The sequence below is a fragment of the Paralichthys olivaceus genome, chromosome 1 (genome assembly GCF_024713975.1).
Source record: "Paralichthys olivaceus isolate ysfri-2021 chromosome 1, ASM2471397v2, whole genome shotgun sequence".
Taxonomy (NCBI): Eukaryota; Metazoa; Chordata; class Actinopteri; order Pleuronectiformes; family Paralichthyidae; genus Paralichthys; species Paralichthys olivaceus.
In genome coordinates this window covers 11,302,801-11,446,979 of record NC_091093.1, presented here as the reverse complement: position 1 = coordinate 11,446,979, position 144,179 = coordinate 11,302,801, and the positions used below count along the sequence as shown (strand labels likewise).

Below are 144,179 nucleotides of genomic sequence, written 5' to 3'. Positions count from 1 at the left end.
AGGTCATTCAACTCGCCATTAAAACCAGCGATCAACTCCTGCTGTGGCGTGAGGACTCCGCTGTTTCCCCGGGTTACTGTCGCTCTGAACAGCTGACTTCCCTCGGGTTCCAGCGAGAAAAGCCGATGATTTCTGAACCAGAGCCCATGCAAATGGACGGTCTCCGTCTGTCCTCCGGTGAGAAAGACCGCAGAATGAAGACCCAGTCCTGCCTGTACTGTGGCCGAGCTGGTCATTTCATTGCTAACTGCCCCATCCGCCCGGTAAAAGGTCCGGCTCGGCAGTAGTGGGAGAGTTACTGTCGAGCCGTGTTGTGAGTTCCTCTCCCCCCGAACGTCCGCAACTCGATGCCTCCCTCTTGTGGCAAGGGAGGGCATTCCCGTTCACAGCACTAATTGACTCAGGGGCTGATGAGAGTTTCATTGACAATAGGGTTTGTCAGCAGTTGGGCATCGAAACGGAGCTCCTCGATGTTCCACTGGATACCAAGGCCCTGAATGGTATGTTGCTGGCCAGGGTCGACCGTAGAACTGTCCCCATTCCCTTACATCTATCTGGAAATCACCAGGAGAAGATCCGTTTTCATGTTATTGACACTCCTCACGTTCCCCTACTCCTGGGATTTCCCTGGTTGAAACTCCACAACCCCCATTTTGATTGGACTACAGGAAAGATCTGTTCCTGGAGTCCATATTGCCACTCTCACTGTCTCCGTTCTGCCCAAAGTCCCACATCTGAGCCACCGCCTGTAGCGGTGCCACCGGACCTGTCCTCGGTTCCCCAAGTTTACCATGACCTCGCCCCAGTCTTCAGCAAGGAGCAGGCTCTCTCTCTTCCTCCTCATCGGCCGTATTGAGCTCATGCCTGGGGCTCCTCATCCCAGCAGCCGACTGTACAAACTTAATCGTCCAGAGCAACTGGTCATGGAGAAGTACATTCAGGAGTCCCTGACGGCTGGGATCATCCGTCCATCATCCTCTCCAGTGGGTGCTGGATTTTTCTTTGTCGGGAAGAGGGATGGCACCTTAAGACCTTGTGTTGATTATAGAGGTCTTAACAACATTACAGTAAAAAACAAATATTCTCTGCCTCTCATTGACTCTGCCTTTGTCCCTCTTCAAGGAGCCTCCATCTTCACCACCCTGGACCTGCGCAACGCCTACCATCTGGTGCGCATCAGGAAGGGGGATGAATGGAAGACCGCATTCAATACCCCGTTAGGTCATTTCGAATACTTAGTTATGCCTTTTGGTCTCTCAAATGCCCCAGCAGTCTTCCAAGCCCTAGTTAATGATGTGCTCCGTGACATGCTAGGCCGTTTTGTTTTTGTATACTTGGATGATATTCTTATCTACTCCCGCTCTCTTCAGGATCATCAGGTGCATGTTCGCTCAGTGTTGCAGCGACTCCTGGAGAACAAGCTGTTTGTCAAGACCGAGAAATGTGAGTTTCATGCCTCTACTACTTCCTTTCTTGGTTTCGTCATCTCTAAGGGGGAGCTCCGGATGGATCCTGCCAAGGTCTCTGCTGTCGCGGACTGGCCAACTCCTACCAATCGCAAGCAGCTGCAGCGCTTCAACGGGTTTGCCAACTTTTATAGGAGGTTTGTAAGGAACTACAGCACCATGGCAGCTCCTCTGACAGCGCTCACCTCTTCCTCAGTTCCATTCCGCTGGACTCCTGAGGCCGAGGCAGCTTTCTCCAACCTCAAGCGCCTGTTCATCTCCTCTCCCATCCTCGTCTACCCTGACCGATCACTTCAGTTTGTTGTGGAGACGGATGCGTCTGAGACTGGGGTAGGTGCTATACTATCCCAACGCTCTCCCCTAGATAACAAGATGCATCCTTGTGCTTTCTTCTCTCACAAGCTTGATCCCCCGGAGAGGAACTATGATGTTGGTAACCGAGAGCTACTTGCTGTGGTGTTGGCATTGGAGGAGTGGCGACACTGGCTGGAGGGTGCGGAGCACCCCTTCATTGTCTGGACGGACCACAGGAACCTTGCCTATATCCAGACAGCCAAGCGGCTTAACTCTCGTCAGGCAAGGTGGGCCCTATTCCTGGGTAGATTCAATTTTACATTGACATATCGTCCAGGGTCCAGGAATGTGAAGCCGGACGCCCTGTCCCGCCAGTTCACGGTGGAGGAGCTCCACGCGGAACCAGAGACTATCGTCCCTCAGTCCTGCATCATCGCTGCTCTCACCTGGGAGGTCGAAGCCACGGTCCGTCAGGCTCAGATCACCCAGCCCGATCCAGGTACTGGACCTCCTAACTGTCTCTTTGTCCCAGACTCTGTCCGCTCTCAGGTACTGCAGTGGGCACACTCCTCCCGCCTTACCTGTCATCCGGGGATCCACCGCACCATCTCATTCCTCAAGCGACGCTTCTGGTGGCCGACCATGGACACGGATACTCGCTCATTCGTAGCAGCCTGCACCGTCTGTTGCCGGAATAAGACCTCCACCAAGCGCAGTTCTGGTTTGCTCCGTCCTCTACCGATCCCTGGTCGTCCGTGGTCCCACATTGCCCTGGACTTTGTAACCGGTCTTCCCCCATCTGAAGGTAATACTGTGGTCCTTACTGTTACTGATCGTTTCTCCAAGGCGGCCCATTTCATTGCCCTGCCCAAACTACCCTCTGCTCGGGAGACTGCTGATCTATTGGTGCATAATGTATTCCGCATCCACGGGTTGCCATCAGACATCGTCTCCGACAGAGGGCCACAATTTTCATCTCAGGTGTGGAGGGCTTTCTGCACAGCCATTGGAGCAACCGCCAGCCTGACGTCGGGTTATCACCCCCAATCCAACGGCCAGTCTGAGCGGGCAAATCAGGAGATGGAAGCGGCACTCCGTTGCGTCTCTGCTGCGGAGCCATCGTCCTGGAGTGCTCGGCTGCCCTGGGTGGAGTACGCCCACAACACACTCCCTAACGCCTCCTCAGGTATGTCTCCCTTCCTCTGTTCTCTGGGCTATGAACCCCCACTGTTTCCTGATCAGGAGGTCGAGATCACCGTCCCTTCGGTCCAGGACAATATGCGTCGCTGCCATAGCACTTGGAGGCGTGCTCGTGCTGCCCTGCTCCGTGCTTCCTCCAGGACTCAGGTCCAGGCCAACCGTCGCCGCACCCCAGCGCCCGCTTATGCCCCAGGGGACAGAGTATGGCTACACTCCAGGGATCTTCCTCTTCAAGTGGACTCTAGGAAGCTTGCCCCTCGGTATGTTGGTCCATTTGAGGTGGAGGCTATTGTTAACCCCTGTGCGGTGCGGTTGAAGCTCCCTGCCTCCTTTCGTCGGATTCACCCCACTTTTCATGTGTCACAATTAAAACCGGTTCAGTCCAGTGCCCTATCTCCTCCTGTTGTTGCCCCCCCTCCCCCCCGGATGTTGGACGGTGGTCCAGTTTACACGGTGCGTCGCATCCTGGACATGCGGCGTAGGGGGCGTGGCTTTCACTACTTGGTGGACTGGGTGGGTTATGGTCCGGAGGAACGCTGTTGGGTTCCCCGGCGGAGCATCATGGACCCCTCCCTCATCACTGACTTTCGCCGGGATCACCCCGACCGCTTCCTGAGGGCGCCAGGTGGCGCCCGTAGAGGGGGAGGTACTGTCATGCCCTCCTCCTCACCTGCCTACTAGTCTCTCTCTCTCTCCCTCTCTATTGGTGTGTAGGTGCAGGGCTGATTAATCATGCAAACCTGGTGTGCTGGAGTTGGGGTCTTGATTGACCAGCTGCCTATTTAAGCTCAACCACTGCTCTCAGTCGGCGCCGGACTATAGACTCCGTTAAGTTAGTGATAGCTGCGGCTATTCGAAACTATTACTTTCTGTATACGTCCTGCAAGCCTGCAACCTAACTTCTCTGTATTCCTGCTCAGGACCAGCAGCTGGATTACAGCCCTGACTCCAGTTCCAGAGCCCTGCCTGTCTGCCTGCCCGCCTGCCTGCCTGTCTGCCTGCCTGCCTGCCTGCCTGCCTGCCTGCCTGCTTGCCTGCCTGCCTGCCTGCTCATACTGTTGGACTTCTCCAATAAACTCAGTGACTTGAAACCTGCCTCAGCCTCTGTCTCTGTGTCCAAGCCCGGTTCCTAACAAAGTTCTCTTGTTGGTAATTCAACACATTTAGCACATTAATGCTAATACCTTGGAGAGTGGCACAACTGTGACAAGCTCACAAGCAGAAGCTTAGTTTGTGACATTTCATAGACTTGATGATGAGGTTTTGATTCCATTTAAATGCCATTTCTTTTACTTCGGCTCATCCAAATCAAGTATGTCTCCAATTTTCAACAGCTATAACAAAAGGCAATATTAATGCAATATGAACCCAATTATTCTTGTTAAAACTGCACAGCAAGCATAATGTGAAACCAGTGATGAAATGATTATGTGTGACTGTTGAGACTGTGTATTCATTTTAACGTCTAAGCAAGTAATGATTTGATGACAGTTCTTACTCACAATAATAGATGTGTTGGAGAAAACAATATTTTTCAAATATATAATCTTCAATCTTATAATCCTGTAACATTTACACGGCATTCTCTGATTTACAGTATCTGTCATCCTGCCAACACCTGTTGCACCTGGCACATCTTCCATTGCTTTGTCAGGTGATAAGTTATGAAATGGCTCCTCAGGTAGAAAAGTATCGTGCACTACATGCTACATGCATTTTGATTTATTGAATCCACAGGAGTGTGTTTGATGAAGGGCTGCGATGATAGAAGTGAGGGACATTAGATGGTGAGTGAATCCAAGGGGTGTTATTATTTTGTTAATGTAAATTATAATATGGATACCATAAATCCGATTTCATGATGTTGGTGTCACTCACGTTGAATCTGAAAGTGAAACCAATAAATAAGTGATACTACTGCATGTGCATGTGCAGTGACGGTGATAGTGGTGTTAGCAGCCATGATGACTCGTCATGAGCAGGTCAGTGTCTGTTTTTAAGCTGATCTACACAGATTGGAAATCCAGCCTGACCTAATCTGACCCCTTAACAGGAAATGGATTTTCCATAATGAATTCCTCTGAACTAAACCCAGGGAATGAGACTCACAGACAGGCTTGTCTGAGTGCGCTCACAGCGAGTCTTGATCCAGCCCCACCAATCTGATCCACCCAGTCATGCTTTGAAAACCATTTCTGTCGAGATGCTTCCAAGTGTCTCACTGTTTCCTTGGTAACGGCATTGCCTGCACTGTCAGGACTGGTTGTGAAGTTCATGGACCAACTCCCAAAACACATGAGAAATCAGGAAGCACCATCTCCCTACTACTGACCAGTTTGAAAGTTGAATGGTTCTGGAAGGTGCACTACTCTATGTGGGAACTTTCTTTCTTAGTACCAACAGGTGGACATTGATGCTTTTTAATGACCTAAATTAAAAGCCAACTGGATCATGCAATTTGCTACTTATTGTAAAGTGCAAGCTGAAAAACAAAGTTATAAACTAACAGTGACAATGTTACCATTATCTTTGCTGGAAAACCCATATTCCTATATGTTAACTCTAAACTAAAAAAAGTGTTTTAAGGTGTTTAAGTACAATTAAATACATTTAGTTTTAGTTCTTTTTACTGATTTTCTCTAATGCTGTTTTCACCCCAAACCATAAACACATTTTCATGCTTTCACTCACTTGAGTTTTGTCGCAGGATTACTAGAAATAAAATGTTGTTTCCATTTGTGTCTTCTCAAAGGATATTGAAAAGCTGTTGTTTTCCTACAGTTCTAAAATAATTTCTTAGTTTCTTTCTATGACTTCTACTAGACAGCTGAATGCGAGCACCACCTTTGCAGAGCAGTAGCAGTAGCATCAGTGCTCAGTGTGTACACAGGACATCACTGCAGTCACCAGTGGATAAGTACAGCAAAATAAGATATTTTCTCAGAAAAGAAATGTTGCCTGTGAAGATTTTACGGATTCGTTTGGTAACAGCATGTTTGTGCTTTGCACAAATATGTAAAATTAAAGTATCTTCATTACAGAAAAAGAAAATGTAAAATGGCCGCATCATATTTTTCATAAAAAATTTGCAGTGTTCTTCCTTGACCCACACCACACCACACCACACCCTTCCACCAAGTTTCATATTAATCCGTCCAGTAGTAAAGTGCAATGCTGCACATTAACAGACGACAAAATGGAGAGGAAAACATAACCTCTGAGGTAAAAAGGCACAATGGTTCAACAGCATCACATGATTCTGCTTTTACCCCTGACAAGAGTTATTTTGTTCATTAAGGTGGACACAACAGTTGAGGAAGCTACAACTGCTCCTTGTCAGGAAAATGTAGACTTACAGTAGGTTTTTTTCTGCTTTGGAGTAAATGAAAAATGTAGAGCAGAGGGAGATAAGACAATCATATTCAAATGAACAGATAATGTTGCAATATTCATTCCTGTGATCAGCTGGATCTCATCTTGTGCAGTCCTGCGTTTATCATCTGAAGCTGCTCATCCATATTCCACTTTCTGAAGTGGCTCAGTTTCAGGCACGGATGATAAGGTGCGAGATTTATAGCGATTACTTTAAAAAGAGAAAAGAGGAAAGGAAATACATGCCGAACAGGTGTCATTGGCCTTTTTTTTGCAAATCATCTGTGGATGTGAGCTAGATTTTTTCATATCCATCGATCAAACAGCAGCCCTGCAGCTGCAGAAGTGATAATATCTCTTTATCGCAGCATCTTGTCATCCAGGGGCTGTTAGTGAGTTGGAGATGCAAGGCTTATCTAACCTCCAGAAGACATGACAGACAGCAGCCTGTTCAAAGGCTGGCTGGTGCAAAACTGTCAAGCTGGTAAAAGGTTTTGCACCAAACTAATTTCCACCATCCTACCTCACCCTTACCTCTCAACTACTTTCCCACTTCTCTTTTATGGCCTCAAAGCCAGCAGAGTGTGAAGGTGTTACAGATCCTGGATATCTTGGAAAGATGTTGGTCTGCATGCAGCTCGCTATCTAAATGTCATCTCTCTTTCATCCATAGTTTGCCAGTAACCCTGAATTCAAAACGGGAAAAAGAAGAAAGGATTAACCTGCATCTTCAAACACTGTCTGTCTTGACCTCCCCCTTTTAAATTTCCAGTGTATTAAACAGTATCCAATGGTCGATCAGAGAGCATGGTGTTGGCAGTGTTACTCCACCATTCAGTCAACAGAAGCAACATTTCTACTGGTGCTCAGGTGGGATTTTAAGTTTATGAAATGTCAGTCACATAAAGGTATTTCTTTTTTCATTTCTGCTCAATGCATAAAAAGGCTGGCAAACCATTCATAAAGATGCAAATATATGCACGATTATCAGTGTGGATGCAGTGTGTGAACAACAGAACCACTTCAGAGAAGAGAAAGCTTTCTTGGATTGAAGGTCAAACAGCCATCAGAAAAGTCTGCAGAAAATATACATGGCTTTCTGTGGAAGAATACACATTTATTCTCATCTTCTAAAATCAAACCAGTATCCAAAACTCATGCTTTCTGATACCAGTACTAAATCAATACTTTTGAACTTTTTACATTACATTACGTTATTTTCACTTCAAAAATAACACATGAAATTGTGTTTAATGATCTATAGCTGAGGTTTGTTGAAGCTTAGGGCAAGTACACTAATTGTGTTAAAGCTGCATTTACCAGCATTTTAATATTAGCAATGTGTCATCAGCAGCATCCTCCAGAACTCTCTCCATCAGCTTGTTCTGTCCAACAAGTTTAATTTGTTGTGTGTTATGACCACTGTAGCCTCTAGGGGGCACTAGCAGGGCTTTAGGAGTTGGGGCTCGTTTGGATGTCCATGTGATCACAAGAGGAAACTTGATCCATTTCTTCCTCCAGTGTTGACTACAAGGGGTTTTAGCGGGGGAGGGTGCAGAAAGTGCAGAGGCAACAAGAAACCAGAGCAGTGATCTTCAAACCATTTATTTGTGTTTTCTGATTGGAATATCCTTCCTGAAACAGAGAAGCACTATGCTTGGCCATCAGGGATTTGAAAGAAGCGTTAAGGAGGATGAGGAGGTGGGAAGTGGGGGAAGGAGAGCGAAGAGAAGAGTTCATTTCCCGAGGAGCCATGTTAGATGCTATCAGGTTCTGAGGAGTGGTCTATGAGAGAAATATTATCACCCCTGTGTTTTTGTCTTCTGTAAACAGTGCGTCTTATCTATGCTCGCCTTCTTTTCTGCATCTAGAAAAGAGAGATGCTTTTTTGAATTTTTATGAGCTGCATTATAAAGCATAATAAATCCGCTTACACTGCAGCTGTGTTAGCCTAAACTGAATCACGCTGCTTTGTCGATGCATTGTTTAAATTGAATTTTTCAAAACAACTTACAGCAAAACTGCATCTCCCTTGTGTTTGTGTGACTCTGTTCTTTCTCTGTGTCTGTCTCTTTCTCTTTCCTTTGCCATTTGTTTTGTTCCCTATGTTCTCCTGCTTGTAGGTGTGCCTGTGTGTGTGTCTGTGTCTGTGTGTGTGTGCCTGTGTGTATGTGTGTGTGTGTGTGTGTGTGTGTGAGATATGGAGTTGCGGAAACAAGATGTGGGCGAGTGTCAGCCCGGATTAGACCCAACCGGTCTCATCACTTTGGCACCAACACAACAGGAACTTCTGACGTAACCTAAACAGTCATACGGCCTAAGGAGGAAGACTGCAGTCATCTTCATCATTATCATGATTTTTATGATCATAATCTTCCCACCTCAACGCTGTGGCCCCTTTAGGTCTCTTCAGAAGAATACAGTAAGGTTTTAATGTGGTTCTGAATTTCTGTGTGCTGTGTCCTCACAGAGTTTTCCATGTCTCGTGTGGGACTACAGATATACAATACACAATGCAGTAATGCCCAACTGTCACTTTCATTGTATCTTCAACTCCACTGCTGAAATATATGACACAAGCATCAAAGAAAACTGCATCAAAAATATCTATCATCCCTGTCTGTTTGTTTGTATATCAGCAGATTACTCAAAAACTATTGAATAGATTTTCACATAACTTGGAAGTAGGATCATGGGCCTAGAGAGAACCCATCATATTTTAGCATAAACAAAATACAATCCAGATGTTGGGGTGAAAAAAAATAGTGTTTCTTATTACTTTTTGTTAACATTACGAAATACACCAGTTCCCCAGGGAATTCATGGATCTTGATAAAAACAAAATCATATCTGATATTTCACATCTGATTTTCAGCTGCTGTAGATTTCTCGTCATAGATATCTATGAGATCTATTATTATCATTATCTCTGCAAACAAGGTTATGTTTGCCGCTAAACTTAACGAAGAATGGGACAAGAGTCAAGAAAGAACCCATTAAATTTTGGCGCACGTCTGGATTTCAGGGACCATATGAAAAGGCACAAGGACAAGGTGTGAATAGGACATTTTCTCCTTTAATATCAGTAGTGTTCAAAAATCCCTAGCAAGCTACAAAAGTAAATAAATTCTTTGCAACATAAGAAACTAGAAAAGAGCTACAACATGAAGAGCACCAACTCAAAAAGAGGTCACACAAGCAATAAAGAACAAGTTTAACTCAACCAAACATAACCAAATTGACCTCTGCGGGGACACAGGGAGCTTATAAAGACATGGACTAGTCCTAGACAAACACAAAGGTACTAGTTACTATCATTAATTAACTAACAAACTTAAGATATGCAAACATAAATACTCTATCAAAGGAAACATATCTACAAAGAACTTTTAGTGTTAAACAAATGATAGAGAAACCATGAAAAGAAAGGTTTTGAGAAATCTTAATTCAAAGTCCCCCCCTTCTTCAGTCTGTGATGGCATCTTCCACTTTAAAAGGCCATCTTTACCAGGCTTCAGGCCTTTAACCAGGGGAGCTCAGTGAGACAAACAAAAAGGTAAGTGCTAGCAACAACTCAAAAGACCATGTTAAAGAATGTTGTGTGCACCTAAATTAGAAACAAACTATCAAACTGAGTTAAGAGTGTTACATTTGAACATAAAGGACGATGTGTTTTGTCATTATTTGTAAGTGTTTTTGTGTAAATTGTGATCAAATCTAAATTAATACTAACACTGGTAGGCAGCTGTTTATGTGGCCGCCCCACTGGACAAAGAGGTTCATCCAGGGAATGTTTAATACTCTCTTTATATCATATTCCAAGATGGAGCATTTTCTCTTACATTTCAGGGCAATGCGTGGATCTTGCGGAAGCAGGGATATTTTTGCAAAAAAAAAAAAGCAGGATCCAGCAGATTGAATTCGAATAGCAATAGACTCCTGTTCCTATCATTAATGTGTCGATCACACTACACAATGTGGCCTTAGCGATGAGGATTGTTTGAATCGAAAGGGAATGTTGGGCCTGGATGTGATCGACTGAGTGCCCTAATGGTTTATATTACATTGTATTGGAAATCAAATATATAATGTATTTTGGGTTGAAAGAGGACATTGATAATCATAGTGAGTTTCCAATGTTTGTTAAACCATAAAATTAAGTTTCTTTGAGTCCCTGTGTATGTGTACACACTGTGTACAAAATCCCCTTTTCATAGTTAAGTATCTAAATATCATTTTTCACACGTATGTATTTTGAGCTATGGGGCACATAGAAAATTACATTAAATTGAAAAAAACCTGCAGGTCCACCAAACAGCACAATCAGCAACTTTGGCCACTGGGGTGTTAGTTATCAACAACATCCTCAGCATCACTGGGAGTTCTTTCCTCTGCTGATATACAGAATATATATATATATATGTCGATTATTGCAAGTATTGAGCAATGCTCCCTTCCTCTTGCTGCATGTCCTCCATAAGTGGGGGTGAAGGAGGAGGAGAGTAATGCTCAACATCAGAGTGAAAGCTAACATTAGTGTCTCTGGCTGTATCTCTCCTGGCCAAACATCCTGTTTCATGTGGGAACATCAAACCACAGCAGGAAAATCATGATCTGAAAAACCTTTCATGAAATCTTGCATGAAATGACGTGTGTTACCTTGTGTATTACTTAGAAGTTTGAGACATGGTTCACACACAAATATTGAAATGCCCTCACGCAGGTCTGCCCATGCATTTGAATCATGCACAGGTAGAAGACAGATTTTAGATTTAAGCATGAAGGGAACAAAAACACAAAACTTGTTAGAGCCATCAGTGACTTTATTGCTGTGGAGGGTTGAAGCAATGGTAAGAGAAAGTCATTAGTATTGATTGCTCTTCTAAGGAGTCAAAGCCACTTTAACTTCAGTCGTCTTTGTTTATTTCCATTCTGTCCCTTTCAGCAGTGTGTGCTCTTTATTGTGACCTCTAATAAGTGATGTCATCAGCCATCACAGCTAGCGGTGGGAGAGCACTCCTCTGGGACATCCCCTTTTCCCGTCATTTGCAGTTAGAGAGGAACTAGGAATGTCCTCTCCCTGGGCCCTGATTACACAGCGTCCTGCATTTGCAGAACTAAAGCCAAGCCCATGAGCAATGTAGCTTCTCTCTGCCTGTGTGTGAGGGAGCGAGAGAAAGCTGCATCCAGACACATGTACATTATGTAAACCACATGAATATCCTTGTCACATAAACATCCACTGCATGTGTAGCCACACACACACACACACACACACAGTCCCTACAAATGCCTCCCTCTCACAGAACACACCATCTTCCACTCACATTTGAACCGAACCGACAAATTACGTGCTTCAGCAGACGGCTTTTGTGCTTCGAATTAGGGCGAACCCCCCGCTGTCAACCACACAAACAAACAACACACACTCTGTGTGATTTGTTCAAATTTTAACAGTGGAAGTGTAGTGAGCAGGCAAATTACTGTTTTCTCTAAAAAATGGGGTAGAAAGGGAGCTGAGTGTTATGATTTGTGGTAAGGATTTACAAATGACTGTGTTTGACCAGTTGTGGTTTGGCAGCTTGTGATTTTCAGTCTGCAGCAGATCTGCTTGCAGATTTGTTACAATGTGTGACCTCAATGAATGGGCTGCAATCTATTCAAGCAATCCATCATTTCTCCAAATGATACCTTACTGCGCTCACCCCCACAGGGGTCAAAATGCAATATATAACAGAATGTACTGTTTTGTAGATTTACAAGACATTATCAAATCTGGGGTGGGGTCCTTAGATCATATTACTTCCATCAGTGAATTTATTGTTTTGTTTAGTGGAGCCAAGCAGGCCAGAGGTTCAAAGCAGACAAGGAAAAGTTCCTGTGGAGTTGTTGTGACAAGGAAAATAAATGTGCCATGACCAGTATGACGTGCAGTTCAGTCAACGAGGAAGTGTATTAAAATTCACAAGGTTCGATGGTCAGTGCTGGTCTCACAGGCAACGTGCTCATCGATGCTGAAGAAGCATCAACAAACATGACAGTCAGTGGGCAAAGCTGAGCCACTGAGCGAGAGCACTGTGAGTTTTATCTGAGTCACTAAGAAACTCTGAATGAATGGTAAAAACTAAATGACTAACACTCTGCATTACTTAAAGGTTAGTGTGTAAGATTTAGCTGAAGGGGATCTATTGGCAGAAAATTTATATAAAATAATCCTAGTGATGTTTTTCGCTAGTGTTTCATCTAAATTGTATGAATGGTTTTCTTTACCCTGGAATGGGCCCTTTATATATATATATATACTGTATATATAAAATTATTGTATTTACACCAGGAGTGGGTCCCCTCTATGGAGGCCGCCATGTCTTTTTTATAGTAGCCCAGACTGGACAAACTAAACACCTTTTGAGTTGTAATAACAACTACAGGCTGCCGGAGTTTCTCGTTCATGTTTAGAAGGCTAGGGTGAGGTGAGGGATATTTAACTACAACATGCAACTTCACCACTATCTCACTAAATTCTACACACTGAACCTTTAACAACTGAGTCAAAATAAACTTCTGTCAAAATAAACAGTATACAGATTTTGTACTAATCAAAATTTCAGCCTAAAGATTTTTTCCAATATTTGTGTTAACTGCAGTATGGCTAGTATAATGAAGCTGATAACTCATCCATGTTGGGACCAATATTTGGACTTTAAACAAAACATTTTGTAACAATATTCCTTCTAGGTCTAACGGAAACTGAACAATGAACTTCAATGTTTTAGGGTGCTTTCACATCTACCCTATTTAGTCTGAACCTTCGCAATTTTCAGTTTAATCTGAACCAAAATAGCAGATGTGAAAGTTGCCTCAGACTGCAGTCTGGCACAAAGGAAGGAAAATTAGTCAGTTCAGATCAAAACTGAACCATGGCTTGGCTTGTGTTCACTGTGAAAGTCCTTTTTTGGATGGTTTGGACCAGTTGCAGGGAGTTTAGACATCGTTTAAGGAAAGAAGATGAAGCGAAAGCAGCTTGCAGGGTTGCTTTCAGTCACACACAAGGATGATCATTTTGCTGGAAGTAATACCGAGGGCTTTAATCAAAAAAGTTAGCCAATACAATAGCCAAATTAACAACATGCACATCTGACTACAAACTAATATAAAATAGGTAAACCCTGCCCATGTAGGTAATGTATGTCATACATTTGCATCATCATAAGTAATTCTGTGATGGCATCTATGATCTTTACGCCTTACTTTCGTTAGCTTTTAACGCATAATTAATGTGACTGAAATCAACCAAAAGGCTACGTTGTTTCGTAATATATTTGTGAGTGAAAAGGGATAGGCACTGTCGATTAATATACCTCAACCTAGAATTTCACACACAAACCTGCTCAAACTCTTTTTTCTGAGGTATTAACAATTACACATAGCTTCCTAAAATATAATCTAGTTGCCTCATATTTCCTGTTGGAAAAAGGATAATCCCATCCCGTTCAAAAAATGCTACATCAATTGTCCTTTTCCTTTTCATTGCATATGCTGGCCACCATTGTCCAGAGAGGAAAACCTTATACCGCTGTTTATCATTTTTCAATTAAAAAAATGTAAAAATCACAAATCATGGTCTAACTAGTGTAGTCAGCCATATGCAAGGGGAGCATATTTAAAAATACAGCTACTTTACATATGCAAGAAGATGAAGACAAAAGCAAAACATATATACTCTGGGTTCATTGACATTGCTTACTTTGAATACTGATTCTGTTCATCAAGACTAGAGTCACAGGTCAGAAGCTCTTTGACCCAGACAATCCTCCGTTCTATTTACAATCCACTCCAGGACTTGTCTGCTCTAATGGAGCATCAACAAGCTTCCTGCATGAGAGGATCCTTAGGCTTGAAAGCAGAGCTTACTTTGCAAATCAAGAGGTCTTAAGGTTGTGTAGGGCAGCAAGAAGAAGACACTGTTAGACTGACGGTATTGGAAAGCGAGGGGTGCCAGAAAGTGAAACCAGCTTTGAAATTCCCCAGATGGAGTCAGCTGTGTAAATGCTAAAGCATGGATTAACCCCCTCATATCTGAGGCTCAAAAGACCTTGCAAATATACAGTCATGGGGCTTAAAATATCAAATTTTCATGTAATTCTAATGAGATGGTATGTGAGTTTCAAGCAAAGCTCAAAAATGAGTATAATAAGGATGATATCAAGTAAGAGTGTAAGGATTCTGAAACCACAATACAAGTGATACAGGATGATAGAACCTCGACCCCCAACCCCAACCCACCGTCAGTGCAGCCTGGATCACTTCTACATAGTGAAGTGTATTATGTAACTGAAAAACGGATATGAAACACTACTATACATTATCACGCTCATACATATTTTACATAAATGTAATATGTTGGTTATGATTCACACTACTGCGGTTGGAGATTGATTACTGTGTCATTATTTTGGCATCTAATGTTTACAGCTGCATAACCCATGGTCATCCTTCAGGGCTGGCAACTGAGAATATTTAGGGAGTTGAACTGTATAATATGTTTAAAGACCACAACTCATTGCATGCAAACACTGGGAAAAATAATGAGTGTCCAGTGCACTGAGATTTCTGAGTAAACAGACCATTAAATGTTCACAAATATCAGTGACTTGTATGATTCTTCTCATGTCAGGCCAATTAAAATGAAAAGATGAAGCAAGACCTTCAGTTAAAACATCCTGCGGGGAAAATCACTCAAGATGTAAATAACAGACAGTTTTGGATGGAATATCTATTTATGGGGACATTTAATATATTGTAGCTTTGGGGACATTCTCCCGCCTACACTGTCTGAGCTGAATGACTAAAACCACCTCTATAGCTGATCAGGGACAAATTTAGCGTGAACATGTGTCACTGAAAAGCATTTTCTAATCCAAACTGAGCACATTTTTACACACAGTAATGTCCACAACTCTTATAATGTCCTTGTGTTAATGTAAACCAAGATGAATTAGTTTTGAACCTGAAGCACTGGTGCAATGCAGAGGTGAAAGGTATATACAGTGTAATTGATTCGTTAAGGGTTTAAATCCAATACTTTAATATCAGGGTATTGAGGAAGTGGCCATTAAGGTATTCGATTGAGTGCAGGTTGAAGGTCAATTCACATTCCACAGTGCACACGCGTTCATCATATTAATATGAATCCATTGTGCAGATGAGTGCAGAATACATTTATCAGCTTGGTTTATTAACCAACGGCCATTGGAAAGAAATCGACCAAGTTCCAATTGATAAAAGTGATTTTGCTTGATAAATGGAAACCATTGTGATGATTGGAGAAAGCTGTTAACTCCAGTGTCTATAAACTCTAATCAAATGCTTTGGTGTAAATGTTGACTTCACCCAATGCATTTGTCAAAGTGGTGGTTTAGATTTAGAAAGGGAGGTCTGTAATGTTGAAGTGTTGTGACCATATGACCACAAAAGTAACAAGGACTTCGATGAAAAAATTATCTTCAGATAATTATTACAAATATATTTGGGTGAAAACAAGTTTGTGGCCTCATGCATCACTTGTTTAGAGTAAAATGCAAAGAAGTTATTTAATGTTTTATCATAATTTACAGAGTTCCCTTCAGCTCTGCTTGCTCATAAAGTCTCTAACAGGAGTTGGTTTGGAGTAAGAGCCTCAGCAGGCACCTTTATTGTGGTCTTACTACCCCAATGGCACTCTGTGTTCTAGTTTGTTCTATTTATTGCAACAGTATACAAGAATTTTACGACAAGACCAACAATTAGTATCTGTTAACAAGGGGGAGGTTACAAGTTCAATGAACAAGCTAATTGTTTTTTTTTACAAGTGAGGAATGTTTTAGATCTCGTTTTATGTTTCCTGGCAAATGAAAAAGGTGTTAGTAGAAGGATGATTACAGAACATATAGTGACTTGTTCAAAATTAGTCTCCTGTGGCTTAGAGTGAGGTAGAAAGTAAGGAATAAATGGGAAAAAATATTTGAGGAGTTAAAATACAGTCTTTCACAGTTTTTCTATTGGTAATGGGAAGAAGCTTTGCAGCAGTGCAGTGACCCCGGAGCATGAAGTGATTCTCTGTTTCTTAGTTGCAAACAGGAAGCTTAATATCCTGATCATCTGTGATACCTCAACAGGCGAGTACTTGAATACTTGCTGTGAATGTGCTTGTGTGTGTGTGTGTGTGTGTTAATGGACAGAAGCCTATGGACGAAGTCCAGGGAAAGGCCATCTGTTGCGATCTCGCCTCGCCTCTCTCTCTCCCTTTAGTAACCCCTGTTGTTTATGCTGTCAAAGCTTCCTCCTCCTTCCTCTACCTCTATAACCTGACTACTATCTGAAAACTAAAAAGAATCACAAGTGTTCCACACTGACATGATGGAGGGGACTGAGGAGGATGTGGTCAGATTTCAGAGGTGGAATCAAAGGATTTGGGTAAGAAGTTTGAATTTCTGTAGACTGGTTGGTTAGTATTTATGCTGATTCAAAGGAATTTGTATAGTGTTTTTGTCATTTCAGAGTTTTATCATTTCTTTGTATCTGTATAAAATCCACTGATCCCTTTTCACTTTAATCTGAACCAAAATAAAAGGAATGAAAGATGCCTTTGACCATGGCCTGGACCAACAGACCAATATTTAGGCCAACCCACAATGGTGGTCTGAAAACAAAGATTTCAAAGAGAGTTCAGACTTGAACATTTGCAGGTTGCAAGATGAGACAGCATTGAACAATAAAGAAGAAAAAGAGTCTGAGGCGGCTCACAGGATTGCTTGCATCAACTACATCAATTTTGCTGGTAGGAATACTATAATGATATTACACTGGGATTGACATTAACAAAGTGGACCAGTTCATTCATTTTCTACATTCATGTAGGTGATGGAGAGAGAATATGTATGTCACACAAACGTCTGTTTAGATGTAGAAATCCTGTGACATGAATGTGCATGATGACCATGCTTTGTGAAGAATTCAAAAGTCATGTTTGCTTTCGGTGTTTCATATCGAAAGTCAACATGTGTATCCTGGCAGACTAACAAAAATATAACAAATATATCAAACAAAACATGTTGATATTGTGAGCATGTGCATTAAGGTTTGCAAAGAACACGTGATCAGAACCACTATTTCTTGACTGATGCTTTTAGATTCTTCTCCATCAAAAAACAACTTTCCACTGAAACTAAAATGAGATATTAAATAAAAGCTAATGTTTCACTATTGCATGAATTGCATCACATTTCCATCATCACTGATTCAGGTTGTGTTGCTTTGTTCTTCGGGTTAGTTGTAATATACATGCAAATACACTATGTTCCTCTGTTCACATGTGATGACTGTAACAGTTAGCTGAGGCACTCCAATTGTTCTCCATATTGAATCACGCCTCCTACTCACAACTCCACCTACCCCAATAATACGTTAACTCACACTTTGCTTTAATTCTATGCATCAGCTTATTTGTACCTGCAATTACAGGCTGCAGTATAACCCACTGACCTGGAATTGTTCTGTAAATAACAGCAAAAAGTACTATATTTTTACAGCAAAGTCAGTGAAGAGATTAATAACAAAAGTTCATACTGTAAAACTCCATGATAATTGCTCTCAGGGGGAATTCAGCTAGGTGTACGTGTGTGTATAAGTGTCAGTGTTTGCGAGAGAGAGATGGGAAAGATTATGGCGATGAAGTCAATGAGGGCAGCTGCAAGTAAATCAAAACATAGCCTCATTTTTCACAGATGATGAAATGTAATGAGACTGTTGTAGCGAGGGCAGGCATACTCTCCAACAGACATTTATAGCATCATTTTAGCCAGGTAACACCCTGCAGGTTACTACAACTGTATTAAACACATTTTTCTTCTACAGTATTGCAGGTGTAATTGTTCTGCACATGTTTGGTTTGTGAGGTACAGTGCAGCATTCTGCATGCCTGCAACACTTTACTTGAGTGAGGGCATTTTTGTGAAGCCAGGCCATTTGGGGATTAGATTGTATAGTGGATGTGGCATGTGCTACAGATGTTTAAAATAGGCGTGGATGTCAGTGGAGGGATAGAAGTACATCTACTGAGTGTGTGTAAGTAAGTTTGGACTCCCTCCTAATGAATCCTGTCTCATGGGTGCAGTCATGCTAACCAATGGAGGCTATTCACAGTTTGGGTAGTACAGGTGAGAATGGCTTCTCTGCACCACCTGGGCTCTGTGAAAACTGCTGTTGAATTCTTAAGGTGGAATCAGAATAGAAAACATTCAGCACAAATTGTTTTTTGAGGAATGGTTGTGACCTTTTTAAACTAAATGGATGTCTCCATTTTAAACCTGGTATGCAGCGCAGCTCGAAAGGTTTGCCATCAACAATGAAATGTTAAAACTTTAAACTGTTTTTTTCGAGCATGAATTGTCCAGTTGGGTGAGAATCTTTGCACTGTTTAAAGCAAGGATTACAATTTTTTTATTAATGATAGCCCATGGCCCTAAATTCAACCAGTTGACTGACTGCCATTACATTTTGCAAAGATATTCATGGTCCTAAAAGACTGATAACCTCAACCAGGAAGGCTATTGCTCTTTGTTGGTTTGTTTGTTTGTCTGTCAGCATGGATTAACAGAAACTACTGAACTGATTCCTGTGAAATTTTTTTGAGGCACCCCTCAACATGACCCAAGGAAGAATCCATTAAATTTAGGGTAGCTCGATAAATGAGCAGATTCAGTGATGGATTATCACTTTCTTTAATATGGCGAGATAGGGCAATAGCCTTGGCAGAGGTATGTGCTTGCTGATCACCTGTCTGGTTCAAAATATAATGGAGGTTTTTTCCTATCTTTATTCAAGAGCATGGTCTTTCAGCTCGAGCGCATGACTTGTTGAATGTATGTTCAGATTGTGCATTACTTACCCTACCCTTGCACTAAAATAGCCCCTGTTTACACTTAAAAAGTCAGGGAGAGAGCATTTATTTAATTTAGAAATACCTGCACAACTTCTTTAGCTTCTCTATCAAATTGCATCAGGAACATGTTCCAGGCGTTAATGACTCTGAAAAAGAAACATGTGTCTTCATCAAGGCTCCAGGGAACCTGATTGATAGCGTGATTTGAAGCACTTGCCCCCAGTAGTTTCAGGCAAAACAGAGATCATTCAGACACAAACATATGGATCACAGTAAAAATGTTCATGACCTGGAGTGCCATTTGATTAATAACCAAAGGAAATATGCAATTTCTAAAGAAATACTGTTGTTCTTTTGAAATGTTTAACCAAACTGTATGCTAACTGTATCATGAACCCACACATCTCTCTTTGTTTTTTATTTCATTTCATTTGCATCACCCCCTCATTCTAAGCCATGCAGGAGTTGTTTGAGAGAGAGAGAGCGGTTCTCAGCAGTAATACTGACTGATGCCACGTCAGGTAACGACAGATGCTTTGGGGGCCCCAGTACATTTTGCTGGTGTTTCCCAGCATGCTTTGTGCTGTTGTTATCTGGTGTCTGCAGCCTGCAGTGGGACTAAATAGTAAACAGAAAGTGCTGTGCTGACACAGCCATGCTAATGCCATAGTGTAGAGAGCCTTCGCAGCGCTCAGAGCTAATTTTAATGATAATCAGCTACGTTCTTTCTCATGTTGGAGCACCACACATGTACACCTGAGCAACTGTGTGTGCGCGAGAGAGAGAGAGAGAGTGTTTATATTTCAGTGCTGGTGGCTTAGGTTCGTACAGGAGCTAATGAAATCTGGGTGAAATATTTCACCTTGAGGCTTATGGTTGTGCACAGCAGTGATATTTTGTGTGTGAATGTGTGTATGGTGTCAAGACTCAGCTACATCTAAGAAGTGGTTGGAACGTAGTAGAGGAAGAGAAATCTAGCACTTCACAGCAAGAAGGTTCCTGATTTTCTGGTTTCCTCCCTCAGTCCAAAGACATGCAGACTTGGCTTTGGGTCACTGGGAGACTCCGGGTGTGTGTTGGTTCTATAATATGCAGTCAACCAGTCCAGGATGTACCCTACCTCTTGCCCGATGTCAGCTGGGATTGGCTCCGCCCAATTGCTGTCACCCTCAAGGGTGAGCGGTATGGATAATGGATGAGATGTATGTGTGCATAAGTGTAAACACACAGAAAGAGAGAGCACGGAGAGAGATGGGGTGAGATGAGGTGAGATGAGGCTGAATCATTCAGTAGCATCACCACCCAGAGGTGAGGCTCATTCCCCCTTGCTAGTCACAAGTTCCCAAATTTGATGTCAGGAGCCAAGGGGCCTATTCTCAAACTGAGTTTCTGGTCCTCATTTGTTTAGTCACAAGTCCCACATGGTGCCTTGCTATTCATTTGAATTTCATTCTAAATGCTAACCGCGAGGAGACACCCCACATCAGGCAATCATTAGGTTTACTGGACTAAAGGCTAAAATGACAATAACTCATTCTTTCATTCATCATTGTAATATATTATATTTTCAAAAGAATAACTATTATGCCATCAGTAGCTATTTGACTTAGCTTAGCACTGAAACTGGACACATGGTACACAGGACAGTTGGACCTTTAGTTCTATTCCAGCATTAATCAATATGTCTTTTAAATACAACTTACTCTAAACATTGTTTGTTTTCCAAGGAGAAAATATCAAAATGCGATACAGCACTGTGTATTTTTTCATGATCACACTGTGACCACATCACTGCCAGAAGTCGGACGTTGGAAGTGACAGGTGTCAAACGGCTCCTCAACCTGCCTCCCTTTTATAACAATCCACAAAAAGAGTGCTAAGCCTTGTGCAGCTATGCTCATCCATTTACACCTGTGCAGTACTGACAAATCAACCTCTAACTCCACACCGATGGGTAATCACAGCTAGGGTGTAAACAGCAGCAGTAATTGAGACAATTTTGCCATGTGAGTAGCAAAAATAGCCAATGTGATGGTGTCTGTAAAATATTCCACTCAGAAAAAGCCTGGGCTTTTTCACAGAAGCAGGGCGGTTTGTCATCTGTGGCCTGAGACTGTTTTTCAGGGATAAGCTCTCAGCAAATTAAGGTTTTAAGTGTTGAGACACACTTGCGCCCTCAAAACATTCTGGTTTACCTGTCTCGGTCAACAGCAAAGATGATAATTAGCTTAGAGCTGCAGCAGAGGTTTTCCATGTCTGAATTGTGATGCTACGTATATTTATTATTTAAACGGGAGACTAACAATTCTGGCAAGCAACATCTTATCATAATGAAACCCAATGACGTTGTTGAACTCCACCAAAAAGCCATTTACTGCTGTGATCTCTGTCATTAAAGGACCTATACGTATTTTTATTTAAAATATTCTCATCTCTATGTATGCATCTCTAGTAATGTGAAAGACATCCATGCATTCATTGTCTTGCAGAGACAGTAGCTGAAGTTAGTATGCTATATAGCAACAGAACAAGAGTTAATATTAATGCTGCTTTTCATTGCTGAAATTCTAATCTAAGCGAGGGGTGAGGGTATGTGTGATGCTGATGATGCTTATATCAGATTAGTAAGTAAAGAGATGTTTTTTATGTAGCAATATGAAATACTTACTTATAGACCCTTTAAACAACTTAGTGAGCAGGACTACATAAGCACCAAGTGAAAATTACATAATTATTCCGAGCTACTTGTGTATGGATAAATCAATTTTATAAGTGTGGATGTTTGAAGGTTTGAAGATGTGTTTTTATGTTTAGAAATGCTGTGCGGATAACAGAGAACATTTTCAACATTGTACATTTAGATAAATAAAACCAAGGTTGAAAATGACCACAATTATTTTTTCATCCGCAATGACACATTTTGACTTTGTCATTTCCAATAAAACCAGTGTTTAAGCAAGGAGGTAAGCTGACATGTGCAGAGGTGGATCTACTGGGGCGCCATCGGGTGGCAGCTGCCAACAATAAAAAATGTTTTTTTTGACAATCTAATTTGAAAATAAAGAAATTACATTTTGTGGCGGGTATGAAATGTACAAAAACAAAACTCTAAGGTCTGAATGCAAGTGAATGCAGCAAGAGATGATGAACCCGATCCTGGGTGAAGACGAATGTGACTTTGCATGCATTCAATGGCCTCTCGCAGCCTTGGCTTAACACACTAACTGCTTACTATTCCACCAGTAGAAATACAGTTTAGCCTCAGTAGTGTCAGGGTTTCGCAGCCGAAGTGTATTTTTTCAATAATGATAATACGTGTTTGATTAAACGAGGGACGGATTAGATCTGACTAAACTTGCCCGTAGCTACTGACATCTGTGAAACTGTTCATTCTGCAGACAAACCTACACATTTCAACATGCATTTAAAAAGCATGAAAATAATTAGCTCATTAGTCAGCAATGCAGTGACAATTCATTAAAAACCTTATAGTTTGCACTTTCATCACATTTTCAAATTGTACAGGATTGCCCACTAAATCAGCACTGCTAATTAAATACTGCACATCTAGTGCACTTCTGGCAACACCAGTCGATCTGTTTTAACAATATAAGCAAATGATCTAAATTACATGCTGTAAGTGCATTTAAGATAGGTCTAAATACAGTTATGTTAGTTTAACATTGTAAAAAGGAAAATCATTCTAGGGATTTGTATTCAGTCCCTTCATCAATCAAGTGTGTGGTTTATACATAACATGTAATAACCAATCGGTGTCAAAATTGAGAGTGTCCCGCTCCCTTCAAAAGCCAGGTGAACCTTGACAGATTTGCCATGTAGTACGAGAAAAAGTGTGTGAATACTTTACCTAAATTGGAAGCAGAGTAATGTTAAATTAAGGCACATAAATTATTGATCTGTTCAATTAGGGGCTTTCCCAAGCTTTAAGATGACTACATGCCACCCTCTTGCCACCTAATGCATATTGCTTTAAAGCACCGCTATTTGTGTGTGGGTTTTTATCTGCAATGCAGCAGTTGGATGCAGGACTCTGACTCTGCCAGCGACTTAAACATCCTCTGATTGATTTGTAGCATTTCTCTCAATATCTAGTGAACTCAAAGTTCACTCTTCTTCTTGAACTGTGGGCCTGACTTTTGTGCTCATGGCTCATATACTGAAAACAAGTCTGAATAAAACCCACTTCATCTACTTTATCATTCAACACCATTGAGGGCCCTGGTAAGATTTCACAGCAGTGCCTCATTTTGAAGCTTTATATACCTTTCACTTAGATTGAATCGATCTGTGAATTTTGAGGACCAATAGTAAATACTTTTAATTTATGTTTTGCAACATTCTCTTTACATTGTAAAATCCAATCACACTGAAATGAGGCTTTAGTCTGGTTAGTCTTTCCCCACATATTAATAAGAACAGAGGCTAGCATGTGATTAACTACAAAGAGGCATAAGACACTGGGCAGAATATATGAGACAAAATGGCCATACATGCTCTGTCCCTTAAGAAGATTCACAGTCCCTTAGAAAACCAGGGTTCAGTAGCATTAACATTAACTTTAACTTTAAAGAATAATTTTGGTCAATGCTGCATAAATGAGATGGTGCACCAGTCCTGCTGACCTGTAACTAATCCTCACACTGTCATTTTTTGAAAGTTTTCCTTTATTTACATTTTCCTTTTCCTCTATACTATGATAGTTACCTAATTTTTCAACTGTCGACATTTTGAGCCACACCTCTGCACGGGATGGCATTATTGTATAGAAGGTCCACCATTCAAGCTGAGATATCTCAACAACTACTGTATTTGATGGATTACTGTGACATTTTGTGCAGACGCCATTGTTTCCAAGCAAAGTATGTGATCCTGAACTTTCACTATAGTGCCACAATAAAGGTCACACTTTTCACTTATCCAGTGAAAAATCCTAATAACAACTGGATGGATTATCACTAAATTTTCCTTGTTCCCTTGAGGATGATCCCTTCACTGCAAAGGTCAAATTTGTCATGACATTTGGTACAAGCATTCATGTCTCCATCAAGATGATTGTAAAAACTATCCGATCCTTTCCCCTTCAATCTACCACCATGATTTAGTCCAAATTCCCATGAGCCTCAGCTGTAGTCTTTGTTAGCAAATGTTAGCATGCTAATATACTAAATTAAGGTGGTGAAGAAGGAAAACATTATTTCTGCTAAATGACATTGATATGTACTGTGTGTGCAGGCATGTTAACACAATGTCATTAGCATTTAGCTCAAAGAAGCGCTGGTTAAAGTACAGTACAGTCAAACATAGCCCTTAACATTGTAATGATTCCTTGGTGGCAAATTGGAAGAAATTGAGAATCAGTGATGGCCATGCTCAACAGAAATGGATTTTTCTTCATTCTAATTCATATACTATCTTCATTTCTATGACTTTTTAATGGACCACTGAAAATATATTCCTTGAAATGCTTCAGGTGGGAATTTACTAGAGCACTACTTTCAGATTTTATCACTTTGGGACAGGTTACATGGATGGGTGCAAAAATTATTCAAATCCCCCTCGTCCTAATTTCCAACCATCTTTCTTTATTATACTCTAGAGCCTCAGCAACAATACTAAGCTCTCTCTGGTTCATCGACTGCTAATATGATGAAAATGTTACTCCTGTTCTATAGTGCTAAAGGCAGCCTGAGTTGATGCCAGCTGTGTGTTGACGGCTGTGTGATCTGAATGCAGTCCTTTTAATGTGCTCTCTCTCTCTCCCTCCCTTCTCAACATAAATGAAAAGATATTTTCTTTCGAGCTGATGCTCATGTGCTAGATTTAATGCTACATCAGCCCACAGCTATCCCTTAATGCTTCAATGGAAGGATTTCAACCACTAAAAGGCTATGTAAAGAAAGGCCATCTGCCTGTCTCATTAGTGCCAGCTATCCTGTGTTTCTGCCTCCAGAGGATAAAGGTCTGTCAGGGGAGATGGTAAAGCAACATCTCAATTCTTCTGGGTTAAGAAGAAAACTTCAACTCTGGGACTATGACCTTTGCTGTACAAATGCAAATCATAATATACAAGTTTATTATCTGCAAAAGTCACAGGCGCATGTGTACATTAAGAAAGCTAGCTAGAGGTCTGTGTTTTCTGTAGAGCTGCGAACCTCGCCAACAACAGATTAGGGGGGGAAATTGAATATATGAGGTATAATAATAATCACAGGAGCTTGGCCAACAGAGAAGGGAACGGAGCACAAATGCAGACTGAAGCAAATAAGAATGCAAACTAACACATTCAAAAAAGACATGGTCTACAAACAGAGTCAAAAGACAGTTCACACATTTACAGATGACAACAAATTCATCTTAAGATGCTGTTTAAAACATTGCAATGACACTTTGATCAAAACTGTTCCTGCAGAGCAGTGATAGGAAACACAATCACATCTTGCTTTCAGCCCTGACTCTGAAACAGCAAACAATCCTTCTGTGGATCTCAGACTCCTCTCAGTGTTGACAAGGCACAACAACTCTCGGATGAGCTGCAATGTTAGATAATTTAAACCAAATAAATAAGTACAAATTGAAATAATTACTGGATTTCAACTAAGACTATCAAACACTAAAAATCCAGCTTGCGAAGCCCGACAAATTTAGTTTGTAATTTGTATGAGTCACATTGAAGAGAACCTAAATGTGTAGTTATATATACGTCTTAGGGAAAAACATGTTGCGAGGGATGAAAGGATGAAATAAAATCAGTTCACTGCACAAATCCATATGAATCAAACCTAGCATGGGGTCAAATAAAATGGGTGTACCATTTTGGCTCAATCTTGGTTCTGTCAGTTTGATAGCAGAAAGGTCTGAGGGATTCATTCTTTTATCACACTAAGGCAATTTTACATTATATCCATCTTCATGGTGTCTGTAGGGCTAAATAACATGCTGTTACCAGTGTAGCATCAGCATAACAATGATAAGAGAGCTAAAAACAGCAAACCATGTGCCCTAACAGGGGCATACACACATAAGATTGTACTGAGGATTGATTCCTGAGGTACTGGGGGCTGTTAGAGCATCGCAATCATCTATGGAGATTGACATTTAAACCATACCGATCGTTTTGTGTCCATGTACTTTTCAGTCAATCCAGACGCATCAATTCTGTCAATGTATCATTGATATTGATTATAAGCAGCATGAATTCTGCCCACACAATTAATATATGACACAAAGGATGTCAGTTTCGGTTCTGTCAAGGTCTTGCCAGAAAAGAAAGGGCATTCCTCAGTAATGGTTTTAGGGAGAAAGGTCTATAATTGTGAAGGACTGAGAGATCTAAATTCATTTTTTCAATAAAGGTGCATATTGCTCACTCTGTTGCTTGCTCAAAACAGTTGGAGCGCTTCACATGTAGACTGAAGCCAATAGTGTCAGTGAGTCATAGCAGATGGCTGTACATTGTCAAATTGGCTAAAAGATGGATTCACATGTTAAATAAATGAGTTGAAGTAGCTCTCAGAAAAAAACTGTTTTGAATGTTAGTTCCACATAGCGGCAGGGTTTAAGATGAGATGCTGGTGATTTTTTAAATGATAAAGAACTACAGTAATCAACTGAGTCCTGTTTGAAATCCAACTAGTATTCTGGAGCATAAACACAGATTGAATTTGGTCATTTGTGATCAGGTTTGATTCTTCACTCTATACAATGCCAGGAGCTACTTGAGTAACAATAGATGCACCTCTGGTTTGTTTGTCTTCTATCAGCGTTTGGCCTGTCTGAATTTGTGTTTGAAACAACGCTCTGTATCTTCACGGAGAATGACTGACAACTGGAGAAGACATTGTTTATAACAGCACAGTAGAGTTGCAAGGCTGAGAAACAGTGCTCATTAAATCTGTTAACCAGGTCACTGGGGTGTACTGAGGTGGTAGTGGGCTGACTTTTGCCAAATCAGAATGTTTTTGCTGAAAATTTCTTGGCACAGTATAAATTGTAGCAAATATTCGGCTTATATCCATGTTAGCAATTGAATAAAAACAATAACCAAAGATATATTTGTCTTTAAAGGATGAGTGAAAATTTGACCATTCTGAGATGGTCACAGTCTAAGACAGATAACCTGAGGAGGAAATGTATTGTATTTGTTGCACAAGCTTGGGAAGGCTAGGGCTGGAGAGAAGAGAGTGGGGGATGAAGGTGGAAAAGACCTCAGGAGTTTTGTCTTGCTGTCCCTATTGGCAACAGGGCACATCATGAGCAAGGGTCTCTGCCTCCGGAGATGGCAGCAAGTGGGAGAATGAAACACACAAGCGTATCAAAGGATAGTGTATGGAACTGAAATAGAGAGATGGTGGGAAAGGGGTGAGTCAAACAATGTGTTTGTTTTTTTACAGAAATAGCTGTACTGATGTGAATTATCTGTGAAAGACAGCAATAAACATGCATCATACATGGTGCAATTGAAATATATCTTAATATTGTGCAGACACAATTAATTTGCCCATTTACCCCAGTCCCACATCACATTAGATTTAAACTGAACCATGACAAATGCTTAAATTAATCAGCATTTGCTCTGGTATCTCTGGCTGAACACACGTGTGCTGCGGTAATTGGAGGCTATCATTTAGGTGAGAAAGAGTCATGAACAGCTGAGGTTCCAGAATGCATTTACTGTTACCACCAGCAGGGGACGAGCAGGAGCCATACACACAGCATCCTCCATCCTCCTCCTCCAACCCCCACTGCCTCAACACAACCACACACATTTACACATCTCCCAACATCCTACCACACTCCCATGTGACAGAGAGAAAGATAGAGAGAGTGGGGAGGGAAATGTGATTGCGCTAGAAGGCCAGACAATTAGTGGCTGTTGGAGGAACGCATGACACACATCTCAGCTGAGAGAGGAGAGCAAGACTGACAGAGGGAGGGAGGCAGGCTCACGCTCACCAGAGCAGAGAGAGGGAGAGAGAAGGAGGGAGAGCGAGAGAGATGAGCTTAACATGTAAGCTTAATCAACACGAAGGCAGGAAGGAGTGGGTGAAATGATGTGGACTATCATGTGACACTCTACCTGTAATGTTTTCATTTCAATGTGTCCATCTTCATTTGTCCCTGTCAACAGGGAATTAAAAAAGGACTCAATTAGCCAAATGTCAAACAAGGACAAATTAAAGCAATTGTCTTCAACTGCCTCTCCTCCGTTGCCATTTTGTCATGAGGTTGAGTGTATTCTGTTTTTTTTTTCTCTTCCAAATAAGTGTGTATTTTTACCACAGCTGTGAATCTGTGCCACGTGCATTTCGTGACGCCGATGGTGTTTTAATGCACTGGAGTACGTCGATGACTAATCTGCAGTGCCAATGAGCAATCATGTGTGGCGAAATTTCCAGTGAGAGACATAATTAGATGATGTGTGAGTGTGTTTGGAGCTCTGTTGTGTGTGTGTGATGCAGATGGGAGTGGTCTTCTAGATCCTGGACATTGGCTGAATTAATAAAATGTGTGTGTGTGTGTGTCAATTTTATTAACTATTTAGGACCTTTTCCAGTCTTAACACTGACCTTGTCAGGACCAATTCACCCAATGGGAATCAAAGCCTGGTCTTAATGAGGCAAATCTTCATTTCTGAGGTCCTGGTAAAGGTTAGTGGTAAGATGTTAATTGTGGTTAGGTTAATGGTTACACAGGAAGTGGTCATGATTAAGGTTAGGGATAAGGTTTTGGCTAGGTTGTCTACAATAAATGGAAGTCAATGCAATGCACTGATAAGGTCAGCTGTGCAAACGCGTGTGTGTACTTGTAGAAATATCTTTGTGAGGACATTTTTGTTGACCCCCCCACTATCTGACCCACTTTCAATAGACTGAGGATAAAGACTTGCTTTGGGTAAGGGTTAGAATTAGGTTTACTTCAGGGTGGGGTAAGGGTTAGACGTTTAGCTGTGATGGCTAAGGTTGGGGTAAGGGGCTCGTGAACGCATTATACCAATGTGTGTCCTCAATTCGATGGAATATATGGTTGTGTATGTGTGTCACAGGTTGCCTTCACAGGCACATTTCTAAAATCTAAAATTGTGAATCAGCAGATATGTGGGTCACTGTTTAAGGTTAGGGTTAAGTTAGTTGTGGCAATGGTCAGGGTAGGTCTTTATGAAATCAATCCAAGTGTGTGAATGTATGTGTGTGTTTATGTGTGTGTTTAGAAGAAAATGATGACAGAGTGCTCCTCGTGCCCCTCAGGCATGCCCATGAGCCCGCGCGCAATGCTGGTTTTGGGCGCGCGTGCACGACACTTTCACCCCCCCCCCAAAAGCAAAAAACATGAAAGCAACAGCCCTGTAGCGTCACACTGCTCCTCAGCGCGTATCTGTGGTTTCCAAGGTTTATTGGCTCATTACATCACTCTGTGTCTATCGCAATGTGCGGTTGTCTTTGCAGATCACGCAGTTATAGCCTTATATCACACATTTATTCTGTAGGCTCCTGCACGTCTCTGCTCACCTCTCAGTCAAGGCATCTTGTGCACGTCTCTGTGTGTGTATAGATGCAGACTGTGTGTATTGGGGTGGGGGTGTGCAGCTCTCTCATTGAGTAAGGAGAGAGAGAGAGAGGGAGAGAGGGAGAGAGGGAGAGAGGGAGAGAGAGAGTTTTGTACAGGGGAGGGACAGACATTCTGCAGCCGGACAGCACAATCTCAGTCTGGGCAGCCCGGAACAGCCGCAGCGCTGTCTGCCTCCCCATCAGCACCACCCGTCTGTCTGCATCCCACTATGGACTAGACACCCCGTGCTATAACACTGTCTCCGAGGAGGGTGTGTGTGTTTGCGCGTGCCAATCGTGGAGCAACTAAAAAGGCAGCATCTGTGCCCCCCCCCCCCCCCTCATAACGCAGACAGGGGAGCGCAGCAGAGCACCGGGTGAGGTGGTGGAGGTACAGACATGGAGGAGAGTTGTGCTTGTTCGCGGAGGCAGGGCTGTGAGATGTGGTGTCTGACGGACGCGGGGAGATGCTCTGAGCTCTGGTATTAGCAGCCAGCTGCGCACCGAGCCGCTCTCCTCTCCCCTCCCTCCCTCCCTGCCTCTCCTCTCCAGCATCATCGCTGGTCTGCCTCTCTCAGACCATTCGCTGAAACCGGGGGACTCGCTCCACACGGCTCGCTGTGATCACTACACCGCTGGAGTCCTGCTGCTGCAGCTGCACGGAGGAGATTTGACACAACCAGGTACGTGCAGCAGGCATAGCCTGGTCCGGACGCTGCGTGCGTGTTGTGTGTGCATGCACGGTGTGTGTGGAGGCTGAGTGTTGTTCCGACTTCATCCTAAACCTTCTTGTTGCTTCCCTCCCCTCCCTCTGTGGCCCTGTCACTGGATGAATGAAACGATATTTGAGAATGATGCGGACAGATGCCATCATCTATCTATCGACCTATAGCTGGTTGAAAACCACTAAAACGTGTTTTATGGTATTTATTTAGCCGTTTTGCTGTTTGCTCCAAAAACCCAGATTTGACACCAACACTGTCGAGTCTACAAATGTCCCATTGCTCTAATTCTCACCTTTCCCCGTGTTGTTATTCAGAACGAACAACACGCACGCATGTGAGCAATGCTGTTTCACACTGAGCAAATGCGATGAGACGTGGGTCTTGTCATGCTGGCCAAATGAACGGTAATATTTTGATGTATGAGGGCAGACAATCTGTTGTGAGGTTGGCTGGCTTCCTGTACGGCTGCAGGCAGATATTTCACTGTGGGAAATGCACAGGTTAGGAGAAAGGGAGGCTGAGGATGGGCGTGAGGGCAATATGATCTGAGGATGCACACACCCGCACACGCTCATCCCCCCACTGGTATGATGCCTCGCTTTCCCCTCAGAGCAGCAAATGCATGCTTTAAAGCAGCCATGCAGGGATGGCGCACATGTGTGTGCACGCACGGCTGCACACACATAGACATGCACACACTCCCACATGTGCACTAATCCACACTTGGCCATAATCCACACTAATGTGTTCTGAAGACATGACGTAACATGTGAGCATCTCTCATCTTTCTGCATCTGTTTCTAAAGGTTTGCACAAAAAGATGTTTGACTCAGAACGACAAGAAGCTGAAGAGCCCATACAGCGTGAAGCATAATTACCTGCAGCATAATAAACTCAAATTGGCGTGCTGGCGTTTTTCACCAGGAGAAAAGAGCAGATTGAACAATTGTGAGAAATAGGTTATCGTGCCTCCTACTGACACTCATTTTCATTGAAGGAGAGTGGCAGAGATTGTGCAAGTGAGAGAAGCTCAGTGTGTTAGAATGCTCTGCTCATCAGATGCATTTAGGTGAGGGGGGAAGTGGGCTGGAAATTGGTCCCTGGACATTAATGCAGGGCCTGGGGTAGTAGTGGCACAGAGCAGAAGGAGTGGGTGTGGCTGAGGTGTTCCCCTTTTCTCTGGAGGTTTCTCTGGTCTGACTCACATGTGGGAGGGACTCTACCCCAGGACCCCAGGAGTTCCCAGATTTTGTTTTGTCATAGTAGCTGGCAACAAAAGTCTGGGAGCTCTTTCCTGACCAAGCAAGTTGATTATTGAGCAAGTCATTTTTATAAAATGCTAGACTTGTAGTTGATGAGTAAGTTGCATATAAGACATCTCAATTGATTTAGTTTCAAACCAACCACTGCCCACGTATCTCTATTAAAGGTGCTATAAAATGACTTCTATTACGTTTATTATTCTACAAACATCAGTACGGGTGAACAATAGCTCTGATACCGTACACATGGATAACCCAACATGTAATTTCATTCTCACAAGTGCTTGTCATGAGGGCTCTGAATACACGGTACCATTTCATTTGTGGCTCATTTGTTGCCGAGTCTGCATCCACCTCCATATCTTAGCAGATTCTGTGCTCAAAAACACGCACAAGTGGGATGAGGTGATCTAGTTATCTGTCATCCTTTTCTCCTAATTCTTGCATCATTACACTCTAATGGGACGATACAGGCGATACCTCGTGGGCATTATCAAGTCATTTGCGAATCAACTCTAGCTCTGGAAGAGGGTGAATGCTTCATTTGTCAAACCTTAACATGCAGATGTCAGGATGTTGGCTCTGCAAAGAGAAAGGCAGCTCCCTAATTGGTAATCAGCACTCATTAAACATTAGTACTCTCTTAGTGTGATTTGTCTGGACAGAGGGCAGCCATAGTGCAGCACAGTCCTGATGTTCTTGTGTCTGCTACAGTAAACTGTAACATATTCCAGATGCCGACGGACATGATTGGGGCTGTAACTCAATTTATTTCATGCACTACATTGCAAAATGGTTGAGCCATTCAACAAGATCCACATTAAAATGTTAAAGATACATTCCAAAATGTGCTATAATTTTTACAAATTATATTATGAATGAAAGGGTAGTATGTAAAATGTTATGCATAACCTGTGTCACTGAATCCATATATATTTTCATTTATGGTCAGAAGTAAGATAAAAACAGCACATGGACTTAATTTAACTAAGAATATGAACTCTTCAGCAGTTGAAAAAAACATTTTTTTGCAGAGGAAACCTCAAATTCCAGTAAAAATGAGAATTAGAAATACAACAATTGGGCCATGTACGCATGTTTTCAACCCCTAACTCAAAAAAAGAAATCTGCACAAAAAATTCAAAATATTCTTCTGATCAGATAACATGCTTTGAGGGTGGGTCCCACAAATACCTGTCATCAAAAAACCATGCAGACTATGCACATTTTTTTTTGCAATTAATATGTTTTTTTATATTTTGTTTTTTTAACCACATCAAAACCATATTCTCAATTTAAAGCTACCCTAAAAGGTACTGCTAAAGCTGACAAATGTTCTTCCCCGATATCATTATCTTTTGCTTTATCGAATTTTTTAAATCTTTCCCAGTCACTTTTTTACCCTGAATTTGAAACTCTTTGCATCGATGTTTGATTGTTGAAGTGTTGTTCGAGGTCATATCTAGTCAGTCTCCAGCACCGACCAATGCAGACAAGCACAGAGCAAAATATCTTTGTGTGCCTATGCTCCATTAACAACATCCCATGCATCACATGCACCCCTGCAGCCTTTGCAAACAAAAGTTAGTTTGATCAGATAAAAAGAGCAGACACATCTGGTGAAGATTAAGCATTTTCTCAGTCTGAACAATGTAACAATGTCTTGCAGGGACCAACATCAAGCGTTCAGCTATAATAATAAAGAAAACACTAGAGTTTATTTGCTACAGCTTATCTTAATCAATATTTTGAAATCATCCATGGTCTACCAATTTCTTTGTAACCAACTGATTCAGCTTCTAGAAACTGCTATTGATGTCAACCAACTCATTTCTATTTTAGAGACAGGGTAATTTTAATTGCACTTTCATTCGGCTCACAATATTTTGTTATTCAAGTATGTAGACAAAAACTTCTTTTTACTTATCCAATTGTTTTTCATATTTATTTTGCGAATGGACTTGTTTTACATTTATAAAATGGTTTCTATTAAACAGTTCTGAGTTGTATGAGCATATTATTATTCCATTTCAGATATTTTGAATGACTCCTTCTCAAACAATATTTAGTCACAGCAGCTATCAATCAACAAAGAATTGAGCCTGACAATTGTTGCACATAACAGCATGACTTGTCTTTCTTTAAACAAGGTATTTTTTGTCTTTGCTTTCCTCTCATAGAAAGTATCCACCAAATTAAAACCCAGGGCTCCCACCACATCTCATGCAACTGTGATCAATGAACCTTCATCTTGGTTCTTAAAGTGCCCATATTAGGCTTTTCAAGTTTTTCCCTTTCCTTAAGTGTATCATAAAAGATTACAAAGACAGACTGGTCTTCTTGGAAGATGTGCCAAAAGCCAAAATGGAGCATTTCAGACTGAGGATGTAAGGAGGCGTTTCAGCAAAAAATACTTTATGAGGCACGTAATGCATATTTTGAACATTACAGCATGTAAATGTGTTCTTGTAGACGCCCAATTTAAAATTATTAACCTGTAAATGACAAAATGTATGGGCATTCTTCAAGGCCTAGACAATCATTGTCCATGCACATACACGTTCTGATTAGACAGTGTAAAGGTATATGCATATTTTACATCTGTCTGTGGCAACTGTAAGGTCTCCCACCAACATTTGTAACAAAGCTAAAATGAGTTTGAGGGAGGCCTCAGCTCGTACAAGCTAAAAGATCAAAGTGATTTGTCGATGCTCAGTGATATAATGAGAAATGACGACCTATGTGGAGACTTAATTTATTTGTTTTGATATTCTTTTGATTTTTGGCCAGTTTGCCCAAATGATGACTGTTAGAAAAATTGCTCTGGCATTTTCAGAGTTGTGAGCACCCACCTGCTGCTTGAGAACAGCAGTTAGCCCCTGAGACAATTCATTCTGCCATCCTAAGAGATCCATCACAGTAAACCCTTTGGCTTTTCAACTCTGGCTTTGTTGTCTGTAGTGTTTTGATAAATGATAAATTCCTTTTAGATGATGAACTTTGGTGTCAGTTTGACATCTGTCTATTTTGTGTACAGACAAGCCGCCACATTTCAATAAAAACTAGATTGGCACTCAAATGCAATTGAGCCATATGAAGTTGTACACAATGATAGATATAAGTCCCCTTAAATACCTTTTTTCCATTTAGGTCCATTCATTATTCTCTGGGAAATCGTTGAAAATATGAAAAAAGGCATATCTCACAGAGTTCAAGAAATGGTAAAAAAAAAAAAAACTTGGATCTGCCCCCTGATCCACACCAAAGGTTTAGTGGTAATCCGTCCTGTAGTTTTTGTGTAATGATGCTAAATTACAGACAAACAAATTACCAATGACAACATAACCTCATAACAAACAAATGTGCTGAATTGCAAATGTAATAACTCCTCAAGGATGTTTTTTTAATGTGATATCATACTATATCAATGACAAAACAACATAAGTATGATCTTGTCCTGGTGGAGCGAGTCAATAAAACATCATTTCTCTAACCCTTACAACTAAAGGTGCCCTTGAACAAGCCCCTCAGCTGCTAACTGAATAACACAAGTTGACTCTTGTGCTGCGACACCTCTCAGTTTTTGCATGCAGATGTAAGTTCAGACGAGGGCTGAAAATGTCAGTGAGAGTAGTCGGGGCAATGTCAGGACATATTTAAACAATATCTGATGTGATTATTTATGGGGGGACAGTTTCAGGTCTTGACCCATCAGTTGCAAAAGGCTTCTCTTGGCTTCATCCCAGTCTTCAAGAGAGCTGAGTCATGAACCTTCTCATGCCATTAAATATTCTGTAATCCGTCTTCACCTCAGCCCGTTCTCGTTCCATTTCTGTAAAGTAATTTTGATAATGATATTTAACTTACTTTCAATTGGGACTACACCAGGAGAGTTTTGGGACAGAATTCTAATGTAATTAGTTTTATAGATTTGAATTAGATTTAGGTTAAAAGCCTACAGCTCATTCTTTCAGAATGGTTCTATTGCACATAATCTTTTAGTATTAGACATAGTAAAATGTATTTTCTTTGAACATCAACCTAGCCTAAGGCCTACCTCAAACCTAATTCCAATAGTCAACCTCTTGGACTCATTCTACCACACAATGCTGGAAGAAACACATCAATACTGACAACGTGGTCTTAACCTCTATTTGCTAATGCCTGGTCTGTCTTCGGAGCCCTGCAATAAAAACTGCGATGCTGTGTTTCACAGCTCATTTGAAGCGAGCACGTCTCTGTGGTCATGAGACTGTACACACATCACGATCTAAACACCAGAACTAATGTGGAGCAGCTGTCAGATCCTCTGCACAACAAACACCCCTCTTTTGACTCAGTTGGCCACGTCCACCCTATAGAAAACACACCTCTCAAAAAACTCCAAGCTGTTTAAAGTTTGATACCGTAGACTCAAAATGTTTCTGGCCTGTTTTTCACAGGACTAAGGTGGCCGATTTGTCCTCTTAAATTAGTTGCACATATGGATTATCATTCTTGAATGGCTGAACCATTTAATAATCTAATTCGGACAATACACGTATGACAACATAGGTCACTGACTTCTTCATTTTAACAAGAGACATTAAGAGTTGACACCCACACCACCCACAAACACACCAAAAATAACGCACCACTTCACTAACTAATTAACTAACCAATATATGGAAAACACAGCCACACAGCTAATACAAGATTTTGTATTAGTGTTGAATATGATTTTAGATGTTTAGTCTGGTTTGTGTGTGTTTAGTTTCTGTGTTGAAAAGAGATAATAGTAATAATAATAATTGCAATTTAAACAATTACCAAATATCAGGTTCTTTAACATCAGCACTTTTTTATTAAGCTAAATATGTATTCATGCTAAACTCACTGTCGAAGTATGACCATAGTTTTGTGCTTCCTGTTTACCATATACACTGTGAGTACTGTGTAAGTTTAATTCTCACTCTATGTCTCTCCCTCCCCTCTCTCTGTCAGCATGTCTGGCATAGAGTTAATGTGATGTCTAAGTTGGATGGGTGACTTCAGTGCTCTGTGGGGTTTGTTATAAAGCCATGCACGCAGCTAACTGTGTTAATAATACATAATGGAAAATAATAAAACAGAAAAAAATTGTTGTTTGTTTAAATGTTCAAATGAAGACCTGTATTTAATTCATGTGAATAATCTGTTTCTTTTGCATTACGTCTCGAGATTACTCAGTGAGAGTAATCATTGAGTGCCTGTCAAAGATTTAACACAAAGCATATAGCAAGACAGTATTTCCTGTTTGCAATTAGTGTGAACTGGGAATCTTTAAAAAAACATTAATTTACATTTTCTTTTGTATTTCAGAGAGATGTTCCGTTTCTGGAAGGAGGTGACTGGATTCAAGAGGATTGCTGATTCTCCACGTGGACTGCGGTTTTAGTGATTGTGAGCTAGTCACTGCAAAGCACAAGTTGATTGTGCTTGGCTCAGCACCACAGTATTTTCAGCCATCTTCTCCTTTCACTAGATGATAAAAAACATTCCACCGAATTGTCATCCATGGTTTCTGCCCTAATCAAGACTATATCATCCTACATTGAAAAGATTTGCAAAGGAATGTTTACAAAGAAATTGGCAAACCCAATAAAGAAGAAAGAGAGAAGCGAAAATAAAGAACCTAAATTGACCGCTGATTTGCAAGCACACAATCTAGCTCTTTCTAATACACTAAAGACTACAGTGAAAAAGATTTCCAAATGCTCTTCGGCACGTAACATATCGCTTGAAGACGACGACGGAAAGAACGACTGCTCATCCTTGTCACCCACTTTCAGTTATCGTGTAGCTATAGCAAATGGACTCCCAAAAAGCTCACCTTTTTTGAATAATAATGAGAGCATCTTTCCTGAGGTTCTTTCAATTGATAGTAGTTACTCTGACTCTTTGAGTGAGACAAAACCTGTCCGGAGACTGGATGAGCATAAATCACACACAATGCCAGTAAGACGAAACAGGAAGAGCCTTATCAGTTTGGCTCCCTCTGATGGAAGTTCTGAGGGGGAAAGAGTGGAACGCTCCAGTCTACACACACTTAGACTGGGTGCTCTACGCAAGTTAAGAAAATGGAAAAAGAGTCAGGAATGTGTCTCATCCGACTCCGAGGTGAGCAATTGGAGGAAAACACTGGGCATTCGGAGCAAGTCCTTGGACCGTGCTGGACGCCAGCAAAAGAGTTCAACCCTGGAGCCTGGCTCCTCCTCCACAGGTTGCATCAGTCAAACCCAGGATGTCATGGAGATGATTTTTAAGGAGCTTCAAGGAATCAGCCAGATAGAGACAGAACTGTCTGAGCTGCGTGGCCATGTCAATGCTCTAAAAAGTTCAATTGATGAGATTTCCAGTAGCGTGGAAGTCGTTCAGAGTGAGATTGAGCAGCTTCGCTCGGGATTTGTCCAGTCTAGAAGAGAAACACGTGATATCCATGACTACATAAAACAAATTAGCCACCAGGCCAATAATTCAACCTTGCGGTTTCTCAATGTTCCAGAAGAAAGGCCTGAGAAAACAGAGAGTCTGATATATAAATTACTAAAAGACAAAATGGGTTTCATTGATGCCCACAAAACAATAAAAATTGAACTTGCGCATAGGCTCGGGCAACAGAGAGAATGTTCTAATGCAAAACCCCGTCCTATTATTGTAATTTTTGCGACAACTCAAGATAGGGATTTAGTCTTGAAAAAATGCTATAAACTTAAAGGAACAGGCATTACAGTCTCTACTGATAGCTTAACTCATGATGGAAAGGAGAGAAAAGACAAAGCATTGCCATCCTCCCAAACCTATGAGAGCATGGATCTAAAGGTCTCTGGAAAGGATAAAGAGAGTGATGATTGGGACTCAATGGACAGTGACAAAGAATTGGAGGAATTAAGCAGAAACAAATATGCAATGGTGATTTCAAAGCCTGTTCACAAGAGTAAATCAGAGAAAAGGCGATCCCATGACCATAGCAGGTCAGGAGAAGAAGCAGGCTACTCAGGAGCAGTTCATTATGCTGATGACTCTTACTATGACCCAGACAAGCATGCCAAGGCTTATTACTCTGATTTGACCCCAGGTTGGCTTTCTCAGAGTGACTATTCCACCCCTAAACTCAGCCGCTCTGAGTCTGACTGCTCAAAACTTTGCCAGTCTTACTCGGAAGACTTTTCAGAGAGCCAGTACTTTACACGGGCCAATGGCTGCTCCTTGCTGTCCTCCTCAGATCAGGAACTGTGGCAGAGAAAACAAGAAGACATGGCATCCTCCTGGTATGCTGGCCCCAGTGACCCACTCAGCCATGAAAATCAAACCTATGAACACAATGAGGTTGAGACAACAGAAACTATTGATAGTGGGGTGAGCAATGGACTTGTCTGCATGTCTGGGGACAGAAGCCACTACAGTGGCTCCCAGCTTTCTCTGCAAGGTGATCTATCACCGTGGAAAGACTGGCATCATCTGGAACAGGGTGCAGACTCTGGCTTGGAGGCCTCAATAGAGGTCAGTAGTCCCTTTGACCCATCAACCATCCCTGGTTTTCCAGAGAACATCACTAAATGTCAGGAAGTTGATTTGCAATTTGAAGGAGATGAAGAATTCATGATGCTTGACAGAGAATCTTCTCTTCCACCAATAACGACACACATCATTCCTCATATGGCAGAGCGTGAGTCTGTCATAAAGACATCTGCTCGTCAATCTAAAGAAGGATGCAAGGCAATGACAAAAGAAACCACAAAAGTATCATCTAAAGATGCCCCTAAAGCTGCTGCTAAAGTGACACATAAACAAACTAAATTGGCTACTAAAGAAGAAAGTACCAAAATATTGCCAAAGGAAAGTTGTAACAAGGTAACTGCAAAGGCTTTGCCTAAAGTGACCTCTAAAGCAGCGCCTAAAGAGTTACAGAAAGAGATTCAGAAACCCATAGCTAAAGAATCCTCTCAAGCTTCCCGTAAAGACAGTCTTAAACAGACACCTAAAGATGCCACAAAGCCCACTGTTAAAGAAGTATCTAAAGTGACATCTAAGGTAACTTCTGGAGAGGTTGCAAAAGTCCCTCCAAAAGTGGCCCCAAAGGATAGCCCCATAATGACTCCTAAAGAAAGTCCTAAAGAGTCCCCCAAAGACAGTCCTAAAATAACCCCAATTGAGAGTCCTATTTCAACCCCTAAAGAATCCCCTAAAGATTCTCCTAAAGTTTCCCCTAAAGTCATTGCTAAAGAGTTCCCACAAGTTGCATCTAATGAAGGTCTAACAGCTGCTGCTAAAGAGGTTACCAAAGAAGCTGCAAAACTACCCACAACAGAGGCCCCAAAAGAGATGCCAAAAGTCGCATCTAAGGAGATTGGTAAAGTACTCACAAAAGAAGTTTCTAAAATTCCATCTAAAGAACTACCAAACGTAGCCATGAAAGAGACTCCTAAAGTTCCCCCAAAAGACACCCCTAAAGCAGCCCCGACAGAAGCCCCTAAAGTAGCATCCAAAGTAGCCCCTAAAGATGCCCCCAAGGAAACTTCCAAAACACTTCCTAGAGAAAAATTCCCTGAATTGGATGTCAATCATAGCTTTCACCAGACCCAGAATAAGACTTCAAGTATGTACCGTAGCCAGAGTGAGATTAGAACTGAGAAGGTTGAGGAGGTTCCAAAGTCTTGGAGCAGTAGGCTCAGCATAGATCTCAGTGAGAAATCCTTTGGTTTTGGCTTTGGCTCTACACTGCAGAGGGCCAAGTCAGCTCTGGAAGTTGTTTGGAAGTCAGGTGCTCAGAGTACCCCTACTCCTCCAGAAGAGCCCGCCAACCCCCCTCCATCATTTATGGGACGTTTCCGCACCCTGTCCACCTCCACTGCAAATAGCCCTATTACCACAGTAGACTCAGATGCCTGCACTGAGCCTGTTTTCTACAAAGCAGAGGATGAGAAAACAGGTGAAGAAGCTAAAGCTGGTGAACAACCAGTAGACAATGAGACTCACTATGTTGAGGTGATGGAGCAGGTACTAGCAAACTTGGAGAACAAAACTAATGCAAATGAGACAGAGGAGATAGAAGAACCAACACAGGAGTGTGAGACCTCTCAGGACTATAATGCGTCTGAAGACATTGAGGCATCTCAAGATAATGCCTTTCAGGATTTTGAGGCTTCACAAGATTTTGAAGCTACAGAGGACTATGAGGAAGGTAAAGAGGCATGTGTTCTGGAGTATGATTTCAGTTTGGACGAGCAGTATAATGAAGAGTACAATGAGGATTATGAAACACCATTCACTGAAGACACTGCTGAATATGATGCAATGGTGGAGTATGTTGATGTAGAAGAACCGGATGAGACAGAGGACAATGACGTGACAGAGGAGATGGAAGAGGGTTATGAAGAGTTAGAGGAGGTAGATGAAATCATTGAGGAGGCCACTGAGATGTCTGAAAAAGTGGAGCAACAACAGGAGGATGAAAACAAAAATGTTGCCGAAGAGAAGACCGCAGAGGCCCCACCCAAGAAGCGTCTTCGACCCACATTTAAGGAAGCAGCACTCAGGGCCTACAGAAAGCAGATGGCTGAACTGGAGCAACAGATCCTGGCAGGGGGTATGACTCTTTTTTATTTGTCCTTGCTTTACATTGTGACTTACATGACAGATCATATCTGTGTTTTTATGTGGCATACATATAATATTAACTACTCATCAAGACAAAGACAAATATATCTTTGGTCAGCCCATGTTTTGAAAGGCTGCCTACAAGGTGGAATATTGGATGAATTATTTGGAACTAGAACATTATGAGCAAGGGACTTCGCTTGACCCTTCAAAACATACCAGGGATATTAATGTTTGAAAACTACACTGTCGGTGGATAGCAGTGTTATTTGGGGTATTGACATTGCATTTGTATTGCCATGGTACAGCATTATATTTTCTGTAGTGGACTGGCTCAAGGGATAAGACATGTTCTCTATCTGTCATTTTTGATAATTTAACTCACCTTAAAACAGTTGGACTGTACTACAAAACTATTATTGTTTAATTGAGGTGCCCGACAACAAAACCCAATATGACCTGTTCATATTGACAACTACCCAGAATGTTCTAGACATTTGAAATATTTTTTCTCTAAATGTAGCAGCCAGTACTCTCACTTTAATTTTTGAATCATAATTTTATTTTTCTGCAGTAATTTCCCAAATCAAAATACTGTATAATTGATGGGACAAGTCTTACTTACATGGATGTGATTAAAAAATCATCATGGCTGTTCAAATTGTTGAATTGATTCATTGAGGGGGAAGTAGTCTTTCAACTGAAATGAAAAGAAGAGACTAGGGAATTTCCACTCTTACTTAAAATGAAAAAGCTCTTGACCTATATACGTAGCTACGATTGCGACTCATGGTGAAGTAGGCCCTGCAGTTCAGGGAATACAGGCTACACCTGAAGATTGTAAGGCAATGTGACAGATGTGTGCACAAACTTTTTCAGCGGCCACAAGCACAAACATCCTGCAGAGAGTAAACTCAGACATTTCCACTATTTCCACCATCATCCAAAATGCTGTCATAAATCACTGGTTTAACTGCATAAAACATGGTCAGTTCTAAGTGACATCAAGGGGAGTCAGCCCTGTTTCAAGCATTCCATGAAATATCACCTAAGTTATGTAAACCTGCATGAGGTTTGTAAGACAGTGTCTTACAATTGCTCTGAAAGACTTTATAGAAGCATCAGAAATTATTTTTGGGAAGACAGTTTCGCAATTTAAGACAACTGTAGACTTATACAGAACTGTTGAATTGACTAAATAATTTAATTACAAATTAGTTTTAAATGTGTTTTTAAACTATTTGTTAAAAGTTTATTTTAATTACAAAGTCTGAATGTTTACATTTTATTCTTCAATTCATCATATCGAGTTAACTTAAAATTTTAATCTTAAGGTAGGTTGGACACAACATTATTTATGCATAAACCAATGGTTTCCAGAGAAAATTAGTTTTGTGCCTTGGTTGCTGATGTGTGCTCACCATGCTCATGTTCTTGAGCATGCTGGCTAGTCTGGGTGGTAGCTGTGGAGGGAGTCTCAGCAGTGCTGCCACTTTTGCCAGGCCTTTCTTCTACTTGCTACAGCAGCGTCTGTATTCAGATGCTAATTCACACTCCCAAGGGCATTCTGTAACCAGGTCAGCCTTGCTTGGAATATTTATAGAGGTCTGCTGCTAGTGAAGTTTGCTGTTTTCTCCTGGGGAGGCAAAGGAGGTAGATCCTCTTTATGCTTAGTGCAACATTTCCAGAGAAAGCGTGGATATGAAAATGCAAATGCAGGGAATGAAAGATCTTTATTGTTTCAAGTGAAATCATCCAATTCAAAGCACTGACTGATTCAATACAGTTGTTTTCATCCAATTGTTGTAAACAGGGAAATCCTTTTTTCCACAGTTTATGCTCACAACCCAGAGGAGCTACGCTACAGATAACTGTACCGCCAGGTTTCAGATTTGACACATAAAAACTGCAGTACTATTTTTGCCCTGTTCAGACATAGCATTAACATCAATCTGAGGTGATCCAATCAGGTGGTATGCTCTAAGATGCAAATTAATCATGGGCCACATTAAAGGACAAAGTATTTTTATACTTGGTCTTTCCCATAGTATTTAATTGTGGCTCCAGAATATCAGCTTTGACTTCCACATATTGTTGATTTTCTTTCATATTAAATTAAAATTATTTGTACAGCTGCACACCCAAACGTACATCAGTCCCTTTCGGTATGGCTAAAAACAACATAATTTGGTCTTTTAAAACAGAAATCATATCCTTGTTTATTTGAATATAGAGCAGACCAATCACAATAGGTCCCAGTGAGTCACAAGAGGTCACAGTGGGGAGATGAATTCTAATGGCAGGTGTGAACTGAGGTACTCAGACCTGTGGTCAGATCACATGAGACTGATGTTGACACAAGGCCCAAAGAGGGCCTTTAATTACAGTGTTGCTAAATCATTCTATCTTTAAGCTTGTAATTTCCCCCTAAACTTGCACTCGGACACATTCTTAATAATTCTGATCAAAGCACAGTTTTTACTTTGTCTGTTTAATATGTCTGTTCATCAGTGAACAGACTGGTGGCACAGGCATTAGGGAAATTCATATCTCATTTTGAGCTATAACATTTCATTAAGTCCAAGCCTGGTGGGCTTCAACCTCTCTACAGACTTATTGTGTCATGATTTGTTTTGTCCTAGGTAGGTTATTAAAGATGCGAATTGTAATTGGCTAAGATATCCATCCATCCATTATTAATGCCTGTGTTCGTTGAGGGTCATAGGGGGAGCTGGAGCCAATCCCAGCTGACTTTGGCGAAAGGTGGGGTACACACTGGACAGATTGCCAGCATCGCAGGGCCAGCATACAGCGACAGACAACATTTCACACTCACATTCACACATATGGTTTATTCAGAGTCTCTGATTAACCTAGCGACAATCTGTATATGATGTGTCTTTGGTGGGAGGGACTAATCATCGCACCACTGTGGGGCCCTCGCTAATATATAATAGCATGAAATGTTTTGGGATGACCTTCATATGTGATTTCAATTTGATTGGAGATTTTGTATTGTAAAAGAATTAACACAATATCCAGTTCCATAAGTAGTTCTACAAATGTGAATCTTTTCTCTGTCAAATAAGTGCAAGCACTGAACACCCCCTAAAATTATGAATAAATAACAAATAACCATAAATGGTGTAGATATGAAAATCCAGCAGATCAAATAAACAAATAAGTACATGGATACATTATAGACAATAAAATCCAGTTGTTCAGAACACTTGTCAAACAGCACATTAATAATTTATCATTCTCAAAAGATGCTAAATGACACCACAGAAAACTAAAAAAGAATAGGTGATTGATAACATTTTAAAAAATCCCATACGGTTACGATGAAGACTTTATCAAGCGTTTTAAATGTGCTTGCTTGTTGTCTGGACTTACTCAGAGTGAAGTAAGGGTCCAGTGGTGTTGCTAGGCTGAGACATGCTAGTTTGCTGCAGCCAGTGGATCTGCCAAAGAGGGGCAGCACACAGTCCTATAACACAAAGATTGTATTTGAGTGTGTTCATAGCAACCTTTATAAGTATCAAGTCATCTTGGCTTTAATTTGCTCATAGTGTGAGACTATGGACGGCCTTATGGTTGATAATCATTAATACAAAAGCAAAAACGAAAAATGCGATTCCATGACAAGCAATTCGTTTTGTCTGTGGTAGACGAATATAACACAATAGACTGACGTGTTCTTCAGCGTGGTCCCCTCCCCCTGGTGTTAGCCTGTCAGGTAACCCATGCAGGTGTTTGTGTCATCATCACTAACGAGCATCATGGCGGCCGTGAGGAGGAGAGTGGATGTGCAATGTCGTGCAAGATCCTAGGACAAACGTGTCAGGATAAAGTTTATGTGTCCAACAGGCACCTTTCTTTAGACAGCTTTCTGACAGAGACAACATCCGGCAGGAGGGTTTTGTGGTGAGTGAGCTAGTAGCTAATTACTAAGAGGCTGAAACCGTTAGATTTACCTGAAGAAGTAGAATTGTTCTTATGTGTCAGTTTGAACTGAAGAACAGTCTCAGAGCGGATCGCTGATATGACAGAAGATATGTAAACATTGAAGGACACAGCAAGAAATTCACAATATTGTCTCTGCCCCGCAATGAAGCAAGAGAGCGTGGGATCACTGCAGAGTTTGATACGAGGTGAGGGTCCCTCCTCCTGATGTTGACACTCTCTACTACTTTAATCACTCTGGTTTTATAAAAGTGACTTTACACTGAAGATTGTTACTGTGGATATAATTCTCATGAAAGGCAACGTAACTAACGATGACACTGTTGAATAGAGATGTTTCACGCTAGACAGTGGTGACCCTGTCCTACCCATGTGAATCAGGAAACCATCACAACGAGCCAGTGTGAACTATATCATGTATCTTAGTTGTGAGGTTATTGAAATGTTATCTGAAATGACTTACATCTTTCTTTTTCAGCCATATAATGTCAAAATATAATGGAAGTAAATGATTACAGAGTAATTAGTTACACAGTTAAATAATAGATTACATTGTAAATCTAGATCTGCCCACAGGTTTGATTAAGAAACAAGAGCCCAGACTATGAGTAAAGTTAAAAGTAGTATTTTTGTCAACTTTAGGCAAATACAACTATGTGACTTCAGCCCAGGAGTTAAAAAAATGTTTTTTGTTGAGTCTGAAGAATAAATCTTTGAATCCTAGTTTTATAGCAACAATGAACTCATAATCCTTTCCTGACACCAACTGGAAATATGGGCTGTCGTAAACGGTAAAACTACATTAACCCGACACCAGGTTCATCTGGTGAGGTCAGTCTTCCATACCACCCACACAAGACATTTTGTCGTCCGTGTTTATTCACCTCATCTTTCATGCTGTCCTAAGGCAAACTTTTATAAATATAATACATGTTATGAATATTGAGCTAAAGTGCTGTTTGTCAGTCAGCAGGGATAGAAACTGGCCTGCAGACTAACTTTTTTATCACTGTACCGGAAAATTCTGAAAATTTATTTTAAATGACCTGAGATAAATATAAATCAAAATCCGAATGTTTTTAAGAAAGGAATAGGTGTTAAATCAAATATATCTGTGATCGGAGATGCTGTCTATAACATTTCTATTGCAAACTGTGTCTTTGCTAAATGATGAATAAATGAATGATATAACATTTCAAATCTCTTCAGGCGATGAAGCCTCAAAGAGTAGATGCAGTCTGTCTTGAGCCCAGGACAGAAATAAAATACTGTATGTCCTTAAAAATGTTTGCATATTACTCTATGTTTGACTCAAGATTCTAAATTCCAACTCATGTTATTGTTGGTGTGAGAGTTGAGATATTGATATGTTTTTTTTCTTGTTGTGGTGTCTCATAGTGTGACTTGTACTTCAAGACAGACATGGACAGTTGAGATGTTCACATGTGTGGTGGCCAGAGGTTTGCTTGTCAGGTAGCAGTGAGCATTAGGATGTTGTCGCTCTGTCTGGAGGATGTCGCTCTGTCTCTGTGAGGTCTGCAGCCTGTGCTTTGTTGTGGTGTCTTGCTGACACTGTGGACCAGTGTGACAGATCACATCTCACCTCTGCACAAACTGGTGGTAATTTTGACCTGTACCCCATAGTCTAGTTCACCATTTCTGCGTTCGTCTGGTGCTCCCTGCTGTGTACCCCTTGAGTAGGGAGGGCCAATCGTCTGCAGTAAAAACATAATAGATACTAGAGGAAAATGTTTCTTGTTTTTTATAACTTTGACTGACTTATATTCAAACCCTGGTCTGCATCTGTGAATGTGTTTAGATGTGGCTGTTGGAGAAGGGGTCAGTCGTGTTTGTACTATCAGCCACGTGCAGGCTTTTCTGCCTCAGTGAGCTCTGATCTATGCACGGTGTGACCATGTGTGTCGGCACTGAACTTCAGGATTTACTGCTGCTGTTGCTGCCTTGATACTTTTTGACTGCACGCACTCGCAGAGCTTTTCTACCTATCGATTATATTTTTGTGCTACTCATATAAGGCAGGTGTGGAATGAGGTTTATATCAGTACGCTGTAGCCTATCTGTGTGGGCTTGCTAGTGGAGGAGATGGCTCTATCTTGTAAAGCCGTGCTGAAAGTAGCTTAGCTGATGGCTGTCCATACCCACTCTGAGCTTAGCTCCTCGCTGAGTGCTGGATCTCAGTGTGTGTGTGGAGCTCTTGGTGTCCCCTCACCCATTTTAATATATTTTCACAGATATACCAATGTCGTGTCTTTACAAAAATCTAAATGTTTTAAAGAATGTATTCAACTTAATTGTATGTGGAGTTTCACAGAGTATTTAAGTATGATTCGTTGGTTTATGCGGTTTATTGTTAAAGTGGTTTATAAAGCGACCAGACCTGCTTGAGAATTCTGACGATAGTTGCTTGGCAATAAAACAATATCATTAAATATAGCAACATGAATCTTGTAGATAGAAATATAACAAAGATTCAGTCTATATCAATACATTGCTTATGTATTATGTAAGCACAGTGAGGAGGTATAACACATTGATCTAGGTCATTGTTTACATTCTCTGCTCATAAAGAAGAATTTAAAACCATAACCTTCATCCGGGAGCAAAGATCAGCCCTTACATTTTGAAATAATTTATCAGGGTAATTATCAGTATTGACTGAAATCTATATTTGTATCTTTATATAATGTTTTGTCACATCATCCAGCCTTACTTGATGACATTTCAACTCTCATTTAAACAGCCTCTTCATTGACTGGTGGAGTCCTAGGCAATACAAACTGAAGAGGCTTTTTACATGAGAGGTGAAACATATTCAAGAATCCAGCTGGCTTTGAATAGCACTTACAAAGATATACAATCAAATTGTTTTTATGTTGACTTGAATGCATTTTTAATGTTTTTAAAATATCAGTGCCTCCACAAGGACCACTCATCATGAAAAGATGTGTGCTTGTGGTGAGCACTAATGGCTGTATAAAGCACTTTGGGTAATAGCATCCACCAAATACTCTGTACTTCGTTCTCAATACATGTGCAGCACCAGAGTTATTGCTATTTAATGATTATCAATTTATTTTTATATGATTTTTCTGTCAACTTCCAGGCAAACTAAAAAAAGGTTATAAATCATATTGTTGGTGTTAAACTACCTGCATGTTAACTGTGTTTCATGTCAGTTTAATCAGATGAGCAATTTGATCTTTCTCTTGTGAACAGCTGTTCTCTGTTTGTAGCACATTAGATCATGGTTATGTCGTCATTTATCACACATGGGTCAATAGCACAGTAATTGCACCGCTGCAGTCTTGCATATGCAGAGGGTTGTCCATTTCGCAGTTCATCTCCAAAATGGCAAAATGATTCTAAGCGCTTACACTTTCCTAATGTCCCGTGTCTCCATAGCTAACATAGGTAATGTTATCGATCAAAGGCATTTTTTTTATTTGTGCTGCACTGGTTTAAAGAATGATCTTCATATTTCATCCTTTACTGTATAACAAAGCTTACTGGTTCTACTGTGTGTACTGCGTTCCTGTGCCTTCCTCCCTGAGGCACATGTTGACTGTGTCTCCATTTCTGCATAAATTGTTGTCAAAAGGCAGTAATAGTAGATTAGAGTCCAGAGAGCCCATAATGTCTGTGTTTTCTGGTGAGCTGCTCTTTTCTAACTCTGCACCCTCCTGTCATTTTCTCCTTCCAGACGCCAGTGCTTTGGATACTCAGGTTTTAAGTCATTGTTTATCAGTTATCATAACCACCCAGTAACTTTTGATTTCATCGCATGTGCATTTTTTGTATTTGTGATTGTGCGTTCTTGTCATATCCACCTGTACTGTGAGAGTGTGTGTCTTTCTCTTTAAATAAATAGATATAAGTCATAAAGAGAATGTAGCATGGGCCTTTGAGTCATGTTGCTGTCACTTTGTGCTGGTTGTCCTTTTATCAGTCTCTTTTCAGAAAATGATTTGTGTTTCTAACTGGACAATTTGGCCGGTGAGGAGGGAGCATTACACAATAGGCAAATCTGGCCTGAAGCACCAAGAGCGGCAAAACTCTCAGTCTTGAGCCCACAAATTACATTGATGTGGAATAATTTGGTCTTTTGCCTGTGGTGCTTCCATCCCTTCTCCCTGTGCTGCAATTCTTCTCGCCTATCATTTATCTTATCCTGAGTTGACCTCCAAATGTACTGTATTTTGCCCAAGTACATTTTGTTGCACTGTATTTTTGTTGTTTAAAAGAACGTCTGAGTGCTTTGTGTTTAGTTGTGTGCACTCACCTCGTATTTCTTGTCTTACATTAAGTGATCTCTCTCTCCACAGCCTCGCAGTCTTTTGGATCCCAAAGTGCTCGGCTTGCAGACTGGAGGGTGAGTGGTGGCTCACAAACTGATCTGATCAGTTTGCAATTACACAAATCTGAGCTGCTGTTGTGTGCCCCCATGCTGTGGCACATGTTGCAGACAAGTTGCAAACACACTGACTGTCTGACATGCAGCCTCAATTGGGGATTTGATGCTCCCTGTTTTTATGACCTACCACAGAGAGAAGGTTGATATACAAGATGCCTGATGCCTCCATGACATCTGTAAAGGAACTCATCTCCTTGGCTTCACATATGTGATTGTTTACAAATGGTTAATTAAGTGATTGTGATTTGGGATCAGTGATGAAGCCAGCTGTTGTCATAGGTCATGAGGGTTAAAGGTACAGTGTGTAGAATTTAGTGACATCTAGTGTTCAAATTGCATGTTGCAGCTGAACACCCCTCACCTCACCCTCCCCTTCCAAACATGAAAAAGAACCTGTGGTGAACTTCAGTTGTCATAAAAACTCAAAAGGTGTTTAGCTTGTTCAGTCTGGACTAATGTAAAAAGCTTGGCGGCCTCCGTAGAGAAGTTCCCCTCCATGTAAATATAAAGTATTTAAATATAAAGGGTCTTTTCTGGGGTGAAGAAAACTACAATTCATACAATTTAGATGAAACGAACTAGTGAAAACATCATGAGGATTATTCTACATTAAATATCTGCCAATAGATCCCTTTCACCTAAATCTTGACACTGGATCTTTAAGAATGGCTAATATATATATTTACCCCAGCTCATGCAGCCATCTGCAGCGTGCACTGTGCATAAATGCAGCGGGAGGCAGGCGGCCGGGGGCCTGTGCAGCTCTTCCTGTTGTGTATCTTTAGGGTCATACCAGTGATCACTGAGACAGCTGACAGGAGAGCTTGAGCAGCTTTATCTGTGTGGAGCCATTGGGTCCTCGATGGCATGTTGAGGTCATTAGAGAGGCTTTGATTGACCGTTTAGGTGATGGCACCTAGAGCTTCACAAGAAAAGAGAAAGACTGATAGGAAAGAAGTGGGGGATTGTGCACATCGCAGTTGGAAGATGGAGAGTGCAAGACATCCAGAAGTGTTGCGAAGACCGAGGAAATGTCATCTTAAAATAACTTTTTCCGATGCATGGATTTGCATAGATTTTGCTGCAGTTGGCCTTGACTAACATGAAGATTACTATCTTCTGCCTTCATAGTGTGTATAATCCAATAGGTTTAATATGTATCTGTAAAAGCATGTCTGCAGCAATGCCCGTGCAAATTGAGATAACATGGATGAGGGGGAGCCTGAAGGAACAACAGAGGTTCACAGGGATTACAAGGAGCTCCAGTGTAGATGGTCAGAACCATGATGTCAAGAGGAGGGGGTGAGACAGGTTAGGTAGGAGCCATGATCCATTGTGTTTACCAGCTGTGTAAATCAAGACCCCCCCCCCTTCACTGTAGTAATGTCTCCCCCAGTGTGGCATTATTATGTTATTAATACACCTTAAATCTGTCTGCTTCTCCAGGGCTGGCAGTATTCTTTATGGTATTGACAGCATGCCTGATTTACGTCGCAAGAGGACAGTGCCGCTTGTCCGAGACCTGGTGAGTCATCTGCCTCAACAAGGTTATGTGTGATTTATGTCAACTCTATCTCAGTGACCCCAAATTAAACCACACAGTGTGAGTATGAACCCTTGCTGCAAACAATTAACTTAATTGGTAACCTGATATAATGTGATGAAGAGCGACAGTGTTTGTTTCTTATCATAATTTCCTCAGGACCCTAATATTCTCTGGGCTTTATTTTCTTTGGCATTTTGAATTATGACCATGTTTGGTTCAGCACATGATAGAGATGATTTCAGATACTCACCTCACATATCCTGCTATGCAAATTAGATAGTATAAGAAGTATATTGGCGATTAAAGCAACCTTGTAAATCTCTTGCATTTTAGTGTAGAGCACTGTCTAGTGGGAATGTTAAATATAACCTTAGCCATAACGCTATGGCTTGATTAATTACCTTAGGGAGAGTGTTTAAGCCATTGCATCACAGTGATGCTTCTCCATTTGTTTTCACTGTGACATAATGTGTTGTAACATATTCCACAGAGAGGCCTGTTACAGTGCAGCCCGCTTGAGCACTGTACAACGTGTTGAGTCTTTCTGATAGAAAACAGGCTGTTGTGAGACCAGTTAGCATTTGTGTCTGTATATAACTGTTTGTCTATTATGTTCTGCACAGAGTCTGTCTGTCTTGTGTTTGTTTGTTTCTCATTTTCGTATGTTTCAGCCAAAACAACAGAAATATAATCACACTCTAATTTAAGTCTCTTAAAAGCAAACCTTCAGCTGTTGATTCAGAGTTTACTGTAAATAATGCAAATAGCAGTTTAAGCAAATTTATAATGCAGCTTGATGTCATACACATAGATGCTGATGAATGTTTATACCACAGTGAACAACATGAGTTGATGCTGTATTTGTCCATATCTCTCATGAAATTAATAACCAACAATGTCTTGGTAAGTATGGGATGTCGTTTTTAATTTTCAATTTATTTGGATTTTGCGTGTATATTTGCCATCCCTACATAGACCCATAACAGCTATGGGTGATATTTTTCAGTGAGTTGTCAGATTTCACCCTCGCCGATGCTTGGCTATTTTTCTCTCTCTTTCTTGTTGCTCGGCAGGTGTCGAAAAATTTGCAACTTGAAATGTTGACAACTCAACCCAAAAATATATCCGAGAGACTTCATTGACTTCTGATTTAACTGTGTGAGGCTTTTAAATCATGTAAAAGTGACACTGAGCAAGCCTTTTACACCTGGGATGAAGTCACTAGTCAGCAAACAAATTGGTCCCCTTTCATGCCTCTCCTTTGTCAATGTCCCACATTTGCTGTGCGATTGCTACAGGGCAGCACCAGCGTTTGATTGGAACGGACAGCAGGGTTCCCCCATATTATGGTGGGATGTGAAAACAAAAAAAACTAAAACAGGAAGCTGAAAATCAATTCACAAGGCACTGAACGCTATATAGTAGCTGAATAGATAATATCTGGACAGAGGGTCATATTGTATTGCCCGCAGCAACCTCAGCAGTGCTGGTGCATGTTGATAAACTTACATCAACACTCACAGTTCATGTAGAGGTCACGTTTCCTCCTACATTCTCCATGGCTTCCATGGATCTTTACCATAGCTGGGCTGTACAGACAAGAGGGTCGTGGTAAAGACTGATCCAATATTGTCAGCTGTCCATGTCTGCATTCCTCTGTTACGTAACTTCCTTCAGTATGGGATACATGTTGATCAATTTCTGGTCACCCAGACTCAATGGATTTTTTTATAACGGCTAATTTACCTTTGTGTATCTGTGCGTCTGTACTTGTGTGTTACCTGTTTGTGTTTGTGTGGGTGTGTACTACACATGTTTCAGTAAGTTATTGGGTGTTTGGGCAGATGTGTGTGTGTCTTTTGTTTTTTTATTCTTCACAGTGTGTGAGTGTGAGTCTGTGTTGTGCAGTACAGCTGGCTTCACCCATAAATGAGTGTGTGTGTGTGTGTGTGTGTGTGTGTGTGTGTGTGTCTTGTATTTCTGTATGTGTCAAACTAATGTGCAGAGCAGACAGCAGAAAATATGGTCAAAGCTTCATCCAATAGAGAAGTGAATATAAATGCCAAGCATGACTGCAGTTTAGCAACCTCCAATGCATGAGTGGATAAAGAATCATGCAACGGCTGTATAACCTCTCTTGATGAATAGCTGAATCTATCTAGAGCTCTATGCCATAACCAGCAGTCCTGCATGGCAGTTGAGACACCCATGCGCTCAGTATGGAAAATAAATACCACAAATTCGTCTGCTGTTTGTGCATTACCTTCGCCCTCCCACTCCTTGGCTAATTAAATGTCTCTATTCTTTCATCCTCTGTTCACGGCCTCCTGGAAATCACAGGCTTTGGTAAGCTCACTTTCTCTGTGCACTTTGATCACCCGTTCACGAGCTATTTAACTCCACAGAGATGTGTGTTCTATATGTGTACATTCATTCCGATGAAAATTGCAGAAAAGCGCAGAAAAGTAAAAATGCTCGGTGAATTAATTCCTTTTCATCATCTTCTCTGTCCCTCAGACCCTCACTGCTCGAAAGGCAGGCATCTCGTTCGCTCTGGTGAACCGGTCCACCCTGAATAATGAGGACCTGGTGAGTACTAACATCCTCGCATTGCTTGTATGAAAATCAGCTACTGGCTATTATCAAGTCTTACAGGATAATGGAGGGTTCTTCAGGGACATGGGCTGCAAGACCAATGTTCTCATTATATGTTAGGGAGGTGTTCAGAGAAGAGGTTGCTGGAGCTGTGACAGATTTTTATTGCAGCTTTGTTTTTCTGTGGCCATAGTACTTCGGGGCTCAGGAGCATGTTGCCAGGAATGAAAATGAGATGGACTGCATTAGTTGGTGGCCTTATTTCTTTAGATGTACACACAGTTTCAGCATTTGTCTGTCTGCCTGTCTCTCTGTCTATAATAACCCTTTATTAATATGGTCTCTGTAGCTGTCTAGTCATTGTTTCTACTGAGGTACTGTGATCATTTGGCTGAATTCAGAGATGGAGTATTGTCTCACAAGTTGTTTTGGGAATGAAGGAGTTTTAGCTTAATACAAATATTAATAAATGATGATCTTGAGCCAGAGAATTGAGAAATCAATAACAAAATATCTTAGACATGAAGAATCTTTTAGAACTCTTGCCAAACGAAACAGGAGAATGATGGATGGATACATTTACCTTTCAGGTTTCAGCTTCCAAGCTGTTGGCAGAGCTCTGTGTTCAGAAAGGAGCTGCTCTGAACTCAGCCAGCTCACGGTTCACATAGATACATACACACAGTCTACAGTCACTGACTGAGGGTCTGGTTATATTTTGAGAAGGAACTAGCACAAGAAACTTGATTCATACTTCTATCTCTCTTAGTTGAGTTCAGTTTTCCATTACTGTTCCTCCTCCTTAAGTGTTGACCTCCAAACCTTGCTCTGCTTTAATTGATCGCAAGACTACTCATTCATATCCACCTGTTTGTAACACTGAGTTTAATTGTACACAATTCTGTGTAAACAATGCACAAATATGACAGACAAGAGACATGGCCCTGAATTTGTGTGCACCTATTTGTGTACATTTTCATATCACTTGGCTTTCTCTTTCTCTTGACTTGGTGCTCATGGTGCACATGGACAGTTGCCCTAAAGTGAGAGGGTCTTGATTGCGTACTAATAGCTGGATTTGATTAAAGAAGCTTTAGGGATGAACAGCTCATGTTGGCGTTGAGGGGGAAATGATGTGATAGAAGCATTGTGTTGATTGGTGTATGAAGGGAGCAGATTCTTGGGCTACAGTGGTCAGTAAGGCTTGAACTTTAGGGATAGATGTCCGATGTTCTGATTAGGAACAAAGAGGGAAGAGTTTGATAATTGTTGGCTAAGGGGGGCTGAGTTCAGAACAAATGCAGATTGTGTAGTCTTGTTAAGTAGGACGAGCAGATGTCAGAGTTTTATCTGCTGCATTAAGTCCAAGAGAGTGCTTCCCTGTGAGGACTGCGAAAGCACTTGTGAACGAACATATGCGGTTTAAGAGTAGAGAAGGATCCAGGCGAGGAGAGCAGAAAGGAATAAGAAAAGGACTGTGAGAAAAAGGAAGGAGATGAGCATTGAATCAGAGAAGATCAGAGCAGAGAGTGACTTGTCACCATGACCCCCTGGCCCTGATGTCCCTGATCAGGCAGCCATGTTGAACAATCCGCCCTCTGGTCCCTTGAGAGATGTTTGAATCTATTTAGATTGCTTACTTCTTGTTTCCTCTTTTTGTCCAGTCTCTGTCTTCACCTTAGCTTCCATTAGCACTCTCCTGTTGGTTTTTACTTCTTTCAGCTTACCACATTTTCATTTGATTAAAATGACTTGCTCTGTCATTGCCGACCTATAGACCTCCTGATGATGTCTCTCTCTCCTTCTGCGTCATGTTTCCCATGTATCTGTTTTTTAGAGCAGAAAGGAACATTATGTGTGGGCAGACTAACGGCCTGCGTGTCCGCTCAGTGTTCAGAGCTGCATGTGATCTGAGCAACACAGACTTTTAACTGTGACTGCAAACAGCAACTGGGGCCATATTTACCTGCTGAGGCAGAAGCTGGGTCTCACTTGTACTGAGGAAGAACAAAGCCAGGATCTGAAACAGGTCAAGGACTGTTTGGAAATATTGCTGCTGCTGGGCAATAAAACAATATCAATTATTATTGCAATGTAATTTGTATCAATAGCATTATATTAAGAGTTCAATTTATATCGATATAACGCTTATGCAGTACGTAAGTACAGTGAGGATAGATGATCTACTTCAGATTTATAAAATATTAAAGTGTTTGTCATTCTCTGCTATTGATATTGACTGAAAATGTTCCTCTTAATTATAATTTTTCCATATTGTCAAGCCCCATGTGATACACAAGTAACGTAACATATCAGACTGGTTCTCAGCAGCAGAATATTTTACTGGTTTTACAAGGCTTGTCTGTGCTTTAAATCAAAATACATCCACCATGGAGTTTATGTTTGCATCCCTGACAGTCAAAATCCAGATGGATTCCCACGAAACTTGGTGAAAGGATGTGGTAAGAAACCATTAGATTTTGGTGCAGATCCAAACCAGGGGGCAGATGAAGAAATATTTATTACTGAGTGCCATTCTAGTTTGGGTAATTTTTTTAATTTGCCAGACAGAAAAGATTTCTGGAAATGGTCTTATTGTGATACTTCCATCATGTGGTTTAACAAAAAAACAAGACAAAACATATGGATTTGTTGCTGAAAATGTACATTGGTTATTGGTTTATTTAAAAACTTTGAGGATGAGGAGGATGTCAGTGCCAGTGAAGGAGCTGACAGGAGGTGGGGAAACTGGAAAGGCGGAGGAGAGATTACATTCTTCTCTGTCATGTTGGTCTCAGGCGGAAACTGCAGCTGTCAATCACTTCTAGCAGTGTCTTGCACAAAATCACCAGGGTTACCTCGCAGTGTAACACATGAGACTCACACATGCTGCACTCTCCCTAAATCTGCTGAGCTGTGTGACATATGGTGTCAGGACTGAGAATGTGGAGATGGAGAGGGAGAGAGGAGGAAGGTGGGAAGTTTCATAGAACAGAAATAGATGTGTCAATGAAATAACCATTTAAATATTGGTCAAAGAATTCCAACATGGAAAATGAGTTACACCCTTAATCTCCTGCAGGCTGTGTCAGAATTAGACAGTTAAGTATTAGGTTTGGTGAGTAGAAGGCTTCCAGTCATGACACTAATGTAGTTGTGGCTAAATCTTCGACATCTGCTTCATCTCATCGTCCTCAGATTAAACGAGAAATCTCTCTGCCTCTCTCTGTGTTTTATTAAAGGTCCTCCAGCGTTCTGCTGCCTCTCAGTTGCATCAGCAAAGTCTTACAATGTTAGATAGCCCTGTTGTCCTGTCATCTGCTGCCTTTTAATCATCTCTGCAAGAGTGTGTGTGTTTGTGTGTCTCTGCATTTCTGAGTGGGCAGCACTGAAGTCTTACCGGTAAAGTGCAGGGCTACTGTTCAGGTGTTAAAGCACATTGTCAACACACTGGAAGCTGACAACCGGGGGAAGGGCAGTGGAGAAGGGGTGAGGAGAGGAGAGCAAGTGCCTCTTGAAGATTTATTTAGCCGCCATACATCTCCTTCTCTTTCTCTGTCACTTTCTTTCTCGCTTGCTCTCTCGCTCTCTCAATCTAGATAATGCTCACTTTTAAAACCTTATTTACAGCATCCATTGATTCTGCCTCCAAGAATTGGCAACTCCCGGTCCTTTTTCCTGTCCTTGTGGATGGAAGGGCTGTGGCAGTAAAGAATTCAATTTGAAAAGGCCGTCTCTTACACAGCAATCAGTCGAGACAGGCCCCTAGTAGACTTTAGTATTTTGGTCTGGAGGAGTTTTTGTCAGTAAACCACTCAATGGGAATAAAGCCTGTGCCTTTAAGGATGCTGTTAATCTAAGCTTAATGAGATGTAAGTCTGATTTACTCTCTCTGTTGACGATAAGGTAGTTAGGAATGGATCAACATAGCCTCCTATGTGTTATCTCTGGGAATAATAAAATCTGTCCCCAGAAAGAAGAGAGAAGCTTGAATAATGCTGCTGCACTGATCAATGATAGCTGCAATTTGTAGACAAGTTACATAATTGTTAAGATTAATGCAGACATGCATCATACATATCATGCTGCTCTGATTGCAGATCAATCTTAGGCTGTTTTTGTGTAAACTGTGACTCAAGCTTTGTGTTATTACGAGGGCCATAGTTGTCCCTCATCAGGTTGAGATCAGCACTGAACGTTTCTCCATCTCACCGTGCCATGAAAGTCTCACAACATTAGCTGCACCTATATGGTTTACCTCATCCCTACATCCTTTTCATCGTTGTCTTCTCTTTCTCTTCAGAAACTACATGTCTTCAAGAAGACTCTCCAGGCCCTGATCTACCCAATTTCATCCACAACACCCCATAACTTTGAGGTGTGGACGGCGACTGCACCCACCTACTGCCATGAGTGTGAGGGACTGTTGTGGGGCATCGCCCGTCAGGGCATGCGCTGCTCAGAGTGTGGCGTTAAATGCCACGAGAAGTGCCAGGACCTGCTCAATGCAGATTGTTTACAAAGTAAGGAAATAGATTGATGTGCTCATCAACACTAAGAGGCACTGGCTGATAAAATTCAAAACATTGTGTGTGTGAGTGTGAGTGAGAGAGACACACAGAGACTAAGACTGTAAGAGAGCAAGCATCGATTTCTGTCTCATGCTTGATGTAAATTTGATTGTTACAATTGATTATTTTTGAATAATTAATTGATACATCAAGTTCGATTGAGTCTAAAACCATATGGTTGGTCTGGGAAATGTAAAGTGCACAGTGCTTGTGTGGAACTTCATCTATATATATATACTGTAGTTTTTTCTTCCCTTGATGTTTCTGAATCATTAAATACCAGCTCTATACTGTACAGCCCGCAGTACACATGGATGTTGTTATGGGGATGTGTGTAATACATCTCCCCCTTCCCCTACACTCATTGCTACAAATGACATGGTGCGTTTATTTCCCTCAGTCCAGTCACTTGCATTCATTACAGGCTCTAATCAGCTTTTTCAATCAAGCACTGTTACCATGTACAATATTAGGAACAATGGACATGCAGGCTTCAGGATGGTCCCCCCCCACAGCAATTCTCACACACCCTAAGTGGATTAGCTACACCCTGGCTCTTATAAAAGTCTGTGTTATTATATCAGTTTCACACAAGTAGAACAGTTCAAACTGCCATACATCTATATAATTTTCTGAACACTTGGCACTGCAGATACATGACACAGATAAAGAGAATTAAGCTTCACGCCTGTCTTGTAGAGACATTCACATGAATAAAGACGCACACATACTAAAATTAATGCATGTTACACACAGTCAGCTTGTAAAGTCACACTGATGCACGTTAGATTTGATTTTATGCTGGATGCTTTAACACTGTATAGAATAATCTTTATTTAAATAATGAAAGTGTAAGACATGTGATGGATCACACAATCAATGCCCTGCCAATGCGATGCATCACCACTTTCAGTTACTCTGTATTAAATATGCAGACCAGTGCGCATAGACACTCTATCACCATTTGCTTGTTTCAGGGGCTGTGGAGAAGAGCTCCAAGCATGGGGCGGAAGACAAGACCCACAATATCATCATGGCTATGAAGGAGCGCATGAAGATAAGGGAGAAGAACCGCCCTGAAGTGTTCGAGGTGATCCAGGAGATGTTCCACGTCTCCAAAGAGGACGTTGTCAGCCACCTGAAGACGGCTAAGCAGGCTGTGCTTGACGGGACCTCCAAGTGGTCTGCCAAAATCAGCATCACAGGTTAACCTGATAAGACTAGATAATACAAGATTGGATAAGATTGGATAATACAAGATTAGATAAGATTCGATAATACAAGATAAGATTCGATAATACAAGATAAGATTCAATAATACAATATGAGATTCGATAAGATGATTCTTTATTACTTCAACAATGGGCAGATTTGCCATGTTACAGTAGCAAAGGGGAAAGTAAAATAGAAGCATCTGTAAAACATAATAATATAGTATAATGAATAACAAAATATTTAAAATAAACATAAGGAACAGCTAAAGTTAGAATAATATGTACATGTCAATGGAATAAATATACAGTGAAATAGGATTGCTCATATAGAATATTAAAATTACATGAACAGAAAATGAGCAATGCTTGATTAAATTAAGTGTGTGTATATATATATCTATATATCTATAGATATATGTTTGTGTGCGTGATATGAAGGATATTACATTGTTTTTATAAGCTTCACTTGCATTAATCCATCAGCCAAACAGTGACAAATATTTTGTACCTAGTATTAGTTAAATACTGCTTCCTGTGACCCTTGACCTATGGATTACGACCTTTAACCTTTTGTTCAGTCCTCTCACACCAAATAAGCAAAACTGTCATTACAAGTCAAGCTCATCTCAAATGATAAACACTGCTATTGTAATTAGTATTTACTTGCTATTAACCTCAAGTTCGTGCTCATTAACCTCTGACATGGAACCTCAAACAGCAATGCACATTTAATTAGAAATAGAAAATGATTAGTTGGTTTTGAAAGTAGTTTGTTGATTTATTCTTTGATGGTTACAGCTGAATCACTGTTGTGAGGGCAGTAATAAATGACTTTATTGGTCATCATATTCATTTTTAATTCAAAACACAAATTATTATGCTAATCTGCTGTCTACTCATCCACCTAGCCTAGTTATTTTTTTTATAAAACATTATATAAATAGGAACTCAGTCCATGAGAAGTAGTTGTAATGAAAACAGGATACAAGGTGAGCAATGGGAGTGTATATGGGTTTACAATAATGCTTTACAAATGTTAGACTGTTGCACAGTAAACACAAAGCACATCAGAGTCTGTAATACAGAGGCTGTGATGAGTCTTATTATAGTTGAAGACAACTTGCTGCAGCCAACAGAGATGTTAATGTCTCACAGCTCACTAGCATGCTAATCTGTTATACAGACACTGTGTAGAAGTTGATATTACACATTAAGTGATGTAAACAATTTGGGCATTTACCTGTGGGCTCATGGGAAGCAGGATGTGGGACACAATCTTAGTCAATCAGGTATTCCCTGGTTTTTTTTCTGTGGGTGACTCATAATTACATAATTTACATACACAGTAAATTCCATCAAGTAATAAGTAGATCCTTTTATATGAACAATGTAATTAGTCAGCCTGTGGCGGTAGCTGCAAGGGTGTGCAGGCCGATGAGGGTGTGTTGTGATTGCACCACACACACACAGATTGCCCTCATGTGCACACGGGCAAGTGCAGAGGGGGGGCAGGTGTAAAGCCGAGCTCTGCCTGCTGAGAACTGAATGTCCATTGTGGGAATGTGCACAGCTAAAGCAGAAACTACCTGATGGCTTCTGTCTGCCACCCAAGCACCATAAAAACTTTATGGGTGTTTTTACCACCCACTGACGCACTGGGATTACTTTTGGTACTGCTAATGGCCAGTCCAACTATGACAGATGGGTCAATGTGTTTGTCGGTGAAAGAGAGAAAGAGAGAGCGGCAACAGCGCAAAAACACTAAGTCAGATCTTTTTATGCTCATGTGAGAGGTGTAAAAGAAATCTGGGTTATTATGAAACAGTGGCAGGATAAGTCGGACTTTGGCAGGCTGCCACAGTCTAAGTAATTAATGGCAATGACTGTAGTTAACTGACTAATCAAAAATGGTCAGAAACTTGAATCTCTAACCTCAAACCTGGAGTCCAGTCCATCTCTGTGGTAACAGTGCCAGGCCCTGCTGGTTTATTGCCTGCCACTTCTTGCACTGTCAGTGTACCCAAGAGATAAAGAAAAGGAGAGAAAGGAAGTGAAATAGAGAGCGAGAGAACAATCATTGGATTGGATTGAGAAGAAGAGAAGAAAAAGTAGAAAGAGGGAAACCTGGGAGACAGAGACGTGATGGTGCGAAAGATCCAGCTTTGCCTTGGACAATTTCACAGGGGTTTATTGAGCGGCCCATTTTAGACTGAAGCTTTTGATTTGTTTTTTATTTATCACTTGTTCGATAAAGACCAACTGGCATTAGCTCTGACAGCGACCATGAGACATCGTGTATCTGGTGAATGTGAAGGCTTGGCAATAAATAACAACCTGCAGACTATGCATTCTATAATCAGCTATTTTAAAGTCTGCTAATCATTAATTCTGCTATTGTACTTGTAAATGCACCAATCACCTCACTATCAAACATGCATTGAGGAAGTATAGTGCATCAGTACATTTTTTATCATCTTACAATATTTATATATAACCTCTTGTTACTCTCGTCTTTATTTGAACAAGACAATCATAACTAATTTAGTTGGGGCAAAAAATCTCTTGGCAAGTTATTCATCTTTTCTTTCATTTAACAGCAAAAAGCTTGATAAACCATTCAGGTGATGACCTAAGACTTAGTTACATAGCTTGAAACGAAAACGTAAATCCAGTTACATTTAATAAAGGAAGAACACTAAACTGTACTTTAGAGCAGGGTAAAAATACAGCCGTTATTAGAGGGATAAGTTATTGCTCAAATGGGGAATATATCTTACACAAAAACTTACATCATAGTGATTTGTGGTTTTCCACTTCTTTTTCCACAGTAAATGTGATGCATGTACTGTAAGTATGTAAAGAATGAACATAGTCAATCACTACAGGAAGTAGGCCAGATTGGTAGATGGACAGTTGTGGAGGGTTTGAATAAAATGTCAGATGTGGGGGAGGGGGCTTCAGTCACAGCTTGGTGATCCTACAAGCACTTAGTTTGAAGCACACTGACCCCTTTATTCATATGTCAGTGTCTAAGGCCCCTCGTTTACAAAAGGAGCCATTTGATTTTCAGTACTCCTGGAGCAGGCGGGCCATGGCTCTTGAAACCTCTACATCCTGCCCACCAACTCCTGTCAGCATCGAGCTGAGGGATATATATGTACCCTGAATTATTTAGACTGTCACTTATGCATATTTGATGCTCTAGTGTCCTTTTTCCCTTTTGTGGCGCTGTGAAATACTACTGTCTCTCCATCTCTGCACCTTTCCCTCTCTTTGTGTGGAAGTAAGGTCCTGAATCACCGATTCATTTGAATCCAAGTCTTAGCTCAGCAGGAACATGCTAAAGTAGTGGGCACATACATGGGGGTGGATTGCTACCTTTAGCCAGGATATAGAAATAGATAAATATACTTAGCAGATACAAAAACGATGAATAACTGCTGAATAACTGCTGTTGTCATTGAACCAAAGAGCTGCTTTGTTGCCTCAGCGTTTGGCATGAGGACAAAGTTGTTGTAGGCAGTGACTGGGCCTTGAATTTTAAATTAGAATCTGTGAGGATCCCACACACAGTCAAAGTAAATAGACAAAGTTCAGGCAAGTAACTTATAAATGCTAATATAAAAATGAAAATATAGTGGTAGGTTGTTCACTGGGATTGAGAAACGGATGTAAAACCTCACCCACCAAGCCCAGCACTTCCTATTTTTGACTTCCAAACAGTGAATTAAAATGTGGGCCACTGTGTTATGATTAAGAAAAGGACGACATATATAAAGGTATTGAATCAAATTTTTACACAAAAATTGTCCGGTATTTTGCCTTTACATATGCATCTTCTCTCTCCATCTCTGTCTCGTCTCCAGTCATGAGTGCACAGGGCTTACAGGCCAAGGATAAAACTGGCTCCAGCGACCCTTACGTCACCGTCCAGGTGGGCAAGACCAAGCGCAGGACAAAGACCATCTTTGGCAACCTCAATCCAGTGTGGGATGAGAAGTTCTACTTGTGAGTGCTCTTTATTCACTTGACCTCTATACAACCAGATTGTCCCCACCAAGATTAAGTAGGATGTCTACCATGGAATCTCAAAGCATTAGTAGATACATTCAGACAATTCTTTTTTTTATGGCTCTGGGAAATAACAACTGTTACGGTGTGTTACTCACCAGCTGCACTCCGCAGATTTTGGAGATCCAGCTAAACACGGCTTTATTATGGCGTCCATCAAGAAAAAGAGTCTTAGCCCTGTTATTTTTACAACAAAATAAATCCATCTGTACTTAAGTGCTTTAGAGGCACTTCTAATGCCTCATGACTTCTCTATTGTGTTGAATGGCCCCCTTTTTTAGGTATTCTTCTTGGTCAGTAAAGGCGTGCATAGTTTTTGCCATTTAGTTTATTTGTTCTCCCGCTGCATAAAATTTTGTCCTCAAACAGCTGCAAATAACACTGTTGGACACTTGTGAAACCGTACGTTATCCAACAAATAGATTGCAATGAATGATTATAATCAGGTTTGTAGAATGTTTGCAGAAAGTAATATAAAATTTAGCCTTTGAGAATGCTGTGCAACACATGCTATGTCTAAAATAAAAAGAAATTGAAAATGTAAGTAAAGCTCAACCCAGACCTGAGTGCAGAAAAAAATGAGTACTTAGTATTGAGCGGTTGTTCTTCTACAGTTTGAGTGCTACATGGAAATATATGCACCTTTATAGTTAAAGCTTTGAGAAGAAATTGGTTCTAAGATTTTCAGCTCTTTTGGACCACAAAAAAAAGTACTAAAATGATGTGAACATTTGACCCAGGTCTTGTTCCCTAAGGCACCAGAAGATCCCTTCCATTATTTATTCATTTCTTTCTTTTCTTTAAACTGTAATCCTCTTGCTGTGAATGGGGAAAGGATCAGTGAGGGCTCGTCATGTTGACTTAACCCAAAGAGAGAGCAGCTTAATGGCATTTTTTTATTCATGCAAGAACTGAGATTTTTAGCTGATATCCATAGAATAAGCTGTACATATTTTCAAGATTTGGTTTTACTTAGAAATGTTAACGGAAAATAGTAAAAATACAATTTATTTTTAATGTATGTAACATTTGACTCTCAAAATTTAGATCCTGACTGTATGCTTCAGTAGTTATTGATATTAGTTTTTGTTAATCATTTTAGAAAACCCATACTGACGTGTGAACTACTGAGATTTTTCGTGTGTTTGTGTTTGTGTTCTATTGCAGCCACAGACTAGGCTCCACACCTGTAATGAGACTCCAAGAGTGGCTATAATAAAACTTTTCCCATTACTACAGGGATGTAGATTAATAGAGCGATACATTACTATGTGCTTGGCAGAGAGCAAAGCCTCGGACTTGTGCAGCAGCAGCCAGTGCTAACCCTGGAAAGGGATTAGTTAAAAAAAAATACTGCAGATACTCTTTCTCTGGCTGTTGCACCCAAGATGTCATTAGAACAAAATGTAATCTGTTGGTTTTAATTCCAGAGCTGAACAGTCTGACCCCATCTAAAGCTAAGTGCTGTGGCCACCTCTGTTCTGTTTAGCAGTGTCATGTGAAATGGCCGCCCGCATCTGCACTGATGTAAGGAGGGCCAAAGAGATATAAGGCTTTCACAAATAAGAAATCCCTTCCCTGATGAGCTAAGCATACATTTGGAAAGAATATAAATACAAAGGTCCATGGTAAAGGTTATGCAATGTCTTGAGGAAATTCTTCCTGCCAGCCAGAGAGCCCCTCTCCACAATCCCATTCTAAATATGCACACCCACTCATGCATACCCATCCATGTGAGCACACTAATACACACATTCCCTCATTTGAATCCAGGCAAGATATTTTCTCCATATGTTACTTAGAAAAGGGGCAAAATATATGTCTCAGATTCTTGAATTGTGCATTTGCTGCTCCACTGAATACCCCACTCCTATGAGCTGGCGCTGAATATGCTGTTGCTGTTTGTGTTGTTCATGTTATTGTGATTGTTTTCACCTGGCATAATCATCTCTCGACTTGCAGCGAATGTCACAACGCCACTGACCGCATCAAGGTGCGTGTGTGGGACGAAGACGATGACATCAAATCACGGGTGAAGCAGCACTTTAAGCGCGAATCAGATGATTTCCTGGGCCAGACCATCATCGAGGTTCGCACTCTCAGTGGAGAGATGGATGTGTGGTACAATCTCGGTATGTTACCCATTTTAGCTTGGTGCCTTTTGTTACAGATGAGATGAAATGATGAAATGATAGTGGAACGTATTACATCTTCAGATAAAATGATGATTCATTTAAAAAAAAAAAAAATGCTTTGAAATAGGACCCCTCTCTTATTGTCAGAGATAGTGATGGTTACATTTACTGTCATACTCATGGCTATAATGACAGCATTAGATTGATTCGCTACTGATAAGGCTAAATTATGCTCGACATTAGATAAATATACAGTCTGAGCCTTCCTTCCATACTCCGTGTCCATTTCGTTTGTATTTGTGCACGACTTCTGAAAGCTACATACGAAACAGCTCAAATGGAGCAGTACCACTGCAAATCATCAGGGGGCAGTGTATCCAGTAGTTTAAGGGAGACGACCGTATGATACAAGACAGATGATTCAACAATGGCAGAACTTTTTGAGAAGACACTTTGTGAGTTGGTAAGAAACTACAGGCCTTGATGATGTAACTTCTATATTTTGTTGTCAGAAACTCTAGATTCTGACTCATACTCTAGAAGTATGTGCAACGTGATGGTTATGTCGTTTGAAACATTCATATTTATTTTTGGACATAAGGGCAGCATAAGTAAGCCTTTATAAAAACTTATATTTGGTATTAAAGAAACAATTTCTATCTAGCAAAAGCAACCTCTCCAATGTTGAATATTGTCTTAACACATGCAACACAAGCCTGAGGTTCTTATTATTTTTTGTCCATTTATTAAATGACCACTCTACTAACTTAACACATGAAGTTTGGTTTATTAACTATTTCAATCATCATTTTTTGAGCCTGTGATAATGGTGGTGAATCTCTGCAGGTTTGTCTCTGAAGTGAACCCTGATTATGTCAGTGTTGTTAGCAGAATAATCTCAGTTTTAGATACTTGACTAAAGATTTTTAACAAAAACATTGAAAGCTGGGTTGTTGAATTTTAAAGTTGTGGATATTTACCAGTAGATGTTGATGCTGAGTCTTGTACTCTCATATGTCACTGGTTTCACTACACAGCACGAGGTTGGCAGCATAATGGGAGCTCCCACTTCTGTTGAAGTGACTGGCGGCTGCTGTCATTGTTTGCCTCTCTAGCTAAAAGGAAGCAATTTGTGCTAATAGTGACCCCTGCCCACTGCTGCTGCCCTGTGCTTTTTTAAATGTCCAAAATGAATATCTAAACAGGCCATTGCTGGTGTGGGTGTCACCCCTGCAGCTGCTCTCCTCTCTAAGCCTCTTCATCTCCTCTTCAATCTCTGCGTTTGCACTTGCAGCACTGTCGCTTTGTCACGTTATTATGTTTCACTTGTCTGACTCTTGACCAACTGACTGTAGAGGAAAAGTTCACACATTTGAAACAGAGAAGATGATTTATATATGGGGCGCAGCTGTGAAGGCACCCCTACAGCTGTGAAGTCATTAGCTCCAGGACCTGTTGGCAGTGTGTCTCCCTGCATTTGTATGTTTTTGTGACTGTGCGTGTATCTACTGTACATGCTTTTTAATATTCAATTAAAGTAAATAAATTCAATTTCCACAAAAAAACCAACTCATTTCAGCTGCTGATAATCTAATGCAAGTGCAGTGAGTCAGTCATTGCTGTTGTCTACATGATGTCATACCATATTACCATGTTTCATTAATGTCACTTGTATTTGAACCATAAGTGTTTCATATGTCATGAATATGGTCAAGGACACATTTTTACTAAGGTGGACAGTAGTATTGTTAAATGACCTTTACATTGTTCTCAGTTAGTGGAGTCACTATTTATGTGCTTGAGTTTTACTTCTTTCACTTGTTCTACTATCTGATGCATTGAAAACATTTTGAAATTAAGATCAGAGACATGACTAGAAATCTAGTCTCCTATTAAAGTGTATTTGTTTAGTTGTTGTTTTTAACCCATTTGTAAAACACTTATTAAGAACAGTGCTATACAAATATAACTTCTATTGTAATAGTAACTGAACTGCTCAATCCAGGGGAAAGAAAACAGGTGTTAATGTATGAGTTGGAAAAAAGCTTTTAGAGTTTGAAAGGTGATAAATATATACATTTTCACAGTAATCTATTATTTTGTGGTACTAAGGACAAGAGCCAACTCTTGCCCTCTGAAGAAGTGGCATGTTGCATTTCAACTGATTTCCAGTTATGTTGAAAATGCTTGTTTGTGTTACAGATAAGAGGACAGACAAGTCTGCTGTGTCTGGTGCCATCAGACTCAAGATCAGTGTGGAGATGAAGGGGGAGGAAAATGTGGTTCCTCCTCACGGCCAGTACACCTGTTTACATGAGGTAACCATCATCATGAAAAACTTAACTCCAACAGTCGTCTTTGGGGACAGTAACAAAAGAAAAGTAAAACTAACCAAAACAAACAGGATCATAGTTACTGATCTGCAAAAAAAGTTTGATTCCAGCTGTGATATGGGTCCTAATGGGTCCTTTCACATGACGCCATTCTCCATTACCGTAACCTTTTGCTCCTAATCTCTTGTGCCACTCACAGAACCTGTTCCACTACCTGACCGAGGTGAAGAACAGCGGTGTAGTGAAGATCCCGCAGGTGAAAGGGGACGAGGCGTGGAAGGTCTACTTTGACGACGTGTCTCAGGAGATAGTGGATGAGTTCGCCATGAGATACGGAGTGGAGTCCATCTATCAGGCTATGACGTTAGTACCACCCTGATCTATGGCCTTTTACCTCACCAATCTGTCACTGTCTCATTCGGCGGAGTGGAGGAGAGACAGAGAGGAGAGCAGGAGACCAGAAGGAGAAGAGGAGTAGTAAAGATGTCTCCTCAGCAGAATCAGAGCTGGGAGAACTATTGAGCTCCCAAGTTTGATTGATTAATTGGTCATATTGATCATTGATCATGGACATACATAAACAGTCTCACTTCCTCCTCTCTCTCTCTTTGTCTCTGTGACCCCGGCGAACCATTAATGTATTTGTCCCCCTTTGTCCCTTGTTTCTTCTCATACACACACACTCACTCACACACACACACACACACACACACACACACACACACACACACACACACACACACACACACACAAACACGTACAGTAGGTACATGTAAAGACACACCAACTGTCACTTTGAAATCAATTAAATATTGATCAAGGTCAGGCAGTGTTACACTGTGCAGTGTTGATGTGTTGGTTACATCTGCAGAAGTCTGCATCATCACTATTAACTCCTAAGCTGCTTTAAACATGAACTGAACTTTATAGATACTCCATATTTTCTCCAGTGGAGGTGCATATGTGATAGCATATGGTTGATTGAGAGGTTCTGCAGTTTGTGCTGACTTTCTCCGCCTGGCCTTCTTGTAGAAAGTCTGCAAATAGTCAGGAGAATTCAATGTGTGAACACAACAGGGGTTTGCTTCTAAAGCGCGACAGATGCAAAAATGAAAAAACAAAAGAAAACAAATACTCCCAGTGAAAAAGTGGTGTCACACATGTAGGAGACACCGACAAAAATGTCTAGTGAGTTTGTGGTGATTAGGGCCGACGACAGCGTCTGTGTGTTGTAAAGATAAATCATGTGATCTCCACAGCGGAGTTAATATGTTGCTTCCTGCCTCTCCCCGTTGCTCCCTGCTGCTCCACTTCTTGCCTGGGTAGAGCAGTGGAATCTTTTGCTGTTTTGTACACATCCGTGCAGAGAAACCCCCCCCGCTGTGTTGTGCATGTGTGAAAGGCAGACTGCTGGTAAACTCAGTAGCTAAGGAGTTTACCCGCAGGTTAAAATGGCTTTAGAGACATCTGTCTTCCAATACAGTGGCCAGTGTAGCTTTGCCTTGTCTTTATACAGCAGACATTACATTTTCTAGGTCTGATGCACCTCTTCGAGTCATTTTATGCCAATTTACCCAGAAGTCACCACTTTTTCTGGTGCATGTCATGAATTTTCTCAAAAAAAAGTTAGCATAAAAACTCATATTGTATTGTACATAATATTGTTATTGGTTTACCACCCTTGGGGTACATCATATTCTGAATGTCAGCTACCCACATAGTGGCACAGTTTTAAACACCACTTTCACACTTTTCTGTTCATTAATTGCACTTATATTATGCACTTATTTACCTACGACATCAGAATTTTTGCTATAATAACCATTGCCCTCTTCTACAGGAAACTGGCTGAAGTTTGGGCCAAACTTAAATTGCATACACAATGACCAAGAGAGCTTTTTGAGATTAAGATTTTTGCCATTGGCTTTCCTTTGTAGCCAGAGCCCAAGATGAATAAACCAGTTTATCTGAAATAAACAAATGTTTTGTGTCATGGAAACTAATAAACTTTAGACTAACTAGTGACTAATATAATGAAATGAAGTGAAGCAGCTGCAACTAAAGAAAAAAAACTGCCCTTCATTCATGAGCTTTCATTCTTTCTGTTTTTAAATATTATGTATTTCAACAGATTAAATCTGACGGAGCATGGACAATACTACTCTTGCACAGATCTGTGGAAAATTGTACTGTTACTTTTCACTAATGAGTCTGTTCAGCTGCTCTTTGCTTGAGTGGTTTTGCTCCTCTGCCTTCAACTTAAAGGTTCAGTGTGTAGAATTTTGTGACATCTAGAGGTGAAGTTGCATGTTGCTTAACCTCCCCTTTCAAACATGAAAGAGAACCTGTGGTAGCCTTCAGTTGTCTTAAAAACTCCAAAAGTGTTTAGTTTGTCCAGTTAAGACTACAGTAAAAAAAAAAACATGGCAGCCTCCACAGAGAGGACCAGCTTCAATTTAAATTTAAAGCATACCGAGTATCTCGGAGTATTGCAGTATTGGGTACGTTTATTCATCTATAAATGTTTTCTGCCCCACATCAGCACACTCCCACCCGACTGTGCCTACTCCCACTCCTCATCTGACCACAGAAGCTCTTGCCAGTATTCATCAGACTTTCTTTCATGTCTGTTGCCAAAGTTTAATCCATTCGATTTGTTTGTAATGTTTCTCTTTGGTTACCTTCTAACCACTGCTGCGACTGTGTCGACTCATGCTCAGTGCCTGCTGAGGCTCTTTTTTCTCCTTCCATCTTTATGAAGTCTCACAATCTGCTTGCTAAGGGCTGCTGCACACTAGAGAATAATCGGGCCGATTTTAGACCCGATTTGCCCCTTCCGACAATTATTGGGGCGTTCTCGACTGGAGGTCACACTGTGCCGATTATCTGCACAAATAATCCTGAAGTGTGGGGGGTTTACAAAATCATCTTAATGCTACTGATTGAGTCGGAGACTCAGCTCAGACAGAAATGTACGACTCTTTCAGTTTATGCTGTAAAATGTATAAGCCTTCTAAGCCATAGGTTTTTTTTTTTTCCAGAACACACAATATTGCTCCTCCGTGTTTGTTTTTCTTTCTTTTTTCATGTTCAATGGCATGAGTGCTCCACACTCCAAGTCAGAAGGTGGTGGGAATGTACCTAAAATTCATTCCTGAACCACCACAAAAAACTGTCACCAATTTTGTGAGATTTCAAATCTCTGGAATCACCACTGTGAAATTGTTCGTTCTACAAACTGAAAATGTGTGGTCTGATGTTCTGGCCAAATCGTCAGGTGTGTGCGTTCTGACGATTATTTATATTTTTAAATCGATTAAATCTGTAATTTTGTCTGTGATCTCCCACGTTTAAAAAAAAAAAGGTAAATAGTTGAAAATCCTCTTGTGTGCAGCAGCCCTAAGGCAATTTCCTACCACATGGAGCCTTTCTGCATCAGACACAATAGAGAAAGACCAAAACTTAGGAGACAGCTGGGGTTCACAGAAACTTTTATGATGTCATTAATGAAATTGGTCTTAATTTAAAATAACAGGTGCTGCTCAATTGCAGCTATCACAGGTTTGCTCACTTTAGTTTCATGAGGCTGCACTTTGCAGAATAAAACACTATATGTTAACTATACACAAGATCAAACACTTAGAATAACTTATAAAATATATTTTTTGTAAAATGTAAAGTTTTGAATCACTTGACAGCTAAGTGATATTACACATCAGTTAATCAATCAATCAAACCTTTTTATAGTTACAGGTGAGTGTGCTTCAGTGTGATCCACAATTAATTAATGAGCCAAGAATAGACTAAACCAATAAACATTTAGACAATTAAATTCCATAAAAACGATTTTAAAAGTTATTAAAAAATTAACAAGTACATTAAATACAATAAATAAAATCTAATGAAATGGAATAAAAACACTTACGAAAATATGAAGACACAGATTGAACAATATTAAAAACATAAAATGTATAAAAAACAGTTTTATTGTATGCTCTTCTTTCAAATGCCATATGTGCAAAATCAAAACTACTACTGCTCTATTTCCCCCCGTATTAACTGTCACAGATACAAATACACAAATATAGACAGCAGCTTTGTGTTACACCTCCTTATCTCTTGTTCCTTGTTTGCTTTTGGCTTCTGTTGCATTTCAAATAATGATCTAATGAGTATCCCTCTCAGCATCACTACATTCAATCTCAGCTGAAACCCTCATATCACATCCCAACATGCACCTTTCCAGCTCTCTCTCCTCTGCAGGATGCTCTTGTTGGACAGTCCCAGTATCTGACTGTGTAATTACCTGCTGCTTGACTAAATCAGACACTAATTGCACACAGACTGTTGGCAAATTTGATGAAAATTGCAGCTCATATTTGTGCTTTGATGTTTGGAAATCTGACCTCGTGTAATCCTTAGATGAAGCAAGTCTGATGCAACATAGGAAATTACAATAAAATAATTTCTATTAAATATATATTTTTTAATGTTGTGTAACAAACCAATGGTTCCCGCAGCAGGTTGTTACATGCAGATTACTTGTGAGTGAGTGTTCTCTTTTTTTGTTTTTATACTTCTCTCCCATCTTTCTCGTTCCACTGATCTCGATTTGGTCTCAGAAATCCAACAGCAGCTCTTTCATTTGTTCTCTTACTGGCCCTGGAGGTGGGATGTGTCACTGGGTTACTGTTGAGCTGTAAAGCTGTAAAGCTGTTTCAAGGATTCTTAAACATCCAACACCATTAGCCATCGTGTCCACATAAGTACGAATTGCAGCTGCTACCATAGCAACACCTATAGCATAAGTGTTGTTGACATATTAAAGCTGCAAATTGTTAAGGAGCTGAGAGGTGGCAGACTGTCTTTTCAGTGTGACGGGGTATCGCAGCTTGTGAAGCGGTTGTTTAAGTGAAATAGTAAGCAGTCTTATTACCAGCTTGGCATTTGTCATATGTGCACTTTATGCCTCACCAGAAATTTATGAAAAGCTTTACCTCTCTGTTTGCCTCATCATAGAACCTTAACTCCCAGTCACTCCTGACATGATGGCTGCATAAATCACTATAGCTGCGACACTCCGCCTCCTGTGTTTCCCCATCACCACCGACCCCCAGCACACCCCTCCCTCATCTTCCTTTATCTTCATCTCACTCACTCTATCACCACCCTTACCTCCCACTACCCCGTTTTTTCCTGTTTCTCATCTTCTTCTCATTTCTCACAGCAGTCTGAAACCATGAAATAATATGGGAGTGTGTGTGTGTCTGTGTGTGTGTGTGTGTGTGTGTGTGTTGTTATATCCATCCGCTGGTAAAAACCAAGGCAGGGTGACGATAGGCGTAGAAACATCTCCCTCCTGAAAATTGGCTCAAGAGATCCAGCTCTAAAAGCGCTGTGGGAATTTAGCGGATGCCAACATCACTCTCTTTGCATCACTGCCTTTGCTCGCCCAACCCCAAGTGCTCCTGGGTAATTTGGAGGCTGAAAGCAAAGTAATTAAATAGGCCTCCCGATGAGAGCATATTTGTGTGCCTATTTGTGTGTTTGTGCGTGTGTGTGTGTGTGTGCACTTGGGAGGAGAGTAAATCTGTAATCATTACTCTGCATAACTTGGTGCATTTTCAACCACTTCATAAAGCAATAAGACACTGAGGCAGATGTTCTTCATTTCAGAATTTGGATTCACATGGTCACCTGCACAAAAATATTAATGGAACAACATGTTGATTTAATATATCAACCTTTAATTTATGTTGACAGCATCAGATATTGCAGTTCTTATTTTGAAGTGAAGGCTGAAGGTAAAAGACAGCACAGTCCATTTTTGAGAAATCTGTTTTTACAAATATTTAAGAATGAGCTTTTAGGAAATTCTATATTTTTAGAGCTCAGCCTACTTTGTCTTGTTTTAAATTCCCAGGCATCTTGACTGTAACAAAACTTTATCAAACTCTAGTATAAATAAATCTAGTACTTGATCAATATGTGGAATTGATTACATAGTTGAAAACAGCAATTAACATATTCATGATGTTATAGCATTGTATTCGTTTTCTGTCTTGTGTCAGCCAGTTTAAGCCCTTGACCTGTTTACACATCGGCTCAGTCAAACATTACACAGACTTTGTTCTCGGGAGCTGGCAGTATAAAGAGTGTTTAACGTCCGAGTTGACAGATTCTGGCATTTGCATTCACACCTACAGCTCCTCCAGGTAATGTTTAGAAAAGTTGAGGTGTGCAGTGGATATGTTAAAGCAGGTTTTCTGCACAGCCTCTGTCTGGGTAACAAACTGCTGCTCTGCCTCTCACAGTGTGGACACAGAGAGAAGTGAGCCTCTCACTTGCATGGAAGCACTGGCAGCTTCTTTCTACAAGTATCTAAGGTTTATCCAAAAGGTTGCTAGATTTGCTGCAAGGTGTTTTCATGGGGAAAAAAAATGCTTGAAGGGGTCTGATAATTTAAAATGTTCATGCCAATTAATTTTGAAAGAGCAACAGCCAATGGGGAAACTGCTAACACTCAAGACAGCCAACCAGTGCTAGAACTTCAGTTAGGCAGGCAACACATTTGGCCGACCAATAGTGCAAGCCACTCACTCACTCACTCACATGTAAAGCATTGCCTGAGAATAACGCAATTAATTTGCCAATAAATAAATAAAACACATGGATCCAGTCAGTATTTTCACAGATTACTTAATTATTGTGCATATGATGTACTGTCACTCATAACACAACCCTATATGTGCTTTATGAATGAGAAGGCAGCTGGCAGCCAGTCTGTATGTTCGCTATATAGCGTACATACACACACACACACACACACACACATATATATATATGAATTATAATGTCGGAGGTATTCCATATGGATTGTGAAGCAGCAGTATGAAGTGTTAAGATAAGCTTATGCTCTTCACTCAGCTAGAGATCACTGCTCGAAACAGGCTCTCAGGCTGCAGCACTTAATTACTGCTGTAGTGCTCTATCAGCTGTGTGTGTGTGTGTGTGGGAAGAGAGAGAGAGCGTTTACTGTACCCTGACATTTTGTTCTTCATTTTACTTTTTTCCTCGTTTCTAATTTATATTTTTTCTTCCTTCTTCGATATTGTCCTTTCTTCCTTGCTCACGCCAATAAAGCACATAGGACTGAAAATTGAAATAGAGCAAATGGCAAATGTGAAAAATCGGAATCGCCGATGCATGTGTTTCTTTCTCTCCCATTGTGTATATTGCTTCAAGTCCATGAAGTTAGAAAAGTGCTAAAGACAGGAGAAAAGGACAAAAGATGTCATGTTTGCATAAGTAAAAGAACAATGTTTCAGTTCCTTCTCTGGGGAAGATGACTTGAGTAATTTTAGCACACTGCAGAATACTGACACACAGTTTGTGGAGTCACCTCAGTGGAAGAGACTTGAACTTGGAAGTGCGCATACGTGTTTGTCTCAGTTGTATTTCTTAAAGAATGAAACAAACAAAGTTTAATGGCACACTGTAAAATCAACATATATCCCCTCTTTGGATGTGTATTGTGGGCCCCCAGGCGAACCCTGGAATCAAACTCACTTACTTACTCTATTTCTTTGCAGCTTTCAGCTGTCATTAATAGTATAGGTTATATAGCTGTAATTTATGACATCATTTGCCATAGATAGTCATTGAAGACACTTTTTACTACATGAACAGGTCAGTGAACTTCTTATGCACCAGGAGTAATTGTTTGGAACATTAAAAATGTGCTGTCTCCTCAGAAGATGAAAGGAGAAAATAAAAAAGAGAGAAATACTGCAGTATGTCTGCTCACTTTTTAGTCTACATACATAGATACGGTAGATGTAGTATGCATACTATATAGTATTATATACAGGGAAGGGACACTTTCCTCAGCTATAAAACACATTTCTCACTCTGTAACATATCGATTGTGTTATTTTCCTTAGGCTGTAGCGATTGCTTGATCATTTTCTTTGTCTATTTAAATCTTGCACTTGATGCTGACTCTCACATTGTGTCTGTTTTCTTTATGTTTTTGTCTATTGAACCTTGATAAAAAGATGATTTTGCTCCAAAATGCCTACAGCACTGCCCCTTGTGCCAGATGGAGTAATAGGTGTTCTTTTTTCCTCCGCAGGCATTTCTCATGTCTGTCCGGCAAGTACATGTGTCCTGGTGTACCAGCAGTGATGAGCAACCTGCTCGCCAATATCAATGCCTACTTCGCCCACACCACCACCACCACCACAACCACAGCCTCTGCTTCTGACAGATTCGCTGCCTCTAACTTTGGAGTAAGTGTGCTTATTCTTGTAATCTGACATGTGAAAACAGTAAAACAGTGATTTATAGTAATACAATGCTAAAAAAGGGTTATATATGGTCTTTAGTTAAAACATCTGTTGCTCTCTTGTATCCCGTTTAAGTATCAGAGGTAGCCACCACTTCCTAATTGAACTTTTAATATGCTAATGTTATTAGGCATCCAATAACATTTCCAGGCAGAAAGCCGAGCTGGCAGTATGGCTGCATCACAACATTTTGTTCCAGGAAGTGAAAATGAATCACTTCGGGCAAAGTGATGCTTGAGTCCACTCAGTGTTATACATTTTACAGTTAAAATGCTTTCGATGTTTTGACAATGAAGTGAATTGTGTCATTGTTTTCCTGACAGAGGGAGAAATTTGTCAAACTACTGGATCAGCTGCATAACTCACTGAGGATCGATCTCTCCAAATATCGGGTACGTGTGAGCTTTTTTACATGTGATGCGTTTACTGACATCTTGTTTGTCTTTGCGGCATCCGATTGGCAAGCTAGCAACATGCAGGTTAAGTTAAATCACCCGTAGGTGTGGATGGTGGATGGTTGTCTCTATATGTCCTGTCACGTTGTACCCCACCTCTCGCTCAGTGTCAGGTATGATTGGCTCCAGCTCATATGATCCACGGTGTAGATAATGGTTGGTTTCTCAGTGTAGCCTGTCACCTCAAAGTAAGGCTCTTTTCAAAGTTTTCTGTTAAATCTCATCTCATGTCCATAGTCATATCATCTAGAGGGACGGCATTCTCACAATGTTTCTCTGGTTCACATTGCAGGGACAATGTTCCTTCTCTGTAAAAAATGATGGCGGTTGTTTCGTTTTCTTCTTTGACAGAAGTGATGATATATAAGCCACCTGCCATCTGGCTGATTTGATAGAGGCTTCCAGGTTGATTCAACTCTGTTTACAGTACACTGTGTGCTCTCTACATCTGGTGTGGAGCAGCGATCCATTTACAACTCGCTGCCAATGCCAAATGTGTGTGTCACCCTCCAAATGTGGTTATTGACTGGATCCTCCTCTTTGCTGGGTTCAGTTCACTCTGTATTGTGTGTATGTTTCCATTTTCATCCCACAGTAAAATCACAGTAACTGCACATTAATGTCAGATGGAAAGGTTTTCTATTACATATGAGGATTATGATGAGGTAAAGGTCATTATAAAAATGATAATGTCACGGAGAATGTCATTTGGTAATATCACATGTGCTTCTCTCATCTTAACATTAAGTAAATGCATAAAATATACGGCTATGAAGACTTGGTGGCATAAGACATGAAAAGTATGAGATGTGATGTATGAGAGACAGAGACAGACAAATGTCACTGGTGCTCAACAAAAACAAAAAAGACTGAGATTTGATGAAATGCTGCCAGAGAAGCAGCTGCATGGCACCCATCTTTTCTTGAAAAAAAGAAAGAAAAAGCTGGACTGTGTGTAGATGCTTCCTGTAACTTGTTTTAGTTGAAGATGGAAATGACTCAGATGTTTTTTTTTTTCTTCAGTCGCTGTGCGCTTTCACAGCTTTTAACCAGCGGTGTAGTCGGGACACATAAATATCAATAACCAGCCTGTGGTGTAAAGCACGACCAGTGGCTTCTAAAGAAATAGTGCTCCTCGTGGTCCAATGAATAGACCCTGTCGTGTGTCCAGCTCTCTGCCTGCCACAGTCGTTTATGGATTTAGTGTATTGGACACCTTGGAAAGTACGCTATGTAATTCCACCTCTCTTTACATAGACTATAGAAGATTGATTTGATGTTGGCTATTGCGATTACAATCAAACATGTTTTAAAAGACAACTATACATGCAAGTTTTATTTAAATAAGGAGAAATAATTCATATTTTTTATGCTGTATCCATTGTAGGAGGCTTCTTTATAATTTTTTGTTATGTAAAAAGATACAAAACTGTACAGAAGTCAAAACAAAGGTGGTGCCCAGAGGAGAGAGAGGGAGAATATGAAAACTATGCTTCTGACATCATGAATGACAATAAGTTCAACTTGTCTTTTTTTGGGGATTTTCAGTGAATGATGACCACAAGGCAACATTTTCCTGCAGTATAGACTTTTCTCGTTCAAATGTTATACGCTGTGTATATGTTATATGCCATGTAAACTGCTGACTTTGAGGCTACATGTGGTCTGTGGCCATGAAGTGCACACTTTATAAATAATTCTAGAATTATATTAGATATAAAATCACATAGAGTCTATATGTGACAAAGTAAGATAGATATACCTAATAGAATTGTACATTTAGAATTAACACAAAACATTTCATTTGTTCCACCCTCACAACTACACACCTTTTTAAATTCCCAAAATGAAGAGGCACCCTAAATGTACAGCAAAAGTGACCACTCAAACAAATGGCTGACATTAAACAGCCCCAAAAATGGGGAAGTGAAGAAACTGGAGTCTTGCAGCCAGACGTTCATCTCTGATTGTCAGAAATGTGCCGCTCCCAGGCCACTGAGGGTGCCGCTGTATTTTACTCTGGCAGATTGAAATCCTGACATACAGAACATAATCTTCTAGAAGAATCCCAGAAGAGTGTAATCCTGTTAGACACCACACACACACACACACAAACACACACTAACACACACACACACACACACACAAACACACACTCACTCACACACACACACACACACACACACACACACACAGACACACACACACACACTCATTTCCCTCACCCTGTATACGCACATGCAGGAGCATAACACAAGCATGCACAGAGCTGTGGACATGCACAGAGGCTTTTATCCTCCCCCTCTCTCCCTTACTTTTGCTCTCTCTCTCACTCACTCACTCACTCACTCACTCACACACACACACACACACACACACACACACACAGAGATGACGACAGCCTCCCTCGCACACATTCTCCCATACAGTATGTGCAGACATCCACTCTGCAGTTTGACCACAAACTATCACTGACTCACACACGGTTATGCACCTGAACAGCCAAAGACTCACATCTCCACCTTTCTTACCCTCTCCTCTTTAATGTGACACAATGCAGCGTGTCTTCGACTGCGTGATTGCTTTTGCTTCTCTGTTCTTTGTCACGGCTCGCTGTGTGAAACCACATGTGCTTACAGAGACACACCCTGATTGCAGCACATTCAGCCGTCAGCCAGCAAGTAAATAGTGAGAAAGAGAGGGGACTTGAGAATGAAGTTGTATATAACGGGGAGGGATAGAGAGGATTTGGAGAGAGAGGTGGATGAAACAAACAGCGAGATGGAGTTAGAGGAGAGGGGATTTGGACAAAGAGGGGGAGGGTTGGATGGATGTAGAGATGGATTTGGAATAAGAGGAGCGGAAAATCAGAGTAAGAAAAACAGGAGGTATGATGGGTGGGTGACTGAAGGAGAGAGAGGGTTAAGTGAAGGAGAGATGGCCTCTTTTATTTTCAGACGGTCCGGCTGTCTGGCGATAACACATTCACCGAGACCAGTCACAGAACATCACATTGGCTTCACCTGCCAGTGCTGCCCTGCTGCTCTCTTGTCAAGCCTGCCACAGACCAGTGGTTCACACACACACACACACGCACATGCAAACACACACACACAGTTCATACTCTCACTTTCTAAAGCTGTGCTGCAGACTGAGCCTGCCACTCTTGGACAGTAATAAGATTCAGATCCGGCTCCTCCGCCAGTTCACCGTATGGGTTTTCCTATAATGACATTCTGAGGGAGATTGAGTTTGCTTTTGTAAAACAGAGGGCTTGAATCAGCAGTGAGAGAGCCCGGGTGCCGCTGCCACTCTACATTTGCTGCATATGCATTACTTCCCCTTAAACTTTACTCTAAGGGCCCTGATGCACAGCGAGACCTTGTATAGCCAGTCTGTCCCAGCCGAGATTAGCAAGTTTCTCTGGGTCGGACATAAAATCTCAGTATTCAGAGCACGCTGCAAGGGATTTGAGCTGTTAGCTCAGTTTGATATGAAGTGAGGTTTGTTCTGTAAGCTCCCCTGGGAGTTGTGTACCATTATCTTAAAATGGAACTCTGCAGAACTACATTGGTCCTTTTGCGAAAAGGTTATTTCATGCTAACAGCTGGTTTGTTTGTTTTGTTATGTGCAGGAGATTCTGCAGCCTCCTTTGCTGAGAGGAGCGTAGGGATATAGTTGTTCCATACTGTAGAGCAGGATGACATCATCCACACTGAAATGTGACCAAAATTGCAGTCGAATTCTAGAGGTGTTCTCTACAGAACAGTCTACAGAAACATACAACCTCAACACCACACATGCCATTTTAAAGTCTCTGGAGGAAGAAAATGTTAAGAAAACAAAGCTGCATCTGGATTCTAATTTATTCAAAGATCAATGAATCTCAACTCAGTACGCAGAACCCTGAACTGGAAAATCAGCTGTTGCCTTGTCTTGAACGAGCTGTTGTTGTGATTGACAACATCACTTTAGTGGGTGAGTCCCAGATGCAACAGATTTTATTTTATCTGATCTTAAAGTTTATTGATATTGAACGTATCAAGTGTATAAATCACACCAAACTCAACACTGTATTTTCTCGGGCCCTTAACAATACTCATGAAGTATGAAGTGTAAGGCCGACAAGATGAGCGGTTGTGGAGATATGTGACAGACAGAGATTTCTGGAATTAGTAGATGATACAAGTGAAAAATTAAGCACAGGAGACAGTAACTAATACTTTCTTTCACTTTCTCCACCTGTTGTCTTTGACTTGCACCTATTTAATTAGTGATACAGCCTCTGTAATCTGCACAGAGAATTATAAATTGGATGTTTCAATGCAGTGTTACATCATATAAAGAAAAATATTGAGTTATTATCTTTAATATTAAAATACATTGCATCAATACATCACACAGTGTTATCAAATTTTTTTCAGACTACCCCAGATACTAATACTGAACTCAGACACACAAACTGAGAAAGTTGAAGTAGGTTAGATTACTGTGAATTTAAATGAAGATGGCAGAACGGGGCAGGCAGGGGCGGCGAGAGCAGAACCAGGGTAGGTAATGGCGTGTGACAGGGATCTTCTGATTCAGGAGGCAGACCATAGAAAGGGGGAGCATCAATCCGAGACAGAAGGAGAACAAAGGTTTGCCAGGCTAAACTCAAACATGAGGAAAATATTTAGAACCTGATTTCTCAGGCGGTTCGGCTATAACGCTATAACCCCCTCCCCCCCAGAAATGTATAGTTGTCATAAATATTCATGTCATTTGACTAGTTTAAAGCACCGTTGGCAGCAATGACAATGACTGGCCTTCTTAGAAATGATCCTATAATCTTGGCACACTTTTGCTCCAAGCTTGGCCAGGTTACATTCGGAGCATCGCACAGTCATTTTCACGTCTTTCCAGAGATGCTCTGTTGGGTTCAGGCCAGGACTCTGGTCCGGCCTGCAGGACAGACTTCTCTTGAAGATATTCCACTGACTTTGGGTCATTACATATTGTATGTTGAAATGTTTACCATCCCTCTAACCTAACCCCTGAGCACGATGTTTTTCTGCATTAATTTTTCCTTCTATCCTGACTAATCTCCCAGTTCCTGCCTCAGAAAAATATCCCGATAATATGATGCTGCCCACCCCCTGTGTCTGACTGGAAGGGTGGTATTAATGAGGTGATGCTCAGTGCCTCATCAACACATCAGCTTTAACTATCGTTTATCTTCGAAACAAGAACCTATCTAATCTTGGATACAGATAGTTTGTACATCACATGTCTCCTCTAAAGTTACCAGCAACGGTGTCCCGTGATCATATGACAATTACAACAATGTTAGCAAGATTTCACACAAGTTAAGCCTCTGGAATGACTTCCACAATTGTGAAGAGGACCCTATAAAAGTAAATGGTATACAGGTCTGCTCCAGATGAGTGTATGCCTTTATTAACTTTGTTCAAGCAATTCTTAAAGTATAGTCAATTCAAATCAAGTTATACAAGCATCTTGATGACCAATAGTGAAGTAAAATGCACCAAAGCTCAACAGCACATGCAATTGTCTTCTACTTGTTTTTACTTATTATGAAGCATTGTGTGTAGACTGATATGAAAAATAATACATTGAATGCATTCTAAGATTTAAGAGACAAAAACTTGAAAGGGTGTGAAACCTTTATATTATACACCAACAGTAGAGCTACATGATATGAGGAGGTTCAATCAGTCTCACTGTGCCCATGACCTGACATTATCATACATTATGTAGTTCTACTGACCAATAACACATTTGTAGTTGTGGTCAGACACAGAAACTGAGAAAGTTGCTGTAAATGTTTTCTTTGCACAGTTTTTTGATGTTAAGAAGTTATAGCCACTTGGAGTTTTTCTGTCATTGCTGGCGCTGGCCCAACAAAAGATCCAACATATCCAAGCAGAAAGACAAAGAACTGAAAGCTCATCAGCATCACTCAGTCATGTCCCACCTCATGATGGACTCTCTGACATCTCTGAACGGCAGTGCTGATGTTGTCTCTACGTCTTGTTCAGAGATGGAAGTTTTGCTTTCTTAGTATGCCTTCCTGCTTCTGGGCAATAAATCTTTTTCCTTTCCCTTTTGTTTTTCTGCTGATGAAGTTAGAGTTTCTCATTTCTGGTCTTTCTGTATTCAGACATAGGAGCTGTATATAATTTATTTTCACTATTGTGCTTCTAGAAACACCTAACGTTGAGATAGGTGTTTCTCCAGAGAAAGATATATCTGTGGATTTGCTATTATCATCAGCATTTTCGAAGTTGGGCACCGGATGATCCATCTTTGTTTAACAGCAGAGAAATAGGCTGAATTACAATTTACACTCTCTCCACCGGTTCTCATGTTCATGCTGTTTTTAAGCTGTATAGTTATTCTAGATTAAATGATCGGTGCACTTTGGTGAACCTTTACCACCTCCAATCAATACAGGTTGTCGAAAACCAAACTGACTAGTTGGCAGGAACATTTTGTTTGCAAATATTTGGTTCTTTTGAGGAGCACACCTAGCTCATTTGTAGCGACTGTGATGAGTTTCAGTAAGCACTTGTCCCCAAATATTAAACAATTACCCATTAATTGACATGCTACAATGTGAAGATAATGTATTTTGTTTGCATTTTGAGTTAATCATTTAATTTCTTAACCAAGCAGTGGATCACAGCTCCAGTTTCACTGGAATACACAGTGGCAGTAATGAAAACACAATTTGTTGTGTAATTTAACTGTAATGTAACTGTCATTGTATTTTCCAAGATAAAGATATTTATGTTGGAAAAGCCACAAAGCTCTGATCACTAATTAGCAACATAGTGCAGTATCTGTTCTGAACCTGCCTGCATGGAATGGGCTGTTTACTTGGGCTGTAATTATGCTGCATGGTGACAGCTTTCTTTCCGAAACTGATAACGCGACCTGCAGTTATTGAGCCAGAGCAATTAAAGACCTGCTGTGACTCAGTCTGCTGAACCATGGACATGCACAAAGATCTGTTCACCTGTTTATTCAATGTTCAGTAAAGCTCGGCTCAGTACACAGAAACGATTTTTTAGAGTCAGTTGTGGTTGCTGTTGTCATGATTAGGAACTTGATGGTTGATGAGTCCCAGCCACGGCTGGTACAGAGCGCTGGTCGTCTGTTTACCCAAAGTTTGTGTCGAACGTCCACATTTCACCAAAATTCCGCACTGCACTTCCTCTTCCCCTCAATAATATACACACCGAGTGTGAAACAGATAAGATGAACGGTTCTTGAGATATGTGAGTCACAGACAGAGCGACAGATGTGTCTGGAACTACCAGAGTGAAAATCACATTTCAGTGTTCATTTGTGTCAAAGTCACAATTCTTACTCCAACAACACATTTTAAACAGTTGTAATAACAGTTCCAACACAGGGATTCCAGGAGGTTTACAGACAGCAGCTCTCAAGGTTACAGTAGAAGCAATAATAACCACAGGGACTGATGGTTTCTCTCATGACTGAAGGCTACACCTGTGTGACGTTATTGTAAGAGAAATGTCAGTGTCAGCAGAGAGAGAGAGGGAGAGAGAGAGAGAGAGAGAGAGAGAGAGAGAGAGAGAGAAAGAGAGAGGCTAATGACTGATGGCACTTCTGGGCTCCATGCTGTGATTGAGACAGGTGTCGGTACAGTAGCTGCAAGAAAACTATTTTCTTTTGCTGTAATTAAAGGATTTATATTAAAAGGAATCTGCTGAGAAACAGGGATCTCCAGCCAAATCAAATTTTAAAATATATAACTGCAATCTCTTGAATAAAAACTCTCATTGTTTTTATACAATGTAGTGATGTTATTTCATCCATCAGCAGCCAGATCTAGTATAAGTGGTGCAACCTGAGCAAGCTGTGTGTCAGGCTTGTTTGTTTGCCCACAGGCTGTTTGGTCTATTTTATTGAGGTCTACACGTTCACTTAAACCAGACTTTTCATACTTATTATTCCTCTAGAGAAATATAGTGTCAGCTCTCAGGAGACCGGTAACTGTCTGTAAGGCAGTCGCACAATTTCCTTTCACTCAGTCGGCTGGCTATGACCATGTCCATCATCTGCTGAATGTTTCTGCTTCTTTGAAAACTGCTCATCATAAAAGTCTCTTCGCTGCTCACGTCCTAAATGTGTGAGGTTTTTCAGTCGAGTTTTGCCTCAACTGATGTGTTGATCTCAGACAGACCTCTGCTGCAAATGAGTTGTCAAGCCTACAGGTCGCTGCGAAGATTTGGCTTTATTTCCTGATTCTCTAGTGTGCATTTATTGACAAGGAGGAGGAACAGGATACAAGAATGTTTTTGTTTTTTATTAGAGCACTGAGAGAGAAAGAGAAGTAGGATAATGTATGGGGCAACGATGCCTTTCCTCAGGGCTGTCAGGGCTTTATATGCTCCCCGTCACGCCGCTCTGCTCCGTCTGATGACTTCATGGCCCTGAAATAGAGGTTTTCATCAGCAGAGACCTCCCTTGTCCACTAAACGATAAGACAGACAGTCATTTCGTTATGATTGCTGGGCATTGCTCTGTAATCAATTTCAATGTTTTGGCCTAAGTGATGTAATGTGGTGGTGGTGGTGGGGGTGACATTAAAAGGCTGTTTTCAACAAGATGTCCTCACTCCTCATGTTATCTTCCTCTCTCTCTCTCTCTCTCTCTCTAACTCTTACTCCAGGATAATTTCCCTGCAGGAAACCCAGAGCGACTCCAAGATCTGAAATCCACTGTCGATCTGCTAACCAGCATCACCTTCTTCAGGATGAAGGTATAGTCTGTGTGTGCATGTGTACGTGAGACAGAAAAACTCTAAGTTTCAGGAGCAGGTAACAGTTTGAAGAGCAATAAAGCGTTACAGTGACCTGTCCCACTTTTAGAACAGCTCTGGTTCCGATTGTAAATTTCCAATTTATTTTCAGTTTAAAAGAAGTTTATTGCTTGGAACCAGACCAACCAGCTTCAACTTGATTCATGACCATTTGATATAAAATATTTGAAAACAAAAAAAAGAGTGCACAAAACTATTTATTTTGTTATTTTAAGAGTGAAGGAACTACCAGACCATAAACCATTGCAAATCATCTTTTTCCAACAACATCCAGAGCATTTTCCTTTAATTTAACTTTGTTGTCAATACAGTGTTGCAATATATTTAAGTTTGTATCATGTATGTGTGTATATAGTGTTTCATATAGAATCCTACTGTAGTAACGCCAAACAACCAGAACATAGGAGACATGGCTTTTCGTGGTTTCGCTAAATACTTCCATGTCAACAGAGACCTCCACCATTCAGAGATGTTACTACTTCACTTATTATATACATATACTTATATCACGTATTGTGGCATAGTGTAGTACTACCTCTTGACAAAACAATAAAACATTCTTAAAACGCAGTTATATCATATGAACTTGTGGCTTCTAAAGGAGTATATGAGATTGTTTTTCAATCTAGTAACTTGAGATAAATCTACATTTGATGTTTACAAGAACATTATGGCTGATGATCAAAATCGCTATTAAGAAATAAATTGGATATTTACTTGCGGAACTACACTGTTAAGCTCTACAGGGGAGCAATTCAGTTAAAGAGAAACTAAAGAAAACAACATTGCAATAAATAATGTTACACCACAGTGAGTACTGTAGCTTCCTGATGTAGATGCCAATCATAAGGTTTCATCACAGAAGTGCGACGCCATCGACTGACTGATACACCGTCAATACACAATGACCGTAAAATCTGCCACTGTTCGATTACAAACATAAACCCAGATTGATTTTTGCCATGTTTTTATACACACTCATAATTCATGGAAACCCCCCACTCCCACTTCCCCAACGCCATTAACCATCCAAATGATTTATTACTCTACAATTTCTCGACAACAGGCTAATGCATCTGGGTTGTGTTTGTGTGATGTATGTTGACTTGCATACAATAGTAGGCCTCTATGTTCCAAATGCTTCCAGCTCTGTCTTGTCTCCTCTCCCCCTCGCCGTCTCCCACTACATGTAAAGCTTGACTCCATTCAGTTCTTTTGGAGGAGGAGGCAGTGTGGAGGGGCATAGCACTGGCGCACTGAGGCATAACTAAGATGGCAGCTGTGAGCAAAGGAATGAAAACTGTCACTGTAGGTTACCAAGGCTTTCACTCTGTGTCATGCCCATGCTGGGCTCTACTGTGTATATGCATCATTGCACATACACAGGAGCTACAGCGACTGTTCAGTATACAATACAATGAACATACACCTAAAGTTCCACTCTGGCCCCATGTCTGCTTTGGTATACAGAATATATGAAGGTTGATATTTTTATCCACACATATTTCAAACATGTAATATGATATCATTACATTATCACTTGATTGATGGATGCTACTGTACAAAGAAATACAGTTAAGATAAAGTAGCAGCCATTGAAGTAGGTTGCTGTGGTGGCAGTATTCTAATTTGTCCTGCCACAGTTTTATAATGGACAAAAACACGTTGATACTTCCCGAGACCTCTAATTATGCTGCATTGTATAACTGTCTGCAGAGCGATTTGTCACATGCTTGCGCTATCTTCCATAAAGACTTTACTGCCCACATAGACAGTCACACCTCATAGTTTCAGCTGCGGCTGTGCACATAACTGGCAAGGGGTTATTCTCTGTGCCTGTGTCTCAGAATCTTTTGCGCATGAGAGTTACCTTCATGCGCATGCACCCCCACTACAGCCATAGATTGAATTAATTCTGAGGGTACAACTTCTGTTGTACAGTATAAACAGCTGTAAGGCCAAGGTGAGCACCTAACCCTGAGTTCAACACTGTTTTTGTGTCTGTGCAGGTACAAGAGCTCCAGAGTCCACCACGAGCCAGTATGGTGGTGAAGGACTGCGTGAAAGCATGCCTGGACTCGACGTACAAATACATTTTTGATAACTGTCATGAACTGTACAATCAACTCCTCGACCAGGTAAAGAGCTTCCACATTTGTTAATATATCGCTGCCTCTCTGCCTTTTCCATTTCATGAATGTATGACTTTTGTTACACTGGTGAACATAAAGACTCTACAAGGGCAACTTGTTTGTTATGCACAGAGTGAACAGCTGCCAAAGCCTTGAGATCTTTATATTTCTCACATTACATCATGCAAATGTAGTGATGTACACAGTAAACAATGTGTTACTTCAGCAGTTAAAGTTTTCTCAGGGGCCTGGTTCAGTTTGCTGTCAGCTACACTGTAATTACATGGGTTTCTACTGCAGCACCAGAGCAGGGGTTAGCTGTACTGTGATACTTGATGATCTTTTTCAACACACGATGGTCTCCCCCTCAGCTCTGTGGCCGTGCCAGTGACTAGAGAGACTGTTTTGTTTTGTAAGTCTCACACTGGGCCAGCGTGACAAACTCAGCTAACAGTAAAATCCTATGAATAATTCCTTACTTGGTTTTACTTGTCTTCTATATCAAAACCGTAGTGTCTAGTCAAAGTATTCACAGATACAATTCAGAGAAACGCATGTGATGCGAAGCTGGTAAGGTTGATGATGAAGATGGTAGCTGGAGGAGGTTTGATGTTTGTTGTGTTGCTTGCGGTTTAATCACAATGACAAAGTATACAAAAGCATGTGAATCTAAACTTGATGAACACTAGGTGCTGGACAGAAGCATTTATTATTCATGTTTTCGTCACTTATTTATTATTTGGGTAGTTACATCATCTGTCATATGACCTCTAAGTGCAGGTTTATGGTGTCTCTTCTTCTTTTTGTCTGAAGAAGAGCTTTTAACCAAAGTGTTACCTACATGATGAAATAGTTTGTGGGAGCATTAACTGGTGTTTGGACATTTCTCATCTTCTGGTTTTAATGTAAATGAGCCCTGCTACATGGTTCTCGTGTTGGACTTCACAAACTTGATCCTTCTATCACGCAGTTCAGATGCATGGCTCTCAAAATCAGAATAATTAGACCAGATAACCGATGTTAAATGTAGTTTGGATTAACTTAATGATGAGCTTAAATTCTTGACAAAGAAAACCTGGAAACCTGCCTTTAGTTTTCGGTTGTATTTCAAATTGAACCCAGTTACTAGTTCAGAGCCACTCTACCTTTTTCCAGAAATTCAAAGTGAAAAAAACTTTGTTAAAATTTTTGATAGGTGCGGAAGCTGTTATTCCCTTTCTCACCTCATGTGCTAATATGGTATCACCTTCATCTTGTCATAAATCTCACATCACACAGCTTTAGTGTGTTTTGTGTTGATGTGTGACAGTGCCAAGAAAATATAAATTCAATCCAGCATGACTGGAAATCAATAGGCTATATATCATGACTGACGTTTCCCCGACAGTGAAAATGTTGCAGACTCTGCATGAAGGACTTCAACCTTCAAAGAAAGAGAGACTCCACGGTGAAAAGATAAAGCAGCCAAACGTCAGGCAGAACTCACCTGATGCTGGTTGTCAAATTGAGTAGTTACAGACAAATGATTATTATATTTCAGAAAGTATAACTCACAAAATATGTCTTGCAAATTGCAAAAGAAGAATCCTAATTCTGCTGAACAAGAAGTTACTGCATGTTTACAATCTGGTGGACAAACTAATTTACGGACTGATTAAGGTTAGTCTATAGGAAGGAACATTAGCTTAAAATGTGAAAGAGGCATCATATTTGGGGTTTTTATAGCCCAAAATATTTTCTTCCTAGGGTTAGCTTCATAGCTAACTAGCTGACTGTCATTGGCTTACTGCTCCATATCTTGTTGGCAGCTCTGCCATGTGAATGCCCAGGGGGCGTATTGCTCTTAAAAGCATAGTACCATTATCCACTCACCACTATGCTGATGGAGGGGTGGGTGAAGTGTTAGAGTCCACAAAACACTTTTGGAGGCGCAGGGGTAAACAGAAAAAACATACTCCATGCTGCTTGTGTGGTGTCATCCAAGTGTGTTCGGACATTCATACTTGACTCCAAATGGCATCATTTACACTATGTTATAAGCCTTAATGTTTTCTGATATCCTCCTCGGAGACGCGTTCACATTCTCACGGACACACAGGAAAACCGCAAACACTCTCTCTTGTCCAAGTTCATGTGGTCATGAACTTAGACTAAAAACATGGTGTAAATGACACCATTTCAAGTCTAATATGAATGTCAGGCCTTATGGACACTCGGACGACACCACACGAGCAGTATGAAGGCATGTTAGGCTTTTTCACATCTGAAGAAGTGTTCACTTTGGCTGAAACCCTGTTTACCCCTGAGACTCCAGAAAGAAGAAATCCAGTAAGTAGATAATGAGTGAATTTTCATTTTCTGATTAACTATCCTTTTAAAATGAGCTGTCCGTGGGTCCATTGCAACATTCTTATCTTGAGGCAGCGATTGCTTGATTGACCAGCACAAACCTGAAATTATTATACCTGAATTCAATCTGAAATAATTTCAGCTCTACATTCTCCAAATAGGAATATACGCCTACATAAGTGACAAGTAGCAACCTTGGACTTTGAAATGCTCTAAATTCCCATGAACCTCGAGCTTAGATCAGTAAAATGGAGCCCAATATCTTAAGGTTGTAATTGGGTGTAATCCACTCAAAAGCTGAATAATAGGCTTCCTGTGTTTAAACAGCCTGAGGCGTTGTAAGAAATTACCAAACCGCCGAGATAGACACTTTCACTAATTACATCTTTGTCCACCACAGTTTCACAGTAGACAGCCTCTCCATCAGTTTTCCTCCAAGGCAGAAGACGGCAGCTTCACCCCAAAGCAAACCTCACAGTGGCTTTAAATTATTACGTTCACGTACACTAGGTAGCCTTTGACTCAGAGGATAGAACCCATTTCAGACCCCAATTCTCCAGTTGCTAATAATGACTGAGTGCGGCGACAGAACAGCTGACACGGTGGCCAGGCAGGCGGTGAAATCTCCCAGCCACAGCGAGGCATCTTGCGTAACATGACAACACAGCTCTCTACTGCTTCTGCCTGGGCATAAAATGACTAAAAGGAGAGGGGGTGGGGGTGGGCAGGGGGAAATGTAGCTTAACAGTTTCTTAAATCCAAGCAAGAGAGAAGGGATTTTGAACTGTAAGAAGAAGCAGGAATGGAAAGAGGTCAAACACATCATGGGAAAGGGCAGAAGGGAAAAACGACTATCATTTTCTTCTGGCTCATCCAGTGTGAAGGAATGTGGAGTGACGATGGTGCGCAGGATAGAAATAATCCACCTGCACCTATGCGAAAATGCACATATATATATGCAGACTTGATTATACATTATGCAAATATGAATGCATAAGTAGAAGCAATCTGGTTTTGAAGAGGGAGGTTTGTGATCGCTGGCAGGTGCACATATGCAGGAATCCACTGTGCCTGTTTGTGAGGGAGCCACAGAGGAGTTAGGAGACAACTGCACTTGTTCTGAGCAAGCAATTCAAATTGATTTGTTAAGTATCTCTCTCACTGACATTATCTCATATTTGCCAACAATACCCATGTGGTCGATTTAGCTGCGTTTGAAGAAGGTACTTTTCTTTTTTTCTTTTTGTCTTTAAGTGTTATTTTCCATACATGTGTACACATACAACCGATTTTCAATGCGCCTGAATATTCCATTGCAACAGCCTCAGTTCCACCCACAGCTCTCTCTTTGGGGAATTGGTCCCATTCTCAGAGAGCATCCTTCAATCAGAGACTATGTTTGTATCACATTGTGAAAATTGATGAAGAGCCAGTCATATGCTAATGCCGATTTCTCCCACACAGGGACTGAAAGTACCAAACAATAAACGTAAACCACCAGCTACCCTCTAGAGAAGAGATGTGTTGCATGAATATTTCTGCTGGTCCCCCTCATCACTTTGTTCACTGGAAGGAGCAGAACGACACTGCACTCTTAGCTCAGTACAGATTTCAGCTCCTAATACAACTGAGGGTGAAGCCCATGGGTTGTTCACTGTAAGAAGACAGCAGGCTTTGTAATCACCTTAAAAATGTGTTTACACCAACCTGAGGTGAATACAGATAAGCAAGGGGAGTCGATGCACGTTTTAGTGAGACGCATACTGCATCCAGTTTAGTATGGACACAACCTTCAGTGTCCTTCATACATACATACAGTTATGCACGCGCACACACACACACACACACACACACACACAGACAGGTTTTGCAAAGCCAACCGACCTCCTGCAGAGACATTTGTTTTATTATTCATGTGACCAATTTAACAGAACTTTACCTTGCTGCATACCCCACCCCACATGGCCCAGGATTCTCATACCAGGCTTCTCTCTTTGAAGTAGGTATCACTATTCTAATTTCATAAACTCTGAGTTAGCGGTCAAAATGGATTGAAGGCCTGTTTCTTCTCTATCTTTGATCTAAACTCATAAATTGCTAATTTCTTTTTAGTGGTAATCACTTGTTAATCTCTCAGTATTTTGAATTTGAATGTGATTAATGTACCAAGCAAATCTGTCTTTGGGGTTTCTTCTCTTGATTGATGATCACTCTGCAAGGCGAGTTTATTTATATAGCTCAAAATTGCTTTTACAAATTCATGGAAATACAGAGACAATTTGACATTAAATATAAAAGAATTAAAATAACATTCAAAAAACAATAAAAACAAGGCCAGTCAAGTGTTTCACAGAGACACGGAATCAGTTATAAACAAAAGAATAAGAAAACACTCAAATTGCATTTCTGCAACTAAAGATTAAAATGCAAAGATTAAAAACTTTTTGATAAACAATATCATATTTGGAGGGCTTTAAAATATATATATTTAGATCATATAACATAAAAAAGTCGCCCGGGCTGTTGAATGCAGCACTGAGATCCACTAAAACCAAAACAAAATTTTGACATGACTACTCAGATGAATGTCATTTAAATCCTAAGTAAGTGGAGGTTCAGTGCTCTGATGGACCTCAGAATGCAGACTGAAAAGCATTAAAGAAAAGGTTTTGCACTGAGAAAGAGTTAAGATGCTGAAAGAAGTCTTTTCATTGATCTTTTCTCAAAAGAGAAAACCTTTTTTAATAAGGTTTAATAACAGCTGCCTTCAGGGCTCTTGAAAAAAGGCCTGACTGAAGAGAACTATTGACTATCTGTAGAACATCTAACTCAATGCATTTAGAAACATTTTTAAAGACGATGGCAGAAAGTCAAGGCCACAGGTCGTCAGCCTAAGGTGCTGAGTAGTTTTTGTGCTGGCTGCATTATCTCGGGGGTTCAAATGTGCCAAATGAGTCAAAATGTGAGGGTCAGTTTACCTGAGATGGAGTTTCAGATTGTTAGTTGACTTGTCGGCTCTTCTTCAGCTATAGGAGCACATAATGTGTCGATAATTCACTCTGTTTTGAACGCATGTAATCCCAGGTGCAAACATGTGTCCATCTTAAACTGCCCAACACCTTCTGCTTAACATGAAGCTCAGACCACCACCCTGTTACCTTCATATTGGAAAGCAGTGCATCTTTCATGTATTGCAACACAGCAAACATAACTGAAAACAGGAATAAGAAATTCACGAGTGTATTTAATATGATGATATTAGATTTCACCTCCATTGGAAGACACCAGTTCCTGGAAAAGTATTAATCTCTTTCTATGACTATGGCACACAACTTGATAGACGTTTGCATATTTCATCAAATGATTAAACTAGTGAACCATGGGTCGACATGATCAGCTGTCACTGAATCAGATGTAATCCCTCTCTGTGTTTCTTGTTCCTGTGAGATTAAATTCAGCGGCTTCTTCTGCTGCAATGTCTGCAAGACATGCAACAGCATTACATGCTCTGCATCAACGACGTCACCAGACACGAGTTGATTATTGTAGGGATTGATTAGACTAGAAGGATTGTATTGAGAATACATTGATTCATGTTGCATTTTCATTTCCCCAGCTCCTCCTACAATGACTCCTCTCTGTGCTGCACCACAGTCAATACACTGAAGGTTGTTAAATAATTCAACCTAACTGATTTGAGCATGTTTCATTTTAAACACAGTTTTAATCTGAAATGGATTTTGCTCCAGTCAGGATTACATACAGAAATGAGAAAACTGTGGATTGTAGCCTCCTTTTTGGAGGTAGGCCCCACAGTCATAGTTTATATTTGCTGCTGTCAGTGTGAATAAGCGTGGGTGTATTTATGTAAAATCGTGTCTCCGTATGATAAAGAGCCGTCAGAATTTTACAGTATCCACCCTCACTCAGTTTCTGTGTGCGGGGCAGAGTGAAAGGCCCTGACAGTGACTTGCTGCCTGCAGATCAGTATGGTCGCACCCAGTGTGGGGTGAACAGATGGTGGAGTCAGTAAGTGGTTTGAGAGTCGACACCTCTCACCTCGGGGCTGCAACAAGGATTTTCTGCAACACTCTGCATAGACAGATTACTGAAGAGTGATGATGTTTTTAAAATTACTTTAGGATTTTAGTCCCAACTCATTTTTCAACACTCATCGTTACTAGTGACAACTCATTTAAATTTATGAAAACAACAGGAGAACATTGAGTGCATCTGTTTCCAATGCACCCAAATAAACTGACCTTGTTCTAATAAAGAGGACGGTTAATGATCTGCCTTTTTCCACCATGCTATGAGAAACCATGATCTTATGCTCACTTGATGCAGTTCCTTCTTATCAAATTATACTTTCCACCGCACATTATGACAAATCCAGTGTCACAAAACTGCAGGAAATGGCCTCATCTCGTCAAATAACACTGTATTTCTTGTGACAGCTTCACAATAAAAGCCACTTTTCATTGTTAGCTAGCAGCAGCAGCAGGAAATGTTCATTCTGAATAAGCAAAATAAAAGTAATAAAAATAAGTGTAGCACAAACTCTTCATGCATGTGAAGGTGAATCCTGCACAGGGATGGCCGACTCCACCTTGAACAATGATGACTGCTATATTTGGCAACCACAGAAAATACATTGAAAGGCTGCCAGTAAGACAACTCTCACCATACCTGGTATTTAACTTGGTTAAATAATCTATGAAATTCTTTGTGATAATAATGTTTGAAATCTAATTGTGGGTGATCAGGGCTCAAATGAAGTCTGCATGCTTCATTAAAATTGTTTGAATACTAAATGTCCTTATATTGTACTATGTGGTATTTATCACCAGGGCAACACAGTGTTGCAGTTATTAGCACTGCATGTCACAGCAAGAGGGTACAAATCACATGTGCAGGTACTCTGACGTCCTCCCACAGTCCAAAGACATGGAAATGGAAATGATAATCTGTGCATGCGTGTGTGACAGACTGACAGACCTGCACCTCTTTATACATTCATGACACACACAGACAGCCGAGCAGATAGACGGACAAAGCAATGTAAACTGATACATTACAGCTTTCCACCCAACTACTACATACTCTCTGTGCTGTTATTGGCTGACTACACATCCAAAGATCACAGCCCAGAAACGACCTGAGCACCGCAAAGAAAGAAAAACATATGAAATCACTGTCAGAGGGCAGGGTCCCTGCTGATACTCTGCCACACACATCTAGGAGGTCGTCAGAGGTTATTTAGTGGGATTACTTTGTCTTACATTTTTTATGGAAAATCATCCAGAATAAATTTTATATGAACTGCAGTGCAGTAAAAAAATGCATAAAGACATCATGATAAGAATCTTCAATGATATAAATAACATTCAAATGCACTTACAAGTCTGTTTGTGCAACATCCATCTTTGGCTTTCTCTTTCTGATCCCAGACAACTTTTCATTTTTCCTTTCTAAAAACTCTCAACTAAAATTTTCTCAGCATCGCACAGACCGTCTCACCCTCCACACACTCAAGCTGTCTTCTAACTCTCACCTTCTCAACCCCCCACCCCCACAGAGCCGGAAGCAGGACATTCCCCGAGAGGAGCAGGGTCCATCGATAAAGAACCTGGACTTCTGGCCAAAACTCATCACTCTCATGGTGTCTGTTATCGACGAGGACCGGACGGCTTACACCCCAGTCATAAACCAGTATGTACCCCTTTACTGAACCATATGCTGTTTACTAAGAAATTGATTAGATACATAAAACTTCACCTAACTGGTTGTTATGCCAATACAATGATTTCCTTTCTGATACATTGTTGATCATTTGTTGATCCACAATTGTATACACTGTTTAAATTGTTAAACTTAATCTGAAATCCCATTGATAATGATAAACTGATTGGACATTTTTGTGGTAGGGATTTGTGTTTTGGAATGAAAAATAGATTACGAGCTGATAATATCTACTCGACTCAACATTTATTTTATTTATTTTTTCTCAAAATGTATGTTATTCTCAATGCATTTATTCATTTATTTAGCCTATTATTAAGGTCAATTTTGACTTTAAGGGGGAAACAAATGAGCTCCTGTTTTATCTTAGTAGTTATGGACACGTGAGGAGTTCATTATTGTGCATGAGAATTGTGAGGCAGCCAGAGAATCCAGCACTTTGTATGCTGAGCCTCGGTATGAATGGATGAAAGGGAAACTCAGTGTTGCTGAATTACATAACAGATAGAGATTTGTTTGAGAAAAGAAACGGGGACAGAGGGCTGGTTGTTATATTGAGCTGAGATACAGTGTAGGTGCAAAGCATTTAAGCTTGTGTCCTTCAGATGATTAAGTTAATAAAATCAAATAAATTGTACAACGTGGTGAAAATGGAACTCGCCTTAGAAGAAAATAAAATGAAGCATATTTTTTCTTTTGGCCTCACTCATGCACACACACATCCTCTCACACTTTCACATTCCCTCCTTGTTTTTCTTTTCTTTTTCCTCTTGCTGATGTATGATGCTTATTAAGACATGTCTATGCCTTGAGCTCCCTCTACTACACTGTCTAATGATAGATTTGCAATATTCATGTCCATTTCCTCCACATTCCCTTGTCCAGAGTGACAGAAAGTTTGATGCTTTTCCACGATGAACCCACGAGTGGAATTGGTTCCTTTTTAAATAATGGGAGCAGCTGCCAGAGAGAAAAAACGTTAGTCTATTGCTCTGTAATGTGAATGGTTACATAGGAATCTAGCCTGGAGATTTTCAAGGCAATAAACAACAGATCAACAGAATTTATTTTTTTAAATGGAAATGTAAAATTGGATGCTGCTGTTGTTGTTTTTAAAGTGTAGAGGATAAGAAGCTTTAGAGATTATTTCCAGAAATACACAAATAAACCGCAAAACATCATTTATTTTATCCAATTAAAATAGATTTGAAACCATCTACATGGCATGCACAGCAGCTGCAGATGTTACGTTCATTTTCGATATGAAGGTTTTGATTGTCTGCCTCGCCTACTGCATGTGGGCATGCGACGAGACTGAGGAGGAACGGAGGTGGAGAGATTCTGATTCTAAACTATTAGGCTGGGAGACTTTTTTCTCTCCTCCGGGATTCACTGGGAGCACAGATCCACCATCTAGTCTCAGTGTTTGTTCACTTGCTCCTCATAATAATGCATCACAGTGGGGCTTGGTTGAGGAAAGAGTTTGTGTGAACAGTACGTGTGTGTGTGCACACTTGGGCTCTGGTTTCTGCGGGAGGGTCCTTGCTGAGCAGATGATTACTGCCTCAATATGTATCAGCGGAGAAATGTGTTTGTTATTGGAAAACAATGCAGTCGCCCGCAAAACATTTCCAGATAGATTGAACTTTCTCAGTACAGGGTCAAGTCATCCATAAATGTCCTCCCATCATTGTCTAAAGACACAGATAATTAAACCATTGGCATCACGCATTCAAGCTTTGACTGAAAATCCATAGCCATTCAAAATAGCAGATTACTTACCAAATGGGTTGCCACCCTCTGTCTCCTTCCTTCGCTATGTCATTTCCTCCTGCACCGTTTCTCATTTCTAAGCCAGGGCCCCCAGTCCACCCCAAGTCAACCAGGTGGAAATGACGGGTGGGATTATTAGATTATGAGATTCACCAAGCATGTCTTCTCGCACATCTGTTAAGTCGTTTGTAAGGATATTTCTGGCCTGGGCCGAGGCAATAGGCTGCCCAGCCGAGAGTGTCATTATACAGAAACGAGTCTGATTGGAATCCTTTTCAATTCCACCAGGTTTCCACAGGAGATGAGCGTGGGCAAGATCAGCGCCGAGATCATGTGGAACCTCTTCGCCCTGGATATGAAGTATGCAATGGAAGGTAAGTGAGGCTGCCGGTCAAACATCTGTATCTCCTGCATGAGGGTGTAAGAGCTGAAGATAAATTATATATTGGTTGATTTATTGATTGAATGATTGATAATAAAGAAATAATGGTTATCCCTTTACAAGAAGGTGCTCTACATTCTAATCTGATGCTCTCTGCCTTCGCTGCAACATCACTGGGGAATGTTGGACGTGTTAGTGTGTTGTACCTCTGTGTGTCTGAGCCCTGTTTATCAGCTGGTGTCACAGTGTTGTTTATCGGCTGCGTCTGACTGTGGTCAGCTCCACTGCCTATCGAGATTACACTTCCCTAATTTCACTCTATTGATCACGATAGAGAAACTCCTACATTTTCTTGTTCCTCTCCTTCAAGATAAACAATTCACAAGTCAGTGGCACAATCAGGAACAGACGGGATGTTGCGTTAGTGTGTTTGTGTGTTTTTTTACCCATGTATTGCAAGCTTTTTCCCAATTAATATGAGAAACACAAAATTAAGATATGCTAGTTCTCTTATTGATGGAGAACGTGAGGGTTTAAGTGATTTACACTTCAGTAAATTTGAGTTAAATGTGTGGTAGTGATGACACAGTCGTGTCTCTCATATAAACACAGGACTAATGTGCAGCATTTTAAAACATGGCCATCAGAATGCAATGGTAGGTATAATTGGTCTGAACTGTTTGAAATATTGTTTTCAAAATTTACTCTAATAACCATTTCAGACATTCACATAATTTTGATGTCCTTGTTGTGGCCTAATAAAAGCAGGACTGACCTAAATATATTACAGTGTAAATGCAAAAAGGAAGGACCTACGATCTGCTATCTAACAAGGACCAAAACAATCAATACGTCTACTATCACCAAATACTTGTGTGTAAATCAGCATAGCGGTCATGTAGCGCCTGATTCAATAGAATTCAGTGGTAGTGTAAACTTCAATATATTAATATAGATTGTGTTAACACAAGGCAATCTAATTTTTTTCCAAAGACAGCAGAGACTTGCAGTGATCAAGCAGTAAATCCCAGATCTGCTCTTCTAGCACATTTAATGTGGGGTTTGACTTCAGTCCCCACCCCCTCTTTCTCAATCTTACCTCCCAAAAGGCAGAAAAACCTTTAGGGGTTTATTGAACTATCTGCTTCTCTAGGTTGGAGGCTCCTGGATCAAACCCCACAGAGAAACAGGCTGGGAGGTGCAATGCAGAAGGGGATTAATGGTACTGGGGTTGTTGATGAATGTTAAAATGGCTGTGCGTGTGTGGTGTGTACGGGGAGAGAGAACCCGGGGTAATGATTTGTTTGAATGTTTGCTATGAAGTTTTACTCACTATTATGTGTCTAAACAGCCGTGAGGCTCTTTGAGCTTCATTATGCAGAAATCATGCAACATGACATTCATACATTATTCTCAAGTTTACCAAATTCAAGTGGAAAAGGTAGGATGTAAGAAAACATGGAACCAAATACGATTAACAATATCATTTCTTTGCGTTAAGGTTGTGCAAATCAATGTTATTCCTGTTCCTGAACCATTAACACTGCTCGACCCACAGTGGAGCTCAGTAATTCAGGATATTTAAAGCTTAATCAGGGGAGAACTCCATTTAATTCATATTAATTGTTTTAAAAGTTGTTAAGCGTGGTCGTTTTTTTCTTGTAAATTGCTTGAATCACTTTACATCACAGGATGAAATGATTTGAGAGCAGAGGGGGCGATGAATCAGGTCATTTATGACAAACACAAACATTTCTGGACTAACACACACACACACACAGACTCTCAGGCACACATACTGCTGCCATTACATGTCTTTCGTCAAGTTACTTCTTGGTAATCTTGAGGACAACATGTTGCTCGAGAATAAGTCATGGCCCGATCTTTCAGAGTTGACAATAGTAGCAAACACAGAAAAAAAAAAGATCAACACAAACTCTTGCAAGGCAGGGACACTGACTAAATCCAAAACGCACTTTGGCAGTTCTTGGATAATGGCTTTCCTTGGCCTCCAGGACTCCATTGGGTTGTCACAGACGATTCTTCGCTGAATCTCCTCCATGTACTTGGTCATTATTTCCTGACCTGCTGCCTCCCAGGTTGGATATAAGATAGGAGTATCTCTCAGGGGAATATAGGGCACCGGTGAGGGAGTTGCAGTGGCTCTAGGGTGAAGAAGATTGCCATTCCCAACACAATTTTGGAAATCAGATCAAATATTTTTAACCACATATTCCACATTATGTCATGCTCTTATCTATTATTATCTCCCCACTATAGCATATAAACTACTGCAATATGTTTCCATATTAATCTTTCCTCTTCCATGTTGAATGATGGGTGTGGTATTTGCTTCTTTAACGATGACAAAAGAGGTGGAGATGGTGCTGCAAGAGAAGCTGTGTTATCCGACTGAGGTCACAGATGGAAAAGCTTTTTCTACTGTGAGTGAGAGAAAAAGCAGAGCTTATTAGTTTGGTCCATTTTATAAATAAAGCAACAGGTCAGAACAGGAGTTATCTCAGGGCACATTTCATATAGAGCAGCTCTAGACCTCACACTGTAATATTATCGGTGATTTATCCTCATTTACCTGGCACATTCCCACTGCTCTCTCCATACCATATCATCTTGAGTTGCTATGGTAACCTGGTGCCAAGTGGAGACACTGCAATCTCCCGCATTTTGTTAAACTCACTGGGTGCATATACAGAGCGTATAGATTCTTTGCATGCAATATGATTCTATGTGCGATAGTGTATAATGTGATCTGCTGGCCAGATAAATGTACAGAATGCATATTGAGGATTAACTATAAAAATGTGCCCATGCATCAGATTTTTAAGAGACAGGTGTAGATTCCTATGTGTGGATTTTGCATTTCTGCAGTGAGGTAATGAGCAACCTTAGAGCAGCATGTCTGGATTATGTGAGCTGAGAGTCATAAGACTTCATTATTCCACGATTCAATTTGTGTCAATTTTTACATTTAAAATATTCTAGTGAAATGAATAGTGGTGTCTATGTGGAGTATTTACTGAAAACTAATGAAGCAGCAGTCTAAGCTATCAGAAACCTCTGCCTGGCACTGGTGGTGTTATCGAGTTATTCTCAGACTCTCTCAGCTTTCGGTGACAAATAGATTAATACTACTTGTTACCTCATTGCCTTCCTGTGCCCTAAAGAGAAAAATCATTTTAAAAGAGATTCTTCCAATGGTGACATCTTTACAGTATGTTTTAATACAAACCAGCACATTAAGTGGCATACTTTAGAGGTTGGAAGTAACCCAGAAATCTGGTTTGAGAAATTTCAATGAGCAAACTGTCAGGGACTTCTCTGATAATAAAGTGAATACCTCCAAAATGTGTTTAAAGCCAGAGTTGGAAGTTGTGTTATGTTTACTCTGAGTGTTGAGCTTCAGCTGCAACATGTAAGAATCTTCACGTCTTGTGCATCATGTGTTAAAGAGCAGATCTCAAGACCTGCCCAGAATCGCAATGGTAATTTCTCAGTGGCAATGAAAATAGAAATAATGAAATGATTTAATAAGTTAGGGTAGTTCTGTTTTTTCTACCACGGGAGACAGCTCAGCCAAACTAAAACAGTACTATACTTCTCCACAACAGATTTATTATTTTCAAAGCTTCTCTGCAGTTTGGCTCAACAAAGTAGTTTCATTTTAGTACAATAAGATCATCTGTCTTTGCACTGTGTTGAGGATTATACACGCAGTAAATCATGAGACGGAAGGAGGAGCTGTGTCTCTGTGTTTGTAGGTGTGTATATCTGAATCAGGCTGGTAGCTGAATTGTTGAGTTTGACAGCTCATAAACCACATAATGTTGTGGTGCAAACATAAATCAAAATAATATGCTTTACTAGATAGATTGTAAAACAACATGAAAAACCGGAGGTGAGTAGAAACTTTGAGACTGTCCTCTTGTAAAAGACAAAAATAAGATTCCTTAAGTGATGTGTGCAACAGCTCTCTCTACTGCCACTAGAGTTTCTGCTGTGTAATTGCAGTCATATGTTCATAGTCTTTCCATATTATGTTTTACTTAAAGGCTACTTAGTCACTGTTGGTTTTTGTATGTTCAAATATTTTTATAATATTGGTTATTGTTTTTTGCCGTGGTATCAAATTGGGTGTTGAGAATCGTGTTGGTATTGTATCAGTATCAACTGCAAAATATTTAGTATCGTGCCATCCCTAATTAGCATCGATGTGCATATTTGTGCGTTTGTGTGCGTGTGTGTTGTGATGATCTTTAGCGGAAAAGTGCACAATTGGCAACTGTACATGTGGGCAAGATCACATTTGTGTTGTATGTATGCTGCACACACATGAATCCAGCAGCGTGTATGTGGACGTTCCATCACATGTGCATTTACTGTATGTGCTTATACACAGTGAGTAATAATTAGATGGTGTTTACATAAGAAGGCACAGAGAAGTGGCAGGGCGGCCGACAGAGACACCCTGAAGGAGGAGGGTTAAAATGGCCTGCTGTGTTGGTCTGTGTCTCTCCATTTGTGTGTGTGTGTGTGTGTATGTAGCTGTGTGTGTGTGTGTGCGCATGTGTGTGTGCCCATTTATGCAACTACCCATTTGTGCAAGCATTTGGTTGTGCAAGTAAGTAAGGAAGAATGAATGACAATAAAAAAGGAGTGTGTGTGTGTGTGTGTGTGTGTGTGTGTGTATGCGTGTATGCACATTACTTAATGAAGTCTTTGATGCATCCTCTGCTTCCTGCTCTGAGGCCTTCGGTGCTTGTGCTGGTACAGAAATGGATGCTGCTAATTTTAGAGTCTCTGTGTGGATCTCTCAATGTGTGAGAGAGAGACACACAGAAGGAGGGAGTGAGGGAGGACACGAAAAGAGAAGAAGAAATGGGGTGTGTGTGTGAGAGAGAGTGAATGAAGATGGCTGAAGCTAAACTCACTCTGTCATTCACTTATTCCCTTTTACCTACATGGAACTTTGGTTGTAAGGTCAGGTTTCGCTTAATAATTATTAAATACAATAATTATCACCATTTTCCATGTTCCACTTATTCACAGCTAAGATAAAGGGTTAATATCAATCATTTTACTATGTTTTGGCAGCAAAGAATCACTGATAAAGTGGAGAAAAACGAATGCAATGAGAATACAGTACACGCTGTACATGCAATGTATAGATGTTTAATGGCCATGGCCTCTGGAGCATGTCATTAAAGATCCAGTGCTCCAGCAGCCCATTAACTCATCTTCGGTCTGTTAGAACAGCTTCACTGTGCAGAATATTTTAATTGAATTTCAATTAATTTACCTCAGCAGTGGGAGTTTTGTTTTTCCACTGAAAGACGTTGTTTATGGGACTGAGGCATGGCTATAGGTTCTGTGTTGTTTGCGCTTTTTAATAAGCTCCAACTGTTTGTCTCTAATGCCTCTTTGCAGATTTTCACTTTACACTTATCTCTGATCTCTCTGTTCCTCAGCTAACAGCTCATGGCTTTAACACTGATGGAATTTATAGAGCATTGAGGTCCTGTTCAAGCTTTGTAGGTGGTGCATTCACTTCAATCAATTCTCTCCATCTTTCAATGCAGAGATCCATCTTCAGGCTCCAATAAATCCCTTTTCTTTTAGGTATTTCATGCACAGTTTGCTATTCTAGTGTATCAAATATAGACAAATATTGAACTAAATTAATTTATAAACTGATGAACACAAATTATAGTGATGTATAGTGAACAAGAATGGGCTCTTATTAGTGAGTTATTATGGGTACATCATGCTTAATGTGTAGTTAGTGTCTCATTGGTCTGTGGTGTTATAGCAAAGCTGTGTCAGTAGGTCCTGTGTAACAGCTTAGGAAGCCCTCTGACAGAACTGGGTCGTAAGCCAAGATGAAGGACTTATGACACAGAGAAAACCATACTGACATTAGCCGCCATTCTGGTCCTCTGAGTCTTCTGCTTCAAACAGTCCAGCACACACGCTCCTATAGATATGTTTACTGAATGGTAATTGGAGGATGGAAAAGCTGTGGTGAACCACTGCACTTCATCATAATATCCATGGCATTTAAATCAATGAAGCAGAGAGTGAGTTTTGTCTGTCCCTGTGGGCTGAGTCAGACAGGATGACATCCTCACCAGGGACCTGGAGCCTACTCCTCCCCCTGGACAGCCCACACTGTTTACCACCAGCGGGACACAAAGCCACACACAAGCACACACATGCAAACACAGACATGAGGGCCCTGTCTTAACAGCCCGATTGCAATGCTACATTATGTGCCCACTGACAATCAGAGCACACTCAGGCACACTTTTAATATGTGTTGTTAACGTAACGTCACAAATATGCATGCATGCATGTTCATGCATATTTGCAAAAGCATGATTTCATTGGAATTTCAATAGGATGCGCACGGTGATTAATCATTGTCTTTTCAGCTAGTTTCGTTATTTATGTAACAGCTCTGCCAATCACAGTAGCCTGTAATCAAAGTGTCACTCCAAATGTAGAAGAGAGACCAGACTGGCCTCTCCAAACATCGTGTTGTCGAGCAGGAGGTAGAGAGTGGTGATGTGCAAATGAACACTGCCACAAGTCATTTGCATGATTGTATATTGCTAATTTATGCTGACTTTTCGTACAACAACAAACAATGTAACCATCTTTGCCCACATGCTTCCATGCATCCTTAACAGTGGCATGGTTGTTAGCCAATACATATCCACTAAACAGCACAGATGTGAGAGTTTCTGACATTTTTTATCTGTAAAAACCAGGGATTTAGAGAGAGCGATTTCTTTTTTATGGTTTTGTACTCAGTACATCCAGAATCTCACAACTACAGTATATCTGTGCTTTGTAACACTTGAATCAAGAAGTGTGGTTGCATGTCAGCCTGGTGTTAGTCCCACATCCCCAACCAGAGACAGATGTAACACATATCAGTCCTGGCACCTCAGATGTCAGATGAATTAATATGAAGGTCTTTATATAGTCTACACACAGTCATAGATAACAGATGCTGTGGATCATTCATTTATAATGATTCATTTTGCATGTTTTGCCTGTCTGTCAACAATTTGCATTTTTCTGTTCAAATATCTTTGAGGTGAGGACATTTTTATTAATTCCACAGTTTTACAGAAAATCCAACTCCTTGTGTCATTTGCAGTCAACTGTTGTTGTGTTATTGATGTCTCTCTCTTCAAACCTTTGCATCAGTCACAGTGTGCAGGGCGCACACATGTCAAATAAAAAGACAACTCAGATTTCAAGGTCAGTAAAATAACAGATTGTAGTGCTCCTTGCTCCAGACTTTGTGACGCCTCAAAAGTAGCACAGAGTCAAAGACGCACATACATGCACAGAATGTGAAAGGCTTTTTTATCTTAATGTGTCATTACCTGTGACACTACAATGAAGCCTCAAGAGGATGTATTTGCATAAAAAGCATGAATAAATATGAACTGGCTGACTTCACAAAATGAGAGATTTTCCATTTGAGAAAATCTGAACACCTAGGCTTCCAAAAATAATTGCTGTCATTGAAGTGAAATTCATCAATGAATGATAAATGAATCATATTGAGGTTCCACAGCCTGTAATTAACTTTTTTTGAGAAGGCTGTGAATGTTTAATAAAAATTAATACAAGAAGTGTCCGTTTCTGGAATTATGACATATTAGAAAATGATGTCTCAGTCTGTATTTGGATAGTCACGTGTATTATTGCAAGGTTTTTAAAACGCTGCTTCCTGAAGCCTCATCTCTCACTGACTCTCTCCTCTATTCAAACAATCACATTGGAACCAGTGAGTGGAAAATGATTTCCTTTTGCTTCTATTCAGAGCGTGCAAAGAAGCGCATTCTTTCTCTCTATGCTTCTGATTTCTAGAGACAGGATATGAGCTTTGTGACTTCTAAACTGAAGAGTTTTTGAAAGCCAAAAGCTTTCAGAAGGACTGTTCACTCTGTTAACCTCTGGCACATATCCCTGTCTTCTCACTACGGATTCTGAAAGAAACATATTATTTGGCAATATTTGGGCGAACCATTTTGTTCAGTAAAACTGGAGTTGTACATCAGTAATGTTGATTTATGACAACAGCACGTACTCTCCATCAATGCAACAGGGATTGTCAAAGCAGGCAATTGTCTGGGGGCCCCCAGGAATGGCTGATTAGGTTAGTCCACAGCAATGACAAGTTCTTGAGAGCCCCCTAAAATTCTACTATCGCCTAGGTACAGTAGACTGCAACAACACCATAGTCCGGAAGATGAAGAAGGTTGGCGGTTTGAACCCCGGCATCTGCATTCCCATTCCCACATCTTAACCCCAACATGCCCCTGACAGTGTTTGAATGGTGTGCAATTGAAAAAGTGCTGTGTATAGAAGTGCTGTATGTGTGTGTGATTGGGTAAATGCAACATGTACTGCAAAGCTCTTTGAGTTGTTGATAAGACTGCTATATAAGTACAGTCCAAATAACATTTAGAATTTACCATTGCCTGGGGTCCCCAAAGTCCCTTGAAACTCTTCTCTCGTACAATCTCTGTATGAATAAAAGACCAACTCCAGTGTATCTTCTCCTTTCTAAGGATTAAATATTGAATTGTACATTTGAACACATACAGGTAAATAATGTATGTTAATTACACATATGGAATGTGGAATTGAGACGAGCGTTGGGTAGCAGGCGTTGCACTATTCATTGGGGTAAGCTCTCAGGTTCTTATCAGGATTAAGGCACAACAGCTAAGGTGCTGGAATTAAAGATTTCTTTGACATTCTTTGGATGTGTCTTCCATCTGCAAGATAATATTTGTGTCTATTTCTGAATTACAATTTAAAAACACACTTGATGCAAATATAAAAGAAATCTATCATGCTCCTTCATTTCCCTGCTTCTTCAGGTCTGTATAAGATCTAGTTTGGTTTCCACTTAAGAGCAAAATGTTGTCCGTCACAGTGCACACAAGCCAATAAAATAAAATTTGTTTCAAATTATGATTTTATGATCAGATTCAGTTTGCTCACTCCCCATATTTAATCTGATGAAAACTGCAGCAGCTGCTATAAGAAAACTGCACTTTACTATAGAGAATAGGATTACATGGCAAGTGTGTGTAGTGAATCAAAAGTCCCCAAAAACTGAAACAAAACAGAGAAGGATAGGTGCACAGAGTATAAGGGATGAGGTGGACTGATTATTATCTGGTAAGGATGACATTTTGTCAACTAATACATATACAGCATTTAGCAAGTGATTATAAGTGTAGTTGTAGATTTTGTTTTTGTGTTTTCATGACACTAATGTTGTAACACTAGATATGGGTTGTAGTACTTCCAACCAGGATTCTTTGTTACTCTTATATGAACCTCTTCCATTTGCATTTCAATATTTGCCGAAACTAGAAATTCACCTTCACAACCAAATAGAATAATTACACAATTTATAAATAGTTTTGATGAGTTGAGTCATATTCAGCTGTAAAATCAGTGAAGTTTCCCCTTTAATTTCAAGTGTCCTTGTACCTGAAGTACAGAATAAGTTTGAGTTTGTGTCTTCTGGTCATGATAAAGATTGTAGGAAGATCCTTTTTAAAAGAAAAAAGAATTGACTGTTAAGAGGTGAGATACTTTGCTGTCAAAGTCAGAAACCACTACTCACCCAACCACACACCTTACGTGTCAAACAAACAAATTCTCTAATGAACTAAGCCTTTTCTCTTTCTTTTACAATGTCCGCTCTCTCACTTTGAAAATATATCTATATATATATATCTTATCTGTGTTGCAATGATGCTTTCCCATATTTTTATTTCAATGAAGGAACAAATGCCTCCATGATTGTCAATACTGCCAAAATATTTCCTTATCTCTCTCATTCTTCTTATTGTCGTTGAATCATCTGCAGAAATATAGGAAAGACATTTCAGTTTAGGCAGCATTGCTGTAGCAGAATTGTTTTCTTCTTATTGCTCGTACTCCCTTGTTTTTCCCTCTGTAGCCTCATATTCCTCCCACTGTTTTTGCTTCATTGGTTTTGTTTCTTTTCCCTCTTCTCTACTTTCTTCTCTTCCCTTCCTCTCTTGCACGATCACCATCCATTTCTCCTCTGGGGGATCCCATAGAAATGTTTAATTGTTTTGAAATGTCTACAGTGAGCTTGACTGAATGACTCAGCAGCCATGTCAGCCGACATGAAAGTCTTAATCCATTGCAGCTTCAGTTTGTTTGCAGTCATTCAATGACTTCCTTCCTTTTGAAGAGAGCTGGGGGCTTTTGGAAGCTGATTTTCTCTCCTTCTTTGATAGCTTCACACTCTATGTAAGTCTGTTGAGGTGTCAGATTTAATGCGACCACAGCTACCGTGGTCCATTTTATGCTTATTACACATTTGCACTTTGCCATCAGTGTGTGTTTCTATACTTGTGTCTGTTACAATTTTTGCAGGAAGATGTTCAAAAAAGAAAAAGAAATGCATGCACCAAATTGATTATTTTATATTTTGTTGCTGCAGTGTTGATTTACAAGTTACTGTAACCCTCCTTTCTCAGTGTGTAGCATGCTCCAGCTCCTCTGGACAGGGGGTAACAAACAGGCTTCAACTGCTCTTTATGGACAGCTCTTTATTCTTCTTTTCAACTCACTCTGGGTTAACAGTCACCTCACTTTTTTTCTCGCGTTGCACAGGGCTCTGTCACATCCATACCTTTCTGCCTCAAACAACGGCAGGTGGGAACTAATTACTCTGTGGCAAAGGTACATGCAGCTGCAGCTTGGAACACATGAAAATCTACAAATGAAATATGTATTAAAGTGCTATGAATGATGATGACAGAATTATGTATTTAAAGTTTAAACTCTGCCAGTGCACAATAAAGCTGTGGTCGCCCATCTCCCCTCTCCTCCCTACATTGAATCTGGTTCAGCTAGAGGTTTCTTCCAGTTAATGAAGTGCTGCTCATTGTGCAAACTGTTTTTCAAATGATTTTAAGGTCTTGAACTTCTACGTAAAGTGCCCTGAGATACTGTATATTAAGATATATATTATATATTATAATGTGTACTATAACTGCAATTACATTACTCTGCTGTTTGGTCTTCCCAGTGACACTGGTGTTTGAGGCTTGTTATGGTTTATAAGAATTGTGTTGTTAATGGATACTGTACATGCTAACATGTGTGTTTCTTGTTCTTTTTGTTTTCATTACAGAGCATGATAAGCATCGCCTATGCAAAAGTACTGAATATATGAATCTTCACTTCAAAGTCAAATGGTTCCATAATGAGTACGTCCGCGAACTACCGGCTTTCAAGGGTGTTTCTCCTGAGTATTCTCTGTAAGTGTCTTCTCATTTTCGCACATGTATTTTTAGTATGTACAAAAGATACACCGTTAAGGCAAATTAATGGGAATATAAATAAAACATGAACGGGCTGCTTGTAACACCCCAGTTAACTAAGGGCAACAGGAATCTAAGAGAAAAAGATCATCTTAATCAGATCTGAGAAATTTGATGCAGAGAAAAAGTTAAATAGCTTCAGCATGAAAATGTATTCCCCTTCGAATAAATCAACAGACAGATCTGATTGATAGATACATGTTTATTGGCCACTTATGCCACTAATTATTGGCCAACCCCCCAATTTAAAAAATTAAAGTATGGCAAGTAATATTTATTATAATGTTTATTTATTTAAATAATTATTGCTGTCAATGAGATAAAAAGACAAAAGTAGTGGCTCAAAGATATATCTATGCGGGACTCCACATGAGACTGTTTTGTAGTGTGAGGAAATATTTCATTGCTACTTGCAACCCCTCAAAAGAAAGATTCTTAAATGGTCAAGGATTTATATGTGATGACTATAGATCACGATGCCTCAGCTCAGTTCCTGTTTGAGCCTAAATCTGCAAACATGTCAGGATGATGTGCTCGGAAAACAAACTGATCATAAACTGATTTTCATTAGTGAACAAATTTACACTGTGAATTCATAATCGCGTATTGCAAAACAAATAACTGGAATATAAACATGTGTAATGTAAGGAGCGGATTTAACTCTCTCTCTCTCTCCCATCCTGTCAGTCTATCAGAGTAATGGCTCGCCCTTCCCATCTCCAACACTGTCACTCAAACACCATCTCTAGCAGGATTGATTTTTCCAGAGGCGTACACATCATACAATGACACACACAAACACACACACACACACACACACACACACACAGACTGTCTCTCGTTCTCTGTCGCCACACCCACCCGATTTATTGGCCTGCCCTCCCGTAGCAGATGCCCTTAGCGTAAGTACAAAGCAGTTTTGGGGGACATCCGTTGCTCTGAGGACAAGCTCAGGCACTATATTAAACAAAGAAATGGCAAAGTGAAACAAACAGAACAGCATTACAATTCCACTAACAAATGTACTTCCTGACCCGCCTCATCCAGCCCAGTCTGTCCTTTGCTGTCCTCTGTCTGCGCCTTGCAGTCTAATCTGTCCACAAACTGAAACCTGATATCAATGCTCACAAGAAGTGCAGCCTTGGCAAAAATCACATTTCCCTTAAATGCAAAAGTTGCTCAATAATTTTTGAATAACTAAAAGGCCCTGGTCTCTGAAGTGTTCTCATGCAGTAAACGTTCACTGATGTGGTACCGCGGACAGATGAAATGTGATTTGACCCCTCGATGATAGAAGGTTTTTCTTTTTTAGGTGGTTCGAGCCATTTGTCATTCAGTGGCTTGATGAGAACGAGGATGTCGCCATGGATTTCTTAAACGGAGCCCTGGAGAGGGACAAGAAAGATGGAGTGAGTACAGCATTAAATTATTCCTCAATGTGTAGCTTTATATTTAACCAACACAGCCACTTAAGGCTGATCTCTTAGTCACTCCCTCCAGAGACTGGATTTACCAGAGTAAATGGAGGGGGGGGAAACTTCTCTCACAGTGACATCACAAGACAAGAATAATGTGGACAAAAGCAGTGCTGTTTCCACTGACACCTGTCGCAAAAACCTCTGTGAAAAAGTGACAGACATGAGGCGAGTTCAGGGCACACACAAAGAAAACACCACGACCCCACAGCTCTCTTTAGATTCTTTAAAGTGTAATGATATAAAATGAAACAACTAGTTTCATCCAACAATCAGTTTACATCCTCTTCTCAGACCTCTGTCTCTTGCCCCAAATACAAACTGAGAGAGCGATTCCTGGGTGCACGTACCAAAGAGCAACATGTGAAGGGGGTTAAAAAATCATGTCATATATAAATAAAGATACATAAAATATGATCCCATTTGTCAGTAAAGACAATCTTCTAAAAGTTTTTGGATTCAACAATGGCAATGAGTATCTACATACTTTCATACTCCCCCCCTCCTCTTTTTGTGGGTAAAAGGAACATCCTGAGACAAGTAGTGTAGTATAGGAGATTAAAGTTGCGTGGAATATCACACCATACCATCACAGCTGTGTGCAGGATGCATAGCAATGAGGTAATGCATTGTAATTCTCATTCTGATCTCATCCATGAGAGATCTGGAGTTGGTGCCATTCTGTCCAGGTTAGCCTTTAGCCTAAACAGAGGCTTTTCCACCGTGACTGCAGTAAATCCATCCTGACCACAGATATTGGGAATAGTTTATAGAAAAAGCTAATTTTCTCCCCGATTGTCTCATTTACTGTTGTCAGTCATAAAGAGGCAGCAATATTCAAAGAAACAAAATATCAAAAAGTTAAAAGCTCACACTTTTGCTTGAAAACATGAAATTTATGATAAAGTACAACCTTTAGGGTCAAACACGAATAATTGTTAGAATTGTTCAAATGTTATTAGTGCACCTCAACAGTTAAAGTCTAAATCAAGGATGCTACAGAACCTGTGATGTAGTCACAGCGAAATGAAATGAAATGACTTAATAAAGTTACACCATGATGAAGGGCTTAAAGGTTTTGAGATCTGAGACTCAACATCCATCTTTCTTTCTTTTCTTTCCTGTCTTTCTCCTCAACCCTTCATCCTTCTCTTCACCCTCACATCCGCCATCTCTAATATTGTTCCTTTTTTCCACAGTTTCAGCAAACCTCAGACCACGCCCTCTTTTCTTGTTCGGTGGTGGATGTGTTTACTCAACTAAACCAGAGTTTCGAGATTATCAAGAAGTTGGAGTGTCCGAACCCACAGGCTCTGGCTCACTTCATGTGCCGCTTTGCAAAGGTCAGCATCTTTGGAAAAGCCCCCCCACTGAGCCCTGAATACTCTTGCTGGGAGTGATAACTGCCACTTTAAGAGTTTGACATTGATCTAACAAGACTATTTGATAAATTCAATCCTTTTGAAATCTTTGCTTTAACTTTTTCAAGTTCAGTTCCAGACATTCAATTAAAGAAGAGCTGAAAAACAGTAATTATAAAACTGTCTCTCTCGCTCCCCACAGACTATCAACAAAGTACTTCTGCAGTATGCTGCAATCATATCCAAGGACTTTCCATTACATCTGAGTAAGGAGAATGTGGTAAGTGCCCACTCAAAGTCTGCAAATGTTAAAAACTAAGTTGCTGTATGGTTTCAAATACAGATGTGGTAAGTCAGATGATGGTGTTTCCATGATAACTGTTGGTAGCAGTTGGCATGGAGACCATGTGGAAAATGTTTAAATAGAAACCCAGGCTTATCTGCCCTGTCCTGTTTTTAGTAATACTCTTAACTTAGAGCTGATATTGCTCATTTTAGAGCTCCAAGCTGTTAATGGAAAGCCATTGGTATTTTTTGGGTTCTCTGTCAATTGTTTAATGTGACGGCTGACCAAACGCAGAGCCTTGTGAGCGGCCTAATTATCTGCATTGGTCTTTAAAGTTGAGTAACACTGATGTTTCTTTTACAGTCTCAGTACAGTTGTCCCAGAGAAAATGTGAAATGTTCCTTTCAAAGACAGAACTGAAGATGGTAACTGAAAAAAAGGAATGAGAGGCAAAAGTAGATGAGCAGTGGCAGGATTATAATATATTAAACCTTCTTTAATTTGTTAGACTGTCACATACACAATAACTGACACATGCCATTGCCATCTATTACCAAGAATGTATGTCGTCAACAAACTCAAGCAAAAACAGAGGAGAGCAGTGGTTTAAGTACAGATGAAGAGCTAGAGCAGTAGTTCCAAACTCTTCTAACTCATGACCACTTTAAATGTTCCAGACCACTTTTTCTGTGAGTACTACTCTAATGCACACTTATAAAGACACAAATGTGTGTGCACAGGTTAAATAATTTCTACAAATGGCACAAATCAATACCTCAAGATGTGCTAACAAAGACATGGAAGAAGAATACTGCATGTTAGTAAACATGCATGCAAACTATACAGGATTAAAATGTTTAAAAAAAATTTATTGCAAAAGTTTTTTGGGGTTTGACATGTTTATTGGATTAGGGTTCACTAGATACACAGTGTGTCAGGGACACTGCAGTGCAACTTTAAAATAAAAATTAATCAGCGTTGACTACAAAAGTTTGATTGTTGTGTTCGCTCGAGGATACTGGATATTTTTACTTGAGGTAAAAGTATATTTTACACAAAAATGTAATAAATTAACAAATTACCCTGTGCGACCACCTGGATTGACCCCAAGTGGATAACCTCTGATCTTGAGGTTTGAGTTCAAGAGCTGGGCATGAAGCTGTGGAAAATCTCCATTTGTTTTTATTTTTAAATATCTAATCACCCTCATACAGATGTGCCTGTAAATCACCGTGTGTTGCCACAGAGGCACTATGGATGATTATCTGCTTTTAGCTTACTCTCCTGTGGGGTGTTTAATTATGATTAGTGCTATCCATTACCGCTGTCATAATTTTGGGGTGTTGTATGTTTGTGAGATGTTGTTTTGTTGGGGCTGATAATGTAGATGATGTGCGACTGACTGAAAACTGTGAAGGATCACTCTCAGCCTCCATAAAGAGCCATGTGATTAATGTCTGTCATCTGTTAAACTTTGTGTGGAGCTGAGAATCGATAACGCCTGATGTATTCAGTGCAGACATTTCTCTGCCTGTTGTAGTTTGTCTTGCATTTCCCTGCTGACTGCTGCGTATGAAGCCTTGTATCTCTGTATAGATGAAGTGTCAGGGAATCAGAGCTGATGGAGTTTACTGTTGTTACAGTGTGTTTTCGCTCAGGACCACAACTGTTCCAGCACAGCACCAATGGGAAATTTAGAGTACCAGTTATTTTTACACAATAATGGAGTAATGTTATTTGCTTTACTTTTACAGCCCTGCATCCTCCTCAACAACATCCAGCAGCTCCGTGTCCAACTGGAGAAGATGTTTGAGTCCATGGGAGGAAAACAGGTCTGTGCCTACCTATGTGCATGTGTATGAGTCTGCTATGTGTGTGTCAACGTTTGAGGCAATGCACTTTCAGTTCAACTGAGTTTTCTAAACAGAGAAGTATAGATAAAAATCAAACTTTTTGCCCTATAATATTATGATAATGTTAGCTACTAAGATGTGCATCCGTCCACGGGAAGGTCAAACCACAAAGTTAGCTTGAAAGCATCCCAGGGGCTTTAAAGGATTCTCTGTGCTGCTAAAGGAACCTTCAGGAGGCGTGATGCAAATTAAGTCTCAGATCTGCTCTCCACTGAGGAATAAATGCTGTGTCATTATTTTGCGAGTGATCATTTTAGATGATGATTTCAGATGAAACTTCAGTGAAAGTGAATTGACCCCTCGGTTATGTACTTACTAATAAAACAACTAATCTGACATGAATTTGAGTTTGTTGGTATCACCTTTCTGACCCCATCCTGTGTTCCCATCACTATTTCCTTCATCTCTACTCCTCCTGTGTATAATGTGTGTTGCCTTAACATTTTCGTAAATATTGAGTTCTACCTTTATGATTCTTTGTGTTGGGTGTGAAGCACCATTGAATATTTTCCCTGTTGACCTGTCAAGTCTGTCAGTCTAACCTGAGAAGCAGCCACCACGGCTTCTTATGACTTACATGCATGTTTCTCTTCCAGTATCTAATGCCTGTCTTGCCTTGCGTTTTGTCTCCTGTCGTTGTGTCTTCTGCTTCCCCCCCATTTCCTTTCTGTGCTCTCTCTCTCTGTCTCCAGGAGGAGGGGGTTGTGTCCTTCTGTAAGGTGTGTGCAATAGGACTCGTCAACACCCCTTCCCGCCATTTACCGAATGATACGAAAAAAGCACGCCCCCTCCCCCCCTTTGCCTCTCCACCACCCCTCACTCTCCTACGCTTCTCACCCCACCCCCCCTCCAGCAGCATGTGCCACAGAGCATACGGAATCTGAATTACCCATCACCCCCCTGGACAGGCTGCTCAAGCTCACCATCCCCGGCGCTCTTGGGAATAGTGGCTCAACCAGCCCGATTCCATCTATATATTTAGCCTGCTTTATTTCTGTCCACCACTTCTCTATCCATGGCTGATTTAGAGGTGTGGTATTTACTTTAATTCGTTGTTACAACCTTTTTTTGGTCCCTGACACAAAGAGTGGAGGCAAAGGCTCGCCAGGTTGCTGGCTGTTGTTTTGATCATCTCTATCCATTCCCCAGGCTGCAGCCATAAAATGCTTCAGAAACGATTTTTCAGACTGTGTTTAATGAGCTTCTCAAACACTTACAAATCTCTCCAGCTGTGTGTCTCTGCTGAGGTTCGGCTATTTCCTCACAGTTAGCAGATCCAGACCTGGCTCACTCCCAGGCCATTATTGTCTGAAGAACCACAAGTCTTTACATTGCCTCCAAAAGTGTGAATATTCACAGTTAATGGACAATCAGGCTTTATCTTAAGTCATTTCTCCTGAATGATAATGATGCAGCTAAAGTGTATTTCAGGTGAAAGTTGTCCATTAGTTTCCGCTCTTTGCAAAGTAGCCTATTCATTACAGAATAGTTTCGTATCAGTAATGATCTCACAGACAGACAGTGTAATTGCCAGGAGCTGTTATCATAGCATTACCAATAACAGAGATTAGCAATAATCTCTCACTGCGCCCACATTTATGGAATCATCACAGACTGATCTCCCCGGTGTGATATCAGACTTTATTTTGGGTGTCATCCTGTTTGATAATATGCGTTTATTCATTTAGTGAGGACAGTTTGTCAAACCTTTATTTACTTGGCACTGTGAAGAACAAACTATTTTTTGGAATAACAGCTCTGCCAGTGAATTGATGCATTGTTGAAACAGGGAAAGGAAAGCAAAGCTGAGCTACAGTTGATAGGCTGTCAGCCAGGGGGGAGTTTGTACACTCTGGAGGCTGGTCAGTCTCCAGTGAGACAAGCTGCCATGGTGAAGCCAGACGCTGCATAGATTCTAGAATTAATGTTTCTTTGCATAAAGTTTGATTGCCATAATGAAACCTGCCGTCAATCAATGATTCCAATGAATGTGTTAAATTTATCTTGCATTATAAAGTGCACCTTTTGACAACTTAAATTACTTTCTCACAGTGCAAATGAAGAGTGAAAGACATTAGACATGGGATCTAATCACAGTACCTTCAAATACATTTAACCTGACATTTCAGAGGATGCATCTCCGATTCAGACTGCACTAGAGTAGAGACAGACATTGAAATGTCTGCAACGACATTTGAATAAAAGCCTCTCTGACAGGACTGCAGTCTTCATAGACATTTGACTGAAGCCTCAGGTACCACGTGAAGTCAGTGCAGAGTTTTCTCCTCTCAGGAGGTGACAGGTGCCGTGGTTTATCAGAGAGCAGGTTGAACTTCCTCTGCCAGCCTTTCCATTAACTTACAGTCTTTCCTGAAAAAAACTGAGAATCTCAATTTCTGAAACTGCCTGGCTGTAGATCAGAGCTCAGTCTAAAACTTTCCCCCGGACAGGGGGGCTGATAAAAGACCATGGCCTGAAGTATTTATTGCTATCACTTAAAGAGATGTTATCCATTACTCAAACAGCTAAATAAGATCTTTAACCTTTATGAGCAAATTCTATCTGTGACAGAAAGATATTGCATGCTGCAATCTCTTCCATTGAAGTGACAGCAGTATAAGCAAGTGCGCGTGTGAACAAAAATACACACACTTATATAAATGTGTCTCATTCATGCTGCAGTTGGAGGCTTGTCTGCAGAATAACAATGTCCATAAAAGGTTTAGTCTACACATTCGCTTCCCAGCTGAGCCATCCGCCATAAAATGTGTGAGATGAACAGCTCCATGGCTTATTGGTACTAATGTGCCCAACTCTCATGCATGTGGTGCCTGGCCTCACACATCCATCTTAGGCACTGAGCCTCAGAGACGTGTGATCTCCACCTCCATCCAAAACATCAATATTTGGACATTTGTACATGTAAATCATAAGCACTAAGACAAACAAAATATGATCATATATGCAGGAACTGGCACAACTACATGCAAAGGTCCCACAGCAAAAATATCCAATATGCGCCCATGTATTTTCTCAGATCATGCCCAAAATCACAGATGAACACAAACATGAACATATCCAAACATCCATCACATGCATATTTATGGCACTGCAGAATCCCAACACATACCATGCATGGGCACATAAATGCTGTGAATACATTTGTGAAATTTTTTCCTGTAAATAAAAAGTCAATCAAAGGATTGAGCATTGGATCATTGACACAAGACTTGATACATATATATGCATATATATGTGACCACAAGTATATGCCCTGAGATGTAACTAGCTGACATACTCTTTCTGCTGTAGCATGTGTAGTAGTGCACAAAAATGTTCCCTTTTGCCTCTTTTGCTGACACCGTATCTCATGACTCGACAAGCAGTCATCAGTGTGTTCGGAGGTGAGCCGGCCATTTGTATTCAGCACGTTGCTCGACACAGATGGCAGGCAGAATGAGTGGGAGGCCACCAGCGAGACAGGTTACTCTCCTCTGTGCCTGTCGTCCTCCTGCCCAATACCCCCAACCCCAGTTGAGGCATCCTACAGCGATACAGATCTCTAGTCAGCGCGGGCTAATGTATGGAGTGTAATGATGTAGTAACTGCCTGTCTTTCACTGACAGCTGGACGCCGAGGCCAGTGATCTGCTAAAGGAGCTGCAGAATAAACTCAACACGGTGCTGGATGAGCTCAGCGGAGTGTTCGGCTCCAGGTGAGCCTGTGTTTTTCTCTATGAAATAATTTTCATTAAGGTTAACGTCTCTCTTCATTTCTTATTCCGTCAAAGAAATTGCACCGCAAGACTGCTTAGTTACTGAAAGAAAGGCTGTAATTGACTTGAGCACTTACTGTGCACAGTTCTTAGAGAGCTCAGCAGGTTGCTAAACATTTCTGCTCAAACAAAAGACACCCCTGCTCACGTTTTCAGTGATCTAATAGGACCAGCAGGAGTGATGCTTGCACCTCCTCAAAAATGATAATGTGTGATGTTGTTTTCCTTCACCCAGTTTCAAACCTGTGATCGAGGACTGTGTGAAGCAGATGAACCAGGAGCTGGTGCAGATGAAGGGTTCGGCTAAAGGGAGCAACGCTGCCATGGATGCAGAGACAGTCCTCCGACCTCTTATGGACCTTCTGGATAAAAAGTGGGTGTCTATTGTTCAACATGTGACACATAAGATGGTGTTGTCTAATAAGTGCGACCCTCTCCATCGAACACATGTTTAGCATTTACTTTTCATTGCTTTCAAGTTTGACAGTTTCGTCCTGATCATGTATGAATCATCTGAAAGGTCAAAGTCTGAGTTTCTCATTATTAACGCAAACATGTTGCTTTTATTAATAACTGAATTAATAACTGAGGCCTCTACCCACTCCACTGTATGTCCTGTCCTCTTGAAACACAAGTACCACACATGCGTAAAACTCAAGTACCAGTTTATACATTTTTATGAGGATTTTTATAGATCTGCAAGTTTATGAAGACAGCAGAAGCCTCCGTGCACTGTTCAGGAAAAAGAACAATTATTTCCAAGGTATAGCTCAGCAGAAAGTCTTTATGGGTTTTTAGATCAAAAAAGTGCCGTGTCCAAACAATCCAAGGAGCTGCATTGTGTTTCTATTAAGTCAGGTATCTGTGAGTTAAATAATAGTCGAACAGTAGAAATACAGTTTTCATATTATACCAAGACTCTACTTATTTGATCGACCAATGCAGGAGCCAGGTTCAACTCTATTGCCAGATTACACTGTATTCTTTTTTTGTTTGTTTTGCTGGAGATGTGTGTGTCTGCACCCCTGCTGTTGCCGTGTCAACACAGGGATTCTATTTAAATGAAGAGGAGACTGACTCTTATTCATGCGATGCTGTTTGAACGCAGCCTTGTTGACATATGCGTAGGATGAAAACGCATTGACTCCCTGCTCAATGTTGATCACTTCATCAATGATGTTTAATCCTCAGACACTGTGAAGGCTGAGGTCATCATCTATTAGAACAAATACGATTTTTTGAATAAAGGAGGTCTCCCTTGTCTGTTAATGTCTTTTATTTTAGCCCTGGTTCTGTATTTACTTTTGTGGCATTCTTGAAAGAACAATAGTGATGATATGGTTCAGCAGAGCTCTGAGAATCACTCTCGACTATTTGTCAAAACAACATTAAGGCCAATGGAGTATTACAGAGAATCCTCTTAATAATGGAAATACCAAATCCTTCCCCCGGTTTCTCAGTCCTTACTCTCACAATAGCTCAAGATTAAAGCTTTTAAAGCTGCTTCTTTCATTCTATGAAACGCAGGTGTTTTTTTCTTTACTATTTATGATTTGTAATCACTTCCCTCAGCCATGTTGGTTCAGTTTGAGACGTGTGCTTGCTGAGTGTTGACCTGACAAATGGCCTCTCTTTTGCTGCTTTGCAGTCTGATGTTATTTGCCAAGATTTGTGAGAAGACAGTGCTGAAACGAGTCCTCAAAGAGCTGTGGAAAATCGTGCTGAACACCATCGAGAGAACCATTGTTCTTCCTCCGCTGAGTGACCAGAGTGTGAGTTTGATACATTTTTTGTCCCTTTTCCTCTGTTGCTGTTTCATCTGTTGGACTATTCCTTCCACCCCCCTCCTCTCTTCCACCTGTCTCTCTCTTTTCCTTTCTCTCTCATTTCCTCCATCTGTCCAGCTCTCTCCTGTTCCCTCATAACACACAAATTACTGTTCAGTAGATGAAACAACACAACATCTCTAAGTCTTCACACGTGGACCTTTAATTCCATCATGTCACGCTGTTGTTTTCATAAACCTTGGTGCACCTGGAAAAGATGAAATCATAGAAATGACTTTATGGCTGCCACCTGCATCCTGTTCCTTAGTTTCTCATATTCATTTTCTTTTTTTATTCCGTTATAACTCCCAAAATGTCTGTTTCTCCAACAGCAAGGGGCTCAGATGATCTTCAGTGCTGCCAAGGACTTGGGCCAGTTGTCAAAACTGAAGGTAATTTTCCGACGAGTCCGAGGAGATTGTTGCAGACAGTACGTCTCCACACAAAGCCTACACCACATGTCTGAATTCAAAGTGATTATCCACTGCTTGGCTGAGTTGACATCATGATGTCGTGTATATCAGAATCACTACAGATAATAGAGACATGCACAGGTTAAATACAAACACACTACGAACCTATTAATCCACATTATCATCTTAAAAAGGAAAATATATGAGGATTTTATTTTAAACATGGTCATGTAAGCCACTGTAGGCTTTGGCATTACAGTGCAGCTTAGTGCAACACAGCCAGGCTGGTGTCTAATTACTGATGTGACCAGAGGATGTTTAATCCCCCGAGCTCTGAGGAGTTGGACTGGATCAGTGGTTACACTGGTTTTGCTCACAGCCGCTGCACGTCTGCACCTCACAGAGGTATTTTAACTCTGAACCACTGGGGGTTACAAACTGAACTTTGGTCTATTTATAGTCGTATTTGTGTTTTGTGCAGGATGTCCTTTGAGGCAACATCTGGATGGTATACATCAGTGCACAGATGGGTGTGTCTCCTTAAGCATTGAAGTGGTTTATCATTCTGTCGTTTCTCTTGATCATGACGGATAATCCTCAGCACACCTAAATAACTTGAGCATGTGTATACTGTGAAATTAATTGTGTTACTTGTCGTGTTGTTTGGCTCTAATTAGTCACACTGTTTTTTCATTAATTTATTATAAAACAATATAAATAAATGGTTGTAACCTCATTAACCACAGTGGCTATCGTGCAAAAGGAATACTTGTCAAATCCTTATTAAAGTGCTGTGACCTTTGACCGATGTAATGGCATGAAGTCATTGAACAAGCAGAGACATTATCGGGCTGTTGGTCTCTAACAAATGAATCTGTATTGAGCCACTTATCCATCCAAGGAAATATGTAAAGGAGGATGTGTAGTGTTTGGCTGGATTGTAACATTTGGGCCAGTCCTATCAAGAGCAGGCCTTCCCTCCGCAGGCTCACCCCCCAATGCCTCTCATTCATCTAGACCTGAATGAGCTTCGAACTTTCTCTGAGTGATCATTTGTCATGTGACTATGGCTGAAATCACAGCACAGCCTTTGTCTGTAACTTCCGTACATGGTGATTTTGTCAGGCGATGTTGCAGGATTAAATCTGTGCAGAGCAGCAGCTTGGAAATGTCTTGTTAATGTTAAGTGCTGGTTAACATGTCATCTTAATGGGCCACATTTCATTCACTATCTCAGAACTGCTCAGTTGTCTGACAGCAGAAACAGAAAAATCTGTGAATGAGAACAACTATAATGGGAATCTAGTTGAAGTATAATACTGCATACGTGAGCACAGACAGTGGGAGAGAAGCAGGAACAGATAAAGGGCTGAAACTGGCTGACATCAAGCAGAATGCAAATGTAATGCAATGACGTCATGAAAATGCCAATTACCATATTATGACCTAGTTTTCTTTAACTGCTTATAATCTGTTATGAATTGTAAGATTTCGCTGAAATAATTCCAGAAATCAAGAAAAAAATGTTTTTTTTTTAATCTGTAAAAAATATACATACATCTGTATCATGGGGCTTTCATTAGAAGAGTATTCGCCTGCAGCCTAAAGTGATTTTGGAGCTCACCATGAACTTGTATTCACACATTTGGGCGACTCCTGGATCACATCAAGAAGGTGTAGAGTGTTTTTTGCTTCCAAACACAATGTTACATGTTTTTTTTTTTCTTCCTAAATCTCACAAGATCAATATAGAACTGGTGGTTAATTAAATATCTACCAAATTAATTTTGAACACAAAAGAGAGGATTGAATATTGTTTCAGAAGTGCACATTGTACCAGCCTCTGTCTTTGTGGGTGTGTTGATTGAAGGTTAGCAGCCAACACCACACTCATGTAAAGGTTTAGACACGTGCAGTTACATAAATCCTGACGTCAGGATATTCTATCTGAGTTTGCATCAGTGATGTAGTTTCTTCAAAGCCCCTTTTCATTGACATTAAGATCATTTTGTCTATAACCTGGGAAAGTTATTTACTATAATAAATTCAAGAATCAGAAAGATTCCAATTAGACTGGGTAGAAAAAAAAATCATGTTAAATAAAGCCTTGAATTTAACAAACACTGCAGTTAAAATGACTGCTATTGTCTTTTTTTTGGTAAACTGTAAATGCTATATCTCAAGTATCATGGTTCATCTAAGGTCATAGCTGTTACGCTAAATCAACATCTTGAAATTTAGCGTGTAAATGGGACTTGTATTGCTGTTTTGCCTTCTGCAGACTGTTTGACTTGATCTGTTGTTCCTCCAGGAGCATGTAATTCGAGAGGAAGCCAGAAGTCTCACTCCACGCCAGTGTGCAGCCATGGACCTTGTGCTTCCTACCATCAAGGTGAGTATTATGTGGATTATTCTGTTGGCTGTGCAGCCAGAGAAACCTGGCTGGCTAAACTTGACCTTTTATAAAGGACAGCTGAGCTACATAAGGCACTGCAGAGAGCTGATATGCAAATTGATTTTAATGAGTATCTTATAAGAAGCTGTTAAATGTATGTGGACGCTGGATTTTATGTGGCTCATGTCATGTGCTTTAGGCATCATGGGCTGAAGTGTCACTGGCCTCTCTCCTTTGTTTTTTCCTCTCCACTGTAAATTAGTGCTTCCAAGCGTGTGTAAAAGATTGGGAGAATAATGTTTATGTATATATAGTAATGTTTATATTTCGATTTCGAGTGCTGGGGCAGGGGTACACAGTATATCTGAAATAGAGAAATACTACTATGAATGATTGTTTGATTCTTAGAACTGAAGAAATATTCTTACACAGTCCCCTCACAGATGCAAATTACTCTGGGTGACTCCTTCATGTTCTGTGATGAGACATAATGACGTTGATACCAGAAAATGCCTCAGAAATTAACTTTCAATAAGCCAGAGAGAAGAAAATACCATAATAGTTTTAGGCAAACATGACAGCATGCCATCTTAGCCCAATCTGAGAAATGTGTAATTATTATCCCAAGAATATGGAAAGATGCCCACCGCCTCTCGGCAAGAGAGGAAGTGTGAAATATAGCACAGTTAACCATACGACTGTTTATTGTGAGGGGATACGAGACAATTTCGAGAACCATGCCTCGGTTCTACAGGGACAAGGGAAGAGTTACGTTGATGTGCCACAGGGGGAACCCTGCGTCATAAAGAGCCCAGAAAAACGAATTGATTCTGCTGTCTCCAAGGAAACTACCTGCAGGTTTAGATCAATCATGTCGCTGGAATTTCATCAGTATTCCAATGAGAACAGTCAATTAACAGTTGAGTAATGTCGCGGGAGAGTTGGCTGATCATGTTGCACACACAATATTTAAATCTGTGCTTTAAAGAGACTAAATGGTAATGCTTTGAGAATAAACCAAATATGCAGACGTGTATGTGTGTACTACAAAAGGTATTGCAATATCCTGTCGTTCAAAATGTTACCTTACCCCATTTTTTTGTACTGATACTTTGAGTGACAATGACTTTGTTCACACAGACACCAATATTCTTACTTTTGACCTAATTCAGAATAATACATTATTTTTGTTTATGGAGTTAATATGAGTTACTGATAGAATAGTCCAGAATATTACCTTGAACATATCACAGAGCATTATCACACACGTCCTTTCATCCACTGCATCATTACGTCCAACGTCATTCCGCCAGTTTCAAATCCTAAACCTGAAATTGTTAAATGTATGATGGAACTCTATGTTGGGTGTTTTCTTTCAAATTTTGCAAACGCTACAACTCCTTTTTATTTTTCCATCTTGTTTACCCCCCAGGCCATGAGTCGTCAAGCAGTTGGTAAATGTTGTATGTTGATGTCACAAAATTCTGCGAAAACTCCAATAGGATGGTTAACTGAACACATCTATTTAGTCAAAGTAGATTTAAAATGAACAATTAATGGCAACAGGCCCATTGTTTAGCTGCAGTATTGGTATTGCAATATTAAGGCAGATGTATTATCAAGTACAGATGTTGGTATTGTGACAACTTTGATATACAGGCTATGACTACCAATAATGGTGTATTCACGACATTATCCATTTTTACTTGGACTAATAAGTAAAGTCAAATGATGTGTTTCTGCTTTGATATTGAGCCTGAGTGCATTTAGTGATTATCCCACTGAAAATAGACATGAACTTTGAACCTGTGCAAACTAATGGCTGGGATAATGGCTAAATGCACTGGCCCACAGAGGAGTTCATTTAATAGATACACAATAATGCACCATTTGTTGCTTTCTCTGAACTCTGACCTGGGAGTGATTGTTGGAGGAAGGCAGCTATTTCATTTTCCTCACTAAATTGCTAGAACATAAATAGATAATATATGGGTTCGCCTGCCTTTTCACTTATGTGTGTCAGAAGCGGCAGTCAAGAGAGGAGCGCAGCTTCTCAATGGTTCGTGACTAAAGGCACACCCCTGGAAATCTGTGAGGACAGAGGAGAAGATAAGACTCAAATGAAAGTGCAGGGAAATAAAGAAATTAAGAATATAAGAAAGAACGAACTGAAAATAACTAAGGAAAGAGGAATAAGACAAGAAAGAGGAAATGGAGGAAGGATGTTATTCCGGCAGGTCATTTTGCCAGAGGCAGGGTGATATTTTGAGCATGCTAGATGTCTCTGTCGGGTTGTTTTGTCAGAGGAAGTGCAGAAATGCAGCCCAGTGGCAATATTATGGGCATATTTCAAAAATGAGGCAGCACTTTCTTGACCAATACACATTCTTATATTGATCATGACCAGGGCAGTGCCCATTCTGAGCATGTCTGTTTGGAATGGGCTGTTTGCTTGTCCTGTGGTGATGCTGGATGATTTTTCTTTCTGAATCTGTAAAGGTTCCGCTGCTTCAGAGCACCCGCTCACCTGGTGTATTAATATTGAACATATCGCGTGTCCAAAATGCGCGAGATTCGTGAAATTATAAGATAGAAGCCATGACAATCACAGCAGATATTCTTGATAATATCTTAAATTTCTTGAAAAAAATGTGTCATTTATTTACACGAAGCGCTAAACAGGAAGAAGAAAAATGTGCCACTTCTTTTATGCCATTTTAACAAATCCAGTATAAAGTTTGTTATTATTTTACAATTAGATACAGCTTCATCATTACTCAGCTCCGCTTTGGTTTCCATGGTTTCCCACTTTGGTTTCCATGCTTATATGTGATACAAACATAAATGCATGAATAACCCCCCCCCCCCGCCCCTGCATGTCAGATTATGTTGAGTTCATGAAAGGCACGTGTCAGTCAAACTCTGTGACTCACGAGTCAGTGGTGAGGCTGAAAACTGTGCCTACGACTGTATCGAGTCACTGGAAAGTATTGACCTGACACCGGTCAAAATATATTTACTAACAGGCATCGTCCCACATCTGATGAAGATAATATGTTGACCCTATCTGTACTGTGTTTTGTATTACCTTTATTTATTTATTGGCATGCGTATTTAGTCATTTATTTTCCAGTGTCTCTAAGGATATGCTGCTTTGTCGCTGTAATGATCATGTGTTATATAGGAGAGCGGCAGAAAACATTTTAAACAAAAAAGAAAATACATGAAGGTTTTACTCATTAGGTTCCTACATTCCTCCTCACGTTGGTACTTCTGCTGGTCTCTGTGTGTGTGTTGGCTCCTCCTCGTAGAACACTAGTGTCCATATAATCCTCAGCTATTTCTCAGCTGTCGTGTTTGAACTCAAAAGACGTTACCATCACATCCCTGAGTTATTTCAAAGTTTCCATTTATCTTTGGTTAAATATAAATATGAGCTTCCCTCTTTCACTGTCTTTATGTCATTTTTTGCAGCAATATTTCCATGCTGGAGGAAACGGGTTGAAGAAAACTTTCCTTGAAAAGAGCCCCGACATGAAGTCCCTCAAATATGCTCTCAGCCTTTACACTCAACCTACAGATGCCTTGATCAAGAAATATATATGCACCCAAACCTCTCAAGGTAAGGATATCTCACTTTTAGCCAAGGCCAGGTCCAATCAATATGTCATTTCAGGAAGTTGAATCACATCAGTTTTAAAATACTGAAGAAAGTTTTAATCAAGAGCTGTTTTTCTGTCCATAAACCGGCTCTCACATGGGAATCACATGTATCTTATGGGATAAACATCATGAATTATTCTGATAGTGGAAAAAACATTTTGAAAGGTTGAAACTTGGTTGTGATTTGACTGTACTTCAACAGAAACAATCAATTGGTTCAGAGCAAACGTCTGCCTCCAGGATCCTGACTTTTTTTTAACACCATCAGTTTCAGATCATAGCTGCGGTATGATGCTGCCAAAACCATGTGCTTTGCAAGCTTACAAATGTTTGGGCAAATCTCTCAAAATTGGTGTCGTAAACTCAACTCTGAAATAACAGACTGTGATAGTACAGGTGTTTTTTTTCTATGTACGTGGACCAAGTTTTCAGACAGATTAACAAGGTTTAAAACCTTCGAAAACAAACTGATGAACTGGTAGAACAGTGACATTTGAAACTGAAAATGTGTCGGAGAAACTTAGTAAAAAAGACTGCTGAAATATTGAATAAGGAAAAATTCAAATGCAAAATAGTGTTTGCAGAGATTTGAATTTTATTTCAGCTCATGGAAACATTATGCAAGGCTTCAAAACTTAGTTTCAATCACGCAAACTTAAATTGAGTTTCAATCTTTCAAAGCCTTTTTTCCAGTTTCAAAATATCGCATATTCATCCAATTGGATTCAGCCCAAAAGAAAACTGCTATAAAATCAAGAAATATTGAGAAAATTATGCCAAAAATTGCAAAAATGTGTGAAAAAGGCACAGACTGTGGATTCCAGCAACACATTACTTTTCTAAGGCACCAGTTAGTAAACATATTCTGATTAAACTCAATAAACTCTGATAAACTTAGTAGTAAGTTACAGATACGTCAAACTTGCTGTTGGTCACAGTTTCTATCACTACAATCGTCAAACACTTTTTAAATAATAAATGAAAAGAATTGCCTTATTACCTCCAAGTCACTCCCAGCATCTGTTGTTATTTAGAAGCGATCGTAAATAATGTTGCTCCAGTCCTGGCTCGTTCAGCCTCGGCAGTGTGTCGTTTTCCCATCAGTCTCTGCTCCATTTTCTAGTATGTGTTTGTCCCGAGGATCTCTCTCTGTGTCACTTTGTTTTCTTTAGGCTTATATGTGCAGTGGACATTGAACTAATTGCATGTATCCTCTCATTTTATCAGCCATTTGTCTCTGCCACTGTAAATAAATAATAAGATATACAAATAAGCATAGTTATCTGTGGCTTCTTCACCCCATACCCTGAAGGGCTTTACTGCTCCCATGCTCATTTGCTCTCTCCTTCATTAAAAACACATAAAACACTGTCATGGCAAATTTACAAGGCATATACGTTGTGTAAATCTATAAATTCTCCGTTGTGCTCCCTCTACTCTCCCTCCGTTATCACTGACCCACTTTCATGTGTTGTTCTCTCATTCATCTCTTTGTGTGGAACTTTTCTCCTCCGTCTCTCTCTCTCTGGCTCCACACTGAGGTAGAACCTTCAGGTGTCCGGAGAGATTGGAGAGGAACTTCAGCCCAGTGGAGCTATGAGCTCCTGGTTGCCTCAGTGAGTTCAGCCTTGCAGAACACTGCATAGGCAGGCGACAGAAAAACAGAACGGCAGTGGGAAAAAGCCAGTCAGCCGGGCGTCCAGCAAGCCAATCAGCGCTGCCGCTCTCACTGACTGGCAGATGGGCATAGACGCACGGCGTTTTCTCTTTGTGCTATTTTGAGCTTTGCTCAATGCTTTTCTCCTCTTCTTTCTTCCTCACTGAATCTGTCCTCCCATCCCTTCCCAACTCCGAGTTCACACCATGTTGTCGCTCTTTATCTAAGGTGGTCTAATGTGATGTCTATAAGTGGAGATAGTGAGGTGGTTGATGTGCATTCGGTCAGTAAACACAGTGGGGATGTGCTGATGCTTGCTGTAGCACAGTGGACACTGTTCCATTAATCACCCGCCCCTGTGCTCTGACAGTGACACATTTAGACCAATGCATGCACTGGTTTATTCCTGCCAAGTGTGCGCTCGGACGCATGTGTGTCTCTCTGTATGTTAGGGAGCAGACTGAGATTGTGTAGCTGCTTCATGCTTCAATGGAAATAACGTAACAACAAAAATGAACACATCTCTGACTAACAGTTATTTGATATGAATATCTCACAGATTATTTCCGGTGAAGTGATCTTCTGTTGATTCATTACTGTTCAGTAGCATTGACAGAAAAAAAATTCTATTTCATTGAGCTAAACTGAATGTCAACAACAACCGACACCTACAACTCACCTTTCTTATCTGTTCCTGTTTGCATTTTAATCAGCTGACCCTCCTCGATGCCACCTTAGTTTTATTCTCTGCTGCTTTCCTTTATCTTACTTCATCTTGTTCACACTCTTCAATGTGTCTCATCCTGTTGTCTTCCAACAGCATTTCGTCCCTGACTTCCTCCAAAAAACATACAGAACTTATTTATTTATTACATTTATTGTTTTAGCCGGTAGCTGAGGTAAACCTGCTGTTCCGTCGGCCCGTTCATTTCCCACAAGTCTGTGCCTTAATTGTGCAGCAGCAATGTTTCTTTCTGCCTCTCCTCTCCCTCTCAGGGTATCATTACAATAAATCACAAGGCTTGTTTCTTCATTACCTGCCTTAATGGGCACTGCATGTTTGGCACATATTGATTAGCAATTGGATCAACATGCTCCTTCGTCAACAACACTCGCCTGCCAGTGTTCAACATCTGTTTGTCCTGGCTGGATGAAACACAAGGCTCTTTTTAGAGGCAGCTAAAACGGGCAGGACCTGCTGCATCTGGTTAAACGAGACACATCGTCACGTCAATTGTAATTGTTTCCTGGCAACAAAGTGCCCCGGGATGATTGAAACTGTAACGCTGAAGGAAATATGAAGCGTGTGACGCACAAAAGGGTACTTCCTGTCTGTCCCTCCTGTTCACCCTTGTCCCCTCCTTACCTACTCTCCGATTGTTCTGCCTTTGCACGGATGCTTAACACAGCTGGAGGCATCTTTTCAGGCTGTTCATCCGTCCGTCCATCCCTCTCTCATGAGCACAAGTCTTCAAATTTTGGACAAATGTTCACTTGAACGGATTAGAATTTGTCAAAGGTCAACTTCATCACTTTGACCTCACAACACATGTTTTTTACTCCATAATTCATCATGATTGATAGAGGCGTACAACCGCAAGACAGTAATTCTAGTTTTCATTTTCATGTGACATGTCAGCATGCAGTTAAATCAATGTTGTGTTTGTATCTCTGTCGGGTTGAATGATTTAATCGAAAATTATTTATTTAGTGCAAGTCCTCACACCATCTGCCTCTTCCATGGTCTTCAAACCAGGCAGATTATGTCATGTGTCTTGTCTTGTTGTTTTTTCCTCATGTTGTTCTTGCTGAGCCTGAAGCTAAAAAGAAAACCCCGGCTGTGTTCAATACTGGGCTGCCATGGGTTTGAAACCTCTTGTTCTTTTGTTTGTTTGTCTGTTATATATATATATATATATATATATATATATTGTATCTTTTAGTTTTAACACAAAAAGAGGTGTTTATCAACCAATTTCTGGATACCTCATCTATAAGAGAAAATAAGACACCCACATTTTTGGATGCTGTCCTTATACCCTCTCTTTTGTTCCGATTTCCGGATCTCTCTATTTCTCTGCTTGCTTCCACTCTGCCTCTCTGATTCATTCAAGACTCTTTCCAATTCTCCTGTTGCTGTTTTGGTGTGTGTCCAGGTCAGTCATCCAACGGATCGGTGGGGGAGGTGTCGATGCAAGTGAATCTCATCTCTCACCCTGGCACTGGGGAGCACAAAGTCAGCGTGAAGGGTGAGCGTTTTCCTATACCCAAACCTGCTTATCGTCTTCTCTATTCAAATGTATTCACACCTGTTAATGTTCAAAGACCCGTCATGGACAGCTCATGGTGGTAATCCCATTTGCAATTGTGCTGCAGGGACCCCGGTCAGATGAATTGTTGTAAGTCCTGGAGCTTGTTTCACAGAGAAAATACAAACAAGGGAATTAGCATCTAAACTTAAAACACTGATGACATAATTAAAGTCCATATATGGAAAACCAAAACCACAGCTGTAGGTTTTTTCCTCTGTTCTGCCTGAGGCTATAAAAGGGTTGGAGCTCAGATGCATCATTTCTGATTTATAGATCTGAATCATCTGTCTTTTTACTGTCTGTGTTTGTCGTATAGCTCGTAAAAGCAGCATGGCTTTATGGTTGACTGGTGGGTCCGGTGGTTGGTCCACCACTTTCGTCCTAATTGAAATATCCAATCAACTATTGCATGGATTGCAATAAAATTTGTGAGAGACACTTTTGCTCTGAGGAGGATGCATCTCCTGGTTTTAATGATCCCCTGACCTGACGGCATGTTTCTCTAACAACACAGGAGGTTGATATTTGTTGTTTTGCATATTATCCAATGTATTGCCTTGAAACTTCATATGCATATTAATGTCTACCTCAGGCTGAATTGTAATAATTTCGGTGACCCATTAACATGTTATCTAGCGCCATCAGCAGGTGTAAAGGGTCATAAAAACACTTTTATGACCTAATATCTGCAAAAGTTCTGACATTGCCATCAGACTCAGCTGTGTTTGAATCTATTTAGCAAAGTTTAGCATGCTAGAACACGGAGGTTTGATGGTGAACATTGTAAATATTAGCATCAGCATGTTAGCCTTGGTGTATGTTAGCATCAGCTCCAAGCTCTGCTGTCCCTAAACACAGCCTCACAGAGACAATAGGTGGGACTCATACTACTAGCTACTTCATTTACCAAATAATCTAATATTTACTTGTCCATAACTAATTTATGACCTTACAAATCATAAATAATAATGCGTTCTAATTATGGGCACCTTCTTATGGACATCTCACATATGTATATAACAACAGTCAATATATCAGGACACCAATAAAACAACATATGTTAAAGGATTAATAAAATAAAAATAAGATTAACACTAGTAAAACAAGTTTTCAGAAAGAGCATGGTAACACAAAGTTAGCAAATTAAAACAGATTTGAATGTGGGGATAGGTCAATATCAGGGATTGGCTTGTGGGAGAAAGACATGAAGGGCTGCATAGCTGTAGGCTCACGACCCCATAGAGGATAAGCAGACAGGAGGAGGATGGAGGAGGAACATCGGTGAGGGTTTTGATGGAGGTCGGAGAGGTAGGGAAGGTGGGAAGGAGACACTTGCACTTAATGTGATGTTGGCCAGGAAGTTGTTGGAAGACAGGGGCGATGTTTTCTATGGAAGGGGTTCTTGTAAAGATCTGGGAAGCTGCTTTCTGGACCAATTGAAGTTTATGGAGAAGCTTGATATGAAGGCGAGAAAGGAGAGAGTTGCACTAACTGATCTGGTTGGAAACAGTTGATAGTTCGTAGGTGGACATATGTCACCCCAGTGATAATATTGATGGGAGCTTCAAATGCTTGTTTCATTGCTGCTTTGATTTCCTTCTGTGAATATGCCCCACTGTTTTCTGTCCACTGCTGTCATCACACACACTTTGATTGTGCCTTCTCATTTTGTTTAACAAAAACTAAATTAAGCTGAAAACATCAGCCTCCTCCAACCACCTCCAACTGCAGTAACAACCAGTGATCAGCTGTGATCAGCCAGCAGCGGTAGCGTGACATTGTGATTGCCAGTTAGCTTACTATGGCAACCATATATGTATGTTTCAATAAAAGGAAAATCCATTATCACAGCATGAGCTGAACTTTAGCTGTATTGTATCTATGGTTGACATATTTCTCAGAATTACCTGACCGACCACCACAGAACAAAATACAAAAACACATTTTCCAAAACAGAAAACGTAGAGCAGGAAAACACAGGTTTAAACAGCGTTAGTGTTTGGCATAGATTTTTTGTGTACTTTCTTCCACCTATTATGTTCCAGCTGATTATCATTTCCTCTGCATTTCTCAGTGGTCGCTGTGAACAACCTCATCTGGCAGACCAACGCCATGTTCCGTCCGTTCGTGGAGGTCAACGCCGTGGGACCACACCTGGCTGACAAGAAGCGCAAATTCAGCACCAAGACCAAGAACAACAATTGGTCACCAAAGTACAATGAAACATTCCAGTAGTGAGTAACCCTGCCTACTTTCTTTTAGTAACAGATGTGGAGAGAAGAGGGAGAGATGGAAATGATTTATTACACGACATTTATCTGCCTATATTCAAGCCCTGTCCACACTAATGCAGATATTTCGTTATTGGGCCTCTCATCCACATGCTGACAGGGTTTTGAGTCACTAAACCAGAGCATTTCAGAATGTATGGTTTTTATGTATGCATGTGTACATGTAAAACCCAGTTTGAGCATTGTAATAATTTTTGTGTTCTCATCTAAATGGAGATATTTTGTAAAATGATGGTCATGTGGACTGAGACCTTTGTTAAAAACTGAGTGTAATCTGTTAAAAAAACTTCTGCAGAAGTGTAGACAAGGCATCAGTCTACAAAATGTTGGGCATCATTCTGTACTGTATGCTGCCACACCTATAATCCAGTCTTCAGTAGCTATCTGCACAAGAGCCTGCAGCAACCTATATGCTGCATAATACCTCTAATACTTTACTGTCAAATCTCCCAATCGTTCCAAGCACTGAATCAACTGCAGTTTCCGCACTTCTTCTCTTTTCATTGAAACATTTGTAAAAAGTCAAGAGACTACTTGAGCGATGTATAAGCCTGTCCCCCTGTCGGGACTCTGCTCCTCACAGTCGAGCTCAGAGAAGTGACGTAGCTAAAGTGATCCAAGAGAGTTGTAGCAACATAATCAAAACAAGCCTATTGCCATCTGCATATAGTTTTACTCCTGGCTTTGTAATTTGAATTTTTATGAAGTCATTAAGTTGCAGGGATAATAATTAGAAACCAGCCATAAAAAATAGAAAAAAGCTGTCACTGAATAAAGACTAACTTGAATAGAAACATTCATTCTGTGGGCAAACATGATTGAGTTGTCCAATCACAGCCACATGAACAGGCTTCTCAGTGGGGAAAAGTCTCAGCCAGTTGCTTCAGTGAGACGTGATACTCAGCTATGAACAAAGCAGTGTCTAAAAAGCAGCTGGTGTGCACTCATGTACAGTTCTGCAGGACGGGACTTGGCTTTATCATTATGTAACAGTTTCAAAAACTTTTTAATTTTTCATCATATACATGTTTAAATTTCACCTCTCTTATCTCGCTTTGTCATTTCTTGCAGTGTTCTGAGTAATGAACATGGTCCAGAGTACTACGAGCTGCACGTTTCAGTGAAGGACTACTGCTTCGCCCGCGAGGACCGCATCATCGGCATGACGGTCATCCAGCTCCGAGAGCTGGCAGACAAGGGCAGCTGCTCAGCCTCCTACCCCCTGATGAAAAGCATCTCCATGGACGAAACGGGTCTCACCATCATGAGGATACTCTCTCAAAGGACCAACGACGAGGTGGCCAAAGAGTTTGTGCGTCTCAAGACAGACACACGCTCAACGGAGGAAGTGTCGTAATGAGCGGGCGAGAATGCAGTATTAAAAAGAGTTGTGTTGTCTTAAGTAAGCGATAGAGGGAGAAAAAGAAGGAGCAGGAGGAGAAAGAGCAGGAGCAACAGTTGTTCTTTCAGGGTAGAGGGTGGAAACAGCAGGAGAAACAGATTGTCCAAAGAGAAGCGGAGGAGGCCCAAATGTGGCGAGGCAGCGGGAGAAAGAGAGAGGGAGAGTTGTGTTTGTTTGTTTTTGTGCATGTGCGTAAAACATCTGTTGGAATGTTCATTTTAAAACTACAGTATGTACAAGTGTTTACTTACCGTATGCTTACTATTAAGTACTATATTCTACAAGTTATGTTAACGAGACATGAAATACCTTTTGTACAACATCTAGTCTTTTTGAACAGAGATTTGTTCCAATAAAGTGCCAAACCAGTGGAAAAAAAGAACAGAACCAACGTATATGAATTATGGTGAACCTAGTATGTTTGAAATTTGCTCGATTAAGTTGTCTGGTGTAAGTCCTTTTCTGACCGTGTGGCGTTCTGATTGTTGCAAAGTCTTTCATTTTGCACCCTCGTTTCTCGGCTTCACGTTCTTCCACAAAGCACTGTTGTGCATGTCCTCTTCTCGGTCATGTCTCTCCCATGATTCCACGGTGACCACAAGCAGGGTCCTGTCCCCTTGCCTTCAAACTGTTTGTATTTTAAGTCGACCTGAAAATAGACCATGTTTTTTTAAATGGCGATGACTGCTATGTAAACCTTCATAGGTGTTTGTAATTTTATAACCATGACAACAATGACGATAGCCTCCAGTGCTAACAGTCTTAGCAGAAAGGATGGAAACGTTTTTTTCCTTTTCTTTGGCTTTTTTTCTTTTTTGTTTTCAGCCATCGGCTTCCAGCCTTTCTGAATGACCACTGTGAACATGAGCTTTGGAAGGCAAGCTTACATGACATTGCTGACAGTTTGATATTATTGTTTCATATTTTTCCGATAACTTTGTTCCTGATAAACTGCCAAAGTTATTTAAAATATTTGTACAAAAGCAATCCATTACATGTATACAGGTAGATATGTACATGTGATCTATTACTTTTTCAATGCTTACTATTTGATTGTTAATATGGTGGTACTAAGATTTTATTTTTTTTATTTCCTGTGAAGCTGTTAACCAATATGAAAGTTGCACATGTTACTTCACACATTAGTTATATCAGCTTCTTTCATTGGAATTATTTTTCTTCATAAAGGAAAGAGTCTAACATTTGGTAAATATGCAACATTCCTATGTATTGCACTGATGGCGAATTGTATGTCATGTAAATATATTTAGTGAGATATTGTACAAAAGTCTACTTTTCTTCAATGTGCATAAAGTATGTGCAAATGTGTAAAGACATCTGGGTCATTTTGAACGATGGTGCCATCAGATTCCCTTTTACACTTCAATGCAAATATTTATGTTCCGGAGGATGAAGCATCGAGTTAAGGTGGCCGAAATAGTAACATTCATACAAACGCACTGGCTTTGAATCAAAGGAAATCATCTAAATATGTCAAACAGTTTACCAAGGTTTGCATGCACGTCTGTCATGTTTAATCTGAAACAACCTTAAGGAGGTGAAGTGGCTGGTTAAAACAAGGCCCTCCAACATCCTGAGACAAAAAAATAATAAAAATGTTCAACATAATTGAATTATACAATAATATTTTACTCATACAATGCTCCTGGTTGACTGTAGGCACCTGTGAGCATTCAAAACAAGATTTTGTATAACAATTGTATTTGGTTAATTTTTGTCTAAATACATAGTACTTCTGGGTGGGCGCCGGGAGCTGAAACTTTTGGAAACCACGGGACTTGAGGCTGCTCTTTAATTGGTTGTTGCAGATTTTCCACAGGACGCAGCTCTATGCGCCCCCGACACTCCCACCTTTACAACCAAAAGTATTCATTTATGTTTTTTATATCTAATGTGATTGGTCGACCCTCGACGCCGTCTCAGGTACGTCTGACGTCACTGAGTTACTTCCGCTCCAAGCTGACCGGCTTCAGGGGAACTGCAGCAAATCCTTCTTTACAAAAATGACCAACAGGAAAAAAAGAGGATAAAGGAGATTTGTCCGGACCGAATGATTTACAGATTCAGCAGCAAGTGATGAGGACGAGCTTACATCCAGGGCTCCTCCCACACTTGTTTTGAGAAAAAGAGGTGACTGGATGTGGTGTAAGTAATGTCTTTTATTGCTTCACCTAAAACATCTCTCTGAAAAATGCAAACAGCGTGGAAGTTGAAACAGTCACAATGAGGCTACATTTTCGATGAAGGCTACAGGACTGACACATTGTGTGTTGCATTGTTTTTGTTGAGTAAGATGTTGTATGCTGTTGGTATAGTAGCAACATATGTATCCTCCAGTTGTATTCTTCTAGCTGGTATGAAGAACTACAGAGGTCTGGAAAGCTCGGTTTTCTCATTTGTAAAAAAAAGTATTATCACACGTGCAGTGTCTCTACAAGACCTGTAGACATAGTTAGATCAGCTAAAATAAAAATAAAATCCAGTCCACCATCAAGCACATTCAACACAATAAAACCATTTATACATTAGTCTTTTCAATGTTCTGAGAGCCTTCAAAGGCCAATTGTACGTTTGTGAGAGTGAATACCCGAACACACAACCACCTTTCTCTAGACTCACACTAAAGAACATTACGGTGTTTGAACAGATAAGGACTATCCCTAGAAATAAAGATTTGTGTGGTTCCATCCCAGTTCCCACATGCACTGCAGCTCCTTCACTGTGTGTGAATTAAAAAACTGCAGCATATAGTGTGAATGAATATGGGTAAATACGACCTGGACTGTAAGCTGCTTTGAGAGATCAATAAGACTGGAAAAGCTCTATATAGATACAGAAAAATATATGAAATGGTATTGAGTTACAGAATCTGAACGGTTTCCTCCTCACATACGTACAGAATATTATAGATTTGCCTTCACATGACAGATTCTGTCTTTTGATGCATATTTTTTAGAGAAAGTCTACAGATCCTCCCACATGATACTGTAAGCCTGTGCACTGAACATGAAGGCCTCGCCAAACTTTTTCTTTTTCTGTGATTTCATGGTGTCTAAGATGAGTGTTTTCACATCAGTTCTGCTCTACTTACTGTCAGTCTTTCTACACCCACAGGAGGAGTACTAAAATAATCCCTTTAAATCTGGCAACATTTTAATGCCACATTTGTTTTTTGTTTTTGTCAATCGGTGAGAGCTCAGAGAGCTGATAATTTCAGCATGGATGTGAGGATGTAGCCAAAAGCATGACAGTGTGAAGCCAAATTTAATAAGTTGAACGCAAAGAAGTGTAACTGAATGAAATTACATTGTAATATCAGAGATGACTGAAAGTAAAATGGCCGCTCAGTGAAAACTGATTATTCTAGCCACAGGCCGTCCCCTGGTCAAAGGCCCCCACACAGTGAATGTAATCACCTGGAACCAGGATATAAGAGGCCCAGACAAAGTAAGTCCATTTGTCAGTGTCACATATTTGTCTTCTTTTTGTACTTGTTGTCGACTTTGTTCAGAAGAGAACGCCTGGGAAAAAATGAGAGATTTCAAGAGGTTGTCAGAAATAAAACAGATGGGACGGAGCAATAAACCAGTAGATAAACTATAGAATAAAGCAGAGACACAGACAGTGAGTGGACGACAAACATGGGAGAGACTGTTTGTCCTGAGTTGAAATGCTTGCAGAGATTAATACAATTCTTTCACACAGATGTAATGATGATGAGGAGGTAGCAATTTTCCTGATTTCATTTCTTATTGTTAATGATACATTTGTGGTGTCAACCTTTGTATTCAGTTACCATGTAATACATATATTTTATCTCTGGGAGTGTAAATTCTATATTTATCATAGACAACACAGATAGCAATGATATGCTGATGAATATTCTGGGCCATGTTAATCTTTGTGTTTTAATTGGCTCAATATAAACCGGCTTCTTTCCCCCGAGTCCGGCCATTGATCAAAATAAACCATGTTAATGACCAACAGGACAAATGATTCAAATCAATGACATTACATGGCAATCAACATGATTACATTTAGAGATTGTATAGATCATAAAATTACATGAAATATTATATTAGCTTTTACTAAGCTAATATAACTGATACAGTATAATAGATGTGGACATCACTGCCCTCTTTGAAATGAAGAGTATAGCCTTGTGGTTGACAAAGGGTCACAAATCAAGTGTCTCAGGTGTTAAAGCGGATCCTCTAGGGTTGGCGGTTCGATCCCAGACTCCTCCACCTGCCTACCGGAGTGTCCTTGGGCAAGATACTCAACCTCAAATTGCCCCTGACAGTTGTGCAAGCAGTGTGAGTGATGTGTGACAGAGAAAGTGCTGCAGATAGATGCACTGTATGAATGAACAGTGATATGTGGAACAAGTCATTTTACCAACTATGACTATAACCAAACATGTCCCGACTAATTCCCAAAAAAGTCTCTCTGCATGAACACATATCTTAGGAACAATTTATCTTATCGACTTCAGACTTACCATGTGTACATGATTGATTTTAAAAAGTTGTGAACTTGGGTCTGAAGATCGTGTGGGTTGCTCAACAGACCTCTAAAATAACCAACATGCAATGTATAAAACATAATAGCAGTTTAGTAGTTAGCAGTTTATCATCCCAATGTATATAAAAACCACACACGTAAACAGTATTAAAGCAAATTCAGTTTCATTTTCTGATAAACATTCACTATAAAATCTTCACTGCTAATAAACCAGGGAGGGTGAACACAAAGTTTTCTAACTTGAAGAACGGAAGACTGTGATTTGATAGTAACCATTGTGACAGTGTGACTATAGACATTTTTTAAAAAGTTCCTAAAACGGAAATTATATCTGAAATAGTGTGTAGAGTTGCTTCATTTTCCATTACTTTCTTTTCCTGTTCCAGTTCTGTCAGTCACGCCAGCTTGTTTCCTCAACATGTAGTCAGAGAGTGTGGAAGCAGGAAGTAATAAGAGGGCCACGTACAGAGAAGTGCATAATGTAGCAGGGGGAAGGAAACACTGTCACATTCTCATGGACTCCCAGAAGAAACTGAAAACAGTGGAGAAAAAAAACTGGACTTGTCCTCCTGTGGAGCTGCCAAGATGCAAAATGACATCAACTCTGAATGCCACAACCTTGAACTCTCATTTGCATACTGTCAATTCCTCCAGGAATGTTTAGTCATCATGCGCAGCACATTTCAAATGGATGGTGGGCAAATTATAAAGGTCTGACAATTAAAAAGTAAAATGAAGACCGTGATGTTAACCTCATGGGTGTGCACACACGTCAAGCAGCCGACCTATTGCGACTGATTTCTCTCTCAAATGATATTTACTGGATTAAATGACTAAGATAAAGCCCAGAGGAATTCCCATCGGCAACTAATTGAGCATATGACAGGCAGATAAAAACAGCGATGAAGCTCAACAATATAACAGCCACATTATCCAGAAGTTATGGGGCACATCAACACATGTGTGATAATATATGTATGAGCTCTTGTGTATGAGTAACAAGCTAAAAAGACAAGATGCACTTGGCCTGGACTTTCCTTTGTCCTTCAAATCATGGGGCTGTTTACTCTTCGGGGGAAGATTGATTGCGTTCACCTCAGGAGAAGGATTACTCATTCACAACAGGACCTTTTTTTAACCAGGCTGAAGATCCGATCCTCCAGACACAGTGTACGTGTTTAAGTTGATGATCCAACATGATGCAAAGTACAAGACAATACAACCTGATCTAGTTCTATAAATAAAAAAATATATAAATGAAATATTAGAAGTTTTAAAAATAGCATAGTAAAACAAAAAAACTAAACTAAATTCAACCACCAAATAAACTACTAAGTAAAGCTGAAGGATGTGGCATAGACATGATACCTGTTCTGCTGTATTTGATTGATTTAAGTAATAGAGCAAAAGAAGAGTGGTTCTCCAAGGAGAAACATATATTAAAGACACTGCTCTACAACAAGAAACATTCAAATAACCATATTATATCTTCCTATGAGAGATATGCAAATGTAACTTTGATTATGGATTTTAATGTTTCAAACAGGGTGAACATGACTTCAGAAACCCAGAGGACACCTGCATCGGTGGTTTTTATTCATTTCAGCACTTTTGGGTGTTTGACCTGAGGGGCGACATGATACAGTGATACAGAACTGGTTTGAATCCTGGGTTCATTGTGTTTATATACTCCAAAGACATGACTTTATATGTTCTCTTCATAGAAAGGTTAATTTGAGACTCTAAATAGGAATGTTTGTCTCTGTATGTTGCTATTGTTCTATTGTTTCTACAATATTTTGTACTGTGTCTGTGGGAATCTTTGCCCGTTCATCCAGAAGAGCATGTGTGAGGTCTCACATTGATGTTGGACAAGAGGGCCTGGTTCCCAATCTTTGTTCTAGTTCATCCTAAAGTTGTTTGATGAGGTTGAGGTCAGGGCTCTGTGCGGGCCAGTCAAGTTTTTCCACACCAAACTCACCAAACCATTCCTTTATGAACCTTTCTTTGCGCACTGGGGCAGAGTCATGCTGGGACAGAAAAAGGCCTTTCCCAAACTGTTCCCACAAAGTTGGAAGTATTGAATTTTGTCCAAAATGTCTTGATGAGCTGAAGCATTAAGATGTTCCTTCCCTGGTCCAACCAATGACTGAATGAAACATGATATGAATTCGATGATAAATAGGTGTTTCCCTATACTTTTGTCCATATGGTGTATATCTTGGAGAGAGAAGACTCTTACAATTTAATTCTGCCTGAGTGTGATGACAATAAAGATCTTGAATCTTGAAATATAATAATTTCATAACTGTATATATGAGGCCATAGTACATACAATGACGGATGTTTATCTTGTCAAACACAGGTGAAGCCGCTAACATTTATCAATGTGTCTCAGTGGCACACGTCAATGAAAGGGGGCCTTTGTTACTGGCATCCCTTCATAGCTGGTGCAGTGAATAAGCAAAGTTGGATGAAAGTCATCTGAAGCTTCTCTGGACTCCTCCCTCCTGGAGGTTGATTCCACTCACGGTTTCCAGAGTGAGTGTGACAAGTCGTTCATGTCTCCACCCAACCTCATCTCCCCCATGGCCTTCCTCTTCCCTCTCCATCACTGCTGCCTGTTCTCCTCTCACTGCTATAGTAAATCACCAGGGCTTTGAGTGTGTGTGTGTGAACTATATACGGATTGTGCTTTAAGAAAGACAACACCTGCATGTGGATGGACAATTCCTGTTTTGTGTTACTCATGACCAATCTATAAAGAATGTGATTATACAGACAGTGTGTGTCCTGTGATTGTAAAATTGCCCTCTCTCACTTATCATAGTAATTACAGATCTGTGTCTCTGGGCACGGGGAGCCTGGGGTGAGGGTAAGGGAAAGTAAAGGAGGGGAGGTGTGTAACAAGCTGGTAACATCTATCAAACTCGGTGCTCCTCACTCCCTCCTCCCTTCCTGAGTTTGAGGAGAGCTACGGTGGGCTACGGTTTGTTACCGGTGCAGTTCTTCATGCAGCTTCTTCAGTAAACAAACGCACACTCACAGTCTTTGTGTCCACACTCCAGACCAGCTGGTGACCGTAATGCACCAAACCGTTCTTAGCCTCCGGCCAAAAAGCCAGAAGAAGAGGCAGTAAACATACGCGAGACGTTGCCTTAGACCAGTTTGTCCTTTTAGGCGATCTGTAGCAATATGATGATCCCACATGGCGATGCTGCTTCCGGGTTCGACCCGCGTCTATGGAGATATTACGAATCTATAAGGCTTATTGTACTGAAATACAAACGCTACGGTTTTTATTTTAGGCTCACTACAGAGTTAATACAACTTAGATATGAGGATTATATCCTGCTTTTTGCAAAGAGAGCCTTAGAAAACCTCAGACATTTTGCACACTGCTACTTTAAGGAGTAAGGGAGTGGGGGGAGTTGGACTGAAGGGATGGTTGAGGGAGGACGGATGACAGAGGAGATTCGGACGAGTTCTGGCATTAAAAGAAAAAACACTGGAACATCTTCATCCTCCCCTTCTTCTCTTTCTTCTTCAGTTCTTCTCTCTCCTTCTTCTCTTTCTCCAGTTGCTCTTTCTTTTCCTCCTTCTTCTTCTTTTCCTTCTCCTTATTCTCCTTTTTGACCTTCAGCTTGTACTTATCGGTCTTCAAGACTTGTTCCTGAAAAAACAGAGACAACAAAAGTTTCTTTATTTTCTTCTTGAAAGTCTAAACATGAAAGAAACCTATACAATCTATATAATTCAAATCAAAAATGATCTGAGGTAACATACCTGAAGCTCAGTGTTCTGCTGGATCAGGAGTTTTCATCTTTCTCTCTTTTTTCACTGACTGCTCCTGCTCAGCAGACAACTTCTTCTCTGTCTCCCTGATATTGTTTTGCAAATCCTTTCTCTGCTGGAAGCTGGCCTCCTGTTCCAGGAGGCTGCACCTCAGCTTCTCCTCACAGTTCTCCTGCAGAGCCTCAAATTTCACCTTCAAGTCATTTTCAACTCTCTGGTTCTCCTGTTGCTGGAGCTCAAGATCAGCACTCAGGGAGAAGTTTTCATCTTCCTTCACTTTCATAATCCTCTTCATATCTCTGAGATAGTGCTTTAGCTTTTTCTCTCTAGCGATTGCTGTGTCCACCGACTTCATCATCGTGACCAAGTCTTCTCTGGCTTTACACAGCTGTGTGGCAGAAGAGCTCAACTGCTCCACCACCTTCTTTCTTTCACAATTCCAACTGAGACTCCTGTTGGCGATTTCTCAGAACATCATTCTCAGCAGCCAGCTGCCTCTTCAGAGCTGCCTTTGATTAAAAGGAAGTTCATGCATCTAGAATCTGGTGAACGAATCGCTCAATTGCAAATATATCACTTTGATTTGACAAATCATTACATTTTAAAGCCCGGAGCTGCCCTATCTCTATCAAACACCCTCAGCAAAAGAAATGGTGCCGTGGAAAACAGCTCAACTGGGGCCAAAAAAGGAAATATCTACAATCTCCTGTTTGTGAAACTGCAGGGCCCCTGAATCATTTATGCAGTGGCCCCGAGTTCTTGGCATGGAGCCTTATTTAACAAACAAGTTTATTCTCAAGAAGTTTCTGCCTGTTTTTTGTCTCCTGTTTTCTTACTATGCATCGTCCCTGCCTGACAAATTGCACAGAGTTGGCCTGAAATATATCTTTGTGCTTTTTTTCTGCACCAGGTCACAGATTCACAGGGAAACACAACAGATACTTTATTCATATTCCTCTCTCATAAATCACCTGCATGATTTCAAAGAGAGAAGAAAGGACATGGTTAGAGCAGCAAGCATCTATCCCACTCCAGCTCTATCTCATGGGAGTCTGCAAAAAAAGGCTCTCAGAAAACTCCTTTCCACTCTCCACTGCATTGTTTTTCTTGCAGCTGCAGCCAGTGTGAACAGCTTTCATTTAAAATCTCAGAACGAGTAAATATTTTCCATTTTATACCAGGGGAGAACAAGATACCTCCTACATCTTTGGATTAAGGGATGCCGTTCCTTTGGGAATTTTCGAAACTCTTTGTGGTTTGTGTGTAGAAGAAGTAACACAACATGCAGGCCAAGGACTCACATTATTTGATATGGTGCTCAAAGATGGTTA

General features: G+C 40.5%; 1 protein-coding gene across 3 annotated transcripts; it reads left to right on the top strand.

The window, feature by feature from the left end:
- The first annotated feature begins 29,936 nt into the window (after positions 1-29,936).
- LOC109624845 (protein unc-13 homolog C) lies at positions 29,937-134,903 on the top strand. Of its 3 annotated transcripts, none has more exons than XM_069519816.1 (33): positions 29,937-30,499; positions 37,144-41,410; positions 49,109-49,131; positions 49,731-49,777; positions 51,266-51,344; positions 53,901-53,954; positions 58,264-58,483; positions 59,509-59,736; positions 63,612-63,753; positions 65,779-65,948; positions 68,154-68,269; positions 68,484-68,647; positions 76,419-76,575; positions 76,956-77,024; positions 85,792-85,881; positions 87,951-88,079; positions 96,001-96,134; positions 98,226-98,311; positions 109,550-109,676; positions 111,052-111,148; positions 112,414-112,557; positions 112,778-112,855; positions 114,616-114,693; positions 115,467-115,493; positions 118,401-118,489; positions 118,785-118,922; positions 120,198-120,321; positions 120,708-120,767; positions 123,100-123,180; positions 126,658-126,805; positions 130,660-130,752; positions 132,890-133,049; positions 134,178-134,903. In XM_069519816.1, the coding sequence occupies exons 2-33, from the start codon at positions 37,339-37,341 to the stop codon at positions 134,461-134,463; spliced, it is 7,710 nt and encodes a 2,569-aa protein (XP_069375917.1). In that variant the 5' UTR covers positions 29,937-30,499; positions 37,144-37,338; the 3' UTR covers positions 134,464-134,903. The 3 variants fall into 3 exon arrangements, with proteins under 3 accessions (XP_069375917.1, XP_069375833.1, XP_069375983.1); XM_069519732.1 differs by having other exon boundaries at positions 53,883-53,954; XM_069519882.1 differs by lacking the exon at positions 115,467-115,493 and having other exon boundaries at positions 53,883-53,954.
- Positions 134,904-144,179: the final 9,276 nt, after the last annotated feature.

Excerpts from the sequence above, each read along its gene's own strand:
- LOC109624845 (XM_069519732.1), top strand. The coding sequence starts at position 37,339 with ATGGTTTCTGCCCTAATCAAGACTATATCATCCTACATTGAAAAGATT. Across the intron at positions 65,949-68,153 it reads GGATGTGTGGTACAATCTCG|ATAAGAGGACAGACAAGTCT; the intron begins GTATGTTACCCA and ends TTTGTGTTACAG. Across the intron at positions 112,558-112,777 it reads TCATGTGCCGCTTTGCAAAG|ACTATCAACAAAGTACTTCT; the intron begins GTCAGCATCTTT and ends CGCTCCCCACAG.